Genomic DNA, 144,179 nt, shown 5'->3' on the forward strand with positions numbered 1-144,179 from the left:
AGCATGATGCAGTTTTTTAAAAAAGGTTTTTAAACCTACTTTCAGACCTGTAGTTTTTTGGGGTTTCTTTTCTTTTTTTGTGGTGGCACTGGAGTTTGAACTCAGGGCCTTAAGCTGGCTAGGCAGGCATCCTACCACTTGAGCCACTCCACCAGTCCCCCTTTGAGACTTATAGAAAAGTTTAAAATGTAGTACAAAAAATTTCCCTACACTCTTCATGAAGACTACAAAAAGGTTGCTTTATTACACTTGCATTATCATTCTCTTTGTATGTACATATATGTGTGTGCTTGTGTAACTTTTTCTGACTCACTGGAGTCCACCATCATACTACCCTGAATGTTCCTGATCTCATCTGAAATTAAGTTACAGACGCAATACTTCAGTTTGTATTTCCAACAAGCAAAGTCATTCTATTTCATAACCAAAGCTCAATTACCAAAGCCAAGTAATCAACATTAACTAGTACTATTAGCTTATCTACAGACCTTATTAAAATTTTAACATTTACCTGCATAATGTCTTTTATAGAAAAGAAAATTCAGGATCATGAATTGTATTTATCTGTCACATCCATTAGTCTTTAACTTGGAACAGTTGATCAGTTTTGCTTTGTCTTTCATGATCTTGGTATTTCTGAGGGGGACATGGCAGTGATTTTGCAGAATGTCCTCCAGTTGGGGTTTGTGGGCACCTCCTTCTAATTTCAGGTTAGGCTTTTTTGGCAAGAGGATATCAGAAGTGCTCAGTTCTGGTTCATCATATCAAGAGGCAAACATGTCAATTTGTCTCGTTACTAGTGCAGATAACTTTGTGTTCAATTTGTTAAGGTCATATCTAATGGGTCTCTCTACTGTGAAGTTAAAACTTTCTTTTTTATAAATAATAAATATCTTCTGATAGATACTTTGAGACTATGTGACTAATTACTTATTTGTCAAACATTTACCCTTCATTTTAGCATCCACTGTTGAGTCTTACTTGATGTAGTTATTAGTATGAAGGCTGCCAAACAGTGATTTTTCTACTTCCACCATTCCTTCTACACTCATAGTTCATAATCCACTGTAAGGCAAGGGCATAATGGTGCATGCCTATAATTCCAGTACTCTGGAAGCTGAGGCAGGAGGATTGTGAGTTCACCGCCACCCTGAGCTACATAGCAAGACTCTGCCTCAAACAACAAACAAACAAAAACCTACAGCCAGGAAGGTATTTTCCAATTATTTATTTATTTATTTCAGGATAATGTATTCTTTTTTTCAATGCATTATAATTTGTTTCAGTCATAATGTTTACTGATAGTCACATGGTGCCTGGTCTGGGTCCTCTGTTCTGTGGACATGAACTTACCATTCTGTAACCATTTCTTACTTGCTCAACAGCATGATGTTTCTAAGGTCATCATGAACTTTCGTAGTCCCAGCCCTGACACCAGTCATTTCTCTAATTTTTCCAAGTAAGATATGAGCACTAAGTGTGTTCATTGCTACTGTGGTGTCACTGTGTTGAGGTGCTCTAGTTTATGTATGTATGCACCCCAATAAATGTACACACATTCACATAACACACACACCTATATCTCTTTCAACTATCTATCTATCTATCTATCTATCTATCTATCGATCTATCTCTCTATCTATCCACCTAGCTAGCTAGCTATCTGTCACCTATCACACCATGAGCTCTTACCAATAACCTGTAATTCCAATCTAACAAAACATGAATCTGTTCAGTTATCCTCCCCGCTTTTCCATTTCATTACACTTTGAAGATGGAGGAACCACGAGTACTACTGGACTAGAATATGGAAAAGCAAGGAATGATTTTCGTTTTTGTTTAGAGCCTCCAGGAAGAACATGTCTCTGCCACCACTTCGATTTTACCTGTAAGACCCATTTCAGACTTCTGACCTCCAGAACTGTAAGATGCGTTGTTTCAAGCTGGTAAGATGGTGGTGATTTGTTACAGCAATAATAGGAAAATTCCACAGGAGTGTTATTTCAGTTTCTTCCCCATCACAGGGTTTTGAGGGTTTTTTTTTTGTTTTGTTTTGTTTTTGGCAGAGGAGGGAGAGATTTCATCCCCAGAGTTGTTTTCTTATAACACTGTGTTTTTGCCCAATTGTTTCATGAAGTCCTAGTAGTTTTAAAAATTCGTAGTTCAAGGGCACCCTCTTCTGTTTGTTTGGCAGAATAGTTTTATTTTTCAATCTTTTTAATTTACTTATTTATTTTTGGTGGCGGTAATAGGAGGGATTGTAATTTCTGTGGTAGTTTTGGTTTTCTTTTCTCTTTGATGTCCTGAATAATTTACTTTTTCTCCCCTTCACTACCCAGTCTTCATAGGGGAAGGATTCATCTCTTTTACCTTCTTCTCTACCAAAAGTAATGACCTCAAATCAGGGGTACTTTGTAATTCCTCCCTTGTAAATGTTTGATCATCTAGAACATTCTCAGTATTTTCACACTGTGTGACTTAGTCTCTCTGACAATATTTTTTAGGCCTCCTGCTAAATCTTCTCTTCTCTCTCCATGATATTTTCTCCAGAGTGTCCTTGCTCTCTGTGGAGAACTGTGGCAGGAATGCTTGACTGAGTTCATGGAGACTTGTCGAACTTTTTACTTACAGATAACTTAAATAAGATAAATTTGGGGCATTGTCTATCTTCTAGTTAAGATGTGGATGTTTCTCATTTTATTAGTTCTTCAAGCCTTTTTCTTGGGGCTCTTCTACTTTCTGTGCACTTGGGATGAATTTCTCTATCTAGTGGCAATTTTGAATTAATTTTAGGTCTACTGTTTGCTACTCTATCTTCCAGCTTCTCCCAGGCTGCTTCCCGTGAATAAATAATGATAGCAGTCATTGCAAGAAAGTTCACTGAGATTCAATATCTACTTTTCCAATTACTGATTTTTAACTATGCTCAAGTTAAACTGTGGATATGGGGTTTCTGTATATTTATGTTTTTCATTCATTTAGACTTTGGGAGGATATGTTAAAAGATTCAGACTTATGACACTGAGATGCCTACACAAAATTAATTTTTAAGTAACTGTAACCCAAAAACAGAAAACGAAACACAACACTGAAAAGAAAAAAAATCCTATAGACCAAAGTCAGTTATATTGACACAAAGACTTAAATGTTATTTTAAAAATCCAACAGTGCAATAAAAGTAATCATGATCAATAATATTATTCTAGGAATGCAAGAAGTTTCAATTTTAGGAAATCTATTAGAATAATTTGTCATATTAATAGTGCCTAAGAGAAGTTTATGATCCTTCTTATTAATGAAGAAAAAAGCATTTGACATATCCCACACCCATTCATGTTAAAACATTCGATTAAACAAAGATTAATAATAAAATCTTTATCATAATTACATTATTCATGTTAATATCTGAGTGTTAAAGTCAGTATTTTAATTGACAAACTCTAAACTCATTGCTACTAAAATTAGGAAAGAGTCTAAGAAAATAACCCAAGACCAGTGGGGATTAGCTGAAGGACGAAAAATTGGCTTAGCTTTTTTTGGGGTGGTGGTAAGACTGGGATTTGAACTCAGAGCCTCAGTGCTAGGCAGGCACTCTATCACTTGAACCACTGGTTTAGCTTTTTTTTTCAGCTTTATTAGGTACAATTTGTCAACAAATACTGTATATATTTGAGTTGTACAAATTGATGTTATGATACTGATATACATTGTGAAATAAACACCGCAATCAAGCTAATTAGTATATCCTTCATCTCACACAGTTACTGTTTCCATTTCTTTTTTTGTCTTGTGGAGAGAGTGCTTAAGATCTACTCTCAGTAAATTTTAAGTATACAATGCAGCATGATTAGCTATAGTAACTATGCTAAACATTAGGCCTCCAGAGTATTCATCTTGCATAGCTGAAACTTGTTTTAGCATTTGAAAATGAATCCGTGTGATTCACTATACTAATAAAATAAATAGATGCAAAAAAAAAAGCATTTGTCAAAGTTTGGCATTACCCTCTTTCAACCCCCCACCCCATTCCAAGCTCTCACCAAACTCTCAAAAGGCAATGTATGAAAATCCTGCTGCTACTGTCATATTTAATTGTAAGACTGAAGTTTCCCCTCCCCCCTTTTGGGATGCCTCTTGAATGCTACACAAGTACTCTGCCATTGAGCTACATAGCCAGTCCTGCAGGAGTTGTTTTGTTTTTTGTTTTTTCCTAAAAGAAGACAGAATATCTCTCCATTTATTTAGGTCCTTAATTTTCTGAGAAATGTGTTATATTTTTCAGGGCTTACACTATTTTTGTCATGCTTATTCTCATGCTACTATAACTGATAACTCTTTTTCAAATTTCAACTGTTGCTAGTATATAAAAACAAAATCGATTTTTAGTATATTAGTTTGTTTACTCTAACCCGACTAAACTCTTGCATATTAATTTTAGTTTTTATATATATTCTATCAGTATTTCTATACAAATATTTCCTCTGTGAATAATGATATTTTTACATCTTCCTTTTCTATCTGAATGCCTTTATTATTTTTGCCCTTTTGCACTGGCTGAAATTTACAGAACATTAAAATATAAATGGCAGGAGCAGGCATCATTGTCTTCTTCCAGATCTTTGGGGAAAAGCATTCATCTTTTACCATTAAGCATGACATTTCCTATAGGCTTCACCTAGAAGCCGTTATGAGGTTGAAGGAATTCCTTTTCAATCCTAGTTTGTTGAGAGTCTCCTTAAGAATGAATGCTGATCTACCTGTCTGCTTTTGTGCTAGTACCACGCTGTTTTTATTACTGTGGCTCTGTAGTATAATTTGAAGTCAGGTATCGTGACACCTTCAGCGTTAATCTTTCTGCTCAGGATCTAGAGCTTAAAGAAAAAGGACATGAACATAAGAAGGGGACTATTTGGGAGGGAACCAGCAGAAGGGAGGAGGTGGGGAAGTGAAGATGACGGTGATGGGGTGACGGGAAGGTGAATAAGAGAAGTACACTTCATGCATGAAAATGTCATAATGAAATCCATTAAAATTGTTTAAAAAGGGGGGAATGGGAGAGTGAGAAAGAATAATACAGGGGTGATTGTGATCAAAGTACATTATATGCACATAGAAAAATACCACCACGAAATCCCTTTGTACAATTCATACATGCTAAAAAGATGAATGCTGGGTTTCTCCAAATGCATTATGTGAATAAGAAATGATGGTATAGTTTTACTTGTTCAAGTTATTAATATGGTGAGTTACAATGATTAATTTTATATTAGTATCTAATTTGCTTTCCAGAAATAAAGCACAGTTGGTCAAGATGCATATTTGTTTTCTACTAGATTTGATTTCCTAAGGAAAAGCTTCAAATTTTTGCATCTATGCCTATGAGGGAAGTGTTCTTTAATCTTCTTGTCCTATAATATCCTTGTGTGGTTTTTATATCAAGATAATGCTACCTGTATAGAATAAACAGGAAATTTCCACGTCTTTTGACTTTTTTTTGAAGCACTCGTACGGAATTGCAGATATTTACTCCACACCTCCAGTCCATTTTGCTCTGGTTACTTTAGAGATGGGGTCTTGAACTATTTGCCCAGGTTGGCTTCAAACTGTGATCCTCCCAGTCTCAGTTTCTCAAGTAGCTAGGACTCTAGGCGTGAGCCACTGGCACCTGGTAATTTATACATTCTTGAGAGAGCTTTCTTTGCTTGTGTCTTTTAGGGAATTTATTTACTTCATTTAAAATTTCATTATGTTGTTATAAAACAAAGTTGTTCTTCATAATATTGTTTTTCAGTACTGGGGCTTAAACTCAGGGCCTTCATCTAACCAATTCTCTACCTAACCAACTTTTTGTGATGGGTACTTTTTGAAAGAGGGTCTCTTGAACTATTTGCCTGGGCTGGCTTTGAACTGTGATCCTCCTGATCTCTGCCTCCTGAGTAGGTGAAATTACAGGTGTGAGCCACCAGCGCCCAGCCACAATATTTTTTAATACAAAGAGAATCTGTGGTGGGTTGTGGAGAGATGGTTCAAATGGTAGAGCAACTGCCTAGCAAGTGCAAGGTCCTGAGTTCAAACCCTACTACCACTGAGAGAGAAAGAGAGAGAGACACACACACACACAGAGAGAGAGAGAGAGAGAGAGAGAGAGAATATCTGTGGTGCTGACTCCTTTTTCACTCCTTACATTGACATTTTTTGCCTTCTGTCATTTTTCTCCTAATTATTTCCGTTAGAGTTTTAGCAATTTTGTTGATTTTCTCAAAGAAACATATTTTGATTTAATTGGTTTTTTTATTATTTTTCTGCTTTTAATTCATTATTTTTCACTCATTTTATTATTTCTGCTTGCATCAAGTTTAATATCCCTTTCTTTTCATTCTTAAGTTGGAAGCTGAGGTCATTGATTTGGGGCCTCTCATCTTTACTACTACAGATGTTTAGGACTGTAAATTTACCCCAACTACTTGCCTTAATGTTACCCTATAAATTTTGTTATGTTGGGTTTTTACTTTCATTCCTTGAAAATATTTTCCTAATTTCCCTTTTGGCTTCTACTTTGACATCTGTGTTACTTCAAAGTATGTGATTTTGTTTCAAAATATGTAAGTGTTTTCTACTAGAGTTGTTTCTAGTAATCATCTCTAATTTAATTCCATTGTAATCAGAGAATAGTCCTTGTATGACTTGAATACTCTTAAACTAGTTGAGATTTTAAGGCCCTAAATCTGGTCAATTAAGAGGACTATTTTCTGGATACTTGAAAATGTATTTAATGAAAACTTAAAAACCTGCAAAGAGAAGATAAATCTGTAATTATGGTCAGGAATTTCAATACCATGTTTTCAACATTAGAACAAGTAGGTGAGTCTTTACTCCCACTTCCTGCATGGGAAGCAGGAAATGTCTCTTGCTTTCCCCCCATTTCTCCCCACTTTTATCCTGTTATACAAAATTCCTTTCCTAATAAATTTTACTATTACTTTTTTTTAAAGCCTCCAGACCAGTAAAGACATTTAAGACTTGAACAATGCTATCAACTTGAAGTAACAGATATGTATAGAAAACACCATCTAGAATCTTTTCTTTTGGTGGTACTAGGATTGGAACTTATGGCTTCAAATTTGCTAGGCAGATGCTCTATCACTTGAACCACTCTACCTGCCCTTTTTTGTGTTAGGTGTTTTCGAGATAGGATCTCATGAACCATTTGCCCAGGCTGGCTTCAAACTTCAATCCTCCTGATCTCCATCTCCCGAGTAGCTAGGATTACAAGCATGAGCCGCCACGGGTGACTGGCTTTAATGTGTTTTTGAGTTCTGTTTCCAATCTGACAAGTCTGCATTTAAATATGGGGTTTAGACCATTTTACATTATCGTTTCTATGGTTAGATTTAATTCAATTACATTTCCATTTATTTTCTATTCAATCAATCAGGTTTTTTGTTTATTTTTCTAGTTGTTTATGCTGCCTTTTGTGGTTTTTTTTTTTTTTGAGTTTTTAAAAAATGGTATCCTTTCAACTTCTTTACGGGTTTATTATCCAAGTTATCTTATCCAAGTTTACTGTCAAAGACTGAAAGTAAGAAACTTCAAGTATAAGATAAGGCGCTCACAACAGTGGACAGTAGTATGCACTCAGGTATCTTCTCACAGCCTTCATACCATACTATGGTCATACATGTTATTTCTACATAGGATCTACACCCAATAACATACATCTGTTTACACAATTACTTTACAGAGATTTGAATAAATTCCAAAGGAAAAAATCTTGTGTAGTTAACACTCTGCCAGCCCTTACCTTTGTTTTTGTTTTCTGTTTTTTTGTTTTCATTATTGCTGTGCTGGGTGGGGGTACATTGTGGCATTTACAAAAGTTCTTATAATATATCAAATACAAATATCATTCAAGGTTGATGGGCTTTCCTCCCCCTTTTCAGTGAAGCCTCTGCTCAGCTGTCCACTTGCTTGCATGGTTTCCACTAAGAAATCTGTTGTCATCCATATCTTCATTCCTCTGAACATACTTTCATTTTGCTCTGACTATTCTTAACATTTTTTTCTTTGCCAGTGGTAAAGAAATTTTTTTGACTGTGGTATGCTTTGGTACTATTTCCTTCATATTGTTGTGCTTAAGATTCGTTGACCTTCTTGGATCTGTGGATGTATTATTTTCATCCAATTTGGAACATTTTAAAGCATTGTTTATTCAAACATTCAAAATCAGGGCACTGATTGCATTTGTATTAGGCTGTTTGAAGTTGTCCCATAGCTCACTGGTATTCTTTGAATTTGTATATTATTTTCCATGTTTATTTATTTTGGATAGTTTCTATTGTTATGTTGTCAAATAAAATTTTTATCATTAAAACTTTATTTGGGATTTTCTTTTTTTTTTCTTTCTTTCTTTCTTTTCTTCTTTTTTTTTTTTTTTTTGCAGCTCTGGGGCTTGAACTCAGGGCCTACATCTTAAGCCAATCTACCAGCCCTTTTTCATGAAGGGTATTTTTTCAAGATAGGGTCTCACAAACTATTTGACTGGGCTGGCTTTGAACCATGATCCTCCTGATCTCTGCCTCCTGAGTAGCTAGGATTACAGGCATGAGCCACAAGCCCCCAGCTATTTGGGCTTTTTCGATGTCTTCCATGTCTCTATTTACTATTTTGAAAAATACACATTTAGTCACATCAGTTGTTTTAATTTCCCTTTTCTGCCAGTTTTAACATCTATGTCAGATTCAGGTCAGGTTCAGTAGATTTCTCCATCATTATGGGTCGTATTTTATCAATTGATTGCATGCTGGGTAACTTTCTATTGAATGTCAGACATTGTGACTTTGCCATACTAGAGATTGGATGTTTTTGTATTTCTAAAAATATTTTTGACCTTTTTTTTACTATGATGCAGTTAAGTTTCTTGGAAAAGATTGATTCTTTGGATTTTTTAGATGGCACTAGAAGTACCTTTAGTTTGGAAGTAATTATTCTCCACTACTGAGGCAAGAACCTTCTGAGTGTTCTATCCCACTGCTAGTGACTCTTGAACTTTTCAAAGCTGGCTGGTGGGAATAGGTGCTGCTCTCAGCTCCTTGTGAATGCTGGGTTTTGTTCTCTTTAGTGTTCTCAGGTGGCTCTCTCCCCAGTCTTGGGGAGCTTTACATGCCACACACATCTTTCTACAGATCTCCTAAGGTTTCTCTCGGAAAACTCCCCTCTCTATTACACTGTGTAGCCAATGTTAGCTACTTCATTCTACATGACTCCTCAACTGAGGGGATCCAGAATGCTATTCAGCATTTTTTTATTGTGCTGAGTGGAGGTACACTGTGGCATTTGCAAAAGTTCTTACAATGTATCAAATGTATCATGTTTGAATTCACACCCTTCACCACGCTCCATTATCCCCTCCACTATTCAACATTTTAAAAGAAGGAAATACTGTTATTCGTGACAACATGGATGAATCTGAAGGACATGCTAAGTGAAATAAGGCAGGCATAAAAAGACAAATGCCACATGACCACACTCAGATGGAATCTAAGAGTTGAATTTATAGAACCATACAGTAGAATGGCTAGTACCAGGGATGGGGAGTGGGAGAGAGCTGGGAAGATGTTGGCTAAAGAATACAAAGTCTCAATTAGACCAGAAGAATAAGTTCAAGAGATCTATTGCATGGCACTGTTTGCATAGTTAATGACAATGTATCATATTCTTGAAAATTGCTGAGTAGATTTTGTGTTCTGACCACAAAAAGTATAAATATGAGGTAATGTGTATGTTAATTAATAACTCAATTTACCCATTCTGAAATGTATTTTTTTAATGTCATGTTGTACAAGAAAAATATTTGTCAATTAAAAAATTAAATCTTTGAGGACTGGCAGAATGGCTTAGGAGCTCCTGTTTAGCAAGCATGAGGCCCTGAGTTCAAACCCCAGTACTGCAAAAAAAATAATAATTCTTTGAAAGAGCAGATGACATCTGCTAGACATTGTTGTGAAGTCAGAGACACCACAATATACCTGTAAATGAGAAAGATCAATAGAACTTACTATGAGAGTCCAATATGACAAATTACCATAGCTAACATATTTTGGGTACTTAGTGTGTGCAAGGAGTTGTTATGAGTATTTTAGAAATATTGCTTTAACCAGGCACGGTGGTGTGGGCCATCCCAGCTACTTGGAGGCTGAGGTAAGGGGATCACTTGAGTCCAGGAGTTTAAGGCCAGTCTGGGCATCATAGCAAGACCTCATCTCTCTCTCTCTCTGTCTCTCTCTCTCTCTCTCCCTTTCTCTCTCTCTCCATATATACATATATATGCATTTAATCACCACAATAACTCTGTGACATAGGTCCTCTTGCAGCCCCCATTGTATAGACCTGAGGAAACCTAGTCAGAAAGAGACAGTGACTAGCTCAAAGTTGCACAGCTACTAAGATGTGACCCATGTCCTCAGCCAAGCCTCCAGTATACTTGGTCATTGTTGTCAAATACGCTGAGGTCAAGAGACAACCTAGGACCCAGCCCCCTGTCACTGTGGGGGAAAAAAGGCAGTAGGTATGGGAACACAGGGTCAGTCAAAGATGGCTAAACCACAGCTCCTAGCCTTCCTGATGGTATTTGGGGTGATATTCATTCAGCCTGTGTGATGTGCAAGGGGAGAGGAAAATCAAGAGAGGAGCTTCTCAGGTGGGGGAAGAAGGTGTTTTCGGCCTTCATTCACTCAAATGTGTGTGTGAGATGTGAGGAGATGGCACGGGGCGCTGGTTTGTCCTGAGCCCTAATTTCACCCATTGGACCAGAACAGAACTTGACCTGTGGAAAGGTGGCCCCAGCCCTGGAAGGGAAGAACTGCCAGGATCTCTATCGGCACCTAGTGGTCACTTGGGCACATGACATTTAATGTAGCCGTGAAACTGGATGGGCAGTTGAGAATGGGGAGCAGGGCTTTTTACCTGGGGGCTTAACCGGGTTGGGGACGGGGAGACTGTGAGAACAAGAGCCCCTGAATCACACATAGAAGCCATTCTGGCGCATTCCTTCGGCCGCCATCAGATCCACAGTGGGTTTTGTGACTCACACATTTGAGAACCACAGGAGGAGGGCGAGGAAGCCCTGTCTCAGGGAGAGCCTGGATCTTCTCCCTGTGTCAGCTGCAGATGTGATGCAGGTGGGGAGAGGGGCTGCAGGTAGTGCCCCAGCACTGTGCTGTCTGCTCTCCAAGGCACACCGGGGAGTGGGGGCACTTCTTGGTCCAATGTAGGCCCTCCTGGCATTCAGAGGACGGGGCAGGACCTCCCTGACAGAGACCTGTTGGGGCCTCTCGCCTTTCCTTGATCAGAAGGGCATGATTGGAAACGCCTCGAGTCTGTCCTCTGCTCAGCAGCCTGGAGCCCCTCAGACCTGACTGCTCCCCATTCTCTCCTTCTCTGCTATCAGTGTAAAGTCTGAGGATCCTGTCTCCTGCCTTCTCCAAAGCTGCTACCTCCTACTTTACCCTTTGGCTTCCTCTCCCTGCACCAACATGGCTGCAGAGAGGCCCACAGCCTACAGGTGCCATGGCTGTTCTTCCGGATCTCCTCTCTTTTGACTCAGAGATGACACCTGGAAATCCACGTAAGCTCTTACTCTCTACTTTCTTCTCTGAGGGTTGGTTCCCTACATCTGCCTTTCTTTTAGTTTGCTGTCCTGGTGGATATCATGATCTGAACAGAATATGTAGACGGAATGTGACACCACCCTGTCTCCACTGTGTAGTTGTCTCTAGTTTGAGTGGAAGAATTCTCCAAAATCCACAAGGGTTCATGTCTGGGACCACAGAGGCAGTGTCAATGAAACTGGGGAGGTGAATAGTACTGGGAGACAGAAAGCAGGGATTAGGTAGGCAGTTCTCACCTGGAGAACTACCCTAACTACTACTGATAGCTGGGCTTAATCTCAAACGAAGAAAATTAGAATATGGGGTCCAGGTTTTGATGTTTCCTTGAAAACTCCTTATGTTGTTTTAAGGGGCAGCAGGGATGAGAGCATTGGTACTAGGTAAAAAGATGAACTTTTGATTTGGGGTATAAGATGTAGTTAGGGATGTGGTGAAGGTTGGGGTGCTCTGAAAACAATGACCTGGATCCTGAATACTATTGCAATGGTTACATGGTCTTGATCATCCTTTCTCTGAAGCCTTATAATGTCGGTCTCCTGAACACCCTAATGACATCCAGTGGCAATGGTAAGTTGAGGGTGGCAATGATAAGCTTTGATAACTGGGAAAAGAAGCACCCGTGACATGTGGCAGTTTCCAAGGCCTATCCTGTTGGCTCACACACTTTCTGGTCTCCAAGTATTCTTGGTCTCCTTATGCCCAAGAATACTTCTTGGTTATGAAAAGACGAGAAAGACATTAGGATGAATTGAAGTGGTTGTATAGACGTAGTGTCTAGTGCCTGTAATCCCAGTACTCAGGAGAATGAGGCAGGAGAGCATGAGTTCAAGCCCAACCTAGCTACATAGTAAGACCCTTTCTCTCAAAAAAAAAGGTTATACATACACTACCATGGAAAAAGGATTTGTTACTCTATCTTCTTACCAAGATGAACTTTTACTTTGAGGTACGAGGAGATATGCTTAGCACTGTGGTGAGGGTCAATGTGAGAGTCAAGAATTCCCACTTCCCCATCACACTTGTGTCTGATACCTACTCTTCAACCATTTCTTTATACCTTCTCCCTGCATCCTCTGCCTCACTCCATCCCAAACTCTGACTTTATCTGAGGCACCTACATCTTTCCTCTTCCCTTGTAAACAAACAACACTGTATTATTTAACCAGTTGATGCACAAAATAATTTTTCTAACACCTTCTCTTTATTCCTCAAGCCATACCCGAGACCTCCTTTGGTTTACTATCTCCTTTATTAAATATCTGCCCCTCCCTTTGTCTTTAAAACACACCCCATTATACATCCAATGGAAAATCAGGTATTTTTTCAACACATATTACTAAGTAGAGGGTAAATCGTGTACCCCTAAACCTGAAGTTTGAGCCATCCATAATGTTCGGTGTACTCCTTACACAGTGCGCACTGAGTCCCTCACTTTAGTGATGCCATTTATTTATTTTTAAAGAAATGTTTAATTTTAGGATAGATTTATACCTGCAAAGGTAACAGAGTTTTCATATCCCCTACACCCAGTTTTCCCTTTTGTTAATATCTAACACGAGTATGGTGCATTCGCACAATTGTTGAACCAATATTAATACATCCTTAATCATTCTGGTCCATGTTTTATTTGGATTTCCTTTCTTTTTACCTGATGTCCTTTCTCTGCTCCAGAGTCCCTCCAGCATCCTATATTACTACATTCAGTCATCACACCTTCTTAGGCTCCTCTGGGCTGTGACAGTTTCTCTGAATTTCTTTGTTTTTGATGAAATATTAATCAGGCATTTTATATAATGCCCTGTATTTGAATTTTTATGATGTTTTTCTCATTACTAAGCTAGGATTATGTATTTGGGGAAGAAAGCTGACAGAGGCAAAGTACCACTTTTCATCATACCCAGAGTACATACTGTCAACATGACCTCTCGGTGTTGATGTTAAGCTTGATATCCTGGCTGAGAGTAACCTGTTCGTTAGGTTACTCTTTGTTTCTCTTTACTTTTACCTGTATCTTTGGAAGGAAGTGGTTATGAGCGGCGTGAGGGGTCATTATGTGCAGTGTATACTCAAGTGAGTTATGTCCCCCGCTTTTGAAAGCTGAGTATCTACATGAATTATTTGGAACTCATTTGCATGGAAGATTTGTCTCTTCTCCCTAATTTATTTATTCAGTCATTTATTTATATTAGTATGGACTCATGGGTGCATTTATTTTATAATTTGGGTTACAATCCAATAGTGCTTTAGTTTGTGCAGAAATTTTTCCAGCTTTGGCCATCAGGAGCTACGTCTGTTGGCTCCTGGGTCACGTTTACATGCTTCCATGTGACTTGGGGGGGGGTAGCACTTCCTTACTTTCTGGCACTATACAATGTTCCAAGTTCCTCCTCTATATTTCTTACCCCACTCCTGGAGTTAGTCATTTGTCCAATGAGTCTTGGTTCATTTTATTGGAGAATGGAATTAAACTCTAGATTTGAAGCTGGGCATGGTGGTATATGCCTGTAGTCTCAGCTATTTGGGAGGCTGAGGTGAAAGGAATGCTTGAGCCCAGGAGTTCAAAACTAGCCTGGGCTTTTCATAAAATGTTTCATAGGAATAGCACTTTTTCTGATTCCATCCGTGACCCCAAAGCATAGAACAATACATGACATTTTGTAAATATCAAAAAACAAATGAATTAATTTCTATGTAAAGACCACTCTATTTATATGTTAGTAATTCACAATATTTTTTGGATCCACTGTGTCATTTTTAAATGATATAATCATAATCACTGAGTAAGAGATTAACATCTTATTCCATAAAAATGATTTCAATTCCAAACTATTGTTACAAAATAAAAGATTTTTTGTTTTTCTGGCTTTGAAATTAGCAAGAGTTGTATGACAGTAGTGGTGGGGTAAGTGTTGTGACTTTGTCCTTAGGATGTGTAGTGGAGCTATAAATGCTTATCAACACATTAAAAACTAAACTCTTTGGTGGATCACTCAGTAATAAAGCAATCATAAATATGGAAAAAGAACCTCCCTGGGCAACATAATAAGATCTGGTATGAATAAATAAATAAATAAATTTAATAAGCAAATAAAAAATAAATAGATCAAGATTTGTTTGTTAGGTGTACTAGGCAATTCACTTCTTTTTTAAAACAAGTAATATACAATGCAAATATCCTTGAACCTGACCTCAAACCATCCCTGATTCTCGTTCTGCAGTCTCGTTCTGACATGGACCCTAAGCAAAATCAGTGCTTTCTATTACTGAGTACTATAGAAATCTGTAAAAGTCACTTTCTAAGATTAGCAACAGGAGGGGAAAGGCTAAAAAAAGAAGTAAAGAAGGTGACTATGAAACAAGATAAAATTAGAAAGGAAAATGCAAGAGTCTTCCTCAATCCTTATTCCACCCCAATCCAGTCCCCCTTTCATACCTGCTCCTTACCACACTAGTCCACTGATGTAAACTGTTAACCTTACATCATCTTTACTAACACACTCTCATGTCAGTCCTCTACACTATACTCTAGCCCGTGAAATTAGTATTAATTACCAAGTCATTTGAGAAATCACCTGTATTTAGACTTAAGCACGGACCTTCACCCTCTTACCTTGGAATATTGTTTTCAAAATGGACAGTAAGTGCAAGAAAGAGAAATCTCTCATTTTACCAAAAATATCTCTTTCATTATGCAGCAATAGGCCTTATATTCCAGGGACTGAAAGGGGAGTTATAACACTGGACCTGAAACAACACGAGTGCTCAATAATTGTTTAATAGGTGAAATGAATAAACAGCTTCACTTTTAAAAAAATGATTACTTTTAAGTACTATAGTGAAAGGTGATATTTCCTATAAAGATGCCTAATGGAGCTGGGCATGGTGGTTCAAGCCTGTAATTCCAGCACTTGGGAAACTGAAGCAGGAGGATCATGAGTTCCAGGCCAGTCTGGGCTACATAGCAAGACCTTGTTTCAAAAGAAAAAAAATTTCTGTTGGCATTTTGTGATCATTAGTGGATATAACTTAGCTCCATAAATGCTAAGAAAAAAAATCACTCCTGGAGAATGAGGTGAGAATAGATGTTTTAATGAGTGTGTGTTTGTGAGGAGTGTTCATCCCTTTCTTCGTCTGTCCTCCTTTCTCTCCTCTTTCTACTTTTGTTCTCTCCTGGACTACCATTTCTACAACATTCAGGCCCTGCAAGGCTATTATATGCAGAAACAAGAGATTTAATGAAACCTAACAGTTCTCAAAAGCAACATCTTGGTTCTATAGTTCCCAACCTCATTTTGACTCCGTTGGTAGTCCTGAACCAAGAGTTCAGTGGTCTCTTACATTCTCCTTTGTTTTCTCTTCTCTCATCTTGCAATCTTTTGAGAAATTAAGACATGGATATAGAAAACAGCCCATCATGGTGGCACACACCTGTGACTGTATCCCCAGCACTTGGGTCACTGAGTCAGGAGGATCACGGGTTCAGCTACATAGCAAGTCTCTATCTCCAAAATATAAAAAAACAGAAAAGATAGAAAGCAGGTACAAGTCCAGGAGATGCTCCCTTGATTCTGTATGACAGTGGTCAGAGAGGCCCTGCAGAAAGAGTGACCCTTGCCCTCTAATTCACTAGACCCTATCATGCATTCAGGAATGAGTTCCACTGTTTCTCTGTAAAACTGTGTTGTAGGTGAGGTTAAAACTTGTGTCTGTATGTCATTCTGCTATATTTCTGGAGCCTGGCCTGACATGACATGAAATGCTAGTCTGTTCCATCCTATGTTCACTTGACTGGAATCATCTTCATGAGGAGGAAGTACATATTGGACTCCAGTGAAGCATCTACAAAATGTTCCTTCTTTCTTTTCCTAAATAGAAAGAAAGATGGGTGACAATAACTAAAGGGCAGCAAACTTTCTGTAAAGGGACTGATAGTGAATAATTTGAGCCTTGCAAACTACATATGCTCTCTGTTGCATATTCTTCCTTTTTAAAGTTCCTTATAAAAATGTAAATCATTCTTAGCTTTCAGGCCTTACAAATACAGGTCACTGACCAGGCTTATTCTGTGGGTCATCATTTGCTATCCCCTGTCTTAGATGTTCATTTTCATCTCTCAAATCCATCAAAGTCCTCCCCCAATCTCTTGGGCTTTCCATAATAGTAGAGAGGTTTATGATAAATTTTCCTGCTATGACTATCTGAAAAGGAACTATGGAATTGATTTTTGTGTACAGAGTGAGAGTGGAGGAAAGTTTCATTTGCATACATGGATAACTTGTAGTCCCAAGACCACTTATTGAAAAGGCAATCATTTCCCCCATAGATTTGAAATGCTACCACTGTCATATATTACATGTTTTATTCAAAAAGCTATGGCTTTCTCATCAGTGACTATGGAGGCTAGAAGGCAGTGTAACTTCCATGTGAAAGTGGTAACAAAGGAAAAAAATCAACCCAGAGTCCTTTATCCATTGAAAATACCTTTCATGGACAACAGTACAATAAATGTTTTCGGACAAAAGAAAAGTAACTCTTTGAACCTAGAAGACATGCACAGGAGTAAATACTATAGCCCATTCTAAGAAAAAAAAAACACTGGAAGTAAGAACAAAATACATCCTTTGGTGCCAATAAAGAATATCAGAAATTTGAAATAGCTGTGTAAGTACAAAAGAGTATATATTACTTAGTTCCTTTAAAACACATATGAATGTTTAAAAGCAAAGACAATGACATTATTTTGTGTTGTTTATAGTATATGTAGATGAGCTACATATAACTATAGCATAAAGGCCACTAGGGGAATGGTGAATGGCTCTATATCATGAGGCTTTATGGTCTGCATAGGGTGGTAAAATATCAAAACTACGTAGATTGTGAAGTGATAAGGATGCATAGTCTCTAGAGTAACCACTAAAAATAACACAAAGAGGTATAGCCAAAAAGCCAACAGATGAAAAATTATAATAGAATTCTAAAAAAAAAATAGTGTTCAAATACTTGAAAAGAAGGAAAAGGGAAATAGAGGAACAAAAACCCAGGGGGAAAATACAGTATACATGATAAAATGGCAGCCCAAAATTCAAACATATCAATAAATACATTTGTTACTAATGGATTAAACACTACCAATAAAAGACCAAGCTTTCCTGAATGGACACAAAGGCAAGACCCAGTCATACTCTGGGTATAAGATAAATACTTTAATTTATCAGGTTTAAAAGTGTATTTTATGTTGTATATAAACAATATCACCTGTGAAAGCACTTTTACTTCTTTCTTTTCAAACTTTAATTTTTTTTTCTTGCCTTATTGTAATTTCTACAATAACTGGTACCATGTTGAACAGAAGAGGTGAGAGCTTAAATCATTGCTTTGCTCTAGATCTTACTGAGAAGTGTTGAGTTTTTCACTGCTATGTATGATATTAGTTGCATATTTTTGTGCCTGGCCTTTACCATACAAAGGATATTTTCTTAGATTTCTAGTTTGCTGAGTTTTTAGAATCATGACTGATGTTTAATTCTGTCAAATGCTTTTCCTACACAATGTGACATGACTGTTTTTCTCATTAATGGTATAGATGCTGTGAATTGTCAGTTTAACAGTTTTAAAAAATTATTAAGATACAATTCACATACTATAAAATCTACCCATTTAAAGTATACAAAACTCAGGCTGGGGGTGTGGCTCAAGTGGTAGAGCACCTGCCTAGCACATGTAAGGTCCTAAGTTCAATCCCCAGTACTGCCAAAAAAAAGTGTACAAAATTAATAGTTTTCAGTATATTCATAGACTTGTACAATCATTACTATAATCATTTTTAGAATATCTTTTTTCCTTTTTTACTATGCTAGAATGGAACCTAGGGTCTCGCACAAGCTAAGCAAGTGCTCTACCACTGAACTACATTCCCAGCCTAAAATATCTTCATAATCCCCAAAGAAATCTTACACCTGCTAACAGTCAGTTGCCATTCTTAGCTTCCTCTACCCCCTGGCAAACACTAATCTATTTTCTCTACCTATGGACTCACCTATTCTGGAAATTTCTTATGAGTGGAATCATACAATATATGCCCTTTTGTTGCTGGCTTCTTTCACTTAGAGACTTTCCATGTTATCCAAAATATCAGTAATTCAGTCTTTCATAATAATGGTCCATTGTGTGTATATACCACAATGCATTTATATATTCATCTGTTGATAAACATTTTGCTTGTGTCTACTTTTTGCTTATTGTGACCAATGCTGCTATCAACATTCATGCACAAGGGTTTTTTTGTGGACATGTGTTTTCATTTTTCTTGGGTAGACATCAAGGAATGGAACTACCAGGTCATAGTATGATACAATCTTTAAATGTTTGAGGAACTGCCAGCTTGTTTTCTAAAGTGACTGTATCAAGGACCATGCATGGTGGTACATGCCTGTAATCCTAGATGCGTGGAAGGAGTAGGTAGGAGGATCACAGTCCAAGACCAGCCCCAGGCAAAAATGCAAAACCCTATACAAAAAATAAGTAAAGCAAAAAACGGCTGGAGTTGTGGCTCAAGTGGTAGAGTGGATGCCTAGCAAGCATAAGGTCCTAAGTTCAAACCCATGTACCACCAAAACAAAAAGTGACTGTACCATGTGATACTCCCAGCAGTAAATATATGATGTTTCCAATTTATCCACATCTTTGCCAAAGTTTGTTATTTTCTATCTTTTTAAAATGTAGACAACTTTGTGGGTATGGAGTTGCATGTCATTCGTGGTTTTGATTTGCATTTCCCCAGTGGCTAATGATGTTAAATACATTTTCAGGTGCTCATTGGCCATAAGATTTACATCTTCCTTGGAGAAATGTCCAGTCAAAACATTTGCTCATTTGTAGGATGAAAGACAGGGATAAAGGGAAAATTTTTGCTATATATAGTTTAGTTTTGTTTTTGAAGTATATTAATGTATTTATTCAAAATAAATAAAATTTATTTAAAATCTCAAAATGATTGCTCTTTTTAATTGAGTTGTTTTTTTTTATTATTGAATCGTAAGTGCTCTTTATATAGTGGATACAACACCCCACTTGAATACATGACTTACAGACTTTACCTCTCTCATTCTGTAGGCTGTCTTTTCTCTTTGTTGATGTTATCATTTGCCACATAATTTTTTTTTATTTTGATGAAGTTCAATTAATGTATTTTTTCTTTGGTTGCCTATGCTTTTGGTGTACATGAAAGGTCATTGCCTAAATCAAGGTCATGCAGGTTACTTCTATGAAAGACCAGTTTTCTCTGTTTTATGATTCTATAGAGCCATAAATCCATATGGATTTTATTTTATTTTTTATTGTTTATTCATTTATTCATATGTGTGTACATTGTTTGGGACATATCTCCCCCCTGCTCCCTGTCCCCCTCCCTCTCTCCCCACCTGTTCACTTTGAGGCAGATCCTGTCTCGCCCTTTTCTTCTCCAGTTTTGTTGAAGAGAAGACATAAGCGATAATAAGAAAGACATAGCGTTTTTGCTAGTTGAGATAGAGATGGGTATATAGAGAGATTCCTAGCATTGCTTCCATGCACTTGTGTATTGCAACCCACATTGGTTCATTTCCACCAGACCTCTGCACTACTTCCTAGTCCCCTTCCCATAGTGACCTCTGCCAGTTTAAGATTACTTTATTTGCTCCTCTACAGTGGCACATCAACCACTTTCAAGTTTTAGGTTTCCTTCCCTTTCCCTATTCCTCCTGTACTCGTTCTCCCCTTAGTGTGTGACCCATGTCCAATAATACTACTGCAATTGTTTTAGGTCTAAAGTCCACATGTGTATGGATTTTTAAAGAGTGAATATGAACAATGTGAAGTATCTTGAAGGTTTCTAAGCAAACATTAGTATGGTTTCCCTACCAAGAATACAATGTGGGGTGGCTCAGCCTTTCTGAGACCCCACCCCCGCCCAGACAGGGGCTTTTTCTTCACTTTTCCTCTATGCTTAATAAACCTCTGCTCTTTTGCTCAAAAAAGAATACAATGTAGAGCTGGGTATGATGATTCATGCCTGTAATCCCAGCACTTGGGAGGTGGAGGCAGGAGGATCATGAGTTTGAGGCCAGTCTCAATAATAATAATAATAAAAGGTAGCACATATATGATTTAACTATGCTTGTCTTAAGGACTGAAAGGTAGAAAACCAGCCATGGCTACTTTTGAAATTCACAGAAAGCAAGGAAAATTTGATCCCTAATAAAATTTAATAAAAATGCAAGTTATAAGACATCATTTGTTTTATGGTTTCTGTTTCTTTATAAAAATAGACATATTCTAACCAGGTGGCGGTGTCTTACACCTGTAATTCCAGCTTCTCAGAAGGCAGAGATCAGGAGGATCACAGTTGTAAGCCAGCCAGGCAAACAGTTCATGAGACCCTATCTCAAAAAAAAAAAAAAAAACCATCACAAAAAAGGGCTGGCAGAGTGGTGTAAGTGGTTGAGAGCCTGCCTAGCAAGTGTGAGGCCCTGAGTTCAAACCCCACTACTGCTAAAAAGAAAAATATATATACATAGTTCTATGTAGGTGCTGGACTGATTAAATGTCCTGCCTTGGTGGTCATGGAAACAAAAGCTTTGGGCAAAAAATTAACATAAAATCCAGTCTTCTTAAGCATATTTAATGACACTTGAATTGGCCTTTAGAAAAAGAAAAGACAAGAAAAAAATATAGGAAAAGGAAAAAAATTCAAACCACAAGAAAATCTCACATATGTTATTATGTCATTTAAAATTTATGCCCCAAACCTTTGCACACAAGCATGCACATGAATGCACACATACAAATGCAATGCTTACAGAAGAAAGGGCGAAGACTGGTGGAGTGGCTCAAGTGGTGGAACTTCTGCTAGCAAGTGTGAGGCTCTGAGTTCAAACCCCAGTGCCATGAAAAAAAAAAAGAAGAAGAAAAAGAAAAGGCGAAATGCAATGGGTTGATATATCAGTTGAGTTAATATAATGGGAAGTGTCTTCTCTTTCCTGTTATATAATTACTCAGTTTATCACTTCTTTGCCATATGTATATATTATTCCTAGGAATTTTATGAAATTTCCAGGTAAACCACTGTAATGGACAGTTACGCTATTGGAAAGTATCCATCACTCAATGCTGAATAAAGAAACAGTGGTGGAAAACTCTACCATTTTAACCAGGATGGAATTGAAGACAATAAATGATGGTGTGCTCATCTATGGGTGAATGTGTGTGTGCTTCAAGTACCTTGTTAACAAATAGGGGAGTTTGTTGATGTGCAGTAGGCTATCTATATTCACTTAGTTAAATAATATCAGCTTTCATGAACACTTGGACATTTTCTTTATTACATTTGAACACACACACCTATTAGTGCCCAATAGTATCACCGCTGGGGCAGATTGACTTGGGATAAGTAATTCCATATGGCTTTCCTAGATGTGTGTATTCTCCAAGATTTTCATGATGCTTCTATTTGTGATCCAATAACAAATTCAGATCAAGTGTGTGCACAAGTAATTGTTGGTGAAAACTTACCTTGCTGTCCACACCAGGGAGTCTTAAGGAGCCTGTATTCCCGAGCATACTTATCAAGAGGTATGAAGATACAACCACATCTTCCAAGTCTTTGTGTGTTTGAGGGGGCATTACGTTTATAAATAGATGTTGTATATTGTTAAGATGCATGTCTAATTTTGAGATATTCCAAATGTAAAAGGCCACTCTTTAAAAATAGTATTTCAAAGAATATACAATGAAGTTTGAAAGGTTTTCTAAGTATAGAAAACACATTTGAACACTGAAAGTATAAAGGGATTTGAATGTTATTTTTAAAAAGCTTTTAGATGTGCATAAGCAGGAGATGAGAATAACATTTTGAAATTCATTCATTTTTTTTCCAGCAATACTGGGGATTGAACCCAGGGCCTCACAAGCACACTATCACTTGAGCCAACCCACCCCTCCGGCCCCGCCAGCCTTTTTGTTTTTATTTTGTTTTTGAGATATGGTCTCACTAACTTTGCTTGGACTGGTCATGAACTCCTGCCTCTGGAGAAGCTGGGATTATAAATGTGTACTACCACATCAGGCTAAAAGTCTTTATGCTTATTGGAATTGAACCACCAGTGATTTTTAGCTTTATAATTTCTCAGAATTTGAATAGTTTGCCTGCAGCAGGTATTGTTTGAAGTTTCTTAGATAATAAGACTCTTTCTAAGTTCTGGGGATGTGGTTCAAGTGGCAGAACACTTGCCTAGCAACCAGAAGTCCCTGAGTTCAAACCCCAGAAACACACACAAAAAAGATTCGTCTTAGATTAGAATAAAGAAATTTACATATGTGTATGGGAACATGTAAAGTGTATAATATAATGATGATTTTGTTTAAAATTACCTTTAAAAAATAAAATAAAATTACCTTTGGTATTCAATTATTTTAAAGAGAAAACCACACACATTTATATCCATACATTGTTCAAAAGTTGCTTATATATGTGTATGTGTGTGTATATATATATATATATATATATATATACGAATATATAGTACTGGGAATTGAACCCAAGGCCTCCCACTTGTTAGGTAACCACTCTACCACTGAGCTAGACCCTTAGTCTTCTGAAAATTATATATTTTTAACTATGATAATTATTATAGTAACAATGCAATAAAACTTTAGAAGTCTCTGTCCACATATGCATGTGTGTGGATATATATTTATATATGCATGTATACACATATGTGTATGTACATATACAAACAGGTATTTAGCTTCACGTATAACACATATTAAAATGGCACTTTCACATGTCAGAGTGCTGATCATATTTTCACCCATGATTCATGGGTACTTTGTCATATCATGTTTCCAATGATACACATGACTTAATTTTTAGGAACTAAGTAAATATAATGGGAAACACTGGTGAGAGTTTATAGATGAGTCTAAAAATGTGATATGCACCAACAAAACTATATGACAGCAACACACTCATTCTATATAGTCTGTGGTGTTAATGCAGCAAAGTATTTATTCTCTATAATTGGTCTCTGCTGTCTACAACAAATGCTGCTTTCTAAAATACACCAGTCACAGCCCCCCTACGGCAATGATAATGGAAAGGTAAGTGTACATTAGTTAGGAAAACAAAATTAGAAAAGTACAGATGAACTTACTGGTTCTCCTGCAAGTTACCTGTCTCCTGTATTGCCAGGGAGCCCTGCAAACCCTACACAAATACATGTGAAGCTTAGGTTTTTTTTTTTTTTTTTTTTTTTTTGTGTGTGTGTGTGTGTAACTGGGATTTGAACTCGGGGCTTCACACTTGCAAAGCAGGTGCTCTACTGCTTGAGCCACAAAAATGTGAAACTTGTAGGAAAAAAAATGTGAATGCCTTCACCTTGAAGCTTTGATAGACTACACCTAGATTATTGATGCAATATACAAACTTTATTTATACAGTAATGTAATCTATTCTTACAGTTTACATAATAAAATAAGATTGAAATTTTTTAAATTAAAACATAGGTTAACATTTTTTGGAGGCTGTGCATGGTGGGTTGCATCTGTAATTCCAGCACTAAGGAGGCTGAGGCAACAGAATTTCCAGTTTGAAGTCAGCCTGGGCTGCATACCAAGACCTTGTCTTAAATAAAAATAATAATAATAACAATTTCGAGAGGGGGGACCCCTACATCTTCTGAGGCATATGTGTATCGCTATGATTCAGCATTTGTTTTAGAGTATATATATTGTACATGTCAGCATAATAAAGATTAGAAAATATAGGTCTTCAAATCATGGTATCTATGGGTGGCATCATAAGCATTAAGTTTCCAGGGTTTTTCTTTTCTTTTCTTTTTTTTGTGGCACTGGGGTTTGAACTCAGGGCCTCATGCTTGCTATGCAGGTGCTTTACCACTTGAGTCAATCCACCAACTCAGTTTCCAGTTCTTAAATAAGTGTTTTATGAGCTGAAAATTTCTTCACCAAGTTTCTAATATTTTTAGTGAATGTGCCAATCAAGAAGCATTTTGCAAGTGTTTCATTTACCAAAAATTTAGGTTATGCAAATTTTTCATAATTGCAAACTGCTTAGGAAACAAATAAAAATGTGATCTAAAACCATGGCATACATATGAATCTTATTTTAACGTAAACTTGTTTTAAGCTAAATACAGATGTTTGTGTGTATATATTGAAATGAGTACATGAGGACATCAAAATTGAATTTGTATATATATATATATATATATATATATATATGTCTTGAAATAGTATGTGAAAATTTATTGTACTGTTTGTGACAGCGCTTTGCTCTCGATCAGCACATGGTTATTTTCTGAGTCCTTTGCAAGTGTCATGCCTTAGCTACTTACAAGAAAATCCTAGAAGACTGATTCTTAGGTGACATACACAATAAAGTTTTAGGAAGTCATTGATTGAATCAGTTTCTTCAGATTAGAATTTATCTATATTTGAGTAGACAGATACCTCTCCAACTGGGCCTTTACAGCACGTAGTCTTGAAAACTAACTAGACACGTAACTTCGAGTTTCAGAAAAATAGTAGCTTCTCCCTCAACATACAGTCCTAATGCCCAGGCCAGAAAATGGAGTAAGACCCCCAGAGGACCTGGGAAATGAGCCAGGTCCAGAAGCACATGTACTGGTACCTAGATTTGCAGTTGTCCAAGCCCTTAGGGGTAACCATTTTCTTTTCCCACTAGACCTGGATCCCTGAGGTTTGTCCCCTGATACGCCAAGACAATTTGGTACCATGAGAAAATCTTGGAGGCACAATGGTGAGTGAACTAAAATCAGAATTGTCACGACTAGGTAGACGAAAATTGAATTCTTGAACTGAAGCAACCCATCGGTTTGATTTTTAGATGAAAACCAAAAGCAAAATCACAACAATATAAACAGTTTCTTGAAACTGGGCAAGAAGAGCAGCAGCCATAGTTCCTGGGTGCCTTTGTCTCTGGGTCCCATTCTTTTTAACACTGGATGGAAGGGAGAATAGGGCTAGGGGACAGGGACAGTGTTAAGATTCTTGGAGCAACACTGCCATCATAAGGACAAATCTGGAAGATTTCTTTCCTTGGAAAGAAAGATTCTTCTTTCTTTGGTTTGAAAGATCCAAGTTGTCTGAAAATTGAGCAGGCCTGGGACAAGCTGGATCTGTTTCTCTCCATGAGGCCTACTTAGGAGGGGTCCAGATATAGAAGGCCGCCTGCTGGAGGCAAGATTTAAGTCTGCAACTGCCAGGAAGTCCAGACACAGGAAATCCTGGGGTGAAGTGTTAGTATTTTCCCAGTGTGGGCGGGACTACAGGAAGCCACCAGCAGCCTCCGGATATTTGTCTCTCTCCCTGCCCCCTCAGAGCATGGGAAAGGCTGACACGTGGTATCCAGGAGCTCTGGGTCTCGGCCCTTTTTAGGTAGCAGAACCATGTGCACCCAAATTTTTTGGAGCTAGAAGGGTGTTGGGGAGAATGGTTAGGACTTCTACTAGGAGTGTAGACCACACGCAAACTGAAGGGGATCAAAAACCAGTGAAGATGACTGAAGATGAACCAACATTTAAAAAGTCCTTGTCTGCTGGAGGTGGCATTACCTGTGACCTTCTTCACTTCATACATGGCTGTTGTAGCAGGTACATTGTAAAGAAGCGTGGTTGGTTCTATAAATGCAAAAACAGGCAAAATTTTAAAGCATGTCAGTATTTGAAAGAATATTTAATGATTTTTAAAACGTTAAAGCTACAGATGAGGAAAATGTTATAATGCCCAAAGTAAATGGGAATTTGAACGATTTTTAAATGAACATATTGCATGTGCAGAGTAAGAATGCATGGCAAGGCCATTTGGTTGGTTGTACTGTGATGGAGCTGGCATTTATCATCTACTTTATAATTTATGAAGATTTGCATACTTTTGCCAGCAGCAGGTAAACTATTATAATTTCTTGGAATAGAAAGGTCTTAGTAAAATACCAAAAAAAATTCCAAACACTCAGAAATATGATATGCAAGTATGCAAATGGTTTAAGACTTTAGTGTTGAAGATTTTGTGTGAAAACATACCCAGAATGCATCCAATTATGTTTGAAGAGAAGCAAACGTGTAGATGGCTATATCCAACTATATATGTGTGAACATTTTTCAAAGTTTCACATTTACAATCATGGTCGGCATTAAACCTAGTATGAGTGTGTAATTCAACTTGAAATTCTCAGTGGATGTAGTCATACCTGTATTTGCACTTACATTTATACAGAGAGATTGTTGAACAAGTCTAGCTGCATGTAGAGTGTGAGTGCATTCACTTAAAAGTCTTCTTAATTTGAGAATTACCAGTCCCTGCTAAATTTAGGCCCTCAAGTATCAAGCAGATACTTGAGCAGGTATAGTGATTATTTAATTTCTAAACTAGTATGCTTTTTCTAGCTTTATTGAGATATGGTTGTCAAATGAAAATTAAATATATTTACGGTTTGCAGCATGTTTTTATTTGTTTGCATTATGAAATGATTACCACAATCAAGTCAATTAATAGTTACCTTTTTTTTGCACGTGTGGTGAGAATCTTTGAGGTCCTTCATAAAAATTTTCAAGAAAAATATGAATGTCAACCTTCAGTTATTGAATTCTTGTTGCTATATAGTTTTTCGAAAAAAATTCTAAGAAAAAAGTTGGTGTAAATTCTGAAAAGAATATAAAAAAGAAATGCTAATATTCGTAGGCATAAGCACATAGTGTAATCATTGTTATTATATAGCAATGGTTAGGTAAGGGATGCTTCAAGATTAAAATTTTGAGTGGTAACATTATAGATATTTTATGTCCTATATATACAGTTTTAAAAATTAAGCAAGAATCTAATATTCTTTAATGGATGGGTTAATGAAGAAATGCTTTGGAAATGTTTTATTGTCTAAAATCCTGAAAACAAATGTTTCAGAAATGAAAATATTGAATTTAAAATGTGATGCACATATAAATACAATCTCATTATGTTTGTTGTGTATCACTATAAATATAGATCTATATGTGTGAGTTGAAAAAATGGAGTAAATATGCAAAGAGTTATTAGTGCTTAATACAAGATTTTATGATAGTGCTTTTACTCTCGATCAATGTATGGTGATTTTCTAAACTCTTTACAAGTACTATGTCTTAATGAGAAAACACTGTAAGACTGACTCCTAAGACTTAATAAATGGTACATACATACATAGTAAAATCACAGAAAGCCATTGGAGGTCATATAATAACCTGCATGAAAGAAACGTGCTTGTGTTTCCGTGTTAAATAATGAAGCAATTGGACAAAACTCTTGTCCCTTTTGATTGGAACACATATAAGTTTGAGTATATATGTGACTTTCAAGAGGGACACGGTATGGAATTCGGACGTGAGAGCTATCTGGATCCTCCTTTTAGGGTTCCAGCCATGATTGCCTCCCACTGAGCACAAAAGACTGAAGTCCCAGGTTAGAAAATGGAGGATTCCCAGGGAATCTGGTAGTGAAGCAAGTCATGTGACCTGGTGCCTAGTTTGTCTTTCTCAAGGCCCTTACTCCTTTGTCTTCACTTTCTTGGGCCTGGATTGCTGGGAATCGCTCACTGAAGCAAATGACTTGGGAAACTGTTGGAAATCGAGGCTGAATGAAGAGCAGAGCCTTGGTAGAGTGGAGAGAAATCTTGAAAACAAGCGTAGCTGATGGAACTGGGTGGTATAGGCCTCAGTTTGATTTCAAATGGAAAACAGAAGCAAAAGTGATCACAAGGAGCAGATTTTTCCCAAACAGGGCAAACAGCATGGCAGCTTTGTTGACTGGCTCCTTTGTCTCACGTTGGCTTTTTTCAGATTGAATGGGTAGGAGTAGGAGGGTCTGGGAGGCTGAGCTAATCAGCTTTTCCCTGAGCAATACTGCCATCAAGAGGAAGTAGTTTGACAAAACCCTAAGTTGGGAGTGAAGATTCCAGGAGACCTAGCAGTTGAGAAAGGTTGAAACTTTTGTAATGTTGACTGGACTTTGGTCCTGAACAGGTGTCCTTCACTTCAAATGAGGAGCTCTGGACAAAGGCAGGATCCTAGAGAAGTTGTTGGCAGGTAGGGTACAGGACTCAGTGGGCAGCTTCTAAGTGGGTCAAGTACAGGAAATAGTGGGGCTTAGAAACCTACCTGTGAGAGTGAGTCTAAACAAATCACTAGGGTCTTTTTCGGAAGGATTCTGAGCATTTATCTCTTTGACATTTATGCCCCTTGGACAATGAGTGGGCTAGCACAAGGGGCCACCAGTGTTGGAGAGCTGTGGTTAGGAAGGGGACTTTTATTCCAAGTGTCATCGAACAAGCAACTGGTGAGCTTTCTAGAGTCTCAGAGACAATCAAAAGTCTGTGGCTCATGCCTGTAATCCTAGCTATTCAGGAGGCAGAGATCAGGAGGATCACAGTTTGAATTCAGCCCAGGGAAATAGTTTGCAAGACCCTATCTCAAAAATACCTGACACAGAAAAGGGCTGGTGGAGTGGCTCCAGTGGTAGAGTGTCTGCCTAGCAAACATGAACCCTGAGTTCAAATCCCAGTACTGCTGCCAAAAAAAGAAAAAAAGGTCTGGTACCCATTTCTTGGAGCAAGAAGGGCCTGAGGAAAAGGAGTATTGCCACTGTTCCAAGCCAGTAAATTCTAGAACATCAATAGGAATGAAGATATACTCAAACAGAAGGTCAGGAGGCATTTTCTGAGCCCAAGAGGTAACAGCTACAGTGGCTATGCAGCTTTTCTCTAGAGTCCAGTGTGAAGACATACTGAATTAGAGGGACCTGCTCTTATTTCAGCTGTTATAAGGGGACAGAAATGGGTTCCTTAGCAGTTGACATTCTCCTAAGAAAGATGAGACTCTTGTGGCTTGGGATCTAACTGCTCGTTCATGTTAGCAAGTATTAGTCTCTCTGTCTGCTTCTTAGACTTTTTCTAATGAAAGTTCTGTGTAGGTCTAACAAGATAGCTTTCTATGGGAAGTTCAGCACACCAGGAACTCAATAACACTTGCTCACAGCGTAAGGAGAAATGCCTAAAATGTCGTAGGAGTCACTGCATGTGACCATTTCCCTCCTCTGTTCCAATAATAATGTCAGGTGCTAACTACTTACAGAAGAGAAAGGAATGTTATTCTGGTGCACTGTTCTTAATGTTTGATCACACCTTAACTGTTTACCCAGGGTGGAGCTGTCACCTCTACTAGCGTCTATCCATTTCCATAAGGACTCAGAGTTCCTCTGGAACTCTGATATCCATACCTGGGTCTAGCTGTGCTTGAGGATGTTCTTAGTTGAAGTCAAGCCACCCTTTGAAGGTATAAGGCAACCTCTGACTTTGACCCACTTTGGCTAAGCAAGTGATAGTGAGAAGTCCAGCATCAGCTGAGTTCAGCTGCCTGCTTTGAAGTAATAGTTTCCCCATATGCTAGACTGGGGAAGCCAGATGTGTCAAGACAGTGAGTTACAACTATGGGTGACAAAAAAGGTAGCCCTAGTCCTGGTATCTCTCAGGCCAAGGAATTTTGTATTCATATACATTTTGGTTTACATTAAGAGACTGATCTGGTGGGAGGGAGGGAAGGGGTAGTGGTGGTGGATGGAAGTACCTTACTGAGTTCCAGAAATTCAAGCATGACACTATGACCAATAGCTGGAGGTTGTAATTACTGTCAACTCTAATTACTGGTCAGTCATTGCACTCATCTCAGACATAAGCTGTTTAAAAAGGAAACCCACCTAGCATGGAAGGTGGCAAAGGAAAGAGCCATCTCTTTCTCTTACCAGAGTCTTAAATTTACAAGTACCAAAGTAAATTGTAGTTCAAGTTCCCCCGGAATGCCTCTTGTACTTTAAGACTCAATAAAAACGTCATTCACATCACCCAGTTTGTGTAATAATTTCTAGAACTGGGAACCGGGTGAGACTGTTAACATTGGTTCATCTCTTTGAAGTTCAACATCAGTTAACCTTTCTCACGGGCATCCCTTTGTCCAGAGACTGCTCTTGAAAGTGACCATATAGCTACACGTCACAAGAAAGTGAAGAGGTGGGGTCTGTCTTCTTATTACAGACGTGCTTAATTGAAGTTAAACACAAAAACATAGATTTTTTTTTAAAGCGAATTGGTACAAAGGAAGTATGTGGAAGCCTTTAAACCAAAAAACTAACTGTAATTTTCTAGTGCCTCTAATGGCTTGCCTTCAAGTTTTCACTTATTCTTTTTTGGGGCCAGGGGAGGATGGTACGCAAGTTTGAACTCAGTGCTGCGTTTGCTGGCAGGCTTCCTATCACTTCAGCCACAGCCTCAGTACTTAGCTTATTCTTATCTAGATTTGAAATGTTAAAAACACCAAAAGTAATCTACATGTTTAATGCAATTCCCATCAAAATTCCAATGACATTCATTAAAGAGATTGAAAAATCTACCATTAAATTTATATGGAAACACAAGAGGCCACGAATAGCCAAGGCAATACTCAGTCAAAAAAACAATGCAGGAGGTATCACAATACCTGACTTCAAACTATATTACAAAGCAATAACAATGAAATGTTAAAAACAAGAAAAAGTTATATTTGAAAATTTTAAAAGACCAACAACCTGATGCTATCCCAATATAGAATTGAGAAAATAACATAAGATGTATTTTTCTTTAAAAATATGTATACATACATATGCAAGGTTTAAAGTCCTCGGTATTTTTACTAGCATATATCAATTGTACAAAGTAATGGGTTTCACTATGACAATTCCACACATGCATATAATGTACTTTGGTCATATTGCCCCCTGTTAACCTTTCTTGTCACCCTTTCCCTCCACCTTCTCCCCTTCCACATCTCTAATAGTCCCTAAAAACCTCTTGTTTTTGTGCGAACAGAATGCTATTTGCAAATTCTACTTAACAGAAAATCCAGCTTTCTGAAATATATTTAATGACACATGAACAGTTCAGGTTTTTGATGTAAGGCCTGTGAAAACTATGATAGAAGAAAGCAACTCAAGCTGTAAGAGATCATGGAAGTTAAAAGTCATACCAACAAGTGTTGACAACCTGTGGGCGCATGCCCACACAAGTACAAATAACTAATAAATATAATAAAGCAAACTTCCATAGATTATAGATGAATATCTATTGAGCTGCTGCTTCTTCTTTTGCAGTATTGGGGTTTGAACTCAGGGCCTACATCTTGAGACATTCCAGCAGCCCTTTTGTGTGATGGGTTTTTTGAGATAAAGTCTCATAAACTATTTGCCTGGGCTGGCTTTTAATGGCGATCCTCCTGATCTCTGCCTCCTGACTAGATAGGATTACAGGCATGAGCCACCGGGGCCTGGCTCCATTTGGTTCTTGATAAAAGTCCTTCTCTGCTCGAGTGGGAGTACTTGTGACTTCTCTGCACTTCCTTTTTATTTTTATTAGCATATATTAGTTGTACAAAATAATGGGTTTTAAGAGGTGTGGCTCAAGCCCTAGAGCACCTTTGTAAGCGAAAAGCCTTGAGTTCAAACTTAAGTCCCATTAATAAAAAAAGAAAAAGGCAATAATGGTTTTCAATATGACATTTTCATACATATATATATAATGTAGTTTGATCTTATTCACTCCCCCGCATAGCCCTCTTTTACCCCCTCCCCCTCCCACTGGTCTTTTCCTCTTCCCAAATAGTCCCCCTTATACTTTCATAGCTTTTTAAAAAAAACCTAGATTCCAAATGTGAGAGAAAACATCTTTCTCAGCTTGACTTATCTTGTTTAACATGATGATCTCCAGTCCCGTCCATTTTCCAGCAAATGACATGATTTTGTTCTCTTTATGGCTGAATAAAATCCTTCACACATATAGTAGACCAGATTTTCTTTATCCATTCATCAGTTGATGGGCACTTGGCTACTGTGAATAGTGCTGCAATAAACACGGGTACATTTCACTTCTTTATACATGTCTATTTTGTAATTCTAAGAATTGCTCAGTTCAAAGAGAAAGCAAAAGATGAGAAGTATTAAAAATATTACATATTTCCAAAGAATATTAATAATATTTTCAAAGACTTCACATTGTAATAAGTGAGGAAAACATGTCTAAACACTTCATGTACAAGATAATTTGGATTTTAGGTTAAAATCTGTATATATATGCATATGTATATATATACATAATATGTGGATAGGGAGGCCATGAGAATGTAAAATTTCTTGTTCTAATTTTGATTGAGGTACCTATCATTTATTTTTTGCTTTGTAATTCTCAAAATGGGAACAAGTTGTCAATGGAAGGTGTTACTTTTGTAATTACTTGGAAAAGAAAACACTTTCTGGTATAGAGTATAAGGATTTCCAGCTAAGAAAATACATTGGTGTGGAGGTATGCAATTTATATAGGTGGTACAGAAGACTTTATATAAAGCTACATCCAGTTTGTGCACATATCTATATATATATATGCATGTATATAAGTAGTACATATATATATAAAATAAATGGAACAACAAGAAACATTTTTTATTTACTAAAAACGAGTACTTGAAATTTTTATATGTTTTTATCAAACTGCTCAGGAATCAGGATGACAATTTCTTATACAAACCATAGTGTACCAACACTGAATTTTAATCTAAATTTGTTGGTGTGTATGAAAGTAAACAGAGAATTCTGTCTATTCAAAAGACTAGAAGGGAATGATCCAAAATGTTATCAGTGGTCTTAACGGGTTTTATAACTGAGTCTTTGGCAAATTCTATGTCTTGAATCCAAATGAGAAAGTGATTTTAAAACTTTATCATTAGAAGATTAATGATAACACACATACACACCCAAGAAGTCATAGAAAGTCCACTTAATGACAGGGGAAAGTGCTTTGTTCCAATGTGCTTAGTGAAATCGCCAGACAAACTCTTGAGTAACTTCTGATTGGAATATATCCAGCCTCTGGTTCAGGCTCCAGCCAAATGGCTTCCAACACATAAGGCCTAGGTTTCTATCCAGAAAATGCAGAATTCCTTGGGAGACTCAGAATTGAGCCAGGCAGGGACACATGGATTAGTACCTAGTGTTCTTTCCAATTTTTTGTTTAGGCTTGCACTGAGACTTGCCCCCAGCCAACCACTTGATAGCATGGGAAAATGCTAGGGAAGTAATGGTGAGTCAACAAGAGTAGAACTGTGTAGGCCTGGTGGAACTGACTTTTTTTTTTCCCTAGAGTTGGGGCCTATGTTTCCCCGGCTGGCCTGGAATTCCTGGATCCAAGTGATCCTCCTGCTTCAGCCTCCCCTGTAGGTGGGGCTAGAGGTGCATGTCACCAGTCTTGGCGGAAATTGAATTCTTGAAAAAGATATTAAGTCTGATAAGGGTGGCAGATTTCAGCCTCAGTTTGGTTTCAGATGGAAACCAAAAGCAAAACTGCAGCCCAGTGAAAGGTTTTTCAAACTGGACCTAAGGCAAGGCCGCCATGTTTCCTGGCACCTTTTGTTTGTCAGTGGCGGAGTTTTTTCAGTCAGGATGGGCGGGAGAAGAGGGCTTGGGCAGCAGGATTTGTTGGCATATGGAACACTACTGCCATCGTGAGGAAATAATTTCAAATCACCCAGGGCAGCTATTTTTTTCATTCCTGTGAGGACTTTCGATTTAAGTAAACGGCCATTGAAGCGAGGGCCCTAGCAGCCTCTGGCTCAAATTGGTCCATCCTGGCTTCCTGGAGTTCTTCCAGGAGTTGTGGACAAAGGCTCAATGCCACAGGCTTCACAGAGGTTTTGTCCAGGTATAGTAGCTGGCTGCTGCAGAGGCAGGACTCAGGCACAGGAAGTTGTGGGGTGGGACTTTGATGCAGGCAGCCTCTCAGAGCCCAGTGCAGGGCTGTCACCAGTTGTTCCCTATTCCTGCCCCCCAGAGGTTAAGACAGGCCAGTTTATGTTGTCCTGAAGCCACAGATCTTGACTCCCTTATGTCACAGAGCATGAAACAGGCTAATTCAACGTGACATCTTAAAACAGACTCTGCTTGCTGGGGTTGTATAGACACCAAAAGTCTGGATCCCACTGCCTTGAGCAAGGATGGCAAATGGAGAAGCATTGGAAGCCACCCTGCCAAGCCAAGAAGGGCCAGATAGTGGAGAAGAAGCATGTATACAAGGGCCAAAACAATGCAGGGAAGACCAGAAGTAATTCTCTGAACCTGGAGATATGAAAGAGTGGTTTGTATCTGGCCATGGGTCAGAGCTCTGCTCTTGGTTTTCTCGGTGGAGTTGGAGAGGAAAGGAAGGAGGGGCTTATCTCTTAGGTTGTTCTGTTAGCGGATTCTGAGGTCCTCAAAACCTAGCTGTTCTCATACTTTCATTGTTTTTCTCTGTCACGACTTCATAAAGAGCTCAGATGAAAACGCCTAGTAGACCTGACAATATGGCCATCATTTGGGTGCTGAACACCCTCAGAACCATACTTGCCACCAAGTTGCAGAGGAGTGTCTAACATTTCTTAGGATTCACTGCATAATTGGGAACCATTTGGTACTACTCCTCTGTCAACATGTGACCTCTTACAGAGGCTGAGATGATTTTGTCTTCTGCTTGGATTTGTCTTATGCTTTGGACTTCCTGTGGGGGGGGGAAATACTGTTTAGCATTGAAACCAATGGCAAATAGGTAAAGGAATTAAACAGGTAGTTTATAAAAGTGGAATTCTGGGAGGTGGCCCCAATAATGTATACACATGTAAATAAAGGTAAAAATGATAAAATAAAATAAATAAAAGTGGAATTCTACTTGTTTATTAAATAAATGAAAAGATACTTAAGTTTACTAGTATTTAGGAAGCTGCAATTGTCAACCTTGTTTTTCTATATGAATATGTATGCTATTTTAGAGTGTACTTAAAAAAAAAAAGTGGAGGAAAACCGGACACCTGTGGCTCATGCCTGTATTCCTAGGTACTCAGGAGGCAGAGATCAGAAGGACTGCAGTTCAAGGGGAGACTGGGTAGGGTTCAAGAGACCCTACCTTGAAAACTACTAAACATAAAAAAGGTTTAGTGGAGGTCCTCAAGTGGTAGAGCACCTGCCTAGCAAGCGTGAGGCCCTGAGTTCAAACCCCAGTGCTGTCAAAAAAAAAAAAAAAAAGGAAAGAAAGAAAACAAAAAGGCTTGAATTCTAAGGTCTCAGTGTGGTCTAGGCTGGAGTAAAGCTATGCACTAAACATACTAGGGTAAAACTCCAAAATTATTAAAAAGTCATCTTCTAAAGCCAGGCTTGGTGGAGCACGCCTACAATCCTAGCACTCAGGAGGTTGAGGCAGGAGGATCTAAATTTCAAGGTCATTTTGAGCTACATAGCAAGTTTGAAGCCAGCCTGGGCTACAGAGCAAGACTGTCTTAAAAAAATGCAAAAAAAAAAACAAAAACAAAAACCCAACCCCTGCCTCCAAAAAACAGTCACCTAACACTCCTAGGTGAAAAATTAAAAGTTATGTACAAAAGGAAAGGAATGAGACAGCATTCAGATTTCTCACTTGCAACTTGAGAAAATTAATTAAAATCAATGAACAGCATCTGTAGATTATTGAGAGGGAATCCGACATGGATGTCATTCATCAATTAGGGTGAACAGAAGTTCCTTGTGGACATGCAACATTCAGAACTTATGTTACCCACATAGCCTATATAACAATGATAGTTGAAAAAATATCTAGCCAAACAAATAATCTGGAAAAGAGAACTCAGTTAGATGATGAAGAAACAAAAAAGACCTTAAATTAAAACTTATAAGCATATACTCTCTGTAAGTGAGTAACATAAGTACTCTACAAATATTCATAACTGAAGGCACATACTGTAAGAGAAATTCCATAAGAATAGAACTAAAAATGTTAGACAATTTCAGCAAAATCTTTTGGGGTGAGAAAAATGCAAAAGGATAGAATGAAATACATATTTTAATAGACAAAACATTTTGGGTTACTGTTTAAGGAGAAATGAAGACCTTACAGTATTTTATTTCAATAAATATTGGACTGAAATATGTGCCTGTTTATGAGCATGAAGAAATGAAAGTTATTACAAATTAACAATGGCCAAAAAAGTATAGTCAATGATTTAAGCATCCCATCAATCACAAGAAATGAAAAAAGTAATAAATAAAGAAGGGAAGAGTAAAGTTGAGTGTTTCTTCATTGCATCAAATGCAAATGGACACAATTCTTCCCTCAATATGACAGAAGTCATATTGGGCTAACGTAGAAGAAAGAAAACAAAATGAAAAAGGTTCAATACTTCTTCCAACTAAGTAATTTCAAACCAAAAAATCATAAAACGTTTGAAAATGGAGCATGGTTTGGTGGGGCGCATCTGTAATCCCAGCTACTTGGGAGGTAGAGGCAAGACTGATCACAACTTTGAGCCCAGTATGGCCAACTTAGTGAGACCCTGTTGAAAAATAAAAATAAAAGAGAACTAGGGATGTGGCTTAGTAGAGCATTTGCTTAGCATGTGAATGAGGCCTTCAATCCCTCACGCCAGACACCACACACACACACATACACACACCCCCCAAAAGAAGAAAAAAAGAAAAAGTTTGAAAATTATGGTTTGTGCCATAATTTGACTTTGTGTCAGTATCAGACACAAAGAAAGCAGCAGTGTTAGTGTGAAAAATGCAATTTGTAACTACAAGCACTTAAACACAAAAAGAACATTTTGATTTTTTAATTTTTAAAAAAATAATTTTTAATATTAGCTACTCTGGAAGCAGAGATTAGGAGAACACAGTTTGAAGTCAGCCTGGGCAAATAGTTTGTGAGACCCTATCTGGAAAAAAAAAAATCACAAAAACGAAGGCTGGTGGAGTGGCTCAAGTTGTAGGCCCTGAGTTCAAGCCCCAGTACCGCAATAAAACCACAAAATTATATTTTATTGTTGTGCTGGGTGGGGGTACACTGGCATTTACAAAAGTTCTTACAACATATCAAATATATATGAATTCACCCCCTCCACTATTCTCCTTTATTCTCCCCTACCCCCATCCCTAGAATAGTTTCAATAGGTGTCGTTTTTCCAAGTACACAGTATTGGCACCATATTCACCCTTCTACACCCTTTCCTCCCTCCCCCTTCCTGCAGGCACCAACCCCCCCAGGCGGGACCTGTTCTGCCCTCCTGTTCTCCAATTAAAAAGGACATTTTGCAATGATAAAATTAGAGAAGCTTTGAATCAATGAATCAATTGGGAAAAAATTTATATCTTTATATTACATCTTCCTATATTTGATCATGGTACCTATATTTATTTGAGCTGTCTTTACTATTTTTCAGTAGTTTTATATGGTGTTTTAACTAAAAATCTTGTATATTTTATTCATGCTTAGTTTATAACTATTGGTGCTATTGTACATGATATCATCTTTAAAATTATGTTCTGTAATGTTTGCTAGCATATAGAACTGTTGATTTTATATATTGATCTGATACCTAAAGAGTTTGATACATTCTCTTATTATAAGTATATATGACATTTAAATTTTTTATAATCCTAATGTTTTAATTTTATTTGTGTTCTTTGTTGTCTTCAGAGCTTTCTTCAGTTTCTGAACTGCCTGCCTCACCTCTTAGGGTGTACTGTTGCTTTGCTAATAAAACACTCTTTACTATTTTCTTATTCTTAGTGGTTCTATTTTCACACCTGGGATAGCTGCCTAATCTTAGATATTGCACCCAAGAACTGATGGACATCTGGAACACCCCAACCACAGGTAATATTTTGGTGACATGACTCTAGCCTTCTCTGTTGGCTAGTCCTCCTGATCTCCTACCTTTCCACTTTCTTTCAAACCTATACCATGTCTCCCTCTTCAGATCCCAGGGTTGGACATAGTGTAACCCAGTAAATGGAGGACCCCTTAAAATCCTGAACAGTGACAAACTCCTTGAAGAAACTTAACCCACTCCTCTGTTCCCTATCTTTGGCCTGTTTAGTTCAGTTGTAACATGAATCTTAAGTGCAATTAGCAAGACTCCTACCCCTGATGTCTGCCCTTAGTGAATTTTCCATGCACTGATCACCCTCACTTGTCTATAAATTTCTAGCCGTCTTTGCTGTGCTCAGAGTTGAGCCCAATCTCTTTCTCCCTAATTGCAAGCCCCTAATTAACAATAGTCTTGAATGAAGTCTTCATTACGATTTAAGAAGTATCAGAATAATTTTGTAATTAACAATAGTAAGTCAAGTCTAGGCCTGATATCTGGAAATGACTGTTCCCTTTTAGGACTGGCTTCTTGAGCCTTGCCCTTAAAGCAACAACTTGATAACTTGGTGAGAACCAAGACTTGATGAAAATGATGGTTTTAGGCCTCAGTTTGGTTTCAGACAGAAAACAACAGCAAAAAGGTAGCATATAGAGCTTGTACAAAATGAAAAGCTGTCATGTTTCCCTGTCCTTCGAGTATGGGTGACGTTTTTTCAGACAAGAAGGGCGGGGGCAAAGAGCATGCCAGGAAATGGTTTTGAGTCTATATGCAGGACTACTGCCACCATCAGGAAGTAGGTTCAACAAATGCAGCGCCATTACAGCTTTCTTCCCATGAGGCTTAGCAGTCACAGAAGGTCGCCTTCCTGGAGTTTTAAGAGCCTTGAACTCAGTTGGACTTTCTTCTGTTCTACCTTAGGACTGTAAGAGAGACTGCATATTGGCAGGCACTCTCTCAGTGTAGAACCTAGAGAGTGAGGGGCCTGGAGTGGACCAGCTGCTGCCAGGAAATAACACAGGAAGTCAAGAGGCAAGCCTGAGTTCCTCTCAGTGTAGCGTCTTGGCTCTCTTAAGTCTTAGCTACAGGCAAATTAAAGGCGAATTCAGCAGTTTTTGGTTAGTTTTCTTGAGTCAAAGTCTGCACAAAATTTTGGAGCTAAGTCTACATTTGGATAACTGAAGAAATTCACACATCTAAGTGGGGATACCAAAGAGAGGATGGTCAGGAAGAATCCTCCATGTTGAGGAAGCAGCAACAGTGTAGTGTAGCTGAATATTCAGTTTTAAGAAAGTAAAATGGGCTAGGGACATGGTGCAGGTGGTAAGGTGCCCATCCAGTAATCAGTGCGGACCCGAGTTCAAATCCCAGTATCACCAAACAATCAAACAAACAAACAAACAAAAATACCTGGTAGGCTTCTTTGCTAGGCTGGGGATCAAATTCAGGATCTAACACATGCTGAGATTGTTACACCCCCCAAACCCTAGTGTAAAAGTGTGGCGGAGTTTTGATCTTTTCGAAAATCTCCCAAGAGAACAGGCCTATGAGACATCTTTATCACCACCAACTATGAAACAGATGGAGAAATATGCAGATTAGTGTAGCATGGCTTGGGATCCCGGACCACAGAGACTTCAATTTCCTCAGGAAAAGCTGAGACATTGAATTCCATGCCCTTCCCTCTTGTGATTTCATCTGGGATAGATTTTGCTCTTAGTAAATTGTATTTCATCAGAGTTGTAGCATGCATACCAAAGGCTGCAAAATTTCCTTTGGAACAAGCCTATCCATTATACTCTGAGAAAAACCAGGATGGTTCAAAAGCCACGTAGCACAGTGATACCACTTGAAAGCCTGCTAACTACAACTTCCAAGGGCAAGAACAGGACAGAAGTGCCCTCAAGAGCCTGCATTTGTCTTTGAGGGTATTCCTTTGGTCTTGTCCATACTAGGACAAACCCAGGGCCTGGCTCTTCCTGTTTCAGGGTTTCATGGTAGCTGTTAGTTGACTTCAGACCCCTCACTTTACATGTTAAACACCAAGATAGCTCAAGGTCTCTCAAAGGGCCTTAAAAGTCATGGAGACCCAGCTTGAAACTCAAGCCTCTTCCAGTTTCCTACAAGCCAGACTTACCCTGAACTGCTAGGGCTCATGGGAAGGAAATGGTAATGGCGCTGCTTTTGTTGAAACTTTTTCCTCACGGTGGCAGTGTAGCTCCAGAAATGCCCACAAGCACCATCTTTGCGTGCTCTTCTCCCACCCTTTAGGTCTGAAAAAACCAAAAACGAAGGTACCAGGAAACATGGCTGCATTTCATTCTGGTCAGCTTGAAAAAACAGACTGCATTTTTCTTAGTTTTCAGTCTAAAACTAGACAGGCCTAAGTCCGCTCTCTTCCATTAGGACTCTTTGTGTTTTCAGAAAGTAAATTTCCATTTGACCTTGCCATTCAAGTGCAATTTCCTTCACTCTGTGTTCCTTGTCCAATAGTTTGCCAGGACATCAAATTGGTTCTTTCAGACAATAAATTTGGTGAAGGCAGAGATAAGAGGTTGCTTAAAACCCAGAGGACATTGGTAGGAAAAAAAAAAAAAATCACAAATTAAGTGCTTTTTTTAAAAAATAAAATACAATTTAATTTTAATTTTTTTATTACTGCTAATTGAACCAGGGGCCTCCAGTAAACTAGGCAAGTACTCTACCAGTGAATTACATACCCAGAACTTTTTCTTTTTTAGTTTGAGACATGGCCTCCCTAAATTGCCCAGAATGACCTGGAACTCCCTATGTTGTTCTTACTAGCCTGAAACTAGCAGTCCTCCTGCCTCAGCATCCGAAGTAAGCTGGGAATGATAGGCCACTACCTTTTGTATTTGTTTCTGTTTTTGTTGTTTTTTGAGACAGGGTCTCACTTTGTTGCTCATCCTGGTCTGAACCAGGTTGCTTGCCAAGTATCAAGCAAACCTCAGCCTCTCAATTGCTGGGATTACAAGCATGTACTACCATGCAAGGTCAAAGTGGTCTTTGAGTTGCTTACCCTTCAAAACAAGCAGGAAGTCTTTCATTTCTAGCCTTATGTTAAATACTCTGGAACAGTTTGGCATGAACCATCATAGGAAGAACAGTGTAGTGATCTTTATTGCATGTCATGCATTCCCCACATGAAAGGACACTTCTGCTTACAGATGTATCCATTTCTATGAGATTTGAGTTTTGTCTCAGTTTTTGATCATTTGACATGAGAACACAGTGTTTTCCCAAGCCATGAAATATTCAACTATTTTCTAAGACTTTATGATGTGTGTGTGCTTATGCATTCACGTGTGTGTGTTATAGCTCCTACATACAAAGCTTAGTATATTCTCTCATGTATGTTCAATACATTAAAGATGGATGCTTCCTAAGGACTCAGAAAATAACCATGTGCTGATCACAAATGAAAGCACTACCAAAAAGTCCTTTCAAAGCAACTGACAGCCTTTTTGATTCCTTCCATGAATGTCTGTCAATGTATACATATCTTGTTCTAGATTTAGTCTCATACTAGGAAAAAATCTGTATGAAAATTGGCTGAATGTGTACTCATAGTTTGGATTAGAGCAGGTTTGATTTTAAAAGCTTGTAAGGGTTGGGTGTCTGGTGGCTCATGGCTGGACTCCTACCTACTTGTGAGGCATAGATCAGGAGGATCACAGTTCTAAGTAAGTCGGCCTAGGTAAAAACAGTTCGAGAGACCCTATCTCAAAAAAACCCAACACAAAAAAGAGCTGGCACAGTGGCTCCAGTTGATAGAGTGCCTTGCCTAGCAAGCATGAGGTCCTGAGTTCAAACCTCAGTACCACCCCCAAAAAAGTTTTGATGAACCTGAATTTACATGAATATCACCAATAGTAAGCCTTATTTGCTAGTAAGTTGAGGCTATAGTGTAAATAAAGGTAAAACTGGAAAATATATTCTCAAAAATTTGCTTGGGAAAAGTAGACAATTCTTTTGATTGAATTTTTAGAAATACATCTTGGTATGGTTTGATTGTGTGTGCCCCACAATTTCTGTGTTGGAAATTTAATCTCCATTTATATGTTAATGGTATTTGGAGAAGAGGCCTTCGGGAAGTAATTAGATTATGAGAACTTGGCCTTCCTGAGATTAATGTACTCATGGGTAAATAGTGTTTAGGCCATAGTGACTTTGTTTAAAAAAAAAAAAAAAAAGTTGTACTAACCAACAAAACAGCATTTGGGTTGTGAATTGTTTTGCTGGAGAAGGTGTCTTCTACAGTTCTGTCACATGTAGGACACAGTTCTATGCCATGGCAAACCACTGGACAAGGAACACAGAGTGAAGGAAATCACATTTAAGTGTACAAGAGTACTGATGGAGAAAGGTGGATTCAGGCCTCAGTTTGAGTTTCAGATTCAAAACTAGGAAAAGATGAAGCAGTGTGAGCCTTTTCTACCAAATTGGGCCAAAACGCAGGGCTAACACATTTCCTGGTATGGTTATCGCCATGTGGCGGTTTTTTTTAGACAGAAAGGGCGGGAGAAGAGCACTCAAGATGGCTCTTGTGGACGTTATCTGGAACTTTACTGCCATCGTGTGGAAATCGTTTCAGTATACAGTGCGCCATTGCAGTTTTCTTCCCATGAGCGCCAGCGGTTCAGGGTAGGTCTGGTTTGTAGGGAGTTAAGAGAGGCTTGGGCTCCAAGCTAGGCATCCTTGCTTTCTCCTAAAGCCCTCGGAGTGACTTGGACACTGGAGCTATCTTGATGTGATCCTGAAGAGTGAAGGGCCTAGAGTGGACCAGCAGCTGCCCGGAGACATGGACACAGGAAGTCATGGGACCATGCGGTGTGTGCCTTGCTTACTCTAACTTGTGGGCAAGACCAGAGGAACCAAAGAAAATCTCTTGGGGGCATCTGTTGCCTGTTACTGTCCATTTGAGCAAGAGTTAGAGGAAGTGATATTTTAGAAAATGTTACTGTACTATGACTATGGCCCATGGATCCCTCATTATTAGCAGTGGGAGGACTGCAAGGACAGACCAGTTCCAGGAGACTTACAGAAGAATCAAGTGTGTGTTGTAAAGTTCTCAGGTGCACCCAATCATCTGGAGGCTTGTAGGGCCTGAAAAGAAGGGCAACAAGGAGTTATGTCTTCTTTTATTGGAGCAGATGTGCATAAAGAGACAAAGTCCAAAAACCCTGCAAGCTCCCAAGTAGCTAGGATTACAGGCATGAGCCAAAACAGCCAAAACAATCTGAAATAACAAAACCAAGGTGGAGGTCTCTCACTTCCAGGTTTCAAAACTTACTACCAGCGTTATGGCAACTGAAGCAGTGTGCTACTCATAGAGGAAAAGACACAGAAGTCATTAGAATGGATTGACATCCAGACATAAATACGCCACGGTCAAGTGATTTTCAACAACATGATCATGGTCGTTCGATGGAGGAATCAATAGTCTCTTCAACAAAGTTTTTTTTTTTTTTTTTTTGCATCAGAGGCAGCCAGAAGAATGGGAGAAAATATTTGTAAATCAATAACCCAGAATACTAAAGAACTCTTATTACTCAATAGAAAACAAAACAAAAAACCCCCACAACCACAACTTATAAAAACAGCAAGCCTGAATAGATGTCTTCCCAAGAAGTTATACAAATAGCCAATAAGTACATGAAAATATGGTTGTTAGTCTGCATAAAAATATAAATCAAACCTATGATATCACTTCACACACAACAGATTTTTTTTTTTTTAAATACTGTACGTGGGTATTCAGGGCTCTTGCTAGGAAACCTCTCTCAAACCCTTTTGGCTTGGCTTATTTATTATTTTGGTGGGACTGGGGTTTGAACTCAGGGCTTCATACCTGCAAAGCAAGCACTCTACTATGTGAGCCACATCTCCAGTCCATTTTACTCTGTTTTTTTGGAGATGAGGGGGATCTCACAAACTATTTGTCTGGGCTGGCCTCAGACCTTGATCCTCCTAATTTCACCATCCCATGTGTCTAGGATTACAGGTGTGAGCCAACAGTGCCTGGCTGCTTTAATTATTTTTCAGATAGGATCTCACTTTATTTTTGCCCAGGGTGACCTCAGACTTGGACTCACTTACCTGTGCCTCTCACTGGACTGGGAATACAGATGGGAATCACAACACTCAGCTTGTTTGTTGAATGAGGTGTTGGCCAGGTTGGCCTTGAACTGCCAACCTCTACTTCCTGAGTAGCACTCCTATTTGCACCCCCACTCTCTTTTAATGAAGGAAGTACAAGTACTGGACTGGGGTCATTGATAAGTGGTAGAGTACTTGTTTAGTAAGCACAAGGCGCTGAGTTCAAATCCCACCACTACCAACCAAAACAGAGAGGGAGGAAGAGAGAGAGAAAGGGAGGAAGGAAGGAAGGATGGACAGTACTGGAAAGGATATGAAGAAAATGAAACCCTCCTACAGTGCTAGTGGGGATGCAAAATTGGGCAGATGCTAAGGAAAGCAGTATGTTAGTGTTTTAAAAATGTAAACATACAGCCGAGTGCTGGTGGCTCAAGCCTGTAATCCTAGCTACTTGGGAGGATGAGATCAGGAAGATCGCAGTTTGAGGCCAGCCTGAGCAAACAGTTTGTGAGACCCCCATCTCCAGCTAGAGGAAAATGGACTAGAGGCATGGATCAAGCAGTAGAGTGCTTGCTTTGTTTTGAGTTCAAACCCCAGTCTCACCAAAAAAAAAAAAAAAGTTAAATGAGAACTTACTATTTTTTCATGAATAAGCCAATCAAGAACATCTTTGCAAATGTGTTATTTTCCAAAATCCAGGTCTTGCAGTTTTTTATGGCAGTGCCAAAACTTCCCAGGAATCATAAGTGAAAATATCTGTTCTAAGATGCAATGTGTAACTGTATTCAATTTAAATGCAAATTTATCCTAGTGTTTCGCTGTCTGCACAGAACTCTGTGTCTATGCATTGAAGGAACTGGAGTAAATAAGTCAAAAGTTTTCGTGTTTAATACAAAACTTCATGACACACTGCTTGAATTAGTCACCAATAAGAAAATATGATGGATTCCTAGGTGAAAAATAGTAATACACATGGACAGTAAAACCATTGTAAATAGTCACAGGCCATTTAATGATTGTGGACAACGCTTGTGCTCCAACATTAAATGAACCATGAGACAAAATACTGTGACTTATCACAATGAATGTTTACTGTCCTTCCAATGTATGTCTCTCCAAGTAGGGCGGTTTTTTTTTGGTGGTACTAGGATTTGAACTCAGTGTCTCACCCTTGCTAGACAGGTGGTCTACCACTCGAGCCACTCACTAGCCCTAGCATTCAGTCTTGAGAGCTATCTGGACCCTGCTTTTAGGGCACCACTAAAGCCTGCCTCCCACTGGACATACAAGGCCTAGTGTCAAGGTCAGGGTATGGAGTAGGATGCTCAGGGAACTTGCTAAGTGACCCAGGATGAGAACCAAGTGTCCTGGTGCCTAGCTTGGCTCTGCTCCAAGCCCTAGGTGTACACATTTTCTTTTCCTTTCTAGACATGACCCTCAAGACCACAGGCTGATTGGACATCTTCAGGAAATACTGCAGACAGAGGCTGTGTGAGGAAGAGCAGAAATGAGAAGACTGGGTCACGTGGAGTTTGAGTTCTTGAAGAGAGAGGATCCCTGATGAGGGTGGGTTACTTAGATCTCCTTTTATATTTTTTTCGACCGTGAGATTTCACTTTGATATCAAATGGAAACCCAAAGCAAAATTCTCAGAGAGAAGCAAAAAAGGGCAAGGTAGGCAAATTTTCTAGTCTGTTTGTCTCATCCAGCGTTTTTTTTTTTCAAACAGGACTGGCAGAAGGAAAGCCCTTGAGGGCAAAGTTCCCTGACTCTTCTGGGCCAACACTGCCATCATGCGGGAATAGTTTCAGAAATGTCAAAGCCATGAGCGGTTCCCTCCATGCAAACTCTAGCAGCTGAGGAAGATAGGGCCTGTGGAATGTCAAATGGGCCCAGAACCAAGCTTGGCCTTCCATGTCCTCTGCAGTCAGGCAGTAGCAACGCGCCAATGCAGAATCTTGGTGTAGAGCATGGAGAACTAGGGATCCAGAATGAGTGCAGCGGCTTTGAGGCCTTAGGTAAGGGAAGTGGAGGGGCGGAGCTTTAGCACAGCCCTGGGTGGAGTCTTGAGTGCTTGCAAGCATCTGGGTAAAGGAAAAGGAGCTCAAGTCTTAGTTGAAGGCAGGGACACATTGGCAGCATGTTAGCTGCCAATGGCAGTTTGGTGTTGTGGTCGAAGGCTACCCAAACTCTTGGAGCCCAGTTCTCCTATGACTAGCTGGAGAGAATCCCACGTCTAAATGGGGGTACCTAAGGTAGAAGGTGCTCAGAAGAATCCCATGAGTCCAGAAGGCAGCAACACTGGAGTTGTAAGCTGATTTTTTCAGTCCTAGAAAAATGGTCCTGTTTACTTGTTTTCTTGATTGGTTGGAGTTTTGTTTTTTTTCTGGATGGGCATCAATGCAGGGCCTCCCCCATGCCAGCCAAAGACACTAACAATGATTATTAAACCCTCAGCCCTACAGAAAAGGCTGATGGAGTTTTAATTAATTCTGACAAGAGAACAGGCCTATGAGGCACCATTATCACCAACCAGCTATGAAACAGGTAGATAAGAACACGGATTAGTGTAATGTGATTTGTGGTCCCAGGTACTTAATGGAGAATTCCAGGGCATCCTGAACTACATAGCAAGACCCTGTCTCAAAAAAAAAAAACAAAAAACACAGAAGGAAATTTGAGATATAAAAATTAAAAGTAAATACACAAATTTAAAAAATTTCCTATGGAAAGTTTTGACGAAGAATTTCATATCCTCCCCTTTTGTGAATTCATCTGAGATGATAAACCTTTTAGCAAATTTTGTTTCACCTGAGAGTAGTCAAAAGTATACAAAGGCTGCAAAGCTTCCTTTGGAATAGGCCTAATATACTCTGACAGAGCTATGGAGCACCCACGCGCCCAAGCTCCATAGCACACCTGCGAACTCCTCTTACTGACAAGAACAGGACACAACTCTTCCAGAGTCTGCATTCGCCTTTGAGTGTGTTCCTCTGGCCTGTCCACACCGGAACTAACCCAGCCCAGCCCAATGACTTCCTGTGTCAGAGTCTCCTGACAGCAGCTTGTCCACTCTAGGCTCCTCACCTTCTCATCCTACACCGAGATAGCTCCACTGTCCAGGTCTTGCTTAGAGCCTTAGGAAAAGTCAAAGAGGACGAACTTGAAGCCCAAGTTCATCTAAGTCCTCTCAAACCAGACCTTTCTTCAACTGCAATGCTTCATGGGAAGGAAACTGTAATGGCGCACTCTGTATTAAAACTATTTCCGCATGATGGCAGCATTGCTGCAGATAGACATATTAGCGCCATCCTTCAGTGCTCTTCTCCCGCCCTTCCTGTGTGAAAAAAATGCCACCCAGGGACAAATGCACCAGGAATGATGGCTGCATTTCCTTTTGGCCAGTTGAGTCAAATAGGCTCAGACTGCTGTATTTTTTGCTCTTTTCCCATCTGAAACCAAACAGGCCTAAATCCACCCTCCTCCATCAGAACTATTGTCCTTTCAGGAAGTACGTTTCTGCTGGACTCTGACAGTTCAGGTTTCATATATTTCACTCAGTGTTGCTTTTTCAGTAGTTTGCCATGGGCATTAAGTGTAATAAATGTGGTGGATGAAGGCAAAGATAGGAGAACCTTGCTTCATACTTGGAGGACTTCTTGTCTAGAAAAAAATTCACAAATTCAAGTCTTTATTTTTAAATTTTATTTTATGGTTTTTACACTTACTTACATGTGTATACATTGTTGGGCTTTCTTCTCCCCGCACCCCCTTTCCAGGCAGAACCTGTTCTGCCCTCTTGTTCTCCAATTTTGTTGAAGAGAAGACAGAAGAGATAATAAGAAAGGCATAGCCTTTTTGCTAGTTTGAGATGAAGCTAGCTATACAGAGAGATCCTAGTATTGTTACTATCCATAAGTGTATAGCAACCCACATTGGTTCATCTCTACTAGCGCTCTTCACTATTTCCTAGTCCCCTTCCCATAGTGACCTCTGCCAGTTTAAGATTACCTTATTTGCTCCTCTACAGTGAGCACATCAACCACATTCAAGTTTTAGGTTTCCTTCCCTTTCCCTATTCCTCCCATGCACGGTCTCCCCATAGTGTGTGATCCATGTCCAGTAATATTTCTGCATTTTTTTAGGTCTATAATCCACATATGAGGGAGAACATGCAATTTTTTGCCTTTTGAGCCTGACTAACTTCGCTTAAGATGATGTTCTCCAGTTCCATCCATTTACTTGTGAATGACAAAATTTCATTCCTCTTTGTGGCTGAGTAAAATTCCATTGTGTATAAATACCACATTTTCTTAATCCATTCGTCAGTAGGGCGGCAGCTTGGCTGTTTCCATAACTTGGCTATTGTGAATAGTGCTGCAATAAACATGGGTGTGCAGGTGCCTCTGGAGTAACCTGAGTCAAATTCCTTTGGGTATATCCCCAAGAGTGGGATTGCTGGATCATATGGCAGATCTATGTTTAGTTTTTTAAGAAGCCTCCATATTGTTTTCCAGAGTGGTTGCACTAGCTTACATTGCCATCAGCAGTGTATGAGGGTTCCTTTTTCCCTGAATCCTTGCCAACATTTGTTGTGGTTAGGTAGAATCTTAGTGTGGTTTCGATTTGCATTTCCTTTATGGCCAGGGATGGTGAGCATTTTTTCATGTGTTTTTTGGCCATTTGGATTTCTTCCTTTGAAAAAGTTCTGTTTAATTCAGTTGCCCACATCTTTATTGGTTCATTGATTCTGGGAGAGTTTAGTTTTTTGAGCTCCCTGTATATTCTGGTTATCAGTCCTTTGTCTGATGTATAGCTACCAAAGATTTTCTCCCACTCCGTGGGTGGTCTGGTCAATTTAGAAACCATTTCTTTTGTTGTGCAGAAGCTTTTTAATTTCATGTAGTCCCATTTGTCAATCCTTTCTCTTAGTTGCTGGGCTGCTGGAGTTGAACTGAAGAAGTTCTTGCCTATAGCTATTGCTTCCAGTGTATTCCCTGCTCTTTCCTGCTGTAGTAACTGCAAGATTTTGGATCTCATATTAAGGTCCTCAATCCACCTTGAGTTGATACTACTACAGAGTGATAGGCATGGATCTGGTTTCAGTCTTCTGTAGGCAGATAACCACTTTTCCCAGCAATATTTGTTAAAGATGCTGTCTATTCTCCAGTGTATGTCTTTGGTGCCTTTGTCAATAATTAGGTGAGTGTAGCTGCATGGATTCATATCTGGGTCCTCTATTCTGTTTCACTGGTCTTCATATCTGTTTTTGTGCCAGTACCATGCTGTTTTTATTGCTATGGCTCCGTAGCATAGTTTGAAGTTGGGTATTGTGATAGCTTCAGCATTGCTTTTTTTGCTCAGTATTGCCTTGGTTATTTGTGGTTTTTTGTGTTTTCAAATGAACTTTAGGGTAGATTTTTCAATCTCTGTGATGAATGTCATTGGGATTTTGATGGAAATTGCATTGAACATGTATATAGCTTTTGGTAGTATAGCCATTTTTATTATGTTGATTCTGCTAGTCTATGAGCATGGGAGATCTTTCCATCTTCTGTAGTCTTCTTTGATCTCTTTGTTCAGTGATTTGTAGTTCTCCTTGTACAGGTCATTTACATCCTTTGTTAAGTTTATTCCTAGGTATTTGATTTTTTTTGAGACTATTGTAAATGGAATTGTTTTCCTATATTCTTTCTCAATCTGTTCATTGTTCATATACAGAAAGGATACTGATTTTTGTAAGTTGATTTTGTATTCTGCTACTTTGCTGAAGCTGTTTATAGTGTCTAGTTTTTTGGTGGAGTTTTTAGGGTCTTTAAAGGTATAAGATCATGTCATCTGCAAATAGGGATAATTTGACTACTTCTTTTTTTTGTGGTACTGCAACTTCAATTCTGGGCCTTTACCTTGAGACATTCCACCAGCCCAATTTGTTGTGATAGGGTCTTTTGAGATAGGGTCTCACGAACTGTTTGCCCAGGCTGGCTTTGAACTGTGATCCTCCTGATCTCTGCCTCCTGAATAGCTAGGATTATAGGAGTGAGCTACTGGCACCCAGCCTGACTACTTCTTTACCTATTTGTATACCTTTTATTTCTTCTTCTTGTCTAATTGCTCTGGCCAGAAATTCCAGTGCTACGTTGAATAGGAGTGGGGATAGTGGGCACCCTTGTCTCGTTCCTGATTTTAGGGGAAATGGTTTCAGTTTTTCACCGTTAAGTATGATGTTGGCTGTAGGTTTGTCATATATAGCCCTTACAATGTTGAGGTACATTCCTTCTATTCCTAGTTTTCTTAGAGCTTTTATCATGAAATGGTGTTGGATCTTATCAAAGGCTTTTTCTGCATCTATTGAGATGATCAAGTGGTTTTTATCTTTGCTTCTATTAATGTTCTGTATTACATTTATAGATTTGCATATGTTGAACCACCCCTGCATCCCTGGGATGAAGCTGACTTGGTCGTGGTGAATGATCTTTCTGATATGTTGTTGAATTCGATTTGCCATTATCTTATTGAGTATTTTTGCATCAGTGTTCATTAAGGAGATTGGTGTGTAGTTCTCATTTTTGGTGTGTCCTTGTCCAGTTTATTTTTGAGACAGGGACTTGCTACGTGCCCAGGCTGGTTTAGAAATGGAGATTTTTATAATTATTATTATATTTTTTTCAGAGGTCTGGGATTTGAACTCAGGGCTTCATGCTTGCTAGGCAGGTGCTCTACCACTTGAATCACTCAGCCAGCCCCATTTCTGTGTTGGGTATTTTCAAGATATGGTCTCTCGAACTATTTGCCCCAGTTGTCTTGGAACCATGATTCTCCTGATCTTTGCCTCCCAAGTAGCTGGGATTATAGGCGTGAGCCACTTGTGCCTGGCAGAAACAGAGAGATCTTTCTGCATAGTTTGCATAGTGCTAGAATTAGGGGGTCTCTCAACACCCTTTTTTTAAAATATAATTTTTATTTATCCATTTTTGTTTATGTACTAACATTTTTAATTTTTTTGGTACTGCAAATTGAACCCATGGCATGAAGCAAGTGAAGCAAGTACTCTACCACTGAGCTCTACACCCAGCCCTTCTTCTTCTATGTTTGGAGATAGGACCCCAGTTGTCCAGGCTGGCTAGAACTGCTAATTCCCCTGCCTAAGCCTCAAGAGTAGTTTGGGTTATAAGCCACCAAGTCTGCCTTTTGTATGCATTTCTGTTCTTGTCTTTTGTTTTTTGAGACTGGGTCTCACTTTGTTGCTTGTTATTGGTCTTCAACTCCAGACTATTCAGCATCCTTTCACCTCAGCCTCTCAAGTGCTGGGATTACAGGCTGGTACCACCATGCGAAGCCAAAGGGGATTTTTAACTAGCTACATTCCAAGACAAGCAAGGAGTCCTCCACTTGGTTAGCCTTGTGTTGAATTCTCTGGAACAGTTTGGCATGAACCATTAGAGGAGAAACAATATATCTGTCGTTATTATATGTCATCCATGCTCCATTTCTATCAGTAATTACTCTGACTTTTGTCTCATTTTCTGATCATTTAACATGAGAACACAGCATTTTTTTCTATGCCAAAAAGTATTCTTCAGCTACTTCCCGTAACTTCATGGTATGTATGTGTGTATTATATTTCTGATGTATAAGTCTTACTATATTCTATCATTAGTAAAGATTGATGTTGCCAAGGACTCAGAAAATAGCCATGTGCTGATCACAAATGAAAGCACTACCAAAAACCCTTTCAAAGCAACTGATAACCTTTTGGATTACTTCCATGAATGTCTGTCAATATACATACCTTCTTCTAGATTTAGTCTCACACTAGAAATAAATCTATATGAAAATTGGATGTATACATTGTGGTTTGGATTAGACTGTATTTGTATCTGAAAAGCTTTGAGGAACGTGAATTTACATAAACATCATCATCCATACTAAGCCTTGTTTGTCAACATTTTCAGCCTACAAAGTTAAAATTGAAAATATGCTCAAAAATATTATTTTAGAAAAGTAGGCCTTGGGCTGGGGGTGTGTTTCAAGTGGTAGAGCACCTGCCTAGTAAGCACCAAGCCCTGAGTTCTAAACCTAAGTACTGCCAAAAAGAAAAGAAAAGGTTTTGTTTGAATTTTTAGAGACATATCATGTTACGATTTGATTGTGTGTCCCCAGAATTACAGTTTTCCCAACTTAATCTGCAAAATTACATGTTAATGGTATTTGAAGAACTGACCTTTAGGAGGTAATTAGATCATGAAGACTCTGCCTTCATGAATGGATTAATCCACATAAGGGATTAATCCACATAAGGGTTAATCGGTTTTGACAGGAGGGGCTTTGTAGAAAAATTGTATTAGATAACACCACCAACAAAAAACAGCAATTGGGATTTGTGAATTTTTTGCTAGAGAAGATGTCCTTTAGGCTTGAACCACTTTCCTAGTTTTCCAGCCTCATCCACCAAATTTATCCTAAGAAGAACAAAATTTGATGCCATGATAAACTACTGGACAAGGAACACATGAGTGAAGTAAATCACACTTGAATGGACAGATCTACTGGAAATTTACTTCCTGAAAGGACAGAGCCTTGATGGAGGAGGGTGAATTTTTTTGGAGGGTAGTACTGGGGTTTGAACTCAGGTCCTCACGCTTGCTAGACAGGCGCTGAGCCACATGAGCCAGTCCGACAACCCTTTTCTGTGTTGGGTATTTTTGAGATAGAGTCTCAGGAACTATTTGTCTGGGCTAGCTTCAAGTCTTCCTGATCTCTGCCTCCTGAATAGCTAGGATTAGAGGCTTAAGCCACCAGTGCCCAGCGCTTACCAGATTCAGATGGAAAAGGAGCAAAAATACAGTAGTGTGAGCCTTTTCCACCCAAGCTGAGTAAGATGCAAGGCAGCCATTTTCACTGGTATCTTTTTCTCTTGGTAGAGTTTTTTTTCAGACAGGAAGGGCGGGAGAAGAGTAATCAATATGGCGCTTATGGTGCTTCCTGGAGTACTACTGCCATCATGCGGAAATCTTTTCAACGCACACCACCATTACATTTTCTTTCCCCTAAGGCCTAGCAATTGGGAAGATCTGGCCTATAGTCATTTACAAGTATCTTGGTCTCCAAGCAGGGCCAACTTGTTTTCTCCACAAGACTTAAGAGAGACCTGAACACTTTAGCTATCTTGGTGTAGAACATGAAAAGTGAGGGTCCAGGAATGGACCAGCAGCTGGCAAGAGGTACTGCCACAGAAAGTCATCTACCAGGGCTGTACTTACTCCTAATTCAGAGATAAACGCTAGCTCTTAATTGGCACTGGTTTCCTGTTCTTGCTGCTTGAAGCAGAGTTATCAGGCTTTTAAACAATGTCATTCTGCTATAGCACAAGAATCCCTCACTTCAACAGTGTGAGAACCACAGGACAGGCCAATTCCAGGTGGCATATAGAAAGAACATGTGTGTTTGGTGAAGGTGCTTCCTATTTTCTGGAGGTTTAGAGATCCTGGAGAGAAAGACAAAGATGGCCTATGTCTTCTCTTGGAAGAGAATTGCATAAAAAGAAGAGGACCAAAGCACCTGGTGTGGTGGCCCAAGTCTGTAACCCCAGCAATGGGGATTTTGAGGCAGGATGACTGGGAGTTTGTGTGCAGACTGGGATTTATAGCAAGATTCTATCTAAAAGAGAGAGAGAGAGAGAGAGAGAGAGAGAGAGAGAGAGAGAGAGAGAGAGAGAGAGAGAGAGGAAGGAAGGAAGGAAGGAAATGAGTTCCATTTACCACAGTATCAAAATGAATAATATACATAGGACAATATCCACCTAAAGAGCTAAAAGACTGGAATAGTGAAAGTTCCAAAATGCTCCTGAATGAATTAAAGATGATCTAAATAAATGAAAACACTATGTTTATCGTTTGGAAGGTGAAATATGGTCAAGTTGGCAACATAAACCTAAGAGATCTAAAGACTCAGTGCAAATCCTGTCATCCCAATGATGATTTTTGCAGCAATGGAGTACCACATGCTAAAATTCATATAGAATTACAAAATACCTAAGTAGCCTAAACAATGTTAAATAAGAAACAGAAGGTGGAGAATTCACACTTCCAGATTTCAACTTACTATCAAAGCTACAGTAATCAAAGCACCGATACTCACACAAGAATAGACATGGAGATCAATGAAATATACTGACAGTTTAGAAATAAACCCATTCACTACATTCAAGTAATTTTCAACAAGGTTATCAAGGTCATTCCATGGAAGGAATAAACAGTCTCTTTAAAAATGATGTTGGCACAACTGCTTATCCCCATACCAAAAAATTCATTTAGACCCTTGTCTCACACCATATGGAAAAAAAAGTCAAAATGTATCACAGTTTTCATTGTAAAAGTGAAAACTGTAAAATTTTAGAGGAAAACACAGGGGTAAGTCTTCATATTCTTGGGTTTTGCAGTGGATTCTGGGTAAACTGGCAAAAGCACAAACAACAGCATAAAAAATAGATTGGACTACACCAGAATTTTAAAGTTTTTTTTTTTTTTTTGAATTCTCAATCCTTCTGTCTTGGCCTCCTAAGTACTGAGATATAGGGGTGCCCTACAATGCCCACTTAAATCTGGCAATATTTTTAAACATGGCAGTATTTCCAGAAAGTGTTAATTGTATTTGAAAGGCATTTAAGTTGTAAGTGAAGAAAATTTGCTTTAACACTTACATACCAGACAATTTGAGCATTAATTTATAAACTGCATATTATATAAGAGTAAGGAAGCCTGGGTACTGATGGCTCATGCATATAAATCCTAGCCCCTTGGGAGGCCGAGATCAGGAGAATTGTGGTTTGAGGCCCATGCAGGCAAATAGTTTGAAAGACCTTATCTCCAAAATAACCAGAGCAAAAAAGGACTGGAGGTGTGGCTCAACTGGTAGAGTACCTGTTTTGCAAGTGTGAAGCCCTGAGTTCAAACCCCACTACCACCAAATAAAAAAAGGAAAAGATGATAATGCATGGTATAAATATTTGAAAAGTGGTTATTTCTTATCACAAAAAAATGGCCTGGTACATACTTTCTATTTTGCAATTTGTTTAAAGTCCCCTAGAGTAAAATATAAAATTTTCACCCTCAGAGTTTCAACCTCAGAGTATATGCATTGATATGTATATACGCCAATGGTATAAGATGATGCTGAAGACTTTGTATAAGGTGAAAAATGTATACAATTTTATGTCAGGAGAAATTCGTGAGGGATGTTAGAGATACGTCAATTCGTATACATATACAAATATTTAAAGGCTGTATATTTGTGATTGTGGCCAGTTTTTGAGTGAGTATGTGTTTGAATGTGCCATTTCCAGGCCAACTATTTATATCTTTATTTTTATTAATATTTAAATGTAGATGTTAATGAAAAATCATAGGCATGTGTAATTGCCCTGGACACATCCATCTTAAAGGTTTCTCAGGGCATATAGGGAGATGACTGAAAATCACCTCCCTATTGAGAGATGTGAGTTTTAACCATCTTTTGTTGAATTTTGCTTTCCTATGTTGTTTAAAGGTAATATTTTCTTCTTCTTCTCCTCTTCCTCCTCCCCTACCCCTCCTCCTCCTCCTCCTCCTTTTTTTTAAAGGAAGAACCTCCTGATGTAGCCTAAACTGGCCTGGATCTCAGGATCTTCCTGCCTCAGTTACCCAAGTGCTGGGATAACATGCATGTGCCATGAGGCTGGCTCTGAAGATGTGTTTTCAGTTAAGAATTTAGAATAAAAGCATTTGCTGGACAACTGTGAGGTCCTGAGTTCAATCCCCAGTACCAAAAGAAAATTAGGACAAAACTTTAAGCAAAATATAAAACTTCTGATTTTTTTCATGTTAAATGTTCATTACATACATATATGGAATATATGCTATATAGTACATATCAAGTACATATGAAATGTATTTATATAAGTACCTCTACCTAGAAATAGATTTTTATGGAAAACTAAATACTTTCTCATGAAGATCTTTGCGAATGTTTTATTTTCTAAAACGCAGGTTTTGCAAATTTTTTATGACTACATGCAAAACTGCCCAGGACTCAGAAGTAAAAATATCTGTTCTAAAATACAATATGTAAGTACATCCAATTTAAATGCAAATTTTGCGTGATGTTTCACTGTCCTAATAGAACTTTGTGTCTATGCATTGATGGAATTGCAGTAAACAAGCAAAGGTTATTTATGTTTAATGCACAGCTTCATGACAGTCAAGCTTTTCTCTTGATCAGCACATGAATAGTTTCTGAATTCCTGGCAGCTGCATGATTTAGTTACTAATGAGAAAATATAAGGCTGATCCCTAGGTGAAAAACTGTATTATCCATCCACAGTAAAGATACGGGAACAGTCACAGGCCACTTAATGATATGGGAAAACGCTTGTGCTCCAACATTGAATGATGAAACCATGAAACAAAATCGTGTGGTCTATCTCATTGGAATGCATAGTCCTTCCAATATATGTGTTTTTCTAAGTAGGGCAATGTATATAGCATTCAGTCTTGAGAGTTATCTAGACCCTGCTCTAAGGACACCACTGAATCCTGTCTCCCACTGGATACACAAGGCCTATTGCCAAGGTCAGAATATGGAGTAGGATTCTTAAGAAGTGAACTTGGATGAGAACCAAGTGTCCTGGGCCCAACTATGCTCTTCTGCAATCCCTGAGGTGTAAACATTTTCTTTTCCTCTCTAGACATGGATCCCTGAGGTTTGTCCCCCAAGACCACAGGACAATTAGGTATCATGAGGAAACACTGCAGACAGAATGCTGTGTGAAAAAGAACAGAAATGGGAACACTTGATCATGTGGAAATTGAGTTCTTGAAAAGAAATGCCTCAACAAAGGTGGGTTACTTTGACCTCATTCTATTATTTATTTACTTATTTTGGTGGTACGTAGGAGGGTCACAGGGTCTTGTGCACTAGCACAAAAAACCCCAGCAAGATAGCTAAATTATCTGTCCTGTTTTTTCAAACAGGAAGGGTGGAAGCAAAGCTGAGGCGGGTAAGGCTCCTTGACTATTCTGGGGCAACACTGCCACCGTGCGGAAGTAGTTTCAGAAAGCCTTAAGTCGTGAGCTTGTACTCCATGAAAACCTTAGATTCTGAGGTAGCACGGTGTATGGGAGGTCAAATTGGCCCATACCTGTGCTTGACCTTCCAACCAGTTTTCCTGCAGTCAGGCAGAAGCAGCACATGCTGAGTCTTGGCGGAGAACCTGGAGACTGGGGGACCCGGATTAAGTGTACAGAGGCCTAGAAGTGCAAGTACAGGAAGTGGAGGGGCGGGGCTTCAGCAAATTTTTTGGTTTTTTGGCAGTATTGGGGTTTGAACTCAGGGCTTCATGCTTGCTTGGGAGGCGCTCTACCACCTGAGCAACTCTACCTGCCCCAGTAGGGAGTCTCTACTAGCAAGTATCCCTGGAAAGGAGGGGTTGGGACTAAGTCTTTAGCCAATTGTAGGGGAACTTTTTGGGCGAATCTGGTTTAGTTGTTATGGTCAAAGGCTACCCAAATTCAGGAGCGAAGTCCTCCTTTGGCTATGTGAAAAGATTCACACCCATAATGGGGATACCAAAAGTAGGTGATCAGAAGAATTCCACTGGTCTTAGAAGTAGCAACAATATTTTTGTAGCTATTTTTTAGATTTAGGTATTTTGGGGGGCGGGGAAGGTGTGTTTTTTTCCTTTCTGGAAATCAAATTCATGGCCTCTTACCTGCTAGGCAAAAGTGCTACTGGAGCCCTAGAGAAAAGATTTGATGGAGCTGTGTTCCTAAGTATGACAAGAGACAGGCCTATGGTCATCTTTATTACCTGCTAGCCATGGACAAAGTAGAGAAGGACACGGATTAGTGTCCTTTGACTTGTGGTGTGAGGCCTGAAGCTGAGCACAGTGGGGCACAGCTGCAATCTCAGCCTAAGAAGGCTGAAACAGGATCAGGAATTCCAGTCCACCCTTGGATATATTGAGAATTACAGTCTCAAAAAGCCATAAATAAATACGCACAATAAATAAGAATTATAAACAACCCTCCTATTAAATTGAGACAAAGCATTGTCTGCCTTCCCCTCATGATAGATCTTGGCTCTTAGCAAATTTTATTTGATCTGAGAGTCATTCCAGTCTGTCTAAATCAGGTAACTCCTTTGGAATAAGCCTGTCTGTTATACTCTGACAGAAGGCACGAAGGACTGAAACTACTCCAAGGGCCCAGAACAGGACAGAAGAATCTCCAAGAACCTGCAGTTTTCTTTGAGTTCCTCTAGCATTCCCCACATTGGGAGGAAGCCAGGCCTCCCGATTTCTGTGTCAGTGTCTCCTGCAAACTGCTGGTACACTCCAGTGCTCCCATTCAAGGGGCTCTAGAGCAAACTGCCTGCAGTGGTCCAGTATCACTTAGAGTCATAAGAACAGGCAGGGAGGCCCAGCTTGGAGCTCAAGCCTCTTCAGGGTAACTGCTAGGCCTCATGGGAAGAAAACTAATGGCGCATCAGATGCTGAAACGACTTCCTCACGATGGCAGTAGTGCTTCATGTATGCCCATAGGCGCCATCTTTGAGAGCGCTTCTCCCGCCCTTTCTGTCTGAAAAAAACTGTTATCAACAGACAAAAAGGCGCCAAGAAAGATGGCTGCTATGCCTTTTGTCCAGCTTGATGGACCGTACTCATACTACTGAGTTTTTTTCCTAGTTTTTCCTGTGAAACTAAACTAAGGCCTATTTGCACCGTGATACGCCAGTCTTGATTTTGACATTAGTGTCCACTCTTCCTCGCCTGTGCTGCTTTTTGTTTCTTTTTAAATGTAGGGAGTTCAGGTAGGTCTATTTTACTCAGATTTGCCCCTCTGCATCCAAGTTTTCTTTTTCAAGGTTTAAATTAGGCATCCAAACTTAGAGAGGAAGACTGTGCTGGTAATGCACTTCTGAGTCCATGGAAAGATTTTTCTGTATTCTGTCTTACAATTGAATTTGTGAGCTGCATCCCTTTTCTAACCTCAGCAGTCCTTAGGCCCTCTCCCTGCATGTCATACAATACCTTACACAGAATATGCAAATTTCTATGCTGTCTTTCTACTCAATGTACATTTTCTTTTTTTGGTGGTACTAGGGTTTGAATTCATGCTTCAAGCTTGCTAGGCAGGCGCTGTTATTGCTTGAGCCACTGCCAGCCCTCGATAGACATTTTCATGTTGTGTGTGTTTTCATGGGTTTCAAAATCATGTGTTTTCTACTCCTTCCCTAAGTTTTTTTCCTTTCACTATTTATTAAACTGTCACTAATTTTTCAGTAGAAAACACCTTATTTATAAATGCATTTAAAAAACTGGGAAATACATGCTAAAAAGAATAGCACTGGTAAATTGATTTTAGCAAAATAGTGTTGGAGGTGAGGTTCAAGTGGTAGAAGCCCTGAGTTCCAACCACAGAGCAGAAAAAAAAATAAAAAGAGAGAGAGAGAGAGAGAGAGAGAGATCACTAATTAAAACTCAGGCATCTACTGATTATTTTGCTGTACTCACATGCTGGTTTTTAGGTTCTAACACGTGACATAGAGTGTTGAATTACTTTAACAATATACATAATTTCCTCATTAGATATAACATCTAAGCCAAGATATCTTCAGTGCCCATTGTCCAGGGCCTTAGGAACAGATAAGGATGGCCAGCTTGGAACCCAAATCTCTTTCAACAGTTACAGGCTGGGTCTTTCTCAATTGCTAAGGCCTCCAGGAAAGGAAGCTGTGGTGGCATTGGGTGTTGAAACTACTTCCTCGCGATGGCAGTAGTGCTCCAGATATGTCTACATGTGCCATCTTTGAGTTAGCTTCTCCCGCCCTTGCTGTCTGAAAAAAACACAATTCTGAGACATGGACACTGGAAAACATGGCTGCCTTGAATTTTGCCCAGCTTGATGGAAAAAACTTACAATGCAGCTGTTTTATTTCTAATTTAAAGCCAAACTGAGGGCTACAACCACCACTTTTCATAAAGTTTCTTCTGATTCCTTTCAAGATAGCTGAATATTTGTGACATTTTAGTATAGAACTAGGAGAGTAAAATGCAAGTACTGAACCAGCAGCTACCAATAGATAGGAAATGCATGTTTTTGTAGGCATTTATCTCTTTCTGTTTTTGGTTTTTTGTTTTTTTTTTCCAGTTGGAACAAGAATTACCAGAACTCCAGTTGATTGTCAGTGCGGCGTGGGGGCACATGTCCCTTGTCAAGGCATTGTCAAAACACAAAGAACAAGTAAGTGCCCGGTGGCACACTGCAGGAACAGGTGTGTTTGCTGAAGGCCTCAGGTACACTCTAATATCTGGTTATGATTGATTTCAGGGATGGCTTATTTATTCAAAGTGACCCAGGATGAGAACCAAGTGTCCTGGTGCCTAGCTTTGATCTTTTCCAAGACCTTAGTTGTAAACATTTTCTTGTCCTTTCTAGACATGGATCCCTGAGGGTTGACCCACCCCCCCCAAAAAAAAAACCCAAAAGACAACTGGATATCATGAGGAAACACTGGTGACAGAAAGCTGCCTGAAGGAGAGTAGGAATGGAAAGACTTAGTCATGTGGAGTTTAAGTTCTTGAAAAGACAAGATGCCTCATGAGGATGGGTCACATCCACCTAACTTTATATATATATTTACTCTTGGGGGGAAGGGGTGCTTGAGATGATCCCAGGGTCTTGTACAGTAGACCTCACTGACAAATGAAATGGAAAGCCAAACCAAAATTCCTCCAAGAGTGCAGCATTTTCTTCAAATTGAGCAAACAAAAAACCCAATGTACCCAAAATTTTTGGTCTGTCTCTTCTGCATTTTTTTCAAACACGAAGGGTGGAAGCAGAGCACCTGCAGCAAGGTTTCTTGACCCTTTTGATACAACACTGCCATCGTGCGGAAACAGTTACAGAAACCTCCAGCACTTGAGGAAATTAGGGCCTATGGGAGGTCAAGTGAGCCCAGACCCAAGTTTGGCCTCTCAACCATTTTCTCTCCAGTCAGGTAGATATAATGCACAAATGCACTGGTGTAGGATCAGGTGTAAGTGTGCAGAGGGCTGAAAGTCCAGGTACAGGAAGTGGAGGAGGGGAGGTACAGCACTGCCCAGGGTGAAATCCTAGTCTACTAGCAAGTACTCAGGAGGGGAAGTATTGGTACTATGCATTCAAGTCTTAGTCAATTGCAGGGGAAATTCGGCAGCATCTGGTTTGGATGTTGTGGGCCAAAGGCTACCCAAATTTCTGGAGCCATTTTCACCATTGGCTGAAGAGATTCATGCATCTAAATTGGGATACAAAAGGGAGCAGGTGCTCAGAAGGAATCCTACAGGTTCTCAGGGGAAAAAGAGTGGAGTTATAGATGCTTTCTTAGTATACTACAACACCTGTGGGATTGTTTGTAAGCTGGGAATTAAATTTAGGGCTTATAGCATGATGGTGAAAGGCACTGCCATTGACCTTGTAACACACCCAGTCCTATAGAAAAGGTTTGGTGAGAATTTTGATCTTATCTTAACTCTCATAAGAGAACAGACCTATGAAACATCTTTATTACCAACCACTGTTTAGTGTAGTAAGATTTGTGGTCCCAGCTGGGTGTGGTGGCATGGATCTGCAATCGCAGTCTTCAGGAGGCTGAGGCAAAAGGATGATAAGAGTTTAAAGGCTAGCCTTGGTTACATGAGAATTCCTGGGCAACCTGGGCCTCATAGACCCCCTGCCCCCCCAAAACAAAAAGAATATATAAATAAGATGAATGATAAATAAAAATTAAAACCTATTCCTCTGAATAATTTGAAAACAAGTGTTCCCTCCCTTCCTCTTCTTAATTCATTTGCGATAGATCTTGCTCTTAGGAAATTTTCTTAGATTAGAGACCCTCTCTTTGGTCATAGCAAGTGCTGTGGGCTGATGCAGTCTCTGATCAGAAAATTTCCAAAATCTTTGTATCCCACATGGACGCATCAGTAAGTGAGGTAATGGAGTTTATTAAAGATTAAGGAGAGGAATTAACAAAAAGCCATGGTGGGGCCTGGTGAAAGCCGGAGGTAGAAAGAGTCCTTCTCTTTCCAGGTGCTTTTAATGGGAAGGTGCTTCTATGGGAAGGAAAGAACATGGCAATTCCTAACCATCAATAATGGATGGATGAGTGGGGAGGGGCATCAGTGGTCCCTGGGCTGAGGTGGGGGTGGTTTGAGTTGTCCCTGTGCCAGGGTGTGAATAACCTACACACATTTGCAGCTGTAAAAAAGGCTCAGAGAAAAGAGAACAATGTTTCACCTGAAGTATAATATTAAGTCACATATGTTCTAAGAGTTCTGAACTTTTTCTATCTTAACTTGCCTGGAAAATATCTGAACTTCCTTTGATCAGTTCTATCCATTATACTGACAGAAACCTTGAGGGACCAAAAGCTGAATACCATAATGGTACCCTGTGAAATCCTGTTAACACTTGATCCAGCAGACTAGAAGTGAACACCAGCATCCCCAAGAGCTTTCATATTTCTTTTGAGTGGATCTCTGGTGTTGTCCAATAATGGAGGAAACTCAACCTAGCCCAATGACTTCCGGTTTCAGTATCTTCTGACAACTGCTGCCGCATTCCAGGCTCCTCACACTCCAAGTTCTGCACCAAGTTGCTTCCAGTGTCCAGGTATCTCATAGTGAGATGCTGAGATGACCCACCTTGGAGCTCAAGCTTCTTCCATATCCCTGCAGGACAGACCTCCCCCGAGTGCGAGGCCTTAATAGAAGGAAGCTAATGGCGGACCATGTCTTGAAACGTCTTCCGCACGATGGCAGCAGCGCGCCACGTAGGCTCAAAAGCGCCATCTTTGAGCGCTCTTCTCCCGCCTTTCATCTATGAAAAAAACGCCACCCAGAGAGAAATGACCAGAAAATGGCTGCCTTAGCCAGCCTCAGGGGCTCAGGCCTGTAAATCGAGCTATTTTTGGAGGCTGAGATTCGGAGAGTAGAAAATAGTGACCAGCTCGGGCAAATAGTTTGGGAAACCCCATCTCCAAAATAACTAGCTCAAAATGAATTCAAGCCCTAAGAGTGCCTCCTTTACAAGCTCTGGTAACCCTGAATTCAACCTCCAATACCATGAAAAAACCAAACAAACAAAAAGGTAGCTTGCAGTTTTTTTGTTGCTGTTGTGTTTTAGTATAGAGGTAAGAAAGTTTATTAGGGGAAAGAATGAAAGTGGGAAAGGAGGGGTCTGAATGGGTTTTTAACCAGCTTGATGGAAATTTCACATTACTACACTTTTGCCTTTGTTTTCTATCTGAAACCAAATCGAGTCCTCAATTTTCACTCTTCCTCGCCTATGCTGATTTTTTTTTTTTTTCATTTTATGGACTAATGCTCAGCATTCTGTGTTCATTAGTTCCCCATTGCACCAAGTTTTCTCTCTTAAGGTGTCAGTTAGGCATCCAACAGAGAGGAAGAATGTGCTGGGAAGCCCATTTCTAGAAGGTCATTTCTAGTAACCCTTTCTACCCCTGATTCTATGGAAAGATTCTTCTGCATGCTGTCCTACCACTGAGACATGAATTTGTGAGCTGTATCCCTTTTCTAATCTCAACAGTCCTTAGAACCTCTCCCTGCTTGTCAATGCCTTACATAGAGTGACACATTTCTATACACTCTTTATACTTGATAGACAATTTTTTATGTGTTTGTGCGTGTTGTGGGTTTTATTTGCCGTTGCTGAATAAGCACTTTTTATATTATTAGTTTCCTACTCCTTTAAATTTTTCCCTTCATTACTGAACTGTGTCACCTTTTTCTCCAGTAGGGAAATTTTTAGGTTCATATCTAAGAAAGACAGTATTGACTTACTGAATCCATATACATAATTTTCTGACTGAATATAACATTTATATCAAGAAAGCACCTGTGTCCAGGTGTCTCTTAGAGCCTTAGGAAAAGACAAGGATGGTCAGCTTGGAGCTCACATCTCTTCCAATAACTTTCAGGGTAGACTGGATCCTCTCCAACTGCTAGGCTTTATGGGAAAGGAAGGAAGCTGTCATGGTGGTATGTTGAAACTACTTCCTCAGGATGGCAATAGGGCTCCAGATATGCCCACATGCACATCATTGAGTGCTCTTCTTCAACCGTGGCTGTCTGAAAAAATACCACCCAGAGAGAGAGAGAGCGAGAGAGAGAGAGAGAGAGAGAGACACCAGAACACATGGCTACCTTGCCTTTTGTCTAGCTCAGTGGAATGACCTCACAATGGTGCTGTTTTGGTTTCGTTTTTCCATTTGAAGTCAAACTGATGTCAATCTGAATGCAGCTGTCATGAAAACCACCACTAAATTGAAGCCAAAATTGGAAAGAAACAAATTCACATCAACATTGTCATCATTGGACAGGTAGATTTGGTCTACCTGTATTACTCTATGTAAAAAAGCATTGCATCATATGCAGGAATCGGTCCTAAAGATCTACAAATGTGGTAGGACTGAAAAAGTCTTTGAAAAATTTGAAAAGGAGGCTGCTGAGATGGGAAAGGATGCCTTCAAGAATGCCCGGGTCTGGCACTGGTGTCTCACGCCTATAATCCTAGCTTCTCAGGAAGCAGAGATCAGGAGGATCGCAGTCCAAACCCAACCCAGGCAAATAGTTCTTGATACCCCATCTCAGAAATACCTAACACAAAACTGGGCTGGTGAAGTGGCTCAAGTGGTACAGTGCCTGCCTAGCAAGCCTGAGGCCCTGAGTTCAAACCCCAGTGCCTCAAAAAGAAGAAAGAAAAGAACACAAACAATAACAAATGTTGGTGTGGATGTGGGGAAAAAGGAACCCTTAGACACTGTGGTGGGAATGTAAATTTGTATAACAACTATGGAAAACAGTATGGAGGCTCCTCAAAAAACTAAAAATAGAACTGCCATATGATCAGGCAATACCACTCCTTGGGATATACCCAAAGGAATGTAAGTCAGCTTACAATAAAACACCTGCACACTCATGTCTATTGCAGCATTATTCACAATAGCTAAGCTATGGGAACAGCCAAGATGCCCCACTACTGATGAATGGATTAAGAAAATGTGGTATTTATATACATTTAGCCATAAAGAAGAATGAAATTTTGTCATTTGCAGGTAATGGATAGCACTGGAGAGCATCATCTTAAATGAAGTTAGCCAGGCCTAGAGGCTGCATGTTTTCTCTCATATGTGGAATATAAGCCCAATACAATACAAGCAATATTATGAAAAACAGGTCATGCTAAGAAGAGATCACTAACAGAAGAAAGATGTTAAGAAGGTGGATATGGTTGATGTACTTTCTTTTTTTTTTTTTAATTCATTTATTCACATGTGTCTACATTGTTTGGGTCATTTCTCCCCCCTGCCCTCTGCCCCCACCCTCTCCCCCTGTACTTTCTATACAAGAATGAATTTAGAAGTTTTAAAACTGTTGAAATCACTACAAGAAGGGGACTAAGGTAGAAAGAAGAAAAATAAGAGGAGATGAACCAATTCGTGTTATAATACATATATACATGGAAATGTCACAATGAAAGTTTGTATAGCTATCTTAAACAAAAATGTCTTTTGTCAAAAATGAGTACAGGAAGGTAAAACAGGTCCTGTCTGGGAGTGGGGAATGTGAGAAAAAGCTGGCTTCAAGTTGCTATCCTCCTGATTTCTGCCTCCCCAATAGTTAAAATTATAGGCATGAGCCAGTAGCACCCAGCTAAATATCAGTACTTTTTAATGGAAACAACTTCACCAAAAATCTCTCACGGAATTTTGAGAACCATTAAAACACAGTTTAATGAGAGAAAAGAAAAAAGATAAAAAGAATTGTTGACAAGTCTTCTAAGGGGGCATTTGCAAAGAAAATAAAATAATGGAGAAGTCCAAATTCTGTAGCCAACATCAAACAAAAAATGAATTACACTTTAAACTTTTTTTTTTTTTTTTTTTGGTGGTACTGAGGGTTTGAACTCAGGTCTTTGCATTAGCGAGGCAGGCGCTCTACCACTTTAGCCACATCTCTGGTCCTACACAGTAAACTATTTACAAATGTAAAAGTTGGAGTAATATTTGTTAGGCTATTAAGAAATATTTGTCATTAATTTCAGCAACAACACTAAAAAGGACAGAGATGGAACACAATTTTAAAGACCTTCCCTGACACGGGTGGTATTACCTGTGGCATCACTTCATACAAGGGTGCTGGAGCAAGTCCATGGTAAACAAGCACAGTTGTTTCTTGAAAGGCAGAACACATGTGACCTTATAAGCCAAATGTCTAAGAAAAAATTATTATTATTATTTTTGTGTGTGTGTGTGTGGTACTGGTGTTTGAATTCAGGGCCCCACACTTGCTAGGCTCTACCCCTTGATTCCTTCCATCTGCCCAAGATATAGTTCTTGTAAAGTAAGACTCCATTAACAATAATATGGACTATAGTGTCCCAGGGAAAGGCAACTGTCTTTTGTGACATCTTTTCAAGTGCCTACTTCTCCTAGAGTCTGGTCTTGATTGATTTCAGGGATGGCTTATTTATTGGAAGTGACTCAGGATAAGAACCAAGTCTCCTGGTACCCAGCTTTGCTCTTCTCCAAAGCCCTTCAGTGTAAAGACTTTATTTTTCTTTCTAGACATGGATCCCTGAGGCTTGACATCAAGACTCAAAGACAGTTGGATATCATGAGGAAACACTAGTGACAGAAAACTGCTGGAAGAAGAGCTACAATGGGAAGACTTGGTCCTCGGTCAAGTGGAGTTAGAGGTCTTGAAAAGACAAGATGCCTCATGAGGCTGGATTATGCTGACCTCATTTGAAAAATTTATTTATGGTAAGTTCTTGGAATGATCCCAGCTTCTTGTACACTATATCTGTTGTTGTTTTTTTTTTAAATGTAGATTTGTCCTCCTTTCTCCTTTCTCCTTCATTTGTACAGGGAGTACATTGTGATATTTACTTAAGGACTTACAATAAATCCTTAATTGGGCTGGCAGAGTGGCTCAAGCAGTAAGAGTGCCTGCATAACAAATGTGAGGCCCTGAGTTCAAACCCCAGTGCTGCCAAAAAAAAACAAAAAAAACTTTCTTTCTTTTCACTTCCTCCATCTTTCTCCTTTATCCCCCCTCCTCCTTTCTTAGATTTCACTTTGATATCAAATGGGCAGCCAAAGAAAAGAAAAGAAAAAAGCCAACAAAATAGCCAACTTTTACGGTCTGTTTGTCTCTTTTGGCCTTTTTCTTTTTGCCAAACAGAAAGGGTGGAGGCCAAGTTCTTGCAGGCAAGGGCCCTAGGCTCTTTTAGAGCAACACTGCCATCAGGCGGAAATAGTTTCAGAAAACCCCACACCATGAAAGTTCGCTCCAAGCAAACCCTAGCAGTTGAAGTAAGTAGGGTCCTTGAAGTAAGTAGGGTCCTTGAGAAGTCAAATAAACCCAGATCCATGCTTGGCCTCCAAACCCTGTTCTCTGCAGCCAGGCAATGCACAAATAGAGAGTCTTGGTGTGGAGCCTGGAGTGAGGTACCAGAAGTGAGTGTGCAGAGGCACAGGAGGGGCGCGGAGCTTCAGCAGGGACCAGAAGAAATCCCATCCACATGCAAAAGTACTCAGGAAAGGAGATCTTGAAGTCTAGAGAGAACTTGTGAAATCCTGCTTTTTTTTTTTTTGTGGAACTAGTGTTTGAACTCAGGGCCTACACCTTGAGCCACTCCACAAGCCCCCTTTTTTTGTGTGTGTGATGGGTTGTTTTTGAGATAGGGTCTCCACCTATTTGCCTGAGCTGGTTTCAAACTGTGAACCTTCTGATCTCTTACTCCTAAGTAGCTAGGATTACAGGCATAAGCCACCAGTGTCTGGCTCTGCTAACTCTTGATTCAAGAGACTAGAAGAGAAGATCAGTGTCTCCATGAGCTTGCATTTTTGTTTCAGTGGGTCCCTTTGGTATTGTCCAATATTGGACGAAAGTAGGCCCCACCCCATGACGTTCCGTTTCAGTAGCTCTTGACAACTGCTGCTCCACTCCTGTCTCCACACACTGCAGATTCTGCACCAAGCTGCTTTCAGTGTCCAAGTCTCTCTTAGGGCCTTAGGAGATGGTGAGATGACCTAGACTGGAGCTTAAGCGTTTTTTTTCCAAATTGCTCCAGGGCAGACCTGCCCCCAACTACTAGGTCTCAATGGAAGGAAAGAAATGGCGGACAACGTTTTGATATGACTTCCTCACGATGGCAGTAGTGCTCCATGTAGGCTCTGCAGCACCATTTTTGATAGCTCTTCTCCCACCCTTCCCTTATGAAAAAACACCATCCAGAGAGAAAGGCACTAGGAAACATGGCTGCCTGGCATTTCAACCAGCCTGGTGGAACAGGTTCATATTGCTGTATTTCTGCCTTTGTTTTCCATCTGAAACCAAACTGTGGCCTAAAACCACCACTGCCATCAACAGTCTTGATTTCTTAGATCTAAAGTATCACTCCACCTTGCTTATGCTGTTTTTTCTTTTTCATTATATGGAATATAATGAAATATATGGAATATAATGCTCAGCAGTCTGTCTATTCTACATTCATTATTTTCCCATTGCAACACGTTTTCTCCATCCCAAGGTATCAGCTATGTATCCAACCTCAGAGAGGAAGAAGGTGCTAGCAAGCCCATTTCCAGGACATCTCTAGTAGCCTTTTCTACCTCTGAATCTATGGAAAGATTCTTCTGTATTCTGTCTTACCAGTAATAAATGAATTTGTGAGCTGTATCACTCTTCTTATCTTAACAATTCTTACGATCTATCCCTCCATGTTTTACGATGCCTCACACAGAGCGACACATTTCTGTATGCTCTTTCTACTCAATGTACATTTTCATGTTGTGTGTGCTTGTTGTGGGTTTCATTTGCTGCTAAAAAAGCAGTTTCCTTTCATTTTGTTTTTTTTTTTTTTTTTAATGGGACTGGGATTTGAACTCAGGGCTTTGCACTTGCAAAGCAGGCACTCTACTGCTTGAGCCATACCTCCAGTTCATTTTTCTCTGGTTGTTTTGGAGATGGGGCCTCTCAAACTATTTGCCCAGACTGGCCTCAAAATGTAAGCCTCCTGATTTCAGCTTCTCAAATAACTGCAGCTAGGATTACAGGCATGAGACAGCAGTGCCTAGAAAGCACTTTCAATATCATTAGTTTCCTACTACTTCCTTAAGTTTTGTCCTTCCTTGTTTATTGAACTGTTACCTTCTTTTGCTACATAAAAAAAAATCTTTTTTTTAACATAAATTTAGAACACAAAAAAATGCTTTCTAAAAAGAAAGCACTTTTATAAATGGATCATACCAATGTATGCACTTACTAAATTTCAAGGCATCTATTTCTGGTTTCTTGTAATAAACCAAATTTTAGATTCTCATACAAGACTGAGTACTGAATTATTGAATCCTTATAAGTAATTTTCTGATTAACGATAACATCTACACATAGAAAACTCCAGTGTCCATGTTTCTCTTTGAGCCTTAGGAAAAGACAAGGATGACCAGCTTGTGGCCCAAGTTTCTTCTAATACCCTTCAGGCTTGGCTGGTTCTTGCCCAGTTGCTAGGCTTCATGGGAAAGGAAGGAAGGTGTGATGGCACTGGGTTTTGAAACTAATACCTCATGATGGTGTTAGGGCCCCAGAAAGGTCCACAAGCACTATTTTGAGTACTCTTGCTCTCTGAAAAAACACCACCCAGAGATAAAGGCACCAATAAATATGGCCACCTTGTGTTTTGCCCAGCTTGGTGGAACAAGGTCACAATGTTGCAATCTTGTTTTGTTTCCTATTTCAAGCCAAACTGAAGTCTAAAACCACCCCACTTCCTCAAGATTCTCGAAATGCCCGCAAAAGACCTGAGCATTTGCCATATTTTCATCTAGAACTGGGAATGTTTTGAAACCTGTACTAAGCTAGAAGCAGCTAAGAGATTCTGGCAGTGTAAGTTATTTGCAATTCCAAGGTTTATACCCAGTGTGTGTAAATTAGAGAAATCTACCCAAAGTCAAATGCAGATTTTTATAAGCATTTATCTCTCTTACTTTTTTTCAGTTTGGAACAAGCGTTAGCAGAACTCCACTTGGCAGTGTGAAGTGGGGCATGGGTCCCTTGTCATGGCATTGTAAATACAAGGAACTAGCATGTACTCAGTCGATTATTGCAGGAGGAGGTGTACCCTAAAATCTACAGGCTCGTTACTTAGAACTAAGAGGGCCTCTTAGAAATGGAACTACCTCCAGGTGCTGGTGGCTCATGCCTGTAATCCTAGCTACTCTGGAGGCAGAGATCAGGAGGATTGAGGTTTGGAGCCAGCCCAGGCAAATAGCTTGCAAGACCCTATCTCCAAAACACCCACCACACACACAAAAAAAAGCTGGTGGAGTGGCTCAAGGTGTAAGCCCTGAGTTCAGACCCCAGTGCAAAAAAAAAAAATAGAAGTGGAATCACCCATTTCACTCAAGAATCGTTGAAACTTCCTTTTAAGTGGGCAATCGCAAAAAAAAAAAAAAAGGAAGAAAAAGAAAAGTTAAAAAAAAAAAAAGACTGGAGAAGTAGCCCAAATTCTATACACATATGACAAAAATGATTAAATAAATAAATAAAAGTAAAAATCAACTCGATTTTAAGGTCCTTGCTTGACACAGACAGTATTACCTCTGGCATCACTTCTTCATACAAGGCTGTTGTGCGAGTACCTGGTAAATAAACATAGTTGTTTCTTAAAATGCAAAACACTAGTGGCAGATGTGACATTATAAGCCAACCGTCTAAAATATATTAAATGCATATTAAATTTATACTAATAAACAAAGAAATAAAACTGGCTTTTGTGGCATCCTTTCCTGTGCCTGTTTCTCCTTGAGTCAGGTCATGAGTGATTTCAGGAATGGCTTATTTATTGGAAGTGATCCCAGATGAGAATCACGTGTTAGTACCTGGCTTTTGCTCTTCTCCAAGCCCTTCAGTGTAAAGATTTTCTTTTCCTTTCTAGATATGGATCCCTCAGGGTTGACTTGCCCCTAAGACCAAAAGACAGCTGGATATCATGAGGAAACACTGGCCACAGAAAGCTGCTTGAAGAAGAGCAGGAATGGGAAGACTTGTTCATGTGGAGTTTGAGTTCTTGAAAAGACATGCTGCCTCATGAGGATGAGTTACACTAACCTCATTTAAAAAATTTGTTCTTTTTATTTATTTATTTTTTTGGTGCTGGGGATGATCCAGGGTCTTGGGTATTAGATCTAACTTTGATATCAATTAGAAAGTCAAAGCAAACTTCTTCTGACTATAGTATATATATTACATATAACATATACAATTTTTTTCCTGGCTGTATTGAAGTTTGAAGTCGGATTCTGAGCTTGTTAGGCATGTGCTCTCTACCAATGAAGGACACCACCAGCCCTAGAGTATATTTCTTCAAATTGAAGGAAAACCTCACCAAGGTGTCCAAAGTTTCTAGCCTGTTTGTCTCATCGGGCGTTTTTTTCAAACAGGAAGGGTGGAAGCAGTGCTACTCCTGCCAGGGCTCCTTGAGTCTTCCGGGGCAACACTGCCATCGTGCGGCAATAGTTTCAGAAATCCCCAAGCCATGAGCACTCTCTCCATGCCAACTGCAGCATTCAAGGAAGGTAGGGTCTATGGGAGGTCCAGAGCCAGGATTGGCTTCCCACCCATTTCTCTGCGGCCAGGCAGGAGTAATGCAAAAATGCAGAGTCTTGGTGTAGAACCTGATGACTGAGGCACCAGAACTGAGTGTGCAGAGGCCTGGAAGTCCAGGAACAGGAAGTGGAGGGGGCGGAGCTTCGACAGTGACCAAGGTGGAATGCCTATCTACTAGCAAGTACTCCTTAAAGGAGAGAAGGTGGTGAGGAAGAATCATACAGCAGCAATGGATTTGCAGGTGATTTCTTTCTCTACCCACCCCCCCACTTTTTTTTTTTTTTTTTTTGGTGGTACTGGGGCTTAAAATCAGGGCATCAGGCTTTGTAGGAAGGTACTGTACCACTAAGCCATGCCTCCAGCTTTTTGTGGTGGGACTGGGGTTTGAACTCAGTGCTCTGCTTGTAAAAAAGCAGGCTATCTACCACTTGTGCACACCTGGAGTCGAATTTTGCTCTGGTTATTTTGGAGATGGGGGGGTCTCACAAACTATTTGCCTAGGCTGGCCTTGAACATGATCCTTCCGATCTCAGCCTCCCAAGTAGATAGGATTACAGGTGGGAGCCAAGGGTGTTTAGCTGAAGCTGATATCTTAGAATTAGGATATCCGTGGGGTTGTATTTCAAGCTGAGGATCAAATTGAGGGTCTAATACTTGCTAGCCAAAGGCACTACCTCTGACCTTGTGACATACCTAGTCTTATAGAAAAGATTTGGTGGAATTTTGATCTTATCTGAAGTCTCAGCAGAGAGTAGATCTATGTAACATCTTTATCAACAAGCAGCTATCAATCGTGAAGAGAAAGACATGGATTAGGGTAATATGATTTGTGGTCCCAGGCTTCAGGGACTTTCATTTCCTATGGAAGCTGGGAGTAGGGGTGTACTTCTACCATCACACCCAGCAGGAGGCTGAAGCAAGAGAATCATGGGAGTTAAAGGCTAGCCACAGTGACATGAGAATTTCAGGGCAGTCTGGGCTAGAGATCCTGTTTCAAAAAACAAAAATGGCCACACACAGTGGCTTACTCCTGTAATCCTAGCTACTTGGGAGACTGAGATAGCTTTGAGGCTAGCCCCAGCACACAGCTCAGGAGATCACATCTCCAAAATAACCAGGGTAAAATGGAATGGATGTAGAGTGCCTGCTTTGCAAGCAAGAAGCTATGAGTTCAAACTCCAGTCCCACTGGGCGTGGGGGCGGGGGGGGGGAAGATATACAAATAAATACTATGAATGATAAATAAATGAAAATTGAATAAGCTGAGAGAAAGCGTTCCCTGCCTTGCTCTCTTCTGACATTATCTGAGATAGATCCTTCGTTTTAGGAAATTCTCTTGGCTCTGTGAGAGACTCATAGCAGGCAGGTAAAAATCAACCAAACTTCCTTTAACAGATCTGTTCGTTACACTCTGATAGAAGCCTTGAGGGACCAAAACTCAATAGCACAGTGGTACCTTATGAAATTCTAGTAACTCTTGCTCCAAGAGTCTAGGAAAGAACAATAGTGTTCCCAAGAGCTGGCACGTACTTTTCTTTAGAGGAACCTAGGCTCCGCGCCCAACCACTTTCTATTTCAGTGTCTTCTGACAACTGCTGCTGGTCCAGTCCTGGCCCCTCAAACTTCAGGTTCTACACCAAACTGCCTCCAGAAGGAGGCCAGGTCTTTCTTAATGCCTTTGGAGAAGGTGAGACGACCTACTTTGGAGCCTAAGCCTTCCTCCAAGTACCTTCAGGACTGGCCTTCCCTCTAATGCCAGGCCTTAAGGAAGGTGACAATGTTCTGAAACAACTTTGTCATGATGGCAGTAGCGCTCCGAGGGTATTCACCAGCGCCATCTTTAAGCACTTTTCTCCCACCCTTCCTCTCTGAAAAAACAAAACACAGAAAGGTGCCAAAAAACATGGCTGCCTTGCATTTTAATCACTGATTAAATTTCAAGGCATCTATTTCTGTTTCTGTTGGTATAAACCAACTTTTAGATTCTCAAATAAGATATAGAGTACTGAAGTACTGAATCTATATACATAATTTCCTGATTAAGTACAACATTTATACACAGAAAGCTCCAATGTTCAGGTGTCTCTTAGAGAATTAGGAAAAGGAAAGGACGGTCAGCTTGGAGCCCAAGTCTTCTTCCATATTCCCACAGGCTAGGCTGATTCTTCTCCAACTGCTAGGCTTCATGGGAAAGGAAGGAAGCTGTGATAGTACTGGGTTTTGAAACTAATACCTCATGATGGCGTTAGGGCTCTAGATATGCTCACATGCTCCATCTTTGAGTGTCCTTCTTGTTGTCTGAGAAAAAGAAAAAAATGCCCCCAGAGACAAAGTCACCAGCAAACATAGCTGCCTTTTGGTTTTGTCCCTGTGGTAGATCAAGATCACAATGTTACTGTTTTGTTTGTTTTCCCTTTCAGGGTAATTGACGTCTAATACAATGCCCCTTCCTCAAGATTCTTGGAATGGCCATAAAATACTTAAACTATTGTGATATATTCATATAGCCTGTAATAAGTCAGAGACAGCTAAGAGATTATGACAGTGTAAATTACTTGCAATTCCAAGGTTTATACCCAGTGTTAGGATTAACAGAACCCACCCAAAGTCAAAGGCAAGTTTTTTCGGGCATTTATCTGTTTCATTTTTTTCCACTTGGAACAAGAGTTAGCAGAACTCCTATTGGTGTCAGTGTGGAGTGGGGCATGGATCCCTTGTCAGGGCATTGTAAATACAAGGAACTAGCTTATGTCCTGTTGTGTGTTGGAGGAACAGGTGTTTTTTTTCTGAACATCTTAGGTACAGCCTAACTTCCCATTTGGCTTAAGAATTGTTGAAACTTCTTTCTAAGGAGAAAACTGAAAAAAAAAAAAAAAAAGAATGGAGAAGTAGTCCAAATTCTATAGCTAACTTCAAACAAAAAATGAATTACACCTTAAACCATTCACAAACATAAATATGACTAAGCTGTTGCCTAATAATTGTCATTAATTTCAACAATAAAAACAGTAAAAACTGACTGAAAATGCAAATGACTTTAAAGTCCTTGCCTGGAGCATTTTCATCACCCCAAAAGAATCCCACAGCGCTGGTAGGAGGGACTCAGGTTGGTAGAGTGCCTGCCTAGCAAGTGTGAGGCCCTGAGTTCTAAACCCCACTAGCACCACCAAAAACGAAAACAAAAACAAAACACCCCATACCCACAGTTACATAAAAATAAGCCCTTCCTTGACACAGGTGTTACTGCCTGTGGCATCATTTCTTTATACTTTTGTAGTGAGTATATGGTAAACAAGCATAATTATTTCTTGAAATGCAAAACACTAGTGGCAAAAGTGACATTATAAGCCAAGTGCCTAAAATATATAAAATATGTGTACAAATATAAATATATATATGAAAATGTATATATATATATTTTGGTGGAACTAGGGTTTGAATTCAGGGCTTTCTGCTTGCAAAGCAGGCACTCTATCACTTGAACCACACCTCTGGCTCATGATATATTTTTGGAAAGGTAAGATTCCATCACTTACAATGTGAACAACACTGTTGCAGGAAAAGGTAACTGGCTTTGTGACATCCTTTCCTGTGCCTTGTTCTCCTTGACTCTGGTCATGACTGATTTTAGGGATGGCTTATTGCAATTGATGAAGGGTGAGAACTACTTGCCCTGGTACCTAGCTTTGCTCTTCTCCAAGTCCTTAGGTATAAACATTTTCTTTGGCTTTCTAAACATGGATGGATCCCTGAGGGTTGACCTCCCCCCTCCAAAACCAAAAGACAGCTGGGTATCATGAGGTAACATTGGTGACAGAAAGCTGCTTGAAGGAGAGCAGGAATGGGAAGACTTGTTCATGTGGAGTTTGAATTCTTGGAACAATAAGATGCCTCATGAGGATTGGTTACATCCACCTTAGTTTTAATATTTATTTATTCTTGAGAGGGATGCTTGGGATAATCCCAGGGTCTTGTGTACTAAATTTCACTGTCATACAAAATAGAAAGCCAAAGCAAAAATTCTTCTAAGACTGTTGTATATTTCTTCAAGTTGAAAAAAAAAACAAAAAACCCCACAAAGTCCCAGCAACGTAACCAAAGTTGCTGGACTGTTTGTCTCTTCCGAATTTTTTTTAAACATGAAGGGTGGAAACAGAGTTCCTGCAGGCAGGACTCTTTGGCCCATCTAGGACAACACTGCCATCGTGCGGTAATAGTTTTAGAATTCCTTAAGCCCTGAACTCTTCCTCCCAGCAGCAGAGGAATTATGGCCTGTGGGAGAGCAAATAGGCCCAGACCCATGCTTGGCCTCCCAACCATTTTGTCTGAAGCCAGGCAGGAGAAATGTGCAAATGTAGAGTCTTGGTGTAGAACCTGATGACTGAGGGACCAGTACTGAGTGTGCAGAGGGCTGGAAGTCCAGACACAGGAAGTGGAGGGGGCGGGGCTTCAGCATTCCCCTCGCGGAATCCTGACCAACTAGCAAGTACTCAGGAAAGGAGGTCTTGGAACTCTTTAAGTCTCAGCCATTTGCAGGGGAAATTCAGCAACATATGGTTTGGTTGTTGTAAGTCAGTGGCTACCCAAAATTCTGAAGTCCACCTCCAACTGGCTGAAGAGATTCACACATGTAAATGGGGAGATCAATGGAGAAGGTAGTCAGAAAGAACCTTATAGGTCTTGTAGGCAGTATCAATGGAGTTGTAGCTGGCTTTCTTTCTTTTCTTTTTCTTTCTTTTTTTGGCAGTACTGTGGTTTGAACTCATGACATCAGGTGCTAGGCTGGGACTTCACCACTTGAGCCACTTCTTCAGCCCCTGTTGATTTCCCAGCATTGGAAGGACTTTGGGGTTATTTGTCAAGGTAGGGGGATCAACTGAGGGCCTAATGTATGCAAACCAAAGGCACTACCTCTGATCTTGTAACACATCTGATCCTACAGAAAAAATATGACTAAACTTTGATCTTCTCTCAAGTCTCACAGGAGAACAGATCTATGAAACATCTTTATCACCAAGCAGGCATAAAATAGGTAGAGAAGGGCATGTATTATTGTAATATAATTTGTGGTTCCAGGGCTCAAGGACTTCCATTTCCTGTGGAAGCTGGGTGTGGTCATGCGTACCTGCTGTCCCAGCCCTCTGGAGGATGAGGCAAGAGGATCATGAGAGTTGAAGGCTAGCCTTGGTTACATTCCAGGGCAGCCTGAGCTAAATAGAGAGACCCCGTTTCAAAAAATGAAAAAAATGATACATGAATAAATCCTATCAGTGATTAATGATAATTAAAAGTGAGCCCTCTTGATAATAAGTTGAGAGAAAGCATTCCCTACACTGATCTCTTCTGACATCTGAGATCGAGCCTTCATTTTAGGAAATATTTTTGGCTATGAGAGACCCATAGCAGGCAGGTCAAAATCAACTAACCCTCTTTTTTACAGGTCTGTTCTTTATACTTTGACAGAACCCTTGAGGGACCCAAAACTCAATAGCATAGTGTTACCTCATAAAATCCTGGTAGCTCTTGATCCAAGAGTCTAGGCAGAACACAATGACCCCAAGATCTGGCAGGAAATTATCTTTCAGTGGGTTCCTTTTGTATAGCCCACAGTATTGAAATAACTCAGGCCCTGCCCAACAACTTCCTGTTTCATTATCTCCTGACAACTGCAGGTCCATTCCTGGTCCCTCACACCTCACGTTCTGCACCAAGCTGCTTCCAGGGTTCAGGTCTTTTTTTTAGTGCCTTCAGAGAAGGTGAGATGACCCACGTTGGAGCTTAAGCCTTCTTCAAAGTCTCTTCAGGACAGACCTGCAAACTGCTGTGTCTCAATGGAAGAAAAGTAATAATGCAGCATGTTCTGAAATGACTTCCTCACGATGGCAGTAGTGCTCTAAGGATACCTACAAGCGCCATCTTCGAGTGCTATTCTCCCACCCTTCTTTTCTGAAAAAACCACCATCCAGAAAGAAAGGCACCAGGAAACATGGCTGCCCTCCGTTTTAACCAGCATGGCGGAACAGGCCCACATTACTGTATTTCTGCCTTTGTTTTCCATCTAAAACCAAAGGAGGTCTAAAACTAACCTTGTCATCAAGAGTCTTGATTTACCCGCATGTGCTAGCTACTCAGGAGGCAGAGATCAGGAGGATCGACATTGAAGGCCAGCTGGGCAGTTTGAGAGATCCTGCCTCAAAAATACCCACCACCAAAAGGGCTCGTGGAGTAGCTCAAGTAGTACAGCTTCTGCCTAGCAAGCATGAGGTCTTGAGTTCAAACCCCATTACTGCCCAGAAAAAAAGGTCTTCATTTCTAAAATCTCAATTTTTACTCCCCCTTGCTAGTGCTGTTTTGTTTGTTTGTTTTAATTTTATGGATAAAGGAGAATGATGGAGGGGGTGAATTCAGCTATGATATATTGTAAGAACGTTTGTAGATGTCAGTGTACACCCAGCACAACAATAATTAAAAAAAATAATAAAAATTGGTTTATGCCAAGAGAATCACAAATAAATGCCTTGAAAGTCAGTATTTATTTTGGTATGATTCATTTATACCAGTGCTTTTCTTTTTTGAAAGTGTTTTCTTTTTTATTTATTTATTTTTTTTGTGGTGCTGGGGTTTGAACTCTGGGCCTGCACCTGGAGTCACTCCACCAGCCCTTTTTTGTGGTGAGTTTTTTGAGATAGGGTCTCTTGAACTACTTTCCCCAGCTGGTTTCAAACTGTGATCCTACTGATCTCTGCCTCCTGAGTAGATAGGAATACAGGTGTGATCCACCCTGCGCCCAGTAGAACAGATGTTTTTTCTTAAGGTCACAGATGCACCCTGAAATCTACAGGCTCATTAGTTAGAATCAGGATGACCTGTTAGAAATAGAACTTACAGTTGCCTCAGGAATTATTGAGACTTCTAAGGGGGTAATTACAAAAACAGACATAAATTAGTTCAAATTCTATAGCTAACCTGAAACAAAAAAAGAATTGCACCTTAAATATTTACAAACTTAAATATGACTAAACTATTGAATAAAAATTGTCATTCAATTCAACACACCATTAGAAAAACAGTAAAAAGGACTGAAAATGAACACGATTTTAAAATCCTTGCCTGAGATAGGTTGTATTATCTGTGGAATTACTCTTCATGTTGCTACAGGTAGAGAAACTGGCCTTTGTGACTTTTGCTTGGATTCTCAAACATTTTCTCTGCAACCAGGCAGGGGCAATACACAAATGCACAGTCTTTGTTTAGAACCTGGAGTCTGAGGGACCAGGACTGAATTGTGCATAGGGATGGACTTTCAGGTACAGGAAGCAGAGTTGTAGGGATACATGGTAAACGACAACAGCTGCTTTTCTTTCTTTCTTTTTTTTGCTGTGCTGGGGACTGAACCCAGGACCTTGCACATGCTAGGCAGTGCTTTACCACTAAGCTACAATCCCCAGCCCACAACTGTTTCTTAAAATATTAAAACATGCATTTTTTATTAACATATATTAGTTGTATAGGTGGTTTTCATTGTGACATTATACATGTGTTTACAATGTATTTAAATTAGATTCACTCTCTCCATCATTCTACCTCACCTCCCCCCCACCTTTCTGAGCAAGTAGGCTAGGTAGTTAACTAAAATTAGTATAGCTAGGAGAGAAGGGCCCACTGGACAGGACCTGCTTTATCTTCCTGTCCTTCAAAAATATGTATTTATGAAAGGTAAGAATTCATCACCTACAATGTGGAGTATAATGTTCCAGGAAAAGGTAACTAGTTTTTGTGACATCCTTTCCTGAGCCTAGGGTCTGGTCTTGATTTATTTCAGGGATGGCTTCTTGGAAGTGTACTGGGCTGAGAACCAAGTGGTACCTAGCTTTGCTTTACTCCAAGCCCTTAGGTGTAAACACTTTCTTTTCCTTTCTAGACATGGATTCCTTACAGTAGATCCTCTCAAGACCAAAAGACAAGTGGATATCATGAGGAAACATTAGTTATAGAAAGCTGCTTGAAGGAGAACAGAAATGGGAAAACTTTGTCATATGGAATTTAAGGGGTTTTTATTTTTGTCTTGTTTTGTTTTTTTAATGTAGGTCTGGGGTTTTAACTTCAGGCTTCTGACTTGCAAAGGAGGCACTTGAATAGCAGGGCCAGCAAAGCAGGTGCTCTACCACTTGAGCCACACTTCTAGTCCATTTGGTTATTTTGAAGATAGGAAGTCTCAGGAATTATTTACCCAGGCTGGCCTCCGGATCTCTGCCTCCCAGTAGAATTTGAGGGTTATTTTTTTATTTATTTATTTTTTGCAGTACTCAGGGCCTACATCTTGAGCTACTCCACCAGATCAGACCGTTTTTTGTGTTGGGTATTTTTGAGATAGCGTCTCTTGAACTATTTGCAGGGGCTGGCTTTGAACTGTTATTCTCCTGAGTAGTTAAGATTCCAGGCATGAGCCACTGGCACCTGGAGAGAATTTGAGTTCTTGAATATATGCCTGATGAGGGTCGGTTTCTTTGACCTCATTATATTTATTTTAGTGGTGTCTGGGATGATCCCAGGGTCTTGTGCAGTAGATCTCACTGTCATGTCAAATGGAAAGCCAAAGCAAATTCTAAGAGTAAAGTGAGCAGAAAACTCCAGCAAGACAGTCAAAGTCTCTGGTCTGTCTCTTGATGTTTTTTCATACAGAAGGGGACGGAAGGAGAGCTCAAGTGGGAAGCCTCCTTGGTTTTTTAGGGCAACACTGCAGAAACAGTTTCAGAACTCCCTAAGTCATGATATTTTCCTCCCTGTTTTCTGTATGATGTGAGGAAAGCAGCCCATGTGCAAAGCCAAATGGGCCCAAACCAATGCTTGGCCTCCAAACCATTTTCTCTGCAGCCACACAGGAGAGATTCACAAATGTAGAGTCTTGGTGTAGAGCCTGATGACTGAGGCACCAGGACTGAGTATGTGGAGGGCTGGAAGTCCAGGCACAGAAGTGGAGGGCAGAGCTTGGGCAGGAGGAAGCAAGTACTCTGGAAAGTAGGTTTTGGATTTCTTAGCTGATTGCAGTGGAAATTCGGGAGCATTTGCTTTGCTTGTCATTGGTCAGTGGCTACCCAAAATTCTGGAGTCTAGTCCACCTTTGACGGGCAGAAGAGATTCACACGTCTGAACTGGGATAACGATGGTGGAGAAGGTAACGAAGAAGAAAAGAAAAAACACTGGAGAAGGCAATCAGAAAGAGCCCTATAGGTCCTGGAGGCAGTAACAGTGGAGTTGTGATTTTCTTAGTTTTTCTTTTTTGTTGTTTGTTTTTGGCAGTACTGCAAAAACAATTGCAAGGCCAGTGCTGTGCCACTTGAATCACGCTTCCAGCTCCTAGCTGATTTCTCAGCACTACAACTGTGAGAATATTTTCCAAACTAGGGATCAAATTTAGGACCTAATGCATTCAAGCCATAGTTACTATCACTAAGCTTGTAACACACCAAGTCTTACAGGAAAGATTTGGTGGAATTTTGATTTTATCTCAAGTCTCACAGGAGAACAGACTTATGGGATATCTTTACCACTAAGCAGCTATGAAGGACATGAATTAGTGTAATATGATTTGTGGTTCCAGGCCTCAGGGACTTCGATTTCCTGTGGAAGCTGGGCATGGTGGTTCATGCCTACAGTTCCAGGCCCCAGGAGGCTGAGGCAAGAGCCTCATGAGAGTTAAAGGCTAGCCTTGGTTACTTGGAAATTCTAGGCAGCCTGGGCTAAATAAATAGAGACCCTGTCTGAACAACAACAACAACAAAAGGTAAATAAATAAGATGAATAATAAATAAAGATTTAAAATGAATCCTGGATAAGATGAGGGAAAGGGATCCCTGCCGTCCTCTCTCTATTAATCTTTGATAGATGCTAGGTCTTATGAAGTTTTCTTGGCTGTGAGAATAGCGAGCATGCCAAAGTCAACTAAACTTCGCTGTTTTTTTTTGTTTTTTTGGTACTGGCGTTTGAACTCAGGGCCTACACTTTGGGCCTTTCCTTTTTGTGATGGGTTCTTTCGAGATAGGGTCTCATGAACTATTTGCCCAGGCTGGTTTTGAACCTCAATCTTCCTTTTCTCTGCGTCCTGAGAAGCTAGGACTACAGGCTTGAACCACTGGCGCCTAGTACTAAACTTCCTTTTGAACTGGCTTGTCCTTTATAGTCTGACAGAAGCTTAATGGTACCTTAGTACCTTGTGAAATCCTGTTAACTCATGCTCCAAGAGACCAGAACAGAACATTGTGTCCCCGAGAACCTGCACTTTAATTGCGGTGGGTTCCTTTGTTATTGTGCACAGTACTGGGGGGAACTTAGTTCCCGCCCTGCCACTTCAGGTTTCAGTATCCCCTGACAACTGCTGCTCCACTCCAGCTTTCTCACACTCCAGGTTCTGCATTAAGTTGCCTCCTTGTTCAGTTTCCTCTTGGGGCCCTGGGCGATGGTGATGTGACCTAGTTTGGAACTCTGACTTCAGATCCCTTCAGAATAGACTTTCCCACAACTGCTAGGTCTTCTTAGAAGGAAACTCACGGTGGGTAGTCTCTTGAAATGACTTCCTCATGATGGCAGTAGGGCTCCATAGATATCCACAAAGCACCACCTTTGAGTGGTCTACTCCCGCCCTTGGTCTCAGAAAAAAAATGTCACCCAGAAAGTATGGCACCAGGAAACATGGCTGTCTTGCATTTTAACCAACATGCTGGAACAGGCTCATGTTGCTGTATTTCTGCCTTTGTTTTCCATCTGAAACCAAACTGAGGCCTAGAATCACCATTCTCTTCAGGAGTCTTGATTTCTTAGATCTAAAGTTTCACTCCTTGCCTATGCTGGGTTTTCTTTTTTTTTTCTTTTTCATCTTAAGGAGTTCTGCACAGCATTCTATGTCTACGTTCGTTATTTTCCTGTTGCATCAAGTTTTCTCTCTCAGTGTATCAGGCATCCAACCTCAGAGAGGAAGAATGTGCCAGGCAAGCCCATTCCTAGAAGGGCACCTCTACTAACGCTTTCTACCTCTGAATCTATATAAATATTATTCTGTCTTACCAATAATAAATCAGTTTGTAAGCTATATCCCTTTTCTAGTCTGAACAATCCTTAGGACCTATCCTGGCATGTCATACAATGCCTTACATATACGGATACATTTCTATAGTCTCTACTCAATATACATTTAAAAAAATTTATTAGCATTTAATATTTGTACAAGGGGATACATTGTGATATTTATATGTGTGCTTGCAACATTTTTAGATTTATCCCCTCCATGTTCTCCCTCTTCCCTCCTTCCCCCTTTCTTAGAGCAATTTCAACAGGTTTTATTCTTCTATTTTCATATCACTAAACATTTTTATGTTTTTGTTTATTGTGGGTTTTATTTCTGTAGCTAAATAAGCACTTTTAATATCATTAATTTCATACTCCTTTCTTAAGTTTTCCCCTTCATTATTTATTGAATTGTGCTTTTATTTTTTTTTTCCTGTAGAAAAATGACCTTTAAGTCCCGTGCTGGTGGCTCACACCTGTAATGCTAGCTACTTGGGAGGCTGAGATGGGGAGGGTTTTGGTTCAAGGCCATCCTTGGAAATAGTTCCCAAGACTCCATCTCCAAAATAACCAGAGCCAAGTGGACTGGAGGTGTGGCTCCAGTCAGCTTTTTAAGCAGGAAGCCCTGAGTTCAAATACCAGTTCAAGTACCTGCCAAAAACAAAGAAAAAATTCCAAGGCATGTATTTTTGATTCTCTTGGTATAAACCACTTACTAGGTTTCTGTGTGTGTGTTGTAAAATTTCATGTTTTATTTAGTAGTTTTAGTGTATTTTTGAATTAGCATACATGAACAATGCAAGGGAGTTTCATTGTGATATGCTTAGGATATATGCCCAAGAGTGGTATGGCTGGGTAATTTTTAGGTTTTTTTGGTTTGGCAGTACTGGGGCTTGAATTCAGGGCCTCATGCTTGCTAGGCAGGCACTCTACCACTTGAACCACCCCACCAGCTATATTTTTAGGCTCTTATAGATGACCTAATGTACTGTATTATTCAATCGATCTAATTTCCTGATTAAATATAGTATTCTCATCAACAGGGCACTAATGTCTAGGTGTTTCTTAGAGCCTTGGGAAAAGGCAAGAATGGCCAGCTTAGCTTGGAGCTTAAGTGGTCTTCCCTTAACCACTAGGCCTCCTTGGAAGGAAGCTGTGGTGGCATTGGGTGTTGAAACTACTTCCTCGCGATGGCAGTAGTGCTCCAGATGTCTTCATGCGCCATCTTTGAGTGAGTTTCTCCCGCCCTTACTGTCTGACAAAAATACAACCCAGAGACAAAGACACCAGCAAACATGGCTACCCTGAATTTTGCCCAGCTTGATGGAACAAACTCACAATGCAGCTGTTTTATTTCCAATCTAAAGCCAAACTGAGGGCTACAACCATCCCCTTTCATAAAGTTTCTTCTAATTCCTCATAAAATAGCTGAACATTTGTGACATTTTAGTATAGAACTGGGAGAGTATAATGCAAGTACTGAACCAGCAGCTACCAATAGATAGGAAAGAGGGCATCTTATGCAAGGTAGAGGTTTATACCAGGTGCAGGTAGGATTAGACAAATCCACCCAAATTGAAATGCATGTTTTTGTGAGAATTTATCTCTTTTTTTTTTTCCCCCAGTTGGAACAATCCTTACATAGAGTGACACACAGATGACCACTTGTTGACAGTATGGTATGGGGCACGTATCTGTTGTTGAGGCATTGTTGAAATACTAGGAACAAGCAAGTACCCAATGGCATATTGAAGGAACAGGTGTGTTTGCTGAAGGCCTCAGGTATACCCTAATATCTACAGGCTTATTACCTGGAAATAGGAGCATCTGTTACAAGTACAACTTCTCAATTGGCTCACGAATTGTTGAAACTTCTAAGGTAGTATTTTCATAAACATAAAATAACAACAAAAAACAGGTGGAGAAGAAGTAGTCTAATTATAGCCAACCTCAAACAAAAAATGAATTAGTTGGCTGGGAACATGACTCAAGTAGTATAGAAACTGCCTAGCAAGCATAAGGCTCTGAGTTCAACCCCAGTGGGGGCAGGGAGGAGAATTCTAATAGTTTAAAAAAAACCAAAACCTTAAACTGTTTACAAAGTTCAACAGGACTACCTTACTTAATAATTGTCAAAAAGTTTTTGTGTGTATGCACACAGAAACTATAAGATAATAATGCAGCTTTTGCTAAAACTATGTTCTCTATGCCCGGTGCTAGACTGGGGATGAGACTCAAGTTGGTGTAGTGCCTATACAGCAACTGTGAGATTCTGAGCTCAAACCTTGATACACATTAATATATCTATATATGTATGTATACATTTGTTTTTTAGATAAGGTCTCCCTGACTTTCTCCAGTTGGTCTTGTAACTCTGTCCAGATTCTCCTGCCTCTGCCCCCTGAGTAGCTGAGATTATAGACTTGTGCCAACACGCATAGCTGGGTGCCCCTATGTAATAGGTATCACATATGTATATATGTAGACATGTTAACGAAAGTTTATAGATGAATATGAAGTGTGTGAATGTATTCACATCAAAATGTTGTTAGAATATATACCTGCTCAAATCCAAACCACAACACTGACATACTGCACTTTAATATAGGTTATCTGTGGAGAACATAAACATAGAAGTATATGTGTATGTATTTAAAAGTTGCAAGGAAATAATCTAAGTTCTTATTAGTTATCTTTACGGGTTTTATGGCGGTGCTTTTCTTCTTGGGTAGCACAGAGTATTTTCTAAATACGTGGCAAATACCAAGCTTGATGAGAAAATACTGCAGGTTTGACACCTAAGATATAAAAATCTAACACACACACATATATACATACACACAAGCACACGAAAGTCACATGAAAAAGCTGAGATATATACGAATGTGCTTTATTCCAATTTTAAATGAGGAAACAATGGGACAAAATTTTGAATAACTTCCAAGAAGAGTTCATACACATGTAAGGATAGGTATCATGCTGTACAGAGCAGCTATGGCATATAGAGGTGATTATATATATATATATATATATATAATATATCACCTAAGAGGAGCTATCTGGGGCTCCTCTTAGGTCTCTTGGCAAAGCATTGCCAACAGTTCAATAGAAGGGTGAAAGTGGAAAAAGTGGAAAGGACTGCATGGTTGGTTGGGTGGAGAGACTTGGTATTAGCAGTTGATAGCTCGATATAATCTCTAGGGAACAAGCAATTCCTTCTCCCATTTCAGCCTAGATCCTTCTGCATGCAGCTCAAAATTCAATGGCTTAACATGCTGAGTAGTAATAAGCATACTCACAGAAGACTATTTGAGGTATTGATGTAAATTTTGGGAAAAAAGTTTCTGTATGAGAGTGGTGGTTTTAAACCTTGGTTTGGTTTAGAAGGAAAACTAGAGCAAAAATGCAGCACAATGAACAAGTTCCACCAAATTGGCAAAATGTAACCAGCCGTGAGTTTTTGGTGGCATTTTTTTCAGACACGAAGGGCGGGAGAGGAACATTTGAGGATGGCGCTTACGGGATTGATTTTGTAGTACTGCCATCTTGAGGAAATAGTTTCAACACACCCAGTGCCATTATAGTTTCCTTCCCATGAGGCCAAGCAGTTGCTAGGACATGTGACCTGAAGCCAGTTGAAAGCGGCTTGGGCTGCAAGCTGACCCCCTTGCATTCTCCAAGGCTCTGATGGAGAACTGGACACTGGAGTTATCTTGGTACAGAACCTGAAGAGTGAACTGCTGGCTGCCAGGTTTTCTGGGGAGGGGGGCCTTGGTTCCTCCCAGTGTGGATTGAAACAGCGAGTTCTAGGTAGGTGACTTAGAGCAGAACCAGGTGTGTTTGGGTGACAGTCTCAGGTGTACCCAATTGTCTGGAGACTTGGTGGGTTTGAAAAGATGGGCAAGGTTCTTCTACTGGAGCAGATATGTGTAAAGATGAGGACCAGAGACCTGGGCATGGTGGTCCCCCCTATATTCAAAGCACTGCAGAGGCTGAAGCAGGAGGATCAGGACTTTGGGGCCAGCCTTGGGTTCATAGTGAGACCTACTTTCAAAAGGAAAAAAGGGGCTGGCGGAATTACTCAAGAACGCCAGCCTAGCAAGTGAGAGGCCCTGAGTTCAAACTCCAATACCGCCAAAAAAAAACCCCACCTATGCCTGATGAGGGTAAATTACTTGACCTCTTTTTATTTATTTATGGTGGTGCCCGGGAAATTCTAAGAGAGGAGCTTGTTTTCTCAAAATGTATTTGAAAAAAAAAAGCTGGATGCATTATAGGTTGTATTTTTGTGTCTCTTCGGGCATTTTTTTTTTTTTTTTTTTTTTTGCAAACTGGAAGGGTGGGAGCAAAGCTTCTGCAAACAAGGTTGTTTGGCTCTTCTTGGGCAACACTGCCACCGTGCGGAAATAGTTTCAGAATTCCCTAAAACGTGAGCGTTTCTTCCGTGAAAACCTCAGCAGAGAGGAACACAGGGTCTCTGGGAAGTCAAAAGGGCTCAGACTCATGCTTGGCCTCACATCCATTTTCTCCGCAGTCAGAAGAAACGCACAAATGCCAGAGTACTGACGTAGAACGTGAAAATAGGGACCAGGAGTGAGTTGCAGAGGCCTGGAAGAGCAAGGACAGGAAGTGGAGAGGCGGAACTTCAGCACCATTCATGGCGAATCCTGATCACAAACAAATACTCAGAAAAAGAGGTTTTGGAATGGTTTAAGTCTTAGCCAAGTGCAGGGGAAATTGGGCAGCATGTGGTTTGGTTGTTGTGGGTCAAGGTTTACACAGAATTCTACAGCCAAGTCCCCCTTGGCTAGCTGAAGAGATTCACATATCTAAGTGGGGACACTAAAGGCAGAAGGTGGTTGGGACAAATCCTCCATGCCCTGTTTACAGTAATAGTGGATTTGTAGCTGATATGTCACCTAGAAAAGCCGTGGGGGTGTCTTTTGTTTCACTGGTTGATTTTTAGCTTGGTATTTGCTGAACTAGGGATCAAATTCAGGGTCTCCTGCATTCCAGGCACTGAGCCTGTTGTACCCACCGAGATATAGAAATGCTTTGCGTAGTTTCGATCTTCCCTCAAGTCTCAGAATAGAATAGACCTATGAAACATCTCTATCACCAACCAGGTATAAAACAGGTAGACAAGGACACAGATTAGTTTAATATGGTTTGGGTCCCCAGTCCTCAGGTTGAAAATCAATTTTATGCCTTCCTCTCTTGTTTATTTCAACTGAGAGTTTTGCTCTTAGCAAATTTTATTTGATTAGTGACTCATAGAAAGCATACCAAGGGCCGCAAAACTTCCTCTGGAAAAAGTCTGTCCTTTACATTTTACACTCTTGAGAAAAGTCATGATGACTCTAAAGCCCCATAGTGTTAGGTAGCAATTAGCCTTGAGTGATGGATAAGCAGGATAGATGAAGAAAGAAGAAATTTATATTATTTTAATAAATATTAAAAAGGCCAGACTCATAGAAACTAAAAAGTATAAAAACCTAAAAAGCCAGAGTAGTTGGCCACTTCTCCCATCTCTTTTAAAATGCTAAATTACAAGAACAGGGCTGTCTACACTCCAGGACTATCAGCTTCAACTTTCTCTCTTTGAGATGTTAACAAGCTCCTGGGCTTCTTGGATGGGTGGAGAATCATCTTGTCTAGCAAAAGAAAGTTCTATGTTTTGGGTAGGCCAGGATGACCCCCCTTCCCTGTTTTAGCAACCATCTCAGCCTCCCAGATCCATTATCTTTGACCAGGTGTATTCCCCCAGCTCTATCAGTATAAGACTAAGAGATGGGGGCCACCATATTGAGTCTCTACTCTCATTTCCTGTGGGGGTGGGGGTGGGGGTGGGGGGTGTTTCTCTTTTTTGTGCATTTTCCCCCACTTTTATCCTGTTCTACTACATATCTTTCCTAATAAACTCTATACTATTATTTTCACTACATTTTTGTGTCTTGCTTGAATTCTTTTCCTGCCAGACACAAGAACCCATGTATTTATCAGTGTTATTTTTCCAGTAACTATAGTATAGTGATACTACATGAAAGCCTGCTGACTACTGGTCCAAGGGCAAGAACAGAAGAGAAGAATCATCAAAATCCTGTATTTGTCTTTGAGGATATTCCTTTGGTCCTGTTCATACCGGAACAAGCCCAGTGAGGAGTTCCTGTGTCAATGTTTCCTGACAGTTGCTGGTCCTCCCCAGGCTCCTTACTCTGCACATTGTATACTAGGATAACACTGGAATTTAAGTCTCTCTTAGTGCCTTAGGAAAAGTTAAGGAGGCCCAGCTTGAAGCCCAAGCCTCTTCCAACTCCCTATAAGCCAGACCTTCCCTCATCCACCGCATCCCATGTGTTGAAACCATTTCCTCATGATGGCAGTATAGCACCACATATGCCTGTGAGCACCATCTTTGAGTGCTCTTCTCCCACCCTTTCTGACTGGAAAAAAAAGAAGACATCAAGAAACAAAGTTATCAGGAAACATGGTTGCCTTCCATTGTGCCAGCTTGGTAGAAGAGGCTCACAATTCTGCATTTTTCTTAGTTTTCAATCTGAAGGTAGACTGAGACCTAAATAGACTCTCCTGCATCAGGGGCTGTTGTCCTTTCAGAAAGTAAATCTCCACTGGACTTTCGATTCAAGTGTAGTTTACTTCACTGTGCTCCTTCTCCAGGAGTTTGCCATGGTTTGAAACTAGTTCTTGTTTTCAGAGAAGTTAAGTCCACTCAGCCTGGAGCCCAGAACACTTCCATGTTACTACAGGCCACTACATTTCCCAACTAGTAGGCCTCATGGAAAGGAAACTGTAACGGCACAGGGTGTGTTGAAACTATATCCGCATGATGGCAGTCGTGTTGCAGATAAGCCCAGGAGCACCATCTTTGAGTTCTTTTCTCCCACCCTTCCTGTTTGTAAAAACACTACACTAAGACAAAGGCACCAACAAACATGGCTCCCTTGCATTTTGGCCAATTAGGTGAAAAAGGCTTACATTATTGTATTTCTGCATGCATTTCCGATCTGACACCAAACTGAGGCAGAATCCACCCTCTGACCTTGTCCACTCAGGTACTTTGTCATGGCATCAAATTTTTTTTTTTTAAGACAGTAAATTTGGTCTATGAAGGCAGAAAAAGAAGGATATTGCTAGAAGGCTGAAAAACATCTTCTTTAACAAATAATTTGAAAATCCAGTGTGTGTGCTTTTTTTGGGGGGGGAGTATAGGGTCTTACTAGATTGGCTTCCAGTTGTAGATGCTTCTGCCTCAGCCTCCTGTATGTTGGGATTAGAGGCATGTTCCACCATGACTGGTGAGTGTTCTTTTAATACAATATTTATTCATTTGTTTATATATTTATTTTGTACTATATATTAAACCCATGGTGTCAAGAAAGGTAGGCAAGTTCTCTTCCACTGAAAAATACACCCAGTATTTTTCTCCTTTAGACAGGGCCTCCCTAAATTGTCCAGACTGCCTTAGATTTCTCTGTTATCCAGACTACAGATCCTCCTGCCTCAATCTTGTAAGTAGCTAGGATTGCTATACATAGCCACCATGATTGCCTTTTATTTTTATTTCTGTTCTCAGCTTTCATTTTTGAGACATGCTCTCACTTTGTTACCCAGGCTGTTCTCCAACTCCAGATATCCAACAATCCTCCCCCCTTTGCCTCCTTAATGCCTCTTCTACCATGCCAGGAGAAAGTAGTATTTGAGCTGGTTACCCTCCAAGACAAGTAGGGAGTCCTCTACTTTCTAAGCTTGTGAATTCTATGGAGCTGTGACTCTATGGTGTGTGTGTGTGTGTGTGTGTGTGTGTGTGTGTGTGTGTGTTATATTTCCTAGGTAAAAGGCTTAGTATATTTTCTTATTAGTATATTAAATAATAGTTCTTATCAAGGATTGATAACCATGCACTGATCACAAAGAAAAGTACTATCAAAAATCCTTTCAAAGCAACTAATAACCTTTTGGATTATTTCCAAGCACGTCTATCAATATACACATACAGTACATACAGTCTTCTAGATTAGTCTCACACTAGAAATAAACCTATATGAAAACAGGATGAATGTATACATTGTAATTTAGATTAGAGCAGGTTTTTTTTTTTTGGCAATATGGGGTTTGAACTCTGGGCTTCACATTTGCTAGGCAGGCACTGTACCATTTGAGCTATTCTGACAGCTTTTTTATGTTGGGTATTTTTGAGATAGGATATCTAAGAACTATTTGCTGAGACTGGCTTTGAACTGCCATCCTCCTGATCTCTGCCTCTTGAGTGACTGTGATTACACATGAACTACTGGTGCCTGGAAGCAGGTTTGTATTTAAAAAGCTTTGAAGAACATGAATTTACATGAATATCAATAGTATAGTACACATTGCTTGTCAACATTTTAAGGCTACAATGTAAATAAAAGTAAAAAAACACACTCTCAACAGTGCTTGAGAAAAGTAGACACTTTTATTTGTTTTATTGGAATTTTTAGATAAATCATGATATGGTTTGATGGTGTGCCCCCCAGAACCTCTGTCCTGGAAACTTAATTTTCAGATTTATGTGGACTTTGGTGAGGTGATTCCATCATGATGACTCATACTCAGCTGTTGGAATAATAGATTTTTTTTAATACAGTATAACAGATCCTAAAGGAATAATAGATTTTTATGGGAGGGGCTTTGTTAAACATTGTATTAAACTACAAAAACAAAAATAAGTACTTGGATTTGTGAGTTGTTTACGAGATAAAGACTTCTTCCGGGCTTCAAGGAGGATAAATGATATCATAGCAAACTACAGGATAAGTACCACTGAGTGAAGTAAATCATGCCTAAAAGGATAAGGTCCAATTGGAGATTTACATTCTGGAAGGGCAAAAGTCCTGATGAAAGTGGGTAGATTTAGATTTAGGCCTCGGTTTAGTGTCAGATGGGAAATGCAAGCAGAAATGCAATAAGGTGAGCCTTTTCAACCATGCTGGCTCAAATTCAAGGCAGCCATGTTTGTTGTTTTCAGACAGGAAGGGTGGGAGAAGAGAACTCAAAGATGGCGCTTGTGAACTTATCTGGAGCACTACTGCCATCACGTGGATATAGTTTAAACACACCCTGTGCCATTACAGTTTCCTTTCCATGAGGCCTAGCAATTGGGGAATGTGGTGGCCTTTGGTGATTTGAAACTGTCCTGGGCTACAGGCTGAGTCAACTTCCCTTCTCCAAAGGCCCTAAGAGAGACCTGAACATTGGAGCTATCTTGGTGTAGAACATGACAAATGAAGGGCCTCTGGAGTGGACCAGCAGCTGCCAGTAGTGGCTGACACAGGAAGTCATTGTTGGTTTTGTTATTCTCAGTGTGGGCAATACCAGAGGAAATCACTCAAAGACAAATAAATGCAGGCTGTTAGGGGTTCTTTTCAAAAAGAAAATTTGTTAAGGGATGAGGGATGAACATGATCTAAGTATCTATCTATCTATCTATCTATATATGAAGATAAAATAATAAAACCCACTAAACACTGCTTGAAAAAGGGAAATTAAGAGTCAACTGAGGGTGTGATTTTGATCAAAGTGCATTGTATGCATCCATGGAAATATCACAATGAAACCTCTTTATGATTAACTTACAGTAATTTAAAATTTTCCTAAGAGCAAAGATCTATCTCAGATGAAATCATTGGAGGGGAGGCATGGAAATCTTTGTCATAAACTTTCCACACAAAATTTTAAATTGATAATTTATTTAGATATTTTTAGTTTTTTGAGACAAGGTCTCTCTTTGTAGCCTAGGCTGACCTGGAATTTACAATCCTCATGCTTCAATCAAAATGTGCTAGGAAAAAATTTTTTCTCTAGGGCTGGTGCTGTAATAGGTCAGTGGTAGTGCCTTTGCCCAGCATGCAGTAAGCCCGGAATTTTATTCTAAGCGAGGCACAAAAAAAAAACCTCACTATTTTTCTAGGCCTGAGAAATAAGCTACAATCCATCATGGCTGCCTCCAGGAGCTGGAGGATTCTTGACTACTTTACCCTTTGGTATCTCCATTTACATGTGTGAATATTTTTAGCTAGCTAAAGGAGAACTAGGCTCCAGAGTTTGGGTAGCCTTTGACCCACAACAACCAACCACATACTGCTGAATTTCCCCAGCAATTGGCTAAGACTTAAACTCCTTTCCTGAATATTTGCTAGTAGATTGGGATTCTACTCAGGGCAGTGCTGAGCTCCACCCCTCCACTTCCTGTGCCTGGACTTCCAGCCCTCTGCACACTCAGTACTGGTCCCTCAGTCAACAGGTTCTACACCAAGACTCTGTATTTGTTTATTTCTCTTGCCTGGTTGCAGAGAAAATGGTTGGGAGGCCAAGCATGGGCCTGGGTCCATTTGACCTTCCACAGGTTCTACCTTTCTCAGCTGCTAGGGTTTACATGGGGAAAACACTCATGGCTAAGGGATTTCTGAAACTATTTCCGCATGATGGCAGTGTTGTTCCAGAGGAGCAAAGAGCCCTGCATACAGGAGCTCTTCTTCCACCCTTCCTGTTTGAAGAAAAAAAAAAAAAAAAAAACCAGAAGAAACAAATCAACCAAAAAATTTGGTTACTTTGCTGTTTTGTTGTTGCTCGATTTGAAGAAATAAGCTCCACTCCTAGAATTTTGCTTTTGGTTTCCATTTGATATCAAAGGGAGATCTAGTGCACATGACCCCTAGATCATCCAATCCCAGGTACTATGGGAAAGAAATGAGATCTAAGTCACCCACCCTCATTAAGCATCTTCTCTTCTCAAGAACTTACAACCAAGCCTTTTGATATCTGCTTATTTTTCATACAGTGTTGTATCTCTAGTGTTACCTTCTAGTCTGGGGAGCAACCTCAAGGATCCATATATAGAAAGAAAAGAAAATGTTTACATCTCAGGGCTTGGAGAAGAGCAAAGCTGGGCCCAGGACCCTTGGTTCTCATTCTAGTTCACTTTCTAAATTCCCTGAGAGTCCTGCTCCATACTCTGACCTTGAGACTAGGCCTGTGTACCCATTCACCTTGTGTCTCCATCCAGTCACCTATCTGTGTTTCCTGAGAGAGCTTTACGATCTCTCACAGCATTCACATTAGTGTCTCTGTTTATCTAAGTATAAATAAAAATAAAGATATAAAAATGTTCTGAAATGTCATATTTAAACAGATATCCCGAAACTGGCCATGATCACAAATACACAGTACTTAAAAATTTGTAGACATACCCATGCAAAACTCATACTCAGGTTTCTCTAAAGATAGAAATACATGCCATTGTCACTTTTTACAAAATATTCAGTAGCACATTACCCCCTCGGCATATATCCATACACAGTTTTTGAGTGCTTGTAATTTTTAATTTTACTCTAGAAGACCTTTCAGAAATTATAAATTAAAAGGTATATGACAGGCCTATGCCAGTGAGAAAAAATAGCCACTCAAAATGTTTGTGTTGGCAGAGTGGCTCAAGTGGTAGTGAGCCTGAGGCCCTGAGTTCAAACCCCAATATGGAAAAAAAGAAAGTCTGTACCTTGTATTATTATCTTTTCCTTATGCACATGTAATATAAGGTTTTTTAAAGCAATGCTCAAATTCTCCCATATCATAATTGTTAAAGCAAGTCTTCACTTAACTACTTGAATGCTTTTCAAATACATTTCATATTTTTTAGAAATACTGACATGTTTAAAAATATTGCCACTTAATGTTGAATTAAAATTCATGTTACCTAAAATTACCTATTTTATTGTGTGCATTCATTACAGTTACAATACTGTGCAAGTATTGCTTCTGTCTAGCTCCACATAATTTTAATTACCACATAGGAAACACTGTATCTATTAAGTAATCATTCCCCCTACCTGTCTGCCCAGCCACTAGCAACCAGTACTCTGCTTTGTGCCCGTAAGGAGTTACTGGTGCTGGGTTCATATAAATGCAATCATTAGAAGACATGGCCTTTTGTGTATTAGTTACAGAGGATGTCTTCAAAGTTCATGCATGTAGTAAGATACATAAATATTTCATTGCTTTCCATGGCTGAATAATAAATATCCTCTGAACCTACACAGATCAGGTGTGCTGGGCGCTTGGATGTAGACACACAACAGCCTCGTTACTTTTTTATTTCTCTTCTTTTACTTTGCTTTTCTCTACACTTTAAAACCTTCTTCTTTCCTATTCTTTAAAGCCTTTCTTTTCTATTCTTTAAAGTCTCTTTACTTAGACTCTCACTGTCCCATGTTTTCTTTAATCTCTTAAAATTCTTGGTCCTCAGACCTGCAGACATACAATGGCAGCTGCCCACCCCGCAGTAGTTGCAGTCCCCTTGCAAACCTCAGCAGTAGCAGCAATCCCCTTGCCCCCTGCAGCAGCCTGGCAAGCAGCCAACCTTGGCAGTAGGGGCAGTCCCCTTGCAAATCAATCAATCAATCCCCCCTCTTCCTTCATCGAGGTGGAACAACAGTTTTCTGGGAGGGGCGTGACACTGTAACAAGAGAAACCTATAATCCTACTCTGAACATAAACATTTTAGGAAAAGCAGCCATGCTGCATTTTGCCCTCACACTCTTGTGTCTGGGGCCATGCCAAACTCAGCCTGCCGATTATTTGACATTATGTCAAGTTCTTATAGGCTTCTCATAATCTGCTCCCCACAAAAACGATTCAAATAGGAAAGGAAGAACTCAAATTATCCCTATTTGCAGATGATGTGATCTTTTTTTCCCTTTATTGTTGTGCTGGGTGGGGGTACATTGTGGCATTTACGCACATTCTTACAATGTATTAAAAATATCTTAGGTTAATTCACCTCCTCTATATGATCTTATATGTAAAAAAAACCCTAAAAACACCATCAAAAAACACTTAGACGTCATAAACACTTTCAGCAAAGTAGCAGGATACAAAATCGGTACACAAAAATCAGTAGTTTTTCTATACACCAATAATGAACAGACTGAGAAAGAAATCAGGGAAACTATCCCATTCACAACGCCCCCCTCCAAAGTATCTAGGAATATATTTAACTAAGGACGTGAAACACCTCTATAATGAAAACTATAAATCACTAAAGACAGAAATCAAAGAAGACATCAGAAGATGGAAAGATTTCCCATGCTCATGGAATGGCCCAGCCCTTTTGGCTTCAATAATTGTTTCATATAGGGTCTTATGCTTTTGCCTGGGGTCACCCTCAGACTGATCCTCCTACCTCTGCCTCCCACACAGCTGGGAATACAGATATGCACCTACGTGTTTAATTTTTGCATATGGTGTGAGGTAAGGATTCTTTGGTATATAGATAACCAGTTGTTCCAACATCATTTGTTAAAGAGATTATTCCTTTCTCCATAGGATGACCTTGATAGCTTTGTTGAAAATCATTTGACCATAGTGTATGGGTTTATATCTGGTCTTAATATATTCTTATGTGACTCGCACACTGATTTGATTACTGCACATCTGAAGGTAAGTTTTATGCTCTGGAGGAATGACTCCTCTACCTCGGGGTTGTTATTTAAGATTGTTTTTACTACTCAGGTCTCTTGCAATTCTACATGAATTTTAGTATCAGCTATTCCACTGGTGCAAAGATAATCATGGGTATGGTAATTCCAAGAATCTGTAGATCTCTTTGGGTAATATTGGCCAGTTAAACATATTTAGCCTTCTAACTAATGAACACAAGTTATTTCTAGTCTTTTATCTCTTAGTTGAATATTTTCCTAGGTATGTGATTCATTTTGATATTGCTATAAATGGAAATTTTCTTCCTCTCTTCCTCCCCAGCCCTCCCCTTCTCTCCTTTCCCTCCCTCCCTCCCTTCCTTCCTTCCAGCAAGGTCTCACTAGTAGCCCAGACTGGCCTCAAACTTGTGATCTCCTGCTTCAGCCTCAGCAGTGCTTTCAATGCAGGAATACAGGCATGCACTGCTATGCCAGTTCTTTTGTCCTCCTTTTTTTTAGTTTTGGGGTACTGGGGTTTGAACTCAGGGCTTCATGCTTACTAGGCAGGTACTCCACCACTTGCCACTCCACCAGCTCATGATCCTCCTGATGTCTGCCTCCTGAGTAGGTAGGCTCATCTTTGGTCCTCATCTTTACACAGATCTGCTCCACTAGAAGAGCTTTCCCTATTCTTGAGGTCCTCTAAGCCTCTAGACAATTGGGTACACCTGAGACTGTCACCCACACATACCTGCTCATGCTCTAAGCCACTTAGAACTGGCCTATTCTCATGCTCCTCCTATGGGAGATACATGTGCCATATCACAATGACATTATGTAAAAACCAGCTAACTCTTGCTTCAAGGGGCAGGAAAAGGAGTCTAATGACCCTGAAAGCCTTTGAGAAGGTTCCTATGTTTCTACCCACACTGGGAGAAACTGAGCACCTCCCCAAGACTTCCTGTACAGCAACACTTGGCAGCTGCTGGTCCACTTCAGGTTCCTTACCATTCAGGTTATGCACCAAGATAACTAGTGTCCAGGTCTTCCCCAGAGCCTTGTAGAAAGCACAGGGGCCCAGTTTGGAGCCCAGGCCTCTTTCAACTGGCTATAGGTCATATCTTCTCCCAGCTGCTAGACCTCATGGGAAGGAAGCTGCAGTGGCACTGGATGTGTTGAAACTATTTCCTCACAATAGCAGCAGCATTTCAGATAAACCCACAAATACCATCTTTGACTGCTCTTCTACTGCCTTTTCTGTAGGAAAAAATGCCACCCACAAACAAAGGCACCAGCAAACATGTCTGCTTGATGTGACGTGCTCACATTTTTTGTATTTCTGCTTTTTTTCTTGCATCTGAAACCAAAATGAGGTCCAAAAATATCATTCTCATTGAATTTTGATTTCTTAGAAATTAAATTTCAACTCTTCCTTGCCTATGCTATTTTTTAAAAAAACGTATTTTTCCATTTTATCATATTTCTTTTCTCATGGCATAAATAATGGATCCAATTTTAAGAGGGAGAAGAATGTGCTGGCAATTCAATGCCTAAAGCAGGCAATCTCTACCTCTTACCTTCTTACCTCTGAGGCTCTGGAAAGATAACTTCTGAACTGACACAATTTTTTTTTCCTTGAGGTACTGGGTTTGAACTCAGAGATCCATGCTTGCTAGGCAGGTGCTTTACCACTTGAGCCATTCTCACAGCTGAAAGATTCCTTCTGTATTCTGTCTTACCCCTGATCACATGTATTGTGTGAGAGGTATCCCTTTTCTAAGCTCAACAGTCCTTAGCACTTATCCCTGTGTGAAAACCACAGACTTACATAGAGTAATACATTTCTGATATTCTCTTTATATTTGATATACATTTTATGTTGTGTGTCCTTCTGGGTTCCATTTACTATTCCTAAACAAGCACTTTTCAGTATTATCAAATAGTTTTCTATTCTTCATTAAGTTTTTCTTTCATTATTTATTGAAATGTCTTACCATTTGTTGGTACAAAAAACCATTTAGAAACACGAGAGACTGTGAATAGCCAACGAAATACTCAGCAAAAAGAGCAATGCTGGCAGTATCACAATACCCAACTTCAAACTATATTACAAAGCAATAACAATAAAAACAGCATGGTACTGGCACAAAACAGACATGAAGACCAGTGGAACAGAATAGAGGACCCGGATATGAATCTACACAGCTATGCCCACCTTATTTTGGACAAAGGCACCAAAAACATACGATGGAGAAAAGACAGCCTCTTCAACAAATGTTGCTGGGAAAAGTGGTTATCCGTCTGCAAAAAAAACTGAAACTAGATCCATGTTTATCACCCTATATTAGTATAAACTAAAAATGGAGCAGACCTGAAACTCTGAAGTTAGCACAGGAAAGAGCAGGGAATACTCTGGAAGTAATAGGTATAGGCAAGGAATTCATTAATTATTAGTATTATATTTTTGTCTTTCTATTCCTTTGACTTCAATTTTTATAGGCTTGACTCCATTTTTCTCATTCGTTTGAGCTGTTTTGGTTGTTCTTAACATTCAGTAATATGAGTTCATTATTTTCTATGTTGTTTGATTAATCATGAAAATTTTTTTCAATGAAGTTATTGTGGAGGAAGCTTTCCTCTGAATAAGGAAGGAATAATAGGTATAGGCAAGCACTTCCTCAATAGAATCCCAGCTGTGTGGGAGGCAGAGGTAGGAGGATCACAGTCTGAGGGTGACCAGGCAAAAGCACAAGACCCTATATGAAAAAATAATTGAAGCAAAAAGGACTGGGCCAATCCATGAACACGGGAAATCTTTCCATCTTCTGATGTCTTCTTTTTTCTGTCTTTAGTGATTTATAGTTTTCATGGTAAAGGTCTTTCATGTCCTTAATTAAATTTATTCCTAGATACTTTTGGGGGGGGTGCTGTTGTGAATGGGATAGTTTCCCTGGTTTCTTTCTCAGTCTGTTCATTGTTGGTGTATAGAAAAACTACTGACTTTTGTATACTGATTTTGTATCCTGCCACTTTGTAGCCCCATGAACTATGAGCAATAAATTTCTCTTGTTTATAAATTATTCAGTATAAATTATTTTGTTATATCAGCCCAAAGAGTCTAAACAAACATTGTAACCTGAATAAGAAATACAATGGTTAACATTCATAAAGTAGCTGGGCACTGGTGGCTCATGCCTGTAATCTTAACTACTCAGGAGGATCTTGGTTCAAGGCCAGCCTGGGCAAAAGTTTCACAAGACTTTATCTTGAATATACTCAGTACAAAAAATGGCTGGTGGAGTGGCTCAAGTGGTAAAGCACCTGCCTAGCAAGTGTGAGACCCTGAGTTCAAACCCCAGTACTGCCAAAAATAATATTCATGAGGTAGTATTCAAGGTTAGACTTCATAAGATAAAACAGTAAATCTGAGAAAGGTATTTCCACCTATGGGCAAGTGAGACTACTAGAAAACCCATCTCTCTAAAGAGCAATGAGGAAACTGGGTAATACTGACAAAACCTTTTCTGTTCTGTGGAAATTAACCAAAAGGTTATGATAATGCTAAACTATGAGGGGAAAATCTGTATTGGTCTATCCAGTGGCTGCTCCTGTCTGCCTCCCACCCAGCTCCATGTATAGGGAAGTTTTGACAAAGTGAAATAAAGTCTTCCTAAAGGTCAATAGAGTTCCTTTCTGGCAGACTTATGTTATAAAAATTAACTAAAGGAAGTTCCTCAGGCTAAAAGAAAATGACTCTAGATGGTGACTTGAGTTTATAAGAAGAAATGAGGAGTATAGGAAATGGTAAATATCCGGGTTATTACAAAAGACTGGTTTTTTCTTATATTATTTAGAAAACAGTGTATAAAGCAATAGTTACTGTTGCTTTACAATAATACACACCTTATTGTTGGCTTTATAACAGATGCAATTTCTATAACAGTACAACATTGAAGAGGATATGGAGTTACATATTAGAAGTAAATTAGTATCAAGTTGATATATACATTTTGATAGGCTAAAATATATATTGTAATGCCTAGAACCAATGCTAAAAAAACAATATTTTAAACTTCAGAGAGAAATTAGAATAGCCCATAAAATATTTAACAAATAATTAGTAAAAATTTAAAATAGTCAACACAAAAGAATGCAGACAAGGTACAACAGAGGAATAAAAAGTAAGAGACATATAGAAATCCAATAGCAAAATGCCAAATTTAAGTCCTATCAATGACTACACTGAATTTTAATGGTTTAAACATGCAAATTAAGAGCAGAGATAATAAGACTGGATAAAGAAGCAATACCAAAAAGAAAAGCAAGATCCAAGTACATACTGTCTATAGGAGACATACCTTAAATTCAAACACACAAGTAGTAAGTAAAAGGGTAAAAAATGTACCATATCAATGGTAACCATGATAGGGCTGGAATGGAAACATCAGTATCAGAAGAAAGATTTATGAGAAGACTTCAAGACAAGAAATGAAATACAAAGAAGTTACATATGGTGGCAGAATCAATACATCAGGAAGATAGAATAATTATAAATGTATACATACCTAAAAACAATGCATCAAAATACACGAAGCAGGCTGGGGAGTGTTGCTCAAGTGGTGACACACTTGCCTAGGAAGCATAAGGCCCTGAGTTCAAACTCCAGTACACCAAAAGCACCAAACCAAAACAAAAAAACTAGGTAAATTCTATGGTAGGTTAGCCTATCTCAGTAAATCTGAAACATTAACAAAAAGGTTACAAGGTAATTGAGAACAGATTTAAAAAATACACAAAACAGATACTAGTGGATTCCAAGATGGCAGCTAGAGGGAGGAAGCAGAAAGGGAGCCTCCTAAAGTAAAATCTTGGAGAGATGCTGGAGATACACCTTACACTGAGAAGAGGCAAAACTTTGATCCCTCCACACCTCCAGCCTGTGCAGAGCATCTCCACTTCACGTTAACCGGAGAAACCAGTAGGGCCCCTGGGCTGCCGCCAGATGCCGGCGCCCAGAAGGCTTGGGAAGATGCAGACCACAAGGTGAGCTAAGCGATACACAGTACTCCCACAGACAACCCTGGGCCAGATCAGCATAGCCCCCTGGACAGACCGACCCCCACCCAGGGAAAAAAAGAGAAACTGAGTAAAAAGCAATAAGAACAATAAAGACAACGTTGCAAGGAGGGTGGGGCGCCCTGAGCGTGAAGAGGGGGGAGGGGAATCCCTCCCAGAACTGTAAATATAAACAAGCTGGGCCTGGCTGGAGAGGAGAGGGTGGGAGCAGTGGCACACGCACAGCAACCAGGAGTGGGAAAGCTTGTGAGAGTGGTGGAGGGAGGAAAACTCCACAGGAGGCAGGGGAAGACCCACTTCCCACGTGGGCTGTAAATAAACACGCAGGCCATAGAAAGCGGGTGCAGTGTCACCTCCCCCAGTGTGCTTGGAAAGGGGAAAGCTTGTAGCAGCAGCACGTGCACAGGAGAACTCTGAGTAAACAAAGCCTTTGGGGCCAGGTGAGTGTTAAGCTCACCCCTGAGATCCGCATAAATAAAGCCTCCAGCAACAATAGGCTGACAGCAGTGGGCAGGCAAGACACAGCCTCAGATAGCCATTCACAGAACTGTCTCCAGACTTCTTTTTTTCTCTCTCCCTACCTTTGATGAGAAAACAACTGAACTACACCTGCATGCTGAAAAACTTACTGAAACTGTATTACATTTGAACTTGGGACACTTTGTGGGTTTTTTTGTTTTGTTTTGTGTGGTTTTGTTTTATTTTATTTTTCCGCTTTGATGAGACAACTACAGAACACCATGTGAGGAACCATCTCCAGGACTGGAGGCTGAGGGATGAACACCAAAATTATTAAGACTGAAACTTTTATTGCATTTTATTTTATTTATTTGTTTTATATATATTTTTTTTTCATTTAGTTTTTATTTTTATTTTTTAAAATTTTTTATTTTCAATCCTCTCTGACTCTCTAATGCCTTTTCAGCTTACGTTTGATTAGTACACTGTCTCTCCCTGTTTTTATCTTTGAAATTTTTTTTGCTTCTTTGTTTTGTTTTTTTCTACTTGTTTATTTGCTTTTCCCTTTTCCTTTAACTTCTTTGCTTTCCATCTCCTCTCACCATTCCATTCTAAATATCACTAGTGCTATTATTACAAGCCAGAAAATACTTAATTGCACACAGTACAGGGACAATAACAACAACAAGGGCAATGACGAGAAGACAGAAAAAAAAGGGAAACCAGTTTCCCCACAGCAAAAAATTAGTACAGGAACCAGAGGGAAATGAAGAAAATAGATACTCAAATCCAGACTCCAACAAAATGAAGATAAACTATGCCAAAGAACCCAATGAAGCCCACAAGAATAATCTAAAAGAAGAAATACTACATGTACTCAATGAGAATTTTATAGAGATGATACAAGATATGGTAAACCAAAATGTACAGGAGACACTCAAGAAATTCCAAGACAACAAAAATAGAGAATTCGAAAAAGCAAAAGTAGAAATAAAGGAAACCATAGAAGCACTGTATAAACACCAAAGTGAAACAGAGAACACAATTGATAAACAGATAAATGAACTCAGGGCAAAAATAGACAACATTAACGAGGAATGGACCCAGGATATGGAAAACCTCAGAAAATAGAACGAAACAGAATTGCAAAACAAAATGGAAGGCCAATCCAGCAGAACGAACAAACAGAAGACAGAATCTCAGAACTCGAAGATGAAATGGTAATTAAAGGAAAAACCGAAAAACTATTAATTAAACAACTCAAGACCTGTGAAAAGAAAATGCAAGAACTCACCGACTCCATCAAAAGACCAAACCTGAGAATCATGGGCATCAAAGAAGAAGAGGTGCAAACAAAGGGAATGTGTAATACATTCAAACAAATAATAACAGAAAATTTCCCAAATCTAGAGAAAGATATTCCCATACGGATGGAAGGGGCCTCCAGAACACCAGACAGATCAAAATAGAACTATCCCACGACATATCATCATTAAAACAACAAGTTCAGAAACTAGGGAAAGAATATTGAAGGCTATAAGAGAGAATAAACAAATAACATACAAAGGTAAACCCATCAAAATCACAGCAGACTTCTCAACAGAAACTTTAAAAGAAAGAAGAGCTTGGGGAGAGATCTTCCAGGCACTAAATGAAAATAACTTCAACCCCAGGATACTCTACCCAGCAAAACTATCATTCAAAATAGATGGAGCAATAAAAGTCTTCCATGATAAGCAAAAACTAAAACAATATGTGACCACAAAGCCACCACTACAAAAGATTCTGCAAGGGATTCTGCACACAGAAAGTGAAACTCAACATAACGATGAAAGGGCAGGCAGCACCAAACTACAGGAAAAGAAAAGGCAAGAAAGTAGAGAGTAACCTCAACTTAGGTACACACAATCAAACCTTCAAACAACTAAGACAACTAAATGACAGGAATCACCACATACCTATCAGTACTAACACTTAATGTTAATGGACTTAATTCACCCATCAAAAGGCATCATTTGACGAAATGGATTAAAAAGGAAGATGCAACAATTTGTTGCTTACAGGAGACCCATCTCACTGACAAAAATAAGCATAGGCTTACGATGAAAGGCTGGAAGAAGATTTACCAAGCCAATGGTCCCCGAAAACAGGCAGGAGTAGCAATACTTATCTCTGACAAAGTAGACTTCAAATCTACATTGATCAAACAAGATAAAGAAGGACATTCCATACTAATAAAAGGGGAAATAAACTAAAAGGAAATATCAATAATCAACCTATATGCACCCAATGTCAAGGAACCCAATTTCATCAAACATACCCTGAAAGACTTAAAAGCATATATAAACGCCAACACAGTGGTTGTGGAGACTTTAACACCACATTATCATCAATAGATAGGTCATCCAAACAAAAAATCAATAAATTCAAGATCTAAAATATAAAGTAGATCAAATGGACCTACTTGATGTCTACAGAACATTTCATCCAACTTCTACACAATATACATTCTCCTCAGCAGCCCATTGAACCTTCTCTAAAATAGATCATATCCTAGGGCACAAAGCAAGCCTCAGCAAATATAAGACTATAGAAATTATATCATGCATACTATCCGATCACAACACAATAAAAGTAGAACTCAACAACAAAAGTAAAGACAAAAAACACGCAGACAGCTGGAAACAGAATAACTCATTACTTAATGAACAATGGGTCATTGGTGAAATAAAAGAGGAAATTAAAAAGTTCCTGGAAGTCAATGAAAATGAAAACACAACCTACCAGAACCTATGGGACACAGCAAAGGCAGTCCTGAGAGGAAAGTTTATAGCCATGAGTGCATATATTATAAAGACTGAAAGATCCCAAATCAATGACCTAATGATACATCTCAAACTCCTAGAAAAACAAGAACAAGCAAATCCCAAAACAAATAGGAGAGAAATAATAAAAATCAGAGCTGAAATCAATGAAATAGAAACCAAAAAAAGCCATACAAAGAATTAATGAAACAAAAAGTTGGTTCTTTGAAAAAATAAACAAGATCAACAGACCCCTGGCAAACCTGACTAAAATGAGGAGAGAAAAAACCCAAATTCGTAGAATCAGGAATGCAAAAGGGGAGATAACAACAAACACCATGGAAGTCCAGGAAATCATCAGAGACTACTTCAAGAACTTATATTCAAATAAATTTGAAAATCCTAAAGAAATGGACAGATTTCTAGATACATATGCTCATCCAAAACTGAACCAAGAGGATATTAATCACCTGAATAGATCTATAACACAAAATGAAATTGAAGCAGCAATCAAGAGTCTCCCCAAAAAGAAAAGTCCAGGACCTGATGGATTCTCTGCTGAATTCTATCAGACCTTTAAAGAAGAACTGATACCAACCCTCCTTAAACTGTTCCATGAAATAGAAAGAGAAGGAAAACTGCCTAACACATTTTATGAAGCCAGTATTAAACTTATCCCCAAACCAGGCAAAGACACCTCCAAAAAGGAGAACTATAGGCCAATCTCCTTAATGAACATCGATGCAAAAATACTCAACAAAATAATGGCAAACCAAATTCAACAACACATCAAAGATTATTCACCATGACCTAGTAGGCTTCATCCCAGGAATGCAGGGGTGGTTCAACATACGAAAATTAATAAACTAATAAACCACATTAACAGAAGCAAAGACAAAAACCACTTGATCATCTCAACAGATGCAGAAAAAGCCTTTGATAAGTTCCAACACCATTTCATGATAAAAGCTCTAAGAAAACTAGGAATAGAAGGAAAGTACCTCAACATTATAAAAGCTATATATGACAAACCTACAGCCAGCATTATACTTAACGGAGAAAAACTGAAACCATTCCCTCTAAAATCAGGAAATAGACAAGGATGCCCACTATCTCCACTCCTATTCAACATAGTACTGGAATTCCTAGAAAGAGCAATTAGGCAAGAAGAAGGAATAAAAGGAATACAAATAGGTAAAGAAACTGTCAAAATATCCCTATTTGCAGACAACATTGTCCTATACCTTAAAGACCCAAAAAAACTCTACTTAGAAGCTCGTAGACACCATCAATAGCTATAGCAAGGTAGCAGGATATAAAATCAACATAGAAAAATCATTAGCATTTCTATACACTAATAATGAACAAACTGAAAAAGAATATATGAAAACAATTCCATTTACAATAGCCTCAAAAAAAATCAAATACCTAGGTGTAAACCTAACAAAAAATGTGAATGACCTCTACAAGGAAAACTATAAACTTCTGAAGAAAGAGATTGAGGAAGACTACAGAAAGTGGAGAGATCTCCCATGCTCATGGATTGGTAGAATCAACATAGTAAAAATATCTATACTCCCAAAAGTAATCTACATGTTTAATGCAATTCCCATCAAAATCCCAATGGCATTCATTAAAGAGATTGAAAAATCTACTGTTAAATTTATATGGAAACACAAGAGGCCACGAATAGCCAAGGCAATACTCAGTCAAAAGAACAATGCTGGAGGTATCACGATACCTGACTTCAAACTATATTACAAAGCAATAACAATAAAAACAGCATGGTACTGGCCCAAAAACAGACATGAAGACCAGTGGAACAGAATAGAGGACCTTATGAAGCCACACAACTATAACCAACTTGTCTTTGACAAAGGCACTAAAAATATACGATGGAGAAAAAGCAGCCTCTTCAACAAAAACTGCTGGGAAAACTGGTTAGCAGTCTGCAAAAAACTGAAACTAGATCCATGTATATCACCCTATACCAATATTAACTCAAAATGGATCAAGGATCTTAATATCAGACCCCAAACTCTAAAGTTGATACAGGAAAGAGTAGGAAATACTCTGGAGTTAGTAGGTATAGGTAAGAACTTTCTCAACGGAACCCCAGCAGCACAGCAACTAAGAGATAGCATAGATAAATGGGACTTCATAAAACTAAAAAGCTTCTGCTCATCAAAAGAAATGGTCTCTAAACTGAAGAGAACACCCACAGAGTGGGAGAAAATATTTTCCAGCTACACATCAGACAAAGGACTGATAACCAGAATATATAGGGAACTTAAAAAACTAAATTCTAAACATAGATCTGCCGTATGATCCAGCAATCCCACTCTTAGGGATGTACCCAAAGGATGCAACTCAGGTTACTCCAGAGGCACCTGCACACCATGTTCATTGCAGCACTGTTCACAATAGCCAAGTTATGGAAACAGCCAAGATGCCCCAGCACTGACGAATGGATTAAGAAAATGTGGTATCTATACACAATGGAATTTTTATGCGGCCATGAAGAAGAACAAAACGTTATCATTCGCTGGTAAATGGATGGAATTGGAGAACAAGTGCATTTCCAACACAGTCATTCCACAGTGATGCTGCTCCTGTTAGTCACAGAACCCCACTTTGGGTATCACACCTCTAGGCTACTGGTTCTCAGCCCTGACTGCCCTTTAAAATCTGAAAAGAGAGAAGAGTCTATTGGCAGGGGAAGGGAGGGGTCCAAAGCAAGTAGAAGGAAACACTAAAAATTAGAGAATCAATGAAATAGAAAACAGTAAGACAAGAGAAAAAAAAAGCAACGAAATCAGAATTGGGTCTTAGAGAAAAAAACTAAACAAAATTAACAATCTTTAAGTAGAAAAACCATTAAAAAAAAACCTAACAGGCACAAATTACCAAAATTAGCAGGGAAATTGGGGATATTGGTACTGATACAATGTAAGGATTGTAAGAGAATATTATTAACCATACTATGTCAGCAAATGAAATAACTTAGATGAAGTGAACAAATTCCTAGAAAGACACAAATTATCAAAACATTTAAGAAGAAATACAAATCTGAATAGACCTATGATAAAAGTAAATAGTTTAAATTACCAATCAGAAATATTTCCACCAAGAAAAGATGGTTTCAGGGTTAGCAGAGTGACTCAAGTGGCTCAAGCAAGCTTGAGGCCCTGAGTTCAAACACCAGTACTGAAATTTTTAAAAAAGTACTTTCATTGGTGAATTCTATAAGATATTTGAAAAAGAAATAACACCAGTACTTCATAAACTGGTTCAGAGGGTAAGAGAAGACTTCCTGACTCATCCTGTGAGGCCAGTACTATTCTAACACTAAAGCAGACAAGGACTTCAGAAGAAAAGACTACAAACCACTATATCTCTCATAGATATAGACACAACACTTAACATATTAGCAAATTTAATCACACAATATTAAATAGGATGATATACCATGATCAAGTAGGATTAATCCCATGAATGTAGGGTTGATTTAATATTCAAAATTCAGTTAATGTATTGCACAATAATAGAATACAACACTAAATCACACGATTTCCTCAGTGAAAAAATCCAACACACACTTATGATAAAAAAGCCTCAATAAACCAGGAATAGAAGGAAATTTCCTCAATCTGACAAATGACATCTATGGGAGAGCCAGAGTTAACATCATTAATTATGTTGAAGAAATATAGTTTCACCTTTATTGTTAATAAGGCACAGATGTTCACTTTCATCACTTCTGGTTCAACATTTTACTGGATTCTTAGCCAGTACAATAGGTTAATATTTAAAAAGACACTGAACGCTTCTGAATTAGAAAAGAAGAATTAAAATTATCTTTATTCTAGAAAATATCAAGGAATGTACAAAATCACTACAACTAATAACCGAGTTTTATAAATTTGCATTGCATATTATTAAATAGAGAAAATAATTATATTTTATTTACTAGCAATTAACAATCTGAAAATGCAGTTAAAAATATAATTCCATTTCACCATAGCATCAAAAAGAATAAAATACTTAGGGTTAAATTTTATAAAAGAAGGACTATTGAAAACTACAAAACACTATTGAGAGAAGTCAGACAATAATAAATGCATTTACATTTATTATTCATTTCATTTTCATGGAATGAGCATATCATTTCATGATTGAAATGCACAATCAAGTCAAGAAGGTAGTGTACCCAAATTGGTCTATAAATTCAAGCCAATTCCTGTAAAATCCCAATAGAAATTGATAAAATGGTCCTAAAATTTATATTTGTATAAGCAACTTGCAACAGCTGAAATGATTTTACAGAAGTATAAAATCTGGAAAACTTATTCTAACTGATTGGAAAATTTACTGTAAGACCATAGTAATTACTACAGTAAATGGCAAAAGTATAGACATAGCCAGGCGCTGGTGGCTCACGCCTGTAATCCTAACTACTCAGGAGGCAGAAATACAGATGATCAGGGTTCAAAGTCAGCCTGGGCAAATATTTCAAAATACCCTATGTCTAAAATACCCTTTACAAAAATGGGCCAGCAGAGTGGCTCAGAGAGCAAGTGTGAGGTTCTGAGTTCAAACCCCAGTACTGCAAAAAAAAAAAAAAAGCATTGACATATAGATTATTGGAACACAACTTAGACTACAAAATAAATCCTTACATTTATATTCAACTGATTTTTGGCAAAGATACCAATACAAATCATTAGGCAAAAGATGGTCTTTTCAAGGAATAGTTATCTGCATGAAAAAGTGAACTTAATTTTTGTAAATGTCACAACGTACTCCAGGACAAAAATATTATAGTAAAAAAATTAAAAACAAAATAAAAACAGAAATAGAACATCTGAGTAAGCCTATCTATATTAAAGAAATTGAGTCAATTATTATCCTTCCAAAACATAAAGTATTATGTCTCGATTGGTTCACTAGTGAACTCTACTAAACACTAAAGGAGGAAGTTCCATCATTTCTCTATGATCTTTCCTGGAAAATAGTAGCAGAAGTTCTTCCTATCTTGTTCTATGAGGCTAGCATTAGCTTAATCAGACAAAGACATCACAAATGGGAAAACAATATACCTATTTCTCTCATGAGCAAAATTCCTCAACAAAATATAAGCAAATCAAACCCAATAATTTATTAAAGAGCAAGTAGAGACAACTGCAGTGGCATCTACCAGCTATTCAGGAGACAGAAGGATCACTTGAGCCCGGGAGTTCAAGACCAGCCTGGGCAACATAGCAAGACCCCCATCTCAAAAAAAAAATGTTGCCCAAAGGGATAAGGAATAAGCTTGGGTTTAGAAGGCCTGGGTTTGAGATTCTGTTGTGTCTTTATCATAACTGACAACTGTCTACTTACTGCATAGCATGAAAGAAATCACAAATTATACAGTTACCTCAGTTTAGGCAGTACTAATTTAATGCCAAGTGACCTGATAGCCAAGAGTTATTAATTTAATCTTGGATTGGCTTCCTACTCACCCTGGTGTTAATGGTGACGGCCTGTGGCTCCAAGCCCAAGTAACCACCTTCATGATGTACAAGCACTATGAGGACCTCACAGAAACACAGTGGCAGAATACTGCACCCCGAGGTACCATGGTCATCCTACACTTTTGCAGAAGATGCACTAACTTTCCACAAAGTGTTTGACAGGAACCTATTTCCCCAAGTACCAACTTATGCCCTCCCCAAAGATTTTATTACCCATGAGATATGTCACAGTTAATTGTAATTAATCAACCCTTTTCCCCTTGTGTAGAAAACCAGTCACATAAATAACCATATCAAGGAACAATGGAGCATCTGTTTCATCATTTTAAAAAACTGACTGGCAGGGGCTGGGGTGGTAGATCAGTGATAGAGCTACAACAACTAGCTACATGCAAGTGCCTAGCATGCGTGAGGCACCATCAAAACAACAAAAAAAAATCGACTGGCAGAATGCTGTTCATTTAGACTTTTGTATGTACTTAAAAACTATTTTCACCATAGTCAATATCATCAATAACACGAACAAGAAGAAATGCTGGTGAGGATGTGGGGGAAAATGAACCCTTCTACACTGTTGGTGGGAATGTAAATTAGTGCAACCACTATGGAAAACAGTATAGAGGTTCCTCAAAAAATTAAAAATAAAATAGGTTCCAGTGATGCCACTCCTAGACATACTGCTCCAGGATACGATAGAGCCACTTGCACACCCATGTTTATTGCAGCACTATTCACAATAGCCAAGCTTTGGAAGCAGCCCAGATGCCATAGAATTGATGAATGGATTAAGAAAATGTGGCAAAAAAAATACAAGCAATATTATGAAAAACAGGTCTTGCTAAGGGAAGGTCACTACTGGGAGAGGGAGGGTAAAAGAAGGAAGTTGAAGTGAACATGATTGATGTACTTTCTGTACAAGAATAAATACAGAATTTTTAAACCTGTTTTTTAAAGGAAGTAATAATTTTATTTTATAGCAGTTGACTTTATCCACAAAATGCTCAATGACCACAAAATGTTTCTGTAACTAAAACTTAAAGTTATAGGGAGTCTGGGAATACATGTTAGATACTAATGATCTTCAAGATTTGAAGATGTCATTGTATGAAGAAAATTATGAGAAATACGGTTCCTGATAAATACATACACCCTTAGTGTGGCATGGAGATCACTCACTGTCTCCAATATAAACACTATGGTAGGCAAAAACTATCTTGTTCTTTATACATTATGGAAGACACTGCTCCTGATAATGTGAGTTAGGTTTGTGACAAAGGTACTGGAGTATTTGCAAAATTGGAATTTAATTTATACCTTGAATAAGTTGATATAAAATTTTATATGTATTAACACAGCCTTGAAGTGACATTTATTTACAACCTGGTCACAGTTCATTACATTTGACATTATTTTAATTTTGGCTACTAAATAAAGTCTAACTTGATTAGCAATCCCTATTTAAATTTAAATTTTTTCTAATCAACACTTAACACTATAATTTTATTTGGCCTGTGGCTGTTTTCTGAAACCCTCAAGTATTGACCTTAAGTCCAAAATTTCAGTATCTGTTGGGCTTTATTAGCAGATGCTTTTATTTTTTTTAATGACAGTATAACTGTCATAATTATGGAAGGCACTGCTTCCGATAATTATCTTCTATAAAGAAATGCCATTTATAGTGAGCTCTGTTACTGATAAACAATAAATAATACATCAGTGCCAAATCTTGGCAGTGTGTTCTTTAAGGTCTGACAAACTGAGTCTGAAATTAAATGCCTAAAATTGGTTCTCATTTACAATACTTTGGAAAAAACAAAACAAAGAAAGAACTAAATGGCTGTGGGACAGAGATCACAGGAAAAGAAAATATATGGTCTTTGACTTCTGGTCTCCTCTTTTCATAAATAATAATGAGGTTAACACATTAAGACCTTACTCTCATGATAAACAGTTGAACCTCGTTTTATCCAGTGGAAGGGACCTTCATTTCCAACCTCACTGGCAAGAAAACAAGTTCTACCTCTTCTGGAAGTTAGCTGTTTCATTCAGGGCTATGGAAATTAGCTAAACCCTTATGGAAGTGCATGTATCTTATTTGGGGAACAAGGTCTTACAACCTGGTATTTCCTATTTAGCATTAAATGAAGATAGAGGATCACACACACCAACTACTACTTTGAACCTTCAGCAGATACCACCTTCTTCTCCAACCTCAAATAATACCACCTCATGTCCTTATGGAACTGGTTCTGACATTTTCATAGCTTTTATGCAAGGAAGCAGTTAAAATTCTAGAGATAATTTGAGTATGTTCTATCATGAATATTTTAAAAGTAGTTTTTCACTTTACTTGAAGTGCAGGTAACTACCCTGTATTAAAAGCTTCTGTCTAAAGACATCTAGTATCTGGGTGCCGGTGGCTCACGCCTATAATCCTAGTTACTCAGGAGGCAGAGATCAGGAGGATAGCAGTTGGAAGCCAGCCTGGGCAAATAGCTCTAGAGACCCTATCTTGAAAAGAATCCAACACAGAACAGGGCTGGCAGAATGGTTCAAGATGTAGGCTCTGAGTTTAAAAAAAAAAAAAAGACATCTACTAGTATCAAGATGATTGAGCAGAATTTTAAACTTGTTGAAATCAACATAAGAAGGGGACTAAGGTAGAATGGAGAAGAATAGAGGGAATGAACCAATCCGGTATACAATACATATATATACATGGAAAGGCCACAATGAAACTTCCTGTATAGCTATCTTAAACGAATATGTCTTTTTTCAAAAACAGAGTACAGGAAGGTAAAACAGGTCCTGTCTGGGGGTTGGTACCAATGGGAGGGGGGAGGATATAAGGAAATGATGTAGGAGGGTAAATATGGTAGAAATATTATGTACTCATGCATGAGAATGAAAAAATGAGACCTGTTGAAACTATTCCATGAATGGTGGGAGGGACGATAAAGGAGAATTATAGATGTATGAATTCAACTATGATATATTGTAAGCAGTTTTGTAAATGTCACAATGTACTATTAGTACAATAATAATATAATTAAAAAAAACTCTAAAAAAAAGAAAATGTAGTATTATAGACAGTGGAGTTTTATTCAGCTATATAAAGAAGAATGAAATTATGTTGTTCGCAGGTAAATGGATGGAGCTGGAGAGCTTAATGCTAAGCGAAGTAAGCCATTCTCAAAAAGTCAAAGGACAGATGTTTTCCCTCATATATGCAACCTATACCTATAAGTTAAATGTATATATAGATACGTATATGAACACACACACACACACACATATAGTGAGAGAGAACAAAATTGTAATAGCAAGTCTGTCTAGGGGGGTCTATGGGAGATGGGAGAGATAAAGAAAATAGTAGAGAATGAAAAATATTAAAACAATTCATTATGAGTATAATATAATGTACTGTGCTGTAAGTTGTTGAATATTAGGGGAGCATGGTGATAGAGAATGAGTAAGTAAAGGGGGAGGGGCTATTTGATTAAAGCATGATATATATGGGCCTAAAGTACCAAGGCAAAACCTCCTTGGACTATCAATATACACTTTTTAAAAGGATGAAGGCAGGAGGGAAAAATAGGTCTTTTCCAGGGTAGGAGGTACCAGTGGGAGATGGGTGAGCACAAGGAAAGGGGGAATTAGTATGACTGTGGTGGCTGTATTTTGTAACCGTATATGAAAAAAGAAGAATGAAACCTGTTGAAATTGTTCTAAGAAGTGGGAAGGAGGGAGAATAATGGAGGGGGTAAATCTAAGATATATTGTAAGCACATATGTAAATATCACAATGTATCCCTCTGTACAACTATTAAATGCTAATAAAAATTTAAAATTTTTTACCGAAAGGTGAACAAAGAGTGAAGTGCACACATGTATGTATATATAATATAATGCCACCTGTATATTTATATATAACTATATAATATATACAATTATAATACTTTTATATTATACATAATATATAATAATTATATATATATACACACACATATGTATAAAGAGACATAATGAAACTCACCAAACACTGAAGAATGTGGGGAGAAAGGGAGAATGGGAATATAATGGAAGGGGTGCCCTTGTTCAAAGTACACTGTAGGCAGGTAAGGAAGTATTACAGTGAATCCCCTTCATATTATTAATGCATGCTAATTCAAAAATATGCTAAATTATTATTTTTAAATTTTATTTTATCATTTTTACATTTACTTACATGTGTATACATTATTTGGGCCACTGTCTCCCCTCCCCCCCCAGATTTGGGCAAAACCTGTTCTGTCCTCATTCTCCAATTTTGTTGAAGAGAAAACATAAGAGATAATAAGAAAGACATAGTGGTTTTGCCAGTTTGAGATAAAGATAGCTATGCAGAGAGATTCCTAGTATTGCTTACATATGTGTATTACAACCCACATTGGTTCATCTCTACCAACCTCTTCACTACTTCCCAGTCACCTTCCCATAGTGGCTTCTGCCAGTTTAAGATTACTACATTCGCTCCTCCACAGTGAGCACATCAACCACATTCAAGTTTTAGGTTTCCTTCCCTTTCCCTATTCCTCCCGTGCACATTCTGCCCTCAGTATGTGACCCCCCCCAAAAAAGATTAATGCAATAGAACTGGGAATTCGGTAATTTATGGTCAATTTTTGCCAAGAGAATTAAAATGTGAAAAAAGTAGCGTTTCAATACACAAAACATATGCAACTGGATGTAGAAGGGAGGAGAATCAGAAGAAAAACAGACTAGGCTTGAGTTCTGATAAAGTAGCAGGGAGGTAGGAATGGCATAGCAGAGAGACAAAACCTGAGGGTCATGTAGCACTGGGGAAGGGGAAGTCATATAGCACTGGGGTAAAGTAGCCTATAGAACTGTATATCTCCATATATGGGTTGAGCTTTGCTTTTTGCTTCTGTAACCTGCTTGCAAGGGTATGTAAGGTGAGAACCCTTTGTTCTCGGGGCTCAGCCTTTGGACATGAGTCCGCTGGGTCTGTGCTGGCACAATAAAACGTTGCTTCCTACTAAACTGCCTCACAGTCCCATATCTCAGCTTGAGATTCCCGCAACATGGACAGCCCAATCACAAGTATTCAAGTCCGAAACTTAAAAAGACAAAAGACTTCCACTTCGAAAACTATACAACATCGCTGAACGAAATGAAAGACACCAATCAGTGGACATTCTGTATTCATGTGTAGTACATCTTAGTACTGTTAAGATGTCAGTAGGCGCTAAAGAGAAATACAGACCTGTTGGTGTCCCCGCCGCGGCTGGGAGAGGACCGCCGCCATGTCTGCGCATCTGCAGCGGACCGTCGTGCGCAGGGCTCCAAGTAGACTTACGGCAGCACAACAACTGCAAAGGTGTGCTGCCGTCGTGAAGCGGAAATCAGGCCAGCAAAAGCCGGCTGCGCCCTGCCTGGAGCCCCTTCAGCATGCCTGGCTACAGAATCCGCAAGAACAAGTCCAGAGTGAATAATACTGAAATACATCACATCTGTGTAGGAACAAGACACAGTGAAACACACTGAAAATTGTTGAATAATGTGGGGTAGGGAAAAAGACAAGGAAAAGTATTTAATTGAGAAGGTTTGACTGACTAAAGTATGGTATATTTACAGGTGAAACACCAGGCAAACTCCCATTGAACAATGAGCAGACACTAAAACAATGTTGTTAATGGAAAAATGCCATTGAAACTTACCTTAGTTCTTGCATCTGTTCTTGGGTTCAACAGACTGAAAGTGGGTTGTTGTTTGTTGCTCTCTATTGGTGGCCATGGAGCAAAACAAGTCACCTTTTAGTATTCAGGTCTGTCTAGTGGTCCATGACAGTGAGAGGTGCAGTCACGGGGCACAGTAACCAGACAGAATTGCCTGTCAGGATGTGGTTCGTAGACTGTGAAGGCACAGAGTTCCACAGACAGGCATTAGATTAGCAGAACAGTACAGGCAACACAGGGAGATGCCTGTTATTATTGTGATGATGATGAACATTAATGCCTTTTCCCACCAGGTATGTCCTATAAAACAAAAGGAAAGTAGGTCCCCAAAGTTCATTTTAGGACCACACATAATGTCTGTTTGGGTGTGGAGATCCTTGAGGACCTCTGATACATTTGCTGAGTTGTCTGGAATGTACCCGAAGCATTCTGTTTTAATTAATGCACAAATTCCCCGTCGAGCAGCAGTTAAAATATCCAGGGCCATCTGATTTTGGAGAATGGCTTGTCTCATCATTTTGACCTCAGAGTTGAGAAGAGCTATACCCTGTGCTGTCACATTCAATGTTTTTTGGAGGTATATTTAATCAAAGTCTCTATGTGCCAGTGTACATCCTCTAACTAAGTTGCCTATTCAAAATGTCCACACATAAGGACTCATTCTTTTTAATTTCTTGGCTTCAAGTTGGAAGGGCTGCAGCCAAGATGCCCCACGACTGACGAATGGATCAAGAAAATATGGTATCTATACACAATGGAATTTTATGCAGCCATGAAGAAGAACGAAATGTTATCATTTGCTGGTAAATGGATGAAAGTGGAGAACATCATTCTGAGTGAGGTTAGCCTGGCCCAAAAGACCAAAAATCGTATGTTCTCCCTCATATGTGGACATTAGATCAAGGGCAAATACAACAAGGGGATTGAACTTTGATCACAAGATAAAAGCCAGAGCACACAGGGAGGTATGAGGATAGGTAAGGCACCTAAAAAGTTAGCTAGCATTTGTTGCCCTCAACATAGAGAAACTAAAGCAGATACCCTAAAAGCAACTGAGGCCAATAGGAGAAGGGGACCAGGAACTAGAGAAAAGGTTAGATCAAGAAGAATTAACCTAGAAGGTAACACACATGCACAGGAAAGTAATGTGAGTCAACTCCCTGTACAGCTATCCTTATCTCAACTAGCAAAAACCCTTGTTCCTTCCTATTATTGCTTATACTCTCTCTTCAACAAAATTAGAGATAAGGGCAAAATAGTTTCTGCTGGGTATTGAGGAGGTGGGGGGGAGAGGGAGGGGGTGCAGTGGGTGGTAAGGGAGGGAGTGGGGGCAGGGGGCAGAAATGACCCAAGCATTGTATGCACATATGAATAATAATTTTTTAAAAGTTGGAAGGGCTGGCAGGAGTGACTCCATTGTATTGTTAGTTTAGATTGTATCTAATAGTTTCTAATACGGTCTCATATAGTTTATGTTGGCCTAACTCACTATGTAGCCCAGGCTGACCTTAACTCATGATCCTCCTGTTTTAGCCCCCAAATCACTGGGATTACAGGCACATGCCACCATGCCCAGCATGGCTTTACTTTTATTCTGACAAGTTTCCCATTGTTTCTGAACAGTATCCTCTTGAAGATATCCATTGACCAATCACTCTGGTCTGACTTTAATTGTCCCTTATTGCCACAAATAGATACCCTGGATATTCTGGAAGTGATCCCATGTTGGGGGACAAGTGTCAGACAGGTTTGAGAGTCAGTGCCAATAAAAACCATTTTGGGGGCCAATTTAAGCAAACTGAGAGGGTTAGAAGAAGAGGCCCTGGGTTTATAAGGCACCCATTATTTAAATTCATTTATTCCCATGTGCATCCATTGTTTGGGTCATTTCTGCCCCCTGGCCCCTGCCCCCACCCTCCCCCCACCCCCTCACTTCCAGGCAGAACTTGTTCTGCCCTTTTCTCTAATTTTATTGAAGAGAAAACATAAGCATTAATAAGAAAGACAAAGCGTTTTTGCTAGTTGAGTTAAGGATAGCTATACAGAGAGATTCTTAGCATGGCTTCCATGTACAAATGTGTTACTTTCTAAGTTGATTCTTCTCTAACTGACCTTTTCACTAGTTCTTGATCCCCTTCTCATGTTGACCTCTATTGCTTTAAGGTTTCTGTATTAGATCCTCTGCAGTGGGGACATCAAATACTATCATGTTTTGTGTTTATTACCTATCCCCATACCTCCTGGGTGTGCTCTCCCCTTATCATGTGCCCCAACTCCAACCACATTAAAGCATTTGCCCTAGATCTAAAGTCCACATATGAGGGAGAACATATGATTTTTGGCCTTCTGAGCCTGGCTAACCTCGCTCAGAATGATGTTCTCCAGTTCCATCCATTTGCCTGCAAATGATAAGATTTCATTCCTCTTCATGGTGGAGTAAAATTCCATTGTGTATAAATACCACATTTTCTTAATCCATTCATCAGTAGTGGGGCATCTTGGCTGTTACCATAAGTTGGCTATTGTGAATAGTGCTGCAATAAAAAAGGATGTGCAGGTGCCTCTGGATTAACCTGTGTCACATTCCTTTGGGTATATCCCCAGGAGTGGGATTACTGGATCATATGGCACATTCTATGTTTAGATTTTTAAGAAGCCTCCAAAATTTTCCAGAATGATTGCACTTGCTTGCATTCCCACCAGCAGTGTACAAGGGTTCCTTTTTCCCCACATCCTCACCAACACCTGTTATTAGTGGTGTTTTTAATGATGGCTATTCTAACAGGGGTGAGGTGGAATCTTTATGTGTTCTTTTTTCTTTTATTCATATGTGCATACAATGTTTGGGTCATTTATCACCCCCCCCCCGCTCTCTCCCTTACTCCCCCACCCCCTCCCTCTCCCTCTCCCCCCACCCCCTCTCTACCAGGCAGAAACTATTTTGCCCTTATCTCTAATTTTGTTGAAAAGAGAGTATAAGCAATGATAGGAAGGAACAAGGGTTTTTGCTAGTTGAGATAAGGATATCTATACAGGGAGTTGACTCACATTGATTTCCTGTGCATGTGTGTTACCTTCTTTGTTGTTGATGTTTTTGATGATGGCTGTTCTAACGGGGTGAGGTGGAATCTTAGTGTGGTTTTGATTTGCATTTCCTTTATGGCTAGAGATGGTGAGCATTTTTTCATGTGTTTTTTGGCCATTTGAATTTCTTCTTTTGAGAAAGTTCTGTTTAGTTCACTTGCCCATTTCTTTATTGGTTCATTAATTTTGGGAGAGTTTAGTTTTTTTTGAGTTCCCTGTATATTCTGTTTATCAGTCCTTTGTCTGATGTGTAGCTGGCAAATATTTTTTCCCACTCTGTGGGTGGTCTCTTCAGTTTAGAGACCATTTCTTTTGTTGAGCAGAAGCTTTTTAGTTTTATGAAGTCCCATTTATCTATGCTATCTCTTAGTTGCTGTGCTGCTGGGGTTCTATTAAGGAAGTCCTTGCCTATACCTATTACTTCCAGAGCGTTTCCTGATCTTTCCTGTACCAACTTTAAAGTTTTGGATCTGATATTAAGGTCTTTGATCCATTCTGAGTTGATACTGGTACAGGGTGATAAACATGGATCTAGATTTAGTTTTTTGTAGATGGTTAAATGGTTAAACCAGTTTTCCCAACAACATCTGTTGAAGTGGCTGTCTTTTCTCCATCGTATATTTTTAGCGCCTTTGTCAAAAATAAGGTGGGCATAGAGGTGTGGCTTCATATCTGGGTCATCTATTCAGTTCCACTGGTCTTCATATCTGTTTTTGTGCCAGTACCATGCTGTTTTTATTGCTATTGCTTTGTAATATAGTTTGAAGTTGGGTAATGTGATACCTCCAGCATTGCTCTTTTTCCTGAGTACTGCCTTGGCTATTCGAGGTCTCTTGTGTTTCCAAATGAACTTTAGGGTAGATTTTTCAATCTCTGTGATGAATGTCATTGGGATTTTAATGGGAATTGCATTAAACTTGTACATTGCTTTTGGTAGTATAACCATTTTTACTATGTTGATTCTACTAATCCATGAGCACAGGAGATCTCTCCACCTTCTGTAGTCTTCCTCAATCTCTTTCTTCAGGGGTTTGTAGTACTCCTTGTAGAGGTCATTCACATCCTTTGTTAAGTTTACTCCTAGGTATTTGATTTTTTGAGGCTATTGTAAATGGAATTGTTTCCATATATTCTTTCTCAGTTTGTTCGTTATTAGTGTATAGAAAAACTAATGGTTTTTGTAATTTGATTTTGTATCCTGCCACCTTGCTGTAGGTGTTTATTGTGTCTAGGAGTCTTTGGGTAGAGTTTTTTGGGTCTTTAAGATATAGGATCATGTTGACTGCAAATAGGGATATTTTGACAGTTTCTTTACCTATTTGTATTCCTTTTATTTCTTCTTCTTTCCTAATTGCTCTGTCTAGGAATTCCAGTACTATGTTGAATAGGAGTGGGGATAGTGTGCACCCTTGTCTCATTTCTGATTATAGGGGAAATGGTTTCAGTTTTTCACCATTAAGTATAATGTTGGCTGTAGGTTTGTCATATATAGCCTGTACAATGTTGAGGTACATTCCTTCTATTCCCAGTTTTCTTAGAGCTTTTATCATGAGTGGAGTTGGATCCTGTCAAAGGCTTTTTCTGCATTTATTGAGATGATCAAGCGGTTTTTTCTTTGCTTCTATTAATGTGCTGTATTACATTTATAGATTTGTGTATGTTGAATCACCCCTGCATTCTTGGGATGAAGCCGACTTGGTCATGGTGAATGATCTTTCTGATGTGTTGTTGGATTTGGTTTGCCATTATTTTATTGAGGATTTTTGTATCGATGTTCTTTAAGGAGATTAGCCTATAGTCTCCTCTTTGGAGGTGTCTTTGTCTGGTTTTGGGATGAGAGTAATATTGGCTTCATAAAATGAGTTAGGTAGTGTTCCTTCCCTTTCAATTTCATGGAATAGTTTTAAGGAGGGTTGGTATTATTTCTTCTTTAATGTCTGATAGAATTCAGCAGTGAATCCATGAAGTCCTGTACTTTTCTTTTTTGAGAGACTCTTTATTGCTACTTCAATTTCATTTCATGTTATAGATCTCTTTAGGTGGTTAAGATTATCTTGGTTCAGTTTTGATGGTCATAAGTATCTAGAAATTTGTCCTTTTCTTCAAGATTTATTGGAATGTATTTTCTCAAAGTAGTCTCTAATGATTCCCTGGTTTTCTGTTGTGTTTGTTGTTATCTCCCCTTTTGCATTTCTAAGTTTACTGATTTGGGTTTTTTCCCCCTCCTCATTTTAGTTAGACCCCCTGGCCAGGGGTCTGTCAATCTTGTTTATTTTTTCAAAGAACCAGCTTTTTCTTTCATTGATTCCTTGTATTTTTTTCATCTCTATTTAATTAATTTTGGCCCTTATTTTTTATTATTTCTCTCCTTCTGCTTTTTTTGGGATTTGCTTGTTCTTGTTTTTCTAGGAGTTTGAGATGTAACATTAGGTCATTGACTTGGGATCTTTCTGTCCTTGTAATATATGCACTCATGGCTATAAACTTTCCTCTTAGGTCTGCCTTTGCTGTGTCACATATGTTCTGTAGATGGTGTTTTCATTTTCATTTGTTTCCAGAAATCTTTTGATTTCCTCTCATTTCTTGTATGACCCACTGATTATTAAGTAATGTGTTATTTAGCCTCCAATTATTTGCATATTTTCTGCTGCTGATTTTGTTGTTGAGTTCTTGTTTTATTGCTTCATGATCAAATAGAATGCAGGGGATTATTTCTATTTTCTTATATTTACTGAAGCTTGCTTTGTGCCCTAAGATATAATCTATTTTGGAGAAAGTTCCATTGGTTGCTGAGAAGAATGTATATTGTGCTTTTGTTGGATAAAATAGTCTATAGACATCAGTTAGTTCCATTTGACATTGTGTCATTTAGTTCTAGGATTTCTGTGTTGAGTTTTTGTTTGGATGACCTATCTATTGGTGATAGAGGGGTATTAAAGTCTCCCACTACCACTGTGTTTGAGTCTATATGTGCTTTTAAGTCCTTCAGAGTATGTTTGATGAAATTGGGTGCACTGACATTGGGTGCATATAAGTTGATAATTGCTATTTCCTTTTGATATATTGCCTCTTTTGTTAGTATGACGTGTCCTTCTTTGTTTCGTTTGACCAATGTAAGTATGACATAACTATTGCTACTCCTAGCTGTTGACGGGAACCTTTGGCTTAGTAAATCTTCTATCAGCCTTTCAACCTAAGCCAGTGTTTATTTCTGTCAAAAAGATGGGTCTCTTGTAAACAATAGATTGTTGGAGCTTCATTTTTTTCTCTTTTTTCTTTATAAATATATTCATATGTGCACATATTGTTTGGGTCATTTCTCCCCCCTGCCCCCTGCCCTCTCCCTTCTGGTAGGTCATGTTTTCATTTTCATTAACTTCCAGGAACCTTTTAATTTCCTCTTTTATTTCATCAATGACCCACTGATTACTGAGCAATGTGTTGTTCAGCTTTCAGTTTTTTGTCTTTATTTTTGTTGTTGATTTCTAGTTTTAATGCATTGTGATCAGATAGAATGCACGGTATAGTTTCTATTTTCTTATATTTGCTGAGGCTTGCTTTGTGCCCTAAGATTTGATCAGTTTTGGAGATGATTCCATGGGCTGCTGAGAAGAATGTATATTGTATAGAAGTTGGATGAAATATTCTGTAGACATCAGTTAGGTCCATTTGATCTATAGTGTAATTCAGTTCTAGAATTTCTTTATTGATTTTTTGTTTGGATGACTTTTCTATTGGTGATAGGGGGGTATTACAGTCTCCCACTACCACTGTGTTGGAGTCTACATATGTTTTTAGGTCCTTCAGAGTATGTTTGATGAAAATGGGTGCACTTATGTTGCGTCCATATAGGTTGATAATTGTTATTTCCTTTTGGTGTTTTTCCCCTTTTATTAGTATGGGGTGTCCTTCTTTATCTCGTTTGATCAATGTAAGCTTGAACTCTACTTTGTCCAAGATAAGTATTGCTACGCCTGCCTGTTTTGGGGGGCCATTGGCTTGGTAAATCTTCTTCCAGCCTTTCACCGTAAGCCAGTGCTTGTTTCTGTCAATGAGATGGGTCTCCTGTAAGCAACAGTTTTTTGGATCTTCCTTTTTAATCCAGTTTGCCAAATGGTGTCTTTTGATGGGTGAGTTAAGTCTGTTAACATTCAGTGCTAATATTGATAGGTATGTGGTGATTCCTGTCATTTAGTTGTTTTTGTTGTTTAAGGGTTTGTTTGTGTGCAGTTGAATTAATGTTACTCTCCTTTCCTTGTCTTTTCTTTTCCTGTGGTTTGGTGCTGCCTGTCCTCTCATGACTTTGTTTGCTTTCATTTTCTGTATGTAGAATTCCTTGAAGAATCTTTTGTAGTGGTGGCTTGGTGGTCATATATTGTTCTAGTTTCTGCTTATTGTGGAAGACTTTTATTGCTTCATCTATTTTGAATGATATTTTAGCTGGGTAGAGTATCCTAGTGTTGAAGTTATTTTCATTCAGTCCCTGGAATACCTCACTCCATGCCCTTCTTGCTTTTAATGTTTCTGTTGAGAAGTCTGCTGTGATTTTGATGGGTTTACCTTTGTATGTTATTTGTTTTTTCTCTCTTACAGCCTTCAATATTCTTTCTCTATTCTCTGTGCTTGTTGTTTTAATGATAACATGTTGTGGGGTAGTTTAATTTTGGTTATGTTTGTTTGGTGTCCCAGAGACTTCCTGTACTTGAATGGGCATAGCTTTCTCTAGGTTTGGGAAATTTTTTGTTATTATTTTTTGAATATATTACGAATTCTTTTTGCTTGCACCTCTTCTCCTTTTTCAAGGCCCTTGATTCTCAGGTTTGGTCTTTTGATGGAGTCTGTGAATTCTTGCATATTCCTTTCACAGTCTTGAGTTGTTTGACTAATAGCTCTTCAGGTTTTCCTTTAATTTCCATTTTATCTTCAAGTTCTGAGATAATGGCTTCCACTTGTTCTAGTTTGCTGGAGTGGCCTTCCATTGTGTTTTATATTTCTTTTTCATTCTTTTTTCTGAGGTTTTCCAGATCATGGGTCACTACCTCTTTAATATTGTCTATTTTCATCTTTAGTTCATTTATCTCTCTATTTATAGTGTTCTCTGTTTCAGTTTAGTGTTTATTTCAGGCTCCTGTGAGTTCATTTATTTGCTCCTGTGTCTTCTCATGTTCTTTATTTTTGGTATATTGAAACTTGAGTGCCTCTTGTACATTTTGGTTAACCATGTCTAGTAACATCTCCATGAAATTTTCATTGATTACTTGCAGGATTTCTTCTTTGAAGATGTTTTTATGGGCATTGTTGGGTTCCTTGGTGTCATTATCTTTGTTTTGTTGTGGAACTTCCTTTTTATTCCAGTTTGCCAAATGGTGTCTTTTGATGGAGGCATTCAGTCCATTGACATTCAATGTTAATATTGATACGTATATGGTGATTCCTGCCATTTAGTTGTTTTTGTTGTTTAAGGGTTTGATCATGTGTAGCTGAATTAATGTTACTCTCTACTTTCTTGCCTTTTCTTCTCCTGTGGTTTGGTACTGCCTGTCCTTTCATAGTTTTGTTTGCTTTCATTTTCTGTGTGCAGAATTCCTTGAAGAATCTTTTGTAATGGTGGCTTGGTGGTCATATATTGTTTTAGTTTCTGCTTATCATGGAAGACTTTTATTGCTCCATCTATTTTGAATGATAGTTTTGCTTGGTAGAGTATCCTAGGGCTGAAATTATTTTCATTCAGTGCCCAAAATACCTCCTTCCATGCCCTTCTTGCTTTTAAGGTTTCTGTTGAGAAATCTGCTCTTATTTTGATAGGTTTACTTTTATACTTTTTTTGGTTTTTCTCTCTTATAGCCTTCAATAGTCTTTCTTTGTTCTCTGTGGTTGTTGTTTTAATGATAATATGCCTTTGGGAGTTTTGAGTCTGTTTGGTGTCCTGGAGTCTTCCTGTACCCGAATGGGCAAAACTTTCTCTAGATTTGGGAAGTTTTCTGTAATTATTTTGTTGCATATATTATGTATCCCTTTGGGTTGCACCTCTTCTTCTTCAATGCCCATGATTCTCATGTTTGGTCTTTGTTGGAGTCACTGAGTTCTTGCATATTCCTTTCACAGATCTTGTTTTGTTTGACTAAGACTTCTTCTGTTTTTTCTTTAATTTCTATTTTATCTTTGAGTTCTGAGATTCTGTCTTCCACTTGTTCTAGTCTGCTGGAGTAGCCTTCCACTGTGTTTTTTGTTTGATTAAAGGGACTTTATATCCAGGATTTCAGTTTGATTCTTTTTTCTGAGGTTTTCCATATCTTTGTTCAACTCCTGTTTTGTATTTTGTGTTGTCATTTTAAATTCATGTATTTCTGTTTTTATAGTGTCCTTTGTTTCACTTTGGTATTTGTTGAAGTCCTCTCTGAGTTCATTTATTTGTTTCTGTGTCTTCTCGTGTTCTTTATTTTTGGTGTCTTGAAATTTCTTGAGTGCATCTTGTACATTCTGGCTAACCATCTCTATTATCTTCTCCATGAATTTCTCAGTGATTTCTTACAAGATTTGAAAAAACACATTTTTGTTTGTATAAGATAGCTATACAAGGAGTTTCATTATAACATTTCCATGTATATATGTGTTATATCCTAGATTAGTTCATCCCCTCCATTTTTCTCCTTTCTACCTTAGTCCTCTTCTTATGGTGATTTCAACATGTTTAAAAATTCTTTATTCATTCTTGTATAGAAAGTACATCAGCCATATTCACCTTCTTTACTTCCTTCTTTACCCTGCCCCTCTTGTTAGTGAACTCCCCTTAGCATGACCTGTTTTCCACTCTTGTTCTTGTTGTTTAGGTGTTTGTTCATTGTTCAGTAGAATTTTTGCCTTGGTATTATACCTGTGCATGCATCCTGCTTAAGTCAATGTAACCCCTCTCCACTGTGCTTACTCCCCCTATCTGGTGTTGTTCAACAGTTTTTTTTTAATATTTGAATGGAAATTTATTTTTACATTTATTAGTTTTAATTGACAAAACATATATGTATGTATACTTGATATATATACACATACATCATATATACATATATATGTATATATATACATATATATGTATATATATACATATATGTACATTTACTTGATATATATATGTATATATGTACATATATACATATATATATGTATATATATATATATATATATATATATATATACACATTACCTCACATACCATGTTTGGTAGTGAGAACAATTAAAATCTACTCTTATTTCTTATAGAAATTTTCAAGAGCTATTTTTAACTCTAGTCACCATCTTGTAAAATAGACTCTTTAAAAAATTTATTATTCATTTATTCACATGTGTGTACATTGTTTGGGTCATTTCTCCCCCCCGCCCCACCCTGTTCAACAGTTTTTGGTGTGTTTCCTGTCTGTGTCTTACTCCTATGCAAATTTCTTTCATTGTTATTTACTATTGTTCTTTTCTTCTTTTCCTCCTCCCTTGTTCTCCTCTACCAGTACCACTTTTGGATACATGTTCTGTATATATATATAATATTGCTTGTATTTTCATTGGACTTATATTCCACATATGAGAGAAAATATGTGTCCTTTGGCTTTCTGAGTCTGGCTAATTTCACTTAAGATGATGTTCTCCAGTTCCATCCATTTACTTGCAAGCAACAGAATTTCATTCTTCTTTATGGCTGAATAAAATTCCATTGGATATAAATACCACACTTTCTTATTCCTTCAGTTATGGGGCATCTTGGCTGTTTCTATAGCTTGACTATTGTGAATAATGCTACAATAAACAAGGGTGTGCTGGTGTCTTTATTATAACCTGACTTACATTCCTTTGATTATATCCCTAGGAGTGGTATTGCAGGATAATATGGTAGTTCTATTTTTAGTTTTTTGAGGAGCCTCCATATTGTTTTTCATAGTGGTTGTACTCATTTACATTCCCACGAACAGTGTGTGAGGGTTCCCTTTCCCCACATTCTCACCAACATTTGTTTTTTTTCTCTTTTGATTTACAGTGAATTTTATTATACATATTTCTTGTTTGCACTAGTAAATCTGGGTTCTTACAGACTTTAGCATACTGTGTTTCATAGTAATGATAAGGACAGGATTTGAAAATTTTATGGGGTTTAGGACAATTAATTATTCAATTTTCAAAAATTATGGGAGACATAATTATGGAGGGAGGAGTTGCATGGCTGTGCAGGATCCTTGGTGGGGCTTGAGTGAGGTAAGCCAGTTGCCATGCAACTGTGAAGTGCTGGGTTGGGTCAGTGCAGAGCTGTATCCTCAGCAAAGACTTTCCCTGTTCTAGGCTCCCCTGGTTCTGGCTGTGGAGGGCCCTGCAGGGAGTTGAACCAAGGGTGGCCAGGCCAGTGAAGTGGATGGCAGGTGGAGGGAGTGGGCACCTACAGAGCCTAGTAGTGCCAAGTTTCTAAGTTACCAATAATTTGGATGGATTTTTAAATTAATATCACAAGGGATATTGTTTTCTTTCAAGATTTGTATCATATTTTAGTATCCAAAATTTTCTGCCTTAATGACAAGGCTGGTATAATACTGGTTCTTTATTACTTTTCCCGTAAGTCCAACATTTGTTGTTGTTTGTGTTCTCAATGTTAGCCATTCTAACAGGAGTGAGGTTACATGCTTTATAGTTTCATGTATTCCAATTTGTTATATATCTGTTTTTGTGCCAGTACCATGAGGTTTTTATTGCTATGGCTCTGTAATATAGTTTGAATTTAGGTATTGTGATACTTCCAACATTTTTCTTCTTCCTCAGTATTGCTTGGGTATTTGAATCTTTTGTGCTTACATATGAACTTTAGGGTTGATTTTTCAACCTCTGTGTAAGTGTCATTGGAATTTTGATGGGGATTGCATTGAACATGTACGTTGTTTTTGGTAGTATAGCCATTTTCACAATTTTGACTCCACCAATCCATGAACATGGGAGATCTTTCCATCTTCTATAGTCTTCTTCAATGTCTTTCATCAGTGGTTTATAATTTTCATTGTAGAGGTCTTTCACATACTTTGTTAAGTTTATTCCTAGGTATTTTATTTTTTGAGACCATTGTAAATGGAATTGTTTTCCTATATTCTTAGTCTGTTCATTGTTGGTGTATAGAAAGGCTACTGATTTTTGTAAAGCGATTTTGTATCCTGCTACTTTGCTGAAGGTGTGTATGATGTGTAGGAGTTTTTTGGTGGAGTTTTTTTTTTTTTTTTGGTCTTTAAGTTATAAGATCATGTCATCTGCAAATAGGAATAGTTTGACTTCTTCCTTTCCTATTTGTACTCCTTCTATTTCTTCTTCCTTTATTATTGCTCTGACTATGAATTCTAAGACTATGTTGAATAAGAATGGATAAAGTGGACACCCTTATCTTGTTACTGACTTTAGATGAAATGGTTTCAGTTTTTCAGTGTTGGCTATAGGCTTGTCATGTATAGGCTTTATTATGTTGAGGTACATTCCTTCTAGTCCTAATTGCATTTGAGTTTTTATCATGAAAGGATGTTGAATTTTGTCAAAGGCTTTTTATGCATCTACTGAGATGATCATGTGGTTTTTGTCTTTGCTTCTGTTACTATGCTGTATTACATTTAATGATTTGCATATGTTGAGTCATCTCCAGGGAAGTTTTGGAGGACCAACTTTATATGAAACTCCTCACTACCAGTCACCAAACATACTGTGTGTCCCAAGATCCATCACAGTTGAAAAACACAAAGAGAAACAAAACAAATGCAGGATATTCAAAAACTGGGAAAGAGTCAAAGACGACATCCTTCCACATGATCCCACTGAAGATGTTTTTGCTGTACCAGCTGAGGAAAAAACAATAGAAATCTAGTGGTTAAATTCAGAGCCAAAAGTAGAGTTGAAAGCAAGGAAGAAAAGGATTTTTAAAAGGCAAAGAAAAATTAAACAGAAAATTAATAGTGGGAATGCAAAATGAATCAGTTATTTTTCAGTTGTTGTAAATTCTGACTATAAATACTCTTATTACTCAGGACTATCCGAATGTTTAATTAATGTTCATTTAGAAGAAAGATTGAAATCTTAAAATCAATGATGTTTATCTTTTTCTAAATAAAATATCTCCAGAACTAAAAAAAAAAAAAGGAAGAGTGATATAGCTGGGGTAACTTGATTAACGTACATTATATATATATGTAAATATCAAAATGAAACATCTTTGTTTAATTAATGTATGGTAATAAAAAATTTAAAAACAAAATAATTTATAAATGATTTCTCTTAATTAAATAGGAGAAAATTTGAGGTTACTATTTCATTTCTGTTTGTTTGTTTTTGTGATACTGGGGCTTGAACTCAGGGCCTACAACTTGAGCCACTCCACCAACCCTTTTTTGTGAAGGATTTTTTCGAGATAGGGTCTCACAAACTATTTGCCCAGGCTGGCTTTGAACCATGATCCTCCTGATCTCTGCCTCTTGAGCAGCGAGGATTATAGGTGTAAGTCAGTGGTTGTTTGTTTAGTTTTTGAGACAGTCTTACTATGTAGCCCAGGCTGGCCCCAAACTCACCATCCTCCAGTCTCAGCCTTCAGATGGCTGGGATTACAGGTATACGCCACCATTTCATACATAATCTTCTTATTTCATAATCTTTAGGAAAGACCATTGTAAGATAGGTGACCCAAAGTCACAAATCATATTTTTATGACTTAATCAATTAAAATTAACAATTTTTCTAGATGGAAAAGTCATTAAAGACAAAAGCAAAAGAGAAGATAAATTGAACTACCTGGTATATGCATCAGACAAAGATTAGTATGTTTTAATCACAGCAATGCCAAGAACCAGTAAAAAAATGCATAATAAGTATAATAGAAATGCAGATTCCAATAAACATGTAAAGCTTCTTAACTTCATTACTTTCTTCACAAAATAATAGGAAACAAAACATCCTGTTGATGAGAACCGAGATGGAAAGAGCCCTTCACATACCCTGATGGCATGTGTGTAGGCAGCAAAAATTGCTATATACTTTTTAAAGGCACTGTTTTTATTTTCTTTATAAATAAATAATCTACCCAAGGACTTACACATGCTAGGCAAATGCTGTACCACTGAGTCATGTCCCTTCCAAATAAAACATCTTTTTTTGGTACTGGGGTTTGAACTCAAGGCTTTACGCTTGCTAGGCAAGTACTCTACCTCTTTAAAATAGTTACGCCAACATGTGATAATAGTAAATGATACATATTTTTTTACTCAGTACACTCACTTTGGGAAATAGCTTTTTATGAATAAAAGCACCAATGTTGAAATATATATGTACAAAGTATTCATTTCAACTTTATACTACCAAAAAACCGAAACTAAATTCAAGGTCTGCCTGGAAAGGAAGAATTTAATGAAATATGGTTCATTTGTGCTATCAATTACCCATGTAACTATTAAAATAATTAAATATATACAATTATATATATAATTATTTCTCTCTCTCTATATATATATACATATATATACACTTATTTATATATACACACATTATGTCAGCTGACCTGAATAGGTAAACATCATATATTAAGTGAGAGAAACAAGTCACAGGGCTGGTGATATGGCTCATGTTGTAGAGCATTTGTCTCGCAAGTGTAAAGCCTGAGTACTGCCAAAAAAAGAGTAAAAGCAGTAAACTCATTTCTGTTTACATAATATTATGCTCAACACTTTAAGGGAATGGAGAAATTACTTTTTAATGCATACTGGTTTTTTTTTGTGTGTGTGGTACTGGGGTGTGAATTCTGGACCTCACACTTGGCTAGGCAGGCACTCTACCACTTCAGCCATTCCACCAGCCCTAATGCACACATTTTTGATTGGGTAATTTGAGCATGTATACTTTGGTAATTGTGTCTTTAGACAGTCTATCCTTGCTGTGTATCTGTTTCTTGATGGCATGCTGATGTCATTTTGTAACCAGACCTTCATGTCACTTCAATTCACATTCATGTCTTTTATTTTTTTTCTGGGTTTTGAATTTACTGTAGTTTCATTGAACTTGATTTTCCCTAATAGCAAACCCAGTATATTCATGGTTTCAGAGGGTTCAGTTCATCATGGCAGGGAGGGAAAGTCAGAAAAGAGCAGTTCATATCATGGCATCCAGGAAGCAGAGAAAAAGACTTCAATTTTTTTGAGGGTGATTTTCTCTGTTCTTTCCTGTCATGTCTTTCTGGGGATGATGGGTCCAAATAAGTTGCACATGTGCGTATTTTAAGTTTTGCAGGTGTTCTAATCCTTCCCCTGCACCACCCTTCCCTCAGCCCTCGTTGAGAACTACTAATGTCACAGTTACTCAGGCCTTCATTAAAGCTAAAAAATGTGGGTGAGTTTTAAGGCAATAATTTATGTTCCTAAGAAAGAAAAGTAGAGTTTGTGTACAGGAGAAAAGACTCCTTACAGTTTCCACAAACATGTCTCCTGACTTTGTTCTCCATGAGACCTTGTAGCAGTTTTTTCAACTACTTCAGAAGAAATGTTTTAAAGCCTCAATCAAATTAAATAAATTAAATAGTTGAAAAACCTACTTCTGAAGGTTTGAACTGGGGTTTGAACTCAGGGCCTATACTTTGAGCCACTCCACCAACCTTTTTTTTTTTTTTTCTTGTGATGGGTTTTTCCGAGATAGGGTCTTGAGAGCTATTTGCCCAGGCTAGCTTCAAACAGCAATCCTCCTGATCTCTGCCTCCTGAATAGCTAGGATTACAGGCATAAGCCACCGATGCCTGGCTCAACTTCTGCATCTTATTTCTAATGGAGTTAGCTTTAACATTCCTCAACAGTCAAAAGTTAGTACCCCACGAAGCACACCTTTCACTCCCTTGTAGGATTTATAGTTTCTGTGTTACTCTCAGAGTCTGTGGTTCCATGCTTATTTTGGAATGTTCTTCAACATTTCATCCTACCATTCTTCTCATTTGCAGTCTCCCTCATTCAGCTGAGCTAAAGTTACCCCTGATGTTTCATATGGCTTTTCAGCTTCTTTTTTTTTTTTGGTGGTGGTACTGGGGTTTGAACTCAGGGTCTCACACTTGCTAGGCAGGCGCTCTACCACTTGAGCCACTCCACTACCCTTTTTTGGGTTTGTTATTTTTGAGATAGGGTCTTGCTTTATGTCTGGGCCAGCCTGGACTGAAATTCTCCTATTTGTTCACGTAGCTGGGATGATAGATGCATGCCACCATGCCTAGCCGTTGGATGAGATGGGGTTCATGACCTTTTTGCCTGGGTTGACTTTGAACCTCAATCTTTCCTCTCTCTCCCTTGTAGATAGCTAGGATTACCTGGCTTGCTTTTCAGCTTCTTAAATTTCCCATTTCTCATTAATTATATGCATAAATTGCCTTCTGGGTGACACTGGTGCATATTTTGAAAATACCTTGCCTATTCAAGCAAGCGCCTGACGTTCAACCTCAGTCCTGAAACTCTAACTCATCCACTGTTAGCTGGATTTGCCCCTATGCCCACAAGCAGTATCCAAATAAACATAAGCATATCTTGTTCATGCCAATATTTCTGAGAAAGATGAGCCTGAAATACTTTTCCTAACTATATACTTTAGGACTATCAATTCTTGTCCAGCTAGGACAATTGATTTCATCTGGGAATAGTTTTCTCAAGAAGTTAAAGAATGGCTCTAGATTTCCTGCAGAATCCCATGTGAAGTTGGCTCAGACTGCACATAAAAATATTTATCCTTAAACATAGACAAGTTGGGTTCAGGTGAACAGGAAAGAGAAGGTTAAAAGGATGTGCAGCTAGGGGAAAACTGCAGCTGTAAGTCAGATTGGATCAGCGGAATCCTCTTTCTTCTTCAGAATGAAGGCAGGGGCCTCCATAGGCTTCCCAGTGTCATCATTCACTCAAAAGGGAGGAGGAAACAGCTGTTGAGTCGTGAGCCCTCTGGAAGATTCTTTGCTGTTTGTGGCCCCATACATGTGTCAGTCCCGCTGTGTGCATACTGAATGTCTTCCTGTCTGCTTCAGAGTGGAGCGTTTACTTAAAGAAGGGACAGTCAGTGCTGTCCATCTGGGTCCCAGGAAAGTGAGCTGCACTGGCTGTGGGCCTCTCTGCAGCCATGTTGGTGCAGGGAGAGGAAGCCAAAGGGTAAAGTAGGAGGTAGCAGCTTTGGAGAAGGCAGGAGACAGGATCCTCAAACTTTACACTGATAGCAGAGAAGGAGAGAATGGGGAGCAGTCAGGTCTGAGGGGCTCCAGGCTGCTGAGCAGAGGACAGACTCGAGGCGTTTCCAATCATGCCCTTCTGATCAAGGAAAGGCGAGAGGCCCCAACAGGTCTCTGTCAGGGAGGTCCTGCCCCGTCCTCTGAATGCCAGGAGGGCCTACATTGGACCAAGAAGTGCCCCCACTCCCCCGTGTGCCTTGGAGAGCAGACAGCACAGTGCTGGGGCACTACCTGCAGCCCCTCTCCCCACCTGCATCACATCTGCAGCTGACACAGGGAGAAGATCCAGGCTCTCCCTGAGACAGGGCTTCCTCGCCCTCCTCCTGTGGTTCTCAAATGTGTGAGTCACAAAACCCACTGTGGATCTGATGGCGGCCGAAGGAATGCGCCAGAATGGCTTCTATGTGTGATTCAGGGGCTCTTGTTCTCACAGTCTCCCCGTCCCCAACCCGGTTAAGCCCCCAGGTAAAAAGCCCTGCTCCCCATTCTCAACTGCCCATCCAGTTTCACGGCTACATTAAATGTCATGTGCCCAAGTGACCACTAGATGCCGATAGAGATCCTGGCAGTTCTTCCCTTCCAGGGCTGGGGCCACCTTTCCACAGGTCAAGTTCTGTTCTGGTCCAATGGGTGAAATTAGGGCTCAGGACAAACCAGCGCCCCCGTGCCATCTCCTCACATCTCACACACACATTTGAGTGAATGAAGGCCGAAAACACCTTCTTCCCCCACCTGAGAAGCTCCTCTCTTGATTTTTCTCTCCCCTTGCACATCACACAGGCTGAATGAATATCACCCCAAATACCATCAGGAAAGCTAGGAGCTGTGGTTTAGCCATCTTTGACTGACCCTGTGTTCCCATACCTACTGCCTTTTTTCCCCACAGTGACAGGGGGCTGGGTCCTAGGTTGTCTCTTGACCTCAGCGTATTTGACAACAATGACCAAGTATACTGGAGGCTTGGCTGAGGACATGGGTCACATCTTAGTAGCTGTGCAACTTTGAGCTAGTCACTGTCTCTTTCTGACTAGGTTTTCTCAGGTCTATACAATGGGGGCTGCAAGAGGACCTATGTCACAGAGTTATTGTGGTGAGGGTTAGTTGCATTTCCTAGGCTGGCCTTGAGTTCCTGGGCTCAAGTGATCTTCCTGCCTCAGCCTCTCAATTAGCTGGGATTATAGGTACAGGTCACAGTGCTTGGCTGAATTAACATTTCTAAAATCCTTATTAGGACTGGTGGAGTGGCTCAAGTGGTAGAGTGTCTGCCTAGCAAGCACAAGGTCTTGAGTTCAAACCCCAGTACCACCAAAAAAATACTTATTAGAATGCCTTCTACATATTAAGCATCCAATGTTTGTTATCCATACTAATTTATCATCTTGTACCCTCAAGGTAAGTTCTAAATAACTATTTTTGACCTTTCCCATTTAAAATTCCTGTATGAACTGTGCCCCTGGCTTCATCAATGTATCAGGAAGTTACTAACTGATCTTTGGTCAGCTAATTTTCTACAAGCCTTGCTGTTGGTGTTGTTACTATGCCCTGGGTTGAAACAGGACTTGCAGTACATTTCTGGAGTCTTAGTGTTCTCTGGGAATACATGAGAGAAAGTAGAATTCCATCCCTATACTTATAGGCAGAAAACTTTGCCCTCTGGCATAAATATTTGACCCCTGGGAACACAGACTCAGGGACCATGCAGAACATGCTACCCTGGGGACTCTAGCCAAGCTTTACTCAGGAAATCCCCTGGCCACTGAGGTATACAATGCTGCTTGCTAATGACTGATCATAAGCCCCAAGGTTCCCTGAAGGCTGATCTGCCACACAGAATTGTGCACCAAATTCAGCTTGGCTCAAATTTCCATCTTCCATGTATCCTGCATTTTCTTCCTTACAATTTAGTAAAATTGAGAAATAGTTCACATACCATAAGGTTCACCATTTTAGATCACATACTGCAGTGGTTTTCATATATTCACAAAGTTTTAACAATCATCACTATCTAATTCCAGAACTTTTTCATCATCCCTGAGGGAAATCCCATATCCTAAACAGTCATTCCTCATTCCTTCTTCTTCTCTCCAGCCCCTTAAAACCATTAATTTGCTTTCTTTCTGTTTGGATTTCCTCTTCTGGCTATTTCATGTAAGTGGAATCATACACTATGTGGCCGTTTATGCCTAAGTTTTTTCACTTAGCGTGATTTTTTCAAAGTTCCTCTGTGCAGGAGCATATATTAATTCTTCTTTCCTGTTTATAGATGGCAAATGGATAAATAAATGTGGTTTTCCATCCTTGTCTTTTTGAGGCATATGAACAAGTAGGGCAATTCTAACCTTCTAGAATTAATGTAACAAATCCCTGCATAATAGATCCCTTCTGTTTTGAACCAGGACCATATGTTCTTTCAGTCTTGCCAGTTTTCGAGTCAGAGTCATCCTTTTTGTTTTCACACCTGTGATATGGCAACTCAATTTCTTACTTGTTGTCCAATTACTTAGCTTTGCCTTTGGAAAGACATGGCAGGGACTTTCCTGGAGCCTATTACCTGAACTCTGGGATGACTTAAACTCAAAGTGAGTTAGTTTCTCAGCCCAGCTCCAGACCACAAATGTGTCTTTATAAGTAGAGAGTAGACTGTGCTACAGTTTGAATCTACAATGTCTCTCAAAGGCCCATGCATTAAAGTCTTGGTCCCCAGCTTGGCACTGTTGGCAGGAGTTGGAAAATTTAATGGATAGGGACCTAGTGAGAGGTTCTTTAATTTGCCCTCAGGGGGTATGGGACCCCACTCTCCTTTCACTTTTATTTCCTGGCCTTGAGGTCAGTGGCTTTAATCTACCATAGGTTTCTGCCACAATGAGTTGTCCCACCAAAGGCTCAAAGCAATGAGGTCAATTGATCATAGACTGAAACTGATAAAACTCTTTAAAGTTAATTATCTTGGGTATTTGTTATAGTGATGGAAAGCTAAAGCCACTGCCTGTGGGTTAATGTGCATCTGAAGTCTCAGGACAGGGCTACCAAAGTGGGAGCCATTCCTTACCTAAGAAGCATTTACGCTCTTCACCATTATTAAGCTACTTTTCTCCACTTACCCACCTGTAATACTGAGTTTTCTTGCTCATTTCTGGACCACAAAGATGCTGATAGACAGATTGGCTAGATGTTTCCCTTTTGACTCTCAGGGCAGAAGAAAGCCATTTCATTTGATCCAATTTCATCCATTCTACCATTCATATTAAGAACCCACTATGTTGTGGCCCTGTGCTGGGATCTCTATCTTTTCCACAGAAGTTACAGAATGATTCAAGATACAATATGTAAGACTGGAATTCCACAAGTTAGCAGCCTTTGTATCTTATTACCTCATTCTTTTCCTCAAAGGGAAAAAGAGAAACAGAGCCCCTATGTATATTGCAAAATCCCCTGAGCACACTTGGGTTGCTGTTTTTTTCTACAACCTTGTCCCATCTCTAAAAAGACACATAGTGCTCTCCATATCAAATCATACCTAATTAACTCTCTTAGGCTGCCATTTTTAGCAGGTGTTCACAGTAAGATCTGGCATGGTTCAAATATGGCATATCACAGTATTTTCAAGGGCAGAGGCCATTCAGTTTTTATATTTTATCTATTCATTCTGTTACTATTTTTTTTTAGAGTTAACATTAATGCACTTGACTTTTTGTTGGTCAAGATGGGGTTATTTTTGCACTTTTTGCCCAGGCTGTCCTCAAACTGCAACAACAAAGCCTGGAATTAACAATAGCTTGTAGTAAAGTTGCATGACACTGACTTAATATACTAACATCCATTATTTTCTTACATACTAATAATAATAAACTGGAATAAACTGGAACATGACATACAGCGAAAATAGGAAGAGAAACAATTTCACATAACATGACAAATGTACATCAGAAATAGCCAACACAACCAAGATATAATCAAACAGAAATGCTCTTTAATGCTAGACAAAAATAAATGAATTGTCATTCCAAGTTTTCACAAACCACACAATACACAAGCACACATCAAAGATCTAATGATAAATTCACATACTATTAAACTTTCCTGCTAAATTTGAATTTATTTATCTATACAATTGTTTTTACCAATTCTGTATAAAAGTTTATGAAACATTAGCAATTGGGGATTAAATCAATAATAATAGTCAATAACATCAAAAAATAAACTTTTAACGCACATCTGATAGAAGAATGAGTGAGCAAACAGGCTGAGCCACAATAGCTTCAACAGGATGAGGAAAGAAACCACAAAACCTTTAACATACAATATCAATGATATATGAATGCCATTATTAACACATTCAAAATTCAGAGGAGATGAATGCAAGTAAAACTCTGCATTGGCATTAATAGATTAACATTATGAGGAATGTGCAAGGAAACACACCACCTAGTGGCCAAATCTCTGTGCTGAACTAGCAGAGATCAGACACATCAGATGTGCTCAAGGCTCTTTATTTACCTTCATGGAGATTCAAAGGATGTTTAAACTCTTATTTAAAACTATTATGATTCAAATATTTAAGAATTGCCCTTGTGCCTTAAGACCTCATTGTTATATCCACTAAGGTTCTAACCACGAAAATTACAATCTTACACTGAAATTATGACAAAAAAATTGCTTAAGTAAAGGCTATTTTTCCTAGATAAAGAACTTTACAAAAGTAGCAAAAGGGAAGCCACTCAGGGAAGCAGACTGGTTCACACAGTTCATGATGAGAAGGTTGAACACATCCCCAGCTTAGAGACCACTGCTACTGAGACAGAAGGAAGGACCCCTGGAAACCTGCATCATGACCTCCTTGTGCCCTTAAAAGATGGAAAAAAGGAAAGACAGGATGGTGTGAGGATCAGGACCAACCAATCTGAATGTTTCAAGCACAGTCAACCAAAATGCTGCTTTCTGCACATCTAATTAGCATAGAGACTGAGCACCGTCTTTAGATCACATCATTTCTTGGGCCCCCTTACCTAACTCTGGGGGCTCAATTCTCCCACTTCATATTTTTCTATCTCAATAAACTCTCCTGCTTCACTAACGCTCAACTATGAAGTTCATTCTTTGGCTTTGTGAGACAAAGATCCAGAACCCCTCAAATCTCTCATTTCATTACTGTATAGATACAGCCCATGTTGTCTCACTGCCAGGAAGAGGGTGAGAGAAACCTGAACAACCAGGTTGTTCAGGTTTCAATACATGTATTATTCTGTAATGGTCAAAGCAGAGTATTTAGCATAACCATCACCTTAAATGTTTCTCTTTTTTTTTTGAAGGATAGAATATAATGTGTTGACTGTAATCACCTTACTGTGCAGTACAACACCAGAACTTGTTCCTCTTAGCTAACCGTAATTAAGTAATTTTGTTATGCCTGTTGACCAATATCTCTCCCTTCTCCTCTTCCCTTCCCCTTCCTCTGGTAACTACTATTTTACTCATTACTTCAGCTTTTTAAAGATTCCATACATTTGTGAAATCATGTGGTATTTGCTGTTCTGTGCCTGGCTTATTTCACATAACATAATGTCTTCCAGGTTCATCCCCGTTGCTACAACTCACAGGATTTCATCAGTTTTGATGGCTAAATAGTATTTCATTATGTATACATACTACATTTTCTTTGTCCATTCATCTGTTCATGGACTAAAGTGTAACTCTGGATTTATAAAATTATTCCTAAGCATGGTCATCTTCCTCACGAATTGCACAGATGTGGATATTATACCTAGGTCCTGGGACAGAAGTGAGAAAATTCAAAGTTGTTCCTACATTTCACTTTATGTCACAGAAAGACCACCAGATAAGCCAATATATACACTAAGGAAAAACATAGGGTCTTGTATAAAAATATTTGAGTTCAAGCCTTACTTCTTTCACTTGCTGAATATGTAACTGTGCTAACAATAAATATTTAACCAAAATATAAGAAGGTCCAAATGGGATACTTCATGGGGAAGTGTTTTTGTAAAATCGCAAAATTAAGTCTAAGATCTATCATTCTCAAGAATTGTATCAAATTAATTAATTCAGAAAATATTAACAAGGACTTACTCTACATGAGATCCTGTGCACTGTGTTAGGCACACAGTCATGATTTCAACACCCTGAACTCCAGGAACTAAGTTTTTTGGGGACACACAGATGAACAAAGGGACTCAAGCCCTGTCAATGCTTATGTGATGAAAGGACATAGAGAAGACAGAATGCTTGGCCAGGCGGGCTAGTGTGATGGCCAGGTAGGAGAGGATAATTGTGAAGAGCATAAATAGTCGTGGAACAAATGTGTCACCTATGCAACCTAAGTTCTCTTCATCTCATTTTCCTTATTTGGGAAATCAGAATAAGAATGGTACTTAGTCTGGAGATGGCATGTAAAGTGGCCAGGACAGTACCTGACACAGAGTAGTGACTATATGATTGTTAGCTCTATTTTCTTATTTTATCTATCTGGAAGCAGCTTCACAGAGAATATGAACTATGAGCTTCACTTTTTTTTTTTTTGGTGGTACTGGGGTTGAACTTAGGGCCTCACACTTACTAGACAGGTACTCTATGACTTGAGCTACACCCCCAGCCATTTTTTGCTTTAGTTTTTTTTTTTTTTGTCCAGGGCAGCCTCAGATTGTGATCCTCCTACCTACGGACTCCTGTGTAGCAGGAATTGCAGACATGAACCACTGTGTGTAGCATGAACTTCATCCTGAGTGATGAGTGGGTGTTTGTTTTTTTAACCAGGTAGATGGAGGAAGCAAGGGGGAATGCTGTGAGTAACGAAGGTGTATTTAGGAGGATCCTGAGATGTGTAGAAAGAGAAAAATAACACCCTGCGTGATCATTAACTATATTTTCAAGTCTCACATTGTGATGAATAGCTGCTTTTTCGCTTTTAGGGGATGACTGTCCTCACAGAATATGTTTACGTTCATTTTCTATGCGGTGCTGCTGTTTTTAAAAAATTTCTTCTATGATTCCATTGACACCGACACAAGCATTCCCTGTTGAATTTTCCCATCTTCTGTGCTACACGGCTATGTTATTTTAGATATGTGGAAATCCATTTTACATGTATTCATAAACAGACCACAGATTTGTCAGAAACAATACCAGTGATTGAATGGCAACACTCCTGCATGTCTTTTTATCCTACTGTGCACATAATTATTTTCAAATCTGTCAGTAACTTGCTAGCTTTTTCAGGTAAATGCAACTTAAATTTATTAAAAGCTCTTGGAATTTCATCGGCTCAAAGAAGTGCCAATGCAGACAAATGGCAAGGTTTTAAACTGAAGTTTTCTGTTGTTGCCATATTGCATGGCCAATCCACTCCTTTGAATTTTCCACCAAATGCAATGGGCAGAATGAAAAAAAACCCAGAATTTCTTGGTAACACCTGAAAATTCACTTTCAGACTTAATTGCACTTAATTCCAAATCTGTCATTATGATTTGGGGATAATTTGAAATCCAAATCCATTTTCTTCTGCAAAGTCTACCAAATCTTAATTATAAATGACTTTTTTTAGCCCTTTAATTTTTTTCTTATCACATTATTGTTGTACTGGGAGTACATTGTGACATTTACAAAATTTCTTACAATATATCATAGTTCACCCCCTCCATCATTCTCCTTTATCCCCCTCGCCTCATTCCTGGAATAGTTTCAACAGGTGTCATTTTTCCATTTTCATACATGAGTACACAATATTTCCACCATATTCACCCTCCTACACCCTTTCTTTATATCCTCCCCCTCCCACTGATATCAATCTCCAGACAGGACCTGTTTTAACTTCCTATTCTCCATTTCAAAAAAGGAGATATTTTTGTTTAAGATAGATACACAGGTCTTCCCTCCTCTCACAAGACCAAAAATCATATGTTCTCCCTCATATGTGGACATTAGATCAAGGGCAAACACAACAAGGGGATTGGACTATGAGCACATGATAAAAGCGAGAGCACACAAGGGAGGGGTGAGGATAGGTAAGACACCTAAAAAACTAGCTAGCATTTGTTGCCCTTAATGCAGAGAAACTAAAGCAGATACCTTAAAGCAACTGAGGCCAATAGGAAAAGGGGACCAGGAACTAGAGAAAAGGTTAGATCAAAAAGAATTAACCTAGAAGGTAACACCCACGCACAGGAAATCAATGTGAGTCAATGCCCTGTATAGCTATCCTTATCTCAACCAGCAAAACCCCTTGTTCCTTCCTATTATTGCTTATACTCTCTCTACAACAAAATTAGAGATAAGGGCAAAATAGTTTCTGCTGGGTATTGAGGGGGGGAGCGGGAGGGGGTGGAGTGGGTGGTAAGGGAGGGGGTGGGGGCAGGGGGGAGAAATGAACCAAGCCTTATATGCACATATGAATAATAAAAGAAAAATGAAAAAAAAAAGATTTTGGCCTTTGAGATCTCAATATTGGGGATTTTAATATTTTAGGATTGTGATTTTTGGGTTTTGATCTTTAGGGAATTTAAGTTTTAGGGATTTTAGATTTTAGGGATTTTGAAGTTTTGAGATTTCAGCTTTGTGATTGTGTCTTATAGGGTTATGATTTGTACTGTGTGCATGGCACATCTCTCTGATACTGTTTTTTAATTTGAAAAATTGATAATGATAATATAATTTACCTTAAACACTTCTGGGGAGGTTGAATAAGTTAATTCAGGTATGGAATTTAGCATAGAGTCTAATACATAGTAAATGCTTAATAAAAGATGATGTTGTCCAAATGCAAAAAAAATTAAACTTTCTGAAGAAGATTTTATGTTTATTCTTTTCTACTTTATATTCCTTTCCCCTACCCCATCCCAATCTGATCATCCCATGATCTGTTCCATAAAGCTAAATGGCAACTCTGCTTTACAATTGCTCAGGCCCAAAATAGCCATCTTGACTCTTTGTTTCTCATTACATAGTCAATCTTTCATCAAGCTGTGCGAGCCTTGTCTACAAAATGTGTCCTGAATTCTATTTCTATTATGGGTTCAGATGTATGAGGAATCATGAGACTATATAAAATACACTGTATAAAGTGTAAAATTATGATCAAACAATGCATCAATAAGCTGAAGACACAAAGTAAAGTAATGCAGTGATCTTAAGTCTGGAAAGTGAAAGGGCCTTTATAGGAGGGAAGCACTTACTGCCACTTTTATCTCTGGTGAAACCTTAGGCAGAAGAATTCTCCATCGTCAGTGTAGAGACAATGAAGCTGAACGCAACAAACTAAATTAACAGCTGCTTATAAAATGACAGTCAGAGAGGCAGAGGAAACCAGAAATTTTATCAGGATCTAAAGAGTGTGTTTCCTGGATATTTTTCACTTGCGTTTCCAGATTCATTTTCTTTTCTTTTTAATTTTTATTTATTTATTTGTAGAATTACAAGTAAAAATGGTAAGTATTTATGGTATATAACATGATGTTTTGGTATATGTACACATTATGGAATGCCTAAAAGAAGCTATTTGACATATTCATTTCTTCACATACTTATGTTTGGCGGTGAAAACACTTAAAATCTACTCTCTTAGCATTCTCAAGCATTATAATATTTTGTTATTAACTATTACTGTCTTAGCATTTTTTAAGTACTGTGATACATTGTTATTGACAATACTCACCCTGATATACAATAGAACTCCTTCCTCCATTTAAATGAAATTTTGCATCCTTTGACCAACATCTTCTCTCAGACCCTGGTAACCATTCTACACTGTTTCTGAGTTGGAATTTTTTTGAGTCTACATAAAAATGAGATCATGTGGTATTTGTCAGTATGTGGCTGACTTATTTCACTTAATGTAGTGTAATGTAATGTAATGTCATCTGTCCATATTATAAAAATGACAATATTTCCACGTTTTTAAGGAATTGTGTATATGTGCCATGTTTTCTTTATCCATCCAGTGATGGGCACTTAGGTTGATTCTATATCTTGACTCTTGGGAATAAAGCTGCAGTGGGTATGGGACTGCAGATAGAACTTTATGTTGTATCACACAGTGACTTCATATATTTTGAATATAGACCCAATAGATTATATGGTAGTTTATTGAAATTTTTTGAGAACCTCCACACCATTTTCCATAATGGCTATACTAATGCACATTACCATCAATGGTGTACAAGGGTCTCCTATTCTCCACATCCTTGCCAGCAGTTTTTTAAAAAATAATAGCCATTCTAACAGATGTGAAGTAATATCTAATTGTGATTGTAGTTGTCATTTCCACAATGATTAGGGATGATGAGCATTTTTCATATACCAGTTAGTCATTTGTATGACTTTTTGGAGACATTTCTATTTATGTCTTTTGCTCATATTTTCAATTAGGTCATTTTTTTACTATGCTTGAATCCCTTATATATTTTGGGTATTAACTTCCTATCAGATACACAGCTGGCAAATATCTTTTCT

At 39.0% G+C, this 144,179-nt stretch overlaps 2 long non-coding RNA genes across 3 annotated transcripts; one reads left to right on the forward strand and one right to left on the reverse strand.

The window, feature by feature from the left end:
• Window positions 1-26,197: 26,197 nt before the first annotated feature.
• LOC109675454 (uncharacterized) lies at window positions 26,198-89,165 on the forward strand. 2 transcript variants are annotated; one of them, XR_002211435.2, is made up of 8 exons: window positions 26,198-26,335; window positions 38,371-38,457; window positions 45,998-46,135; window positions 57,294-57,445; window positions 60,757-60,880; window positions 67,235-67,432; window positions 71,611-72,522; window positions 87,877-89,165. It is a non-coding gene; the product is annotated as an uncharacterized lncRNA (long non-coding RNA). The 2 variants fall into 2 exon arrangements; XR_012444623.1 differs by having other exon boundaries at window positions 60,757-60,849.
• Window positions 26,225-116,016, reverse strand: LOC141419894 (uncharacterized). Its single transcript, XR_012444624.1, has 4 exons — window positions 115,933-116,016; window positions 43,513-43,576; window positions 27,241-32,631; window positions 26,225-26,362 (listed from the first exon to the last, which is right to left on the reverse strand). It is a non-coding gene; the product is annotated as an uncharacterized lncRNA (long non-coding RNA).
• Window positions 116,017-144,179: the final 28,163 nt, after the last annotated feature.

This window comes from Castor canadensis, chromosome X (genome assembly GCF_047511655.1).
Source record: "Castor canadensis chromosome X, mCasCan1.hap1v2, whole genome shotgun sequence".
NCBI classification, from domain to species: domain Eukaryota; kingdom Metazoa; phylum Chordata; class Mammalia; order Rodentia; family Castoridae; genus Castor; species Castor canadensis.